This window comes from Pleurodeles waltl, chromosome 4_1 (genome assembly GCF_031143425.1).
Source record: "Pleurodeles waltl isolate 20211129_DDA chromosome 4_1, aPleWal1.hap1.20221129, whole genome shotgun sequence".
NCBI classification, from domain to species: Eukaryota; Metazoa; Chordata; class Amphibia; order Caudata; family Salamandridae; genus Pleurodeles; species Pleurodeles waltl.
This window is the reverse complement of record NC_090442.1, coordinates 188,460,039-188,604,217: the sequence shown is the minus strand read 5'-3', so window position 1 is coordinate 188,604,217 and position 144,179 is coordinate 188,460,039.

The following is a 144,179-nucleotide window of genomic DNA, read 5'->3' as shown; positions in this document are numbered from 1 at the left end:
AGAAGCCCTTGCAAACCACAAACTTTGACTGAAAAAACACATTTTCCTCCTCACATTTCTGTGATGAAAAGTTCTGGAATCTGCAGGAATTCACAAAGACCCTTTCGTCCAGCATTCTTTCACTTGTCCCAATAAAAATGGCATCCCACTTTTGTGGTTGGGCCTAGTGCCGGCAACAGGAACAGATCAGGACACCCATTGATGTTAGTTTGATCTGTTCCTGTCACGGGCACTAGGCTCCACCACACAAGTGGGGCAGCATTTTTTGGGGAGGAAATGCTGGGTGGTAAGAATTTTGTGGATTCTTTCTAATTCTGGAAGAATATGTCACAGAAATGCAAGGAAACTATGCAATTTTAGTCAAATTGTGAGGCTTGCAGGGCATTGTGGGTAGGAAAACTTTATCGGATCCACGAGAGACACACCACTCTGCACTCTCCTGGGTGTCTAGGTTTCAGAAATGCTTGAATTTGCTAGGGTTTCCTGTGTGGTTGCCAAACTCGGGTCTTAAAACTGCAGCTACACTTTTTGTTCATGTTGCCACATTGTGCCTTGGACCCTGCACCTTTGCTGGTACTAGACCCACCCACACAGCTGTGGTACCATTTTTATGGCAGGGAGTTTGAGGCTCCCAGCTGATTCCAATACTTTGAGGGATCCACGTGAGCCACCCTGGAGTTTCCCTGGTGTCTAGTTTACAAAAATATCTAGAGTTGGTAGAATTTCCCTAGAGACAATGTACACCCTGCAGAGAAAGACAGAAAAAACACATATTACTGCACAACCATTGTCTCCTCATGTACCGCGCATACTGCTTGGATTTGGCATGAGGGTGATGTGAAAAGTTCAAAATGTAAATTTTATTGCCAAAAGAGTTCCCAAAAATGAAATTCAGTGTTAATAATTTAAAGTTCAGAATTGCTGAACCAGTGACCCAAAGCACCAACCGCTTCACAGGCTGTTCGCACACCTTTCATGCGTGACACACAAAAAACTATTCACACCACCAGCTGCAGGCACAGCACATTACAACACTCACAACAACAAACAGTGCCCTTCAAGGACCCATCAGTTTTATACAACCTATGACTGACACAGTAATCACACTGCCTGGCAGCTGACCTAGTGTGTGGACTGCCGTTTGACTGGCAAGGTGTGTGTAGTGACCAGCAAGTTACTACACACACTGCCAGCCAAATGCCAGCTCACACCACAAGCCAAGTGTCAGTCCACATATGCTGCCAGCCAAGCGCTAGTCCACATGTGTTTGCAGCAAAGCTCCAGTCCATGCACATTGCCAGCCAAGTGCCAGTTCACACACACTGCCAGCCAAGCGCCAGTCCAGACACACTGCTAGCCAAGCGCCAGTCCACACACTGCCGGCCAAGTATCAGTCCACAACCACCACCAGCTAAATGAAATGCCAGCCCACGCACACCGCCAGCCAAGCTCCAGTCCACACACACCACCAGCCAAGCGCTAGTCCATACACACAGAGATCACATTTTTTTTTAACAAAAAAAAAGAAAGCAAAAACCAATTTGAAGAAGATGAAGAATGAACTATGACTACAAACACAACAGGTCTAACTAAATAAATCAAACTACTGCCAACCATGAAACTGAACAAAAAATATAAAACTAAACAGACCAGTCAGTTCACTTTTACTCTCACGGTTTCTCCCAAAACTTGGGTTGCGCGTGGTACGATTTAAAACATGTGGGCACACTTAGCCCAGGATTAGAAGGACACCTGGGCAGTATATACAACTTTCGATTTGCACTCCTCTTCTGACCCAGTCTCAACATATCCTACAGGGGAAATGATTTTTGGGTGTGGGAGGAGTGTTGATCTTTCAGTCTAGCCACATCCTCTACAACTCTGACTCTAGGAACACTTGCCTGCTTCACTACAATAAGGCTGCCTATTACAGACTGCTGAAACTGAACAAAAGTCATCTTTGAATCTGGAGAACAAACCTTGAATACAAAACAAAAGCACTGAAGGTTGCCAAATGAAACAAATGGACAGCCAACGTCTTATACCAAATGTCTGACTTACGAATAGCACTCTAAGACTCCAACCTCTGATCTAGTCTGTCTACACCACCCATGTGCCTATTGTAGTCTAAGCTGCACACAGGTTTGTGCACTTCAGTAACCTAACCCCAAACAGTCACAAGTGAAGCACTTTCATCATGAATGGTTGTCAGCATGTGGACATCTCTCCTGTCTGAAAATTGTAACAGCTAGAGGTTCACAACTACTCAAGGCTCTGTACTGTCCCCTTTACATTCAAGCTCTTTAGGGTAACCTTTATGGTTAGAGCAGATTGTGCCACATGCAACAGCGTCCACTTTGAACAATTCTTGAACAATTGCACACCAGTGTAGAAGTTATCCATGTATAAATGGTGACCTTTATTAAAAAGTCCTTTAACAAGTTCCCACACAATTTACTTGCTGACCCATATGGATGGACAACCAGGGGGTGGGGGTCAATAGAAAAATCCCTACCAGTGTACACCCGAAACTATAAACATAGCCAATACTTGTCTCAGACAGCTTATGTCTCTTAATTCCATAGTGTGCCCTCTTTCTAGGAAACTACTGCCTAAAAAACAAACTGCCCCTAAACAGGATTAAAGACTCATCCACAGCTATTCCCTTCCCTGGGACATTGATCTCTGAAAAGCGATCTACAGAATGATCAAGGACAGACCAAATCTTGAAGAGACGGTCACAATCAGGGTGATTCCGTGGTGATGCTGAAGCGTTATCAACAGAATGCAGCATCCGAAGCAGAAGCAAATACCAATCACAACTCATGGTTTCAGGAAATATAGCAGTTGCCATCAAGGGACTAATAGACCAATATAAAAACAGTGATGCTTCCTTATCAATCCCATCAACAAATTTAAACCCCAGAACTTCTTCACCTCATCCAGATCTGAGGGAGTCCACCGACTAGCTCTAGAGTGGGGCTTAAGTCTGGTGCTGTTTTTCCACAAATACTGTTCAGCATATAGGTTAGCCTGGTCAACAATTCAACCATAACCAACTGAAAGAAATGTATAGCAAAACGTTTTCAGTATTGACCCTGCAACACAACTAAAGGCAGGCATACTAGGCTGCACCATGTTTCGGGCAACACAGATTTCAGCACTTCCAGTGGGAAGCCATTCAGCCCCAGGCTGCAATCTAGATTTCTCTAGCTGCACTATTGGCATATCAGTGTCCTCCTCTAAAAGAGGCACTTCCTCCACACTGAGAGTGGATTCACGATCAGATGATATCTCTTGGACAGAAACTTTACTGCCAGGATCTTGGACTTCGTCCTCTGCCTCAGATGCAGTCATTCGAAGAACCATGGTCAGAGGAAGATTCAAAAAGCAAACCAACAACCTGCTGAGCAGTAATCCTGTGGTTAGCCATAATCTATACTGATAAAGGTAGCACAACAAATAAATCAACAATAACCAACACTGTTTAAAATAAGTAATAAACAAACTGTGGCCTTATCAAATAGAAAGTAAAACTACTGGCATATAGTAAACTGGAAGGAAAAGTCATTCAATACAATGCACACAAAGACCTACATACTCAAAACCGATACCATTCACTTGCCAGATACAGGTAGACTGAGGATCACCTGCACCAACTCTGCACAGACACAGCAAGAACCAAGGATATACCACTAGAAAGGAAGAACAAAAGAAAACTAGACACAAGACAACACAATACACATTTTGCACATATCTGAAAAAACTGATACACAATTAAACAGAACCACAATATGCTGCAGATATTACACCATTAAAAAGAACACATTGATGCATGAGAATGATACTCATTTGAAGTAAACAGTACGAAAACGTTTTCTTACCAAACACATGCAACTACACAAACAGAAGATCTACCAGTGCCAAAACCGCAAGCCGGAGTCGCCACAAAGGAAATCAACACCTTTGCACTAGAATAAAAAGGAGAAATAAAACATAAAGATCACAAATGCAAATGATGACAAAAAATAAAACAGTTAACATTATAAAATAATATGAAGTCTGCCCTTGAGGGCAGATCAGCATCACAGAACCAAAGGGGCCACAAAGCAAAGGGAAGAAATTGACACCCTACAGGGGAGTGACCCTTACCCCAGCAAACACCACCTCACACACACCACCAATCAAATGTCATCCACACACATCTCTAGCCAGAAGCCAGTCCACACTCACCACCAGCAATATCGCCAATTCAAACACACCATCAGCCAAATGCCAGTCCACATACACCCCCAAACGCCAGTACATGCAGACTGTCAGCCAAAATCCAAACTTTACACATAGTAACTTATTCCCTGGTGTCTAGCGGTTCAGATCGGACTAAATGTTGATTGAAATAACCCAAGGGGTGCCAGAAAACAGCCAAATCCCTTCACCAATAATGGGGAGTGGCCTTTTCCCAAGGGCCCCCCTCCTCCCAACATCTAAATAAATAATTCCCTGGTGCATAGTGGGGAGCAAACATTGCCCAAGTGGCCGACCCGACCTCTAAAATAAATATCTCTCATGTCTTGTGGTTTTCTGCCCCCTTGAGAGTAGATGGTCCTAAAAATATGACTGATCAGCCCCAGTGGGGGGCAGAAAATGGCCAAAATCATGCCCCCAATAACGAGGAGTGGCCCTTTTCCAAGGGACCGCTCCCCAACATCTAAAACAAATATCCCTGGTGTCTAGTGGTTTTCTGCCCCCTTTGGGGGCATATCAGCCTACAAATATGGCCTGTCTGCCCCTGGAGAGGCAGAAAATGGCCACAATTATGCCCCAATAATGGGGAGCAACCCTTGCCCAAGTGGCCGCTCCCTGCATGGACAGAAAACCCCTGGTGCATAGTGGGTGCACTCCTGCTGCGCAATTGCGGTTCCACCCACAATCCCGCAGCAGGAATGCACTGTAGAAAGACACCAGGGGAAAAGAAAAACTATTTTCTTTCTCCCAGTGCCTCTCTGCCCTCCAGAGCTCTCCCAGGAAAGAAAAAAAACATCTCTTTCCTCGAAGCCATATGCTTCCAGCACGTTTTTACAATGTCAGTGTGCGGCTTGCGCACCGTCATCAGATCTCCAGGGGAGGGCTGCCATCCATGGTGGAGACGTGGCTGTGGGGCCCATGGGGGAAGTGGCAACGCTTCCCCAAGGATGTTTGCTAGGATGGCATGGTGCTGTCCTCCGCACACGACCCAATGTGTCAGAGAACGGCTACACGCCATGTCATCATTCAAAGAGGTGCTGGATATAGGTTCTAAAACATGGGAGCCTTGAGATCATAGAGAAATACTGGGAATAAATGATAAACCATAGTTGATATACATATTGTGAAATACATGTCCTTGAAGAGAAAGGTAAGAAGCAACATCTTTAATGACTGCAAGACAGAAATGTAAGCAACCCTTCAGCAGAGATCTCTGCAATTTTTTTTACACCAGAATTATACTGCCCCCAGCAAGCTCCTGGCTCTTTTCACTCTTCATCCTTGTTCTAATCATCCAACACAAAAGGGCTAAATTTGTAAATAACATTTTAGAATACACTGTTGGTGTCAGTTATGGGCAGAATAGAAATTAGTAAGATGGTATTTCTTCTCTGATGCCTGTTTGGGCTTCAGAATGCTGTGTGCTTGATCCCAAGGTCGACCCTCCAAGAATGAAATAGTCTCCTGATTTTTTGTGACAGGCAAGAGGATTAGGGTGAGTATTGAGACTTTGAAGCTGGACAGGAATCTCGGTGACCTAGGTTTACAATGTTATTATATATATTATATTCCTTAATGTTGCGTACTACAATAAAACAATATCTCCTGGAGTTAATACCCAGACCCGGGAAGGCCTGGAAAATTTGAAATAGGTTTGCTCCACTGGGACTGCCCTTGGCTAAGAGAAGAACTGCTATATATTGTGTTGGAAATGGCCCTTTTTGCAGGGTTATCGCCAGACTTTCTGCCGCCTTCCTCCTATTTTTTTCACATCTGTTTTTGCTGGTTTATTGTCTCTGATCAGTGCTAAAGTACAAGTGCTCCCTATGTAAATTGTATTGGTGATTGGTTTATCCATGATTGGCAAATTTGATTTACTAGTAATTCCCTAGTAAAGTGACTAGAGGTGCCTAGGGCCTGTAAATCAAATGCTACTAGTGGGCCTGCAGCTCTGATTGTGCCACCCACATAAGTAGCCCTGTAAACATAGCTCGCACCTGCCACTGCAGTGTCTGTGAGTGCAGTTTTAAACTGCCAATTTGGCCTTGCAAGTGTACCCACTTGCGAGGCCCAAAAATTCCCTTTCTCTACATGGAAGGTACCCCTTGGGTAGGCCCTAGGTAGGCCCAAGGGCAGGGTGCAGTGAATGTTAAAGGTGGGAGATGTACTGGTGTTTTTTACATGTCCTAACAGTGAAATACTGCTAAATTTGTTTTTCACTGTTGCAAGGCCTATCTCTCTCATAGGTTACCACGGGGGCTGCCTGTAATGATCCTTAAAGTGTAGTTTCCCTTTGAGAGCAGATAGTAATGTGGAGTTGGAGGTCTCTGAACTCACAATTTAAAAATACACCTTTTGGTAAAGTTGTTTTTTAGATTGTCAGTTTGAAAATGCCACTTTTAGAAAGTGGCCATTTTCTTGCTTAAACCATTCAGTGCCTCTGTCTGCTTGTCTATTCCACGTCCGGGTCAGACTGACAATTGGGCTGATGTCAATTCCCTCTAGACAGTGACACAAAGGGAGCTGGGGTGTAGCCCGCATATCCTGATGGGCCATCTGGGCTATAGGGGAGGGAGGACTGGTCACTTACACCTGAAATGGCTGTGCCTGTCCTCACACAATGCAGTCTCCGACCCCCTGGTGTGTGTCTGGGGCCAGGCCTGAGGAAGGCAGGATCTTGTCAACAATAGCGACTTTCCTTTGAAGTTTGCCTACTTTGAAGGAAGAAAGGGGTATAAGTAGTGGACCCAAAACCCCAGACTTTTAGAATCTTTCTGGATCAAGAGGAACCTCTGCCAAGGAGAAGAGCTGGAGGAGGAGTACTGCCCCTTTGCTGTGTTGCTTTGATGGGTTGGCCTGCAGTTGCTGCTTCTGCCTTAAAAGAGAGCAAAGGGTGAACTTTGCTGTGTATCCTGCTTGAGAGAGTTCTCCTAGGGCTTGGAATAGAGCTTGCCTCCTGTTGGAAGTCTCAGGGACACCAAAGACTTCAGTTTCATCTGCCTACATCACTGGGAACTGTGTGTTTTGTGTTGTTCAGGAAGAAAAACCACAGTGACGCTACCAATGACACCGCTGGCCCGCACCGTGATCTGCCGCCATGGTCTCACCGCCGCCGCCACCGAACCGCTGCTTGCACTGTGACCTGTGGGCCCGCACTCCGGCCTCGCCTTGCTCACACCGCAGCCTGGATGCCGCTCCTGATGACACCTGTGCAGCTGCCTGCACCGTGGCCCGCGGACACTGCTTGTGAGGTACACGAGGTATCACCCTACCTGCACCGCAGCCCCGCTCCACCGATGCCAGCACCATCGACTCCAGTGTCGTCACCAGGCATCCTTGCCTGCACCGCGACCCGTGGATGGTGCACAGAGCTCGTCCCGTGCCACACTGCCGACTTGGGCCTACCGCTGACAGCGCTTCAGCAACAACAACAACGCTGCCTGCACCGTGACCTGGTGACACAGCACGTCGCACCACCCCGCTTCACACTGCAGCCCTGGTCTCACTGACGCCGCTGGACGCCGCCACCAAGCTGCTGCTGTGACCTGTTGGCGCCGCACATCACATTGTCCCGCTTCGCACTGCAGCCCTGACGCCATCCACGCCAGCGCTCCTGACTTCATCAGCCCAGAGTTCGATCTGCAACACATGTGACTCAAGGGCCCGACGACCCCCGCACTGACGTCCGGAACTGACACCGAGACACCAGCGACGCTGCTCTTCGGAAATCATTGCAGGGATTACGACGTCCTGCATTTCCGAGGTACTGTTTGCGGGACTTCCAGACACCGTAGGTTGCCCGTGACGCCACAGCCAGCCTGAACTGTTTGATTTGTTGTTCACGACGCCATGATAGGCCCAGATGGAGCTATTGACTTCAATGAACTGTATTTTTAAGTAATTCTTGCTAAATTCCTATCTTTATTACTGTATGTTGGATTTTTATCATATTTGGTCTTGTTTTATATAGATAAATATTGCCTATTTTTCTAAAACCGGTGTGATGTCCTTTTGTAGTGTTTTCACTTATTGCTGCATGTTATGTGCAAATGCTTTACACATGGCTTCTGAGATAAGCCTGACTGCTCGTGCCAAGCTACCAAGGGGGTGAGCAGGGGTTATCTGAGGGGGTATCCCCCTTATTCTGACTAGAGTGATGGTTCGTACTTGGACAGGGTGCAAACCGACTGTCAACTAGAAACCCCATTTCTAACATATAGGCTTTCCCCTGTTGTCTATATGTATCGGTCCTGGATCATTGCCCTGACCGAATGGGCTATAGTGAAAGAATGTCACATGCGTGAGGTGAGAGCAGATAAGGATGCAGAATGGGACTTGGGAATCTGTGAGGAAATGGTCACTCTCGGTGGAGAATCCAATTACACAAAACACACAATTAAGTAGAAGGGGATTTGGGAATCTGTGAGGAAATGGTCACTCTCTGTGGAGAATCCAAATAACCAAAACACACAATTAAGTGAGCAAAGTGATAATTTATCGGTTGTGGAGAGGACTTCTATTTGACCCCATGAAGGTGCAGAGGGAGCTATTAGGAAGTCATGGTGAAAGACATGGACAGCGTAAAGTAAAACGTAGATGGTTATGTGTACCAACTTATTATGGCCCCTTTAACTTGTACTGTAGCTTTGCTATGGGAAACTAATATATTGAGCTGTGAACACAAAAAGGTGATGGTGCCCCCACTTTGCTAGTGTCACTTAACTGCTGGCAAGGGCCGTAGCCCTCTACCACAATGAGGGTAGCGCATGATGCGTGCCTTCCAGTCCAGTAAGCTTGCATACCATGAGAAAGGCCTAGGTCATGACACACACACATTCCATGTTCGCCTATAAACAAACTTCAATATCAAGTATTCAGATAAACATGCAGGGGTGACTGTCTGTAACCAGGCAGGGAACTTTTCTGTCCCAACAGTTGTTTCACTGTCTATACTGGCAAAGTGAGCATGAAAACAATAGACTGAAATGCAGCCTAGAGTAATTCCATGAGTTTAATTGAAGTTTTTCACTAATCACTTTTTTTGTTTCTATTATTTTACAATTTTGTTTTTCTCATGTTATGTTATGAGTATTTGTATTGTGCACTATCTCCCTGAAGCTGAGGTGGGCAAGGCATGGCCTGGGTCTGAATAATGGGTCTATTCACAGAGCTATATATTCAGCTTCTTGTGGAATTCAAGAATTGAGGAGGTGAGTCTGATGTGTAACAACAGGTTCTTCCAGGTTTTAGGAGTGATGTGTGTGTGTGTGAGAAGAAATCTGGCTGAGTGGAAGTGTCTGATGGGTTTGTGGAAAGATATTCAGTTGTTGATGTAGGCTGGGCCTGTGTTATGTGGGGCTTTGAAAGTGTGTGTGAGGGGTTTGAACTGGACTCGTTTGTGTGTTGGCAGCCAGTGGAACTCACTGAGGTACAGCGAGATGTGCATGCAACCTGTTAGGGTAACTCTCACTCACCAGCCCTTTCATAGCAGTACATAAAAGTTCAAAGCGCCTAACAGTGTGGAGACATTTTACCAGAGAGGGCAGGAAGGCAAAAGGCGATGCCAAACCCTAAGCGCCACCAAGAGGTGCATTTCTCTCATCCACTCTCTATCTTATTATCAAATCAAATCAGTTCAATTTAATACAATTATGCTTTGTTTGCATGATTTATTGGTTTACAACCATTTTCAGAGTTTTTGATAATCAGAGTCATTATAGTAATATTTGAGAAATAGATCTTTAGTATCTTGTGGTGCTGCTGGCTGATATCTATTGTGCTCCTCTTCTACCATATCTGGTCCTTCTCCAGCAAGAATCCTGATCTTCTTTGATGGGAACAAGTTGGTGAGAGATCACAGCTTTGTGAAATTTCTCTCTCACTCTTTTTGGGTGTTCCATCCCTTTCATTCTCTCTTATGTATGCTTTTTTCCCTCTCTTATCCTACATCTCCCTATTTATTCTTGTCTCCCACGTTCTCTCGCGTCTTTCTTTGTTTCTACATCACTCGTTCTCTCTGTCAGTCAGTCTAGTTCTTTCTTTGCCCGTTTTCACTCTGCTTTTGTGTAATTATTTTTGGTAGGTGAGCGGATTTTCTCTGTGGAGTGGTCTCATCCAGACCCGAAAAACATTTTTACACGATGGAAAGAAAGAATGGCAGAAGCATCTATTATTTCACGCCAGGAACTCGTAAAGGCAAGGTTACTTTGGTTTTACGGCCTGGTTTTGTTGCTGCAGATAAACAACTGCAGATGGAGGTGGGGAGTAAAAGGGAGGAGGATATAAACTAAGTAGAAGCCTAATCTCCTTGTTCATCTGCAATCAGCAGATATCCATGGCTGCTGACTAGAGAGGCGATGCCGACAGGAAAGGGAGCTGCAGATCACAGCGAGGAGAGAGTAATAGAAGGAAACGTTTGTGTGCTTCGAGCATGAAAACATGTTGTGTATAGATTTTTGTAAGATTGGATGCATGAAGAAGATACTGTTGAATGATACAGGGTCAGAACTTTCTTATACTACTCAGCATGTGTAGTACATACTACTGGCAGTGGCAGTCTAAAGCTTCTTAGTATGCTGTTAAACTTTTATTGGACTGGTACTAGCATTTCTAAGCAGGTCTACTAGAGCAGTGGTTCCCACCCTTTTGACTCCTGAGGACCCCCAACTGAAGCACTACTGGAAGCCACTTAATTTTCAAACATTAAAATAATAATTAGCAAAGAATACCTAAACAAGTACACACCAAACAAATACTAAAATTACTGAAGATATCATTATTTTATATTGAAAAAATATGCAAGTATGGAAACATTTTAATGGGAAGGTTGGCGCTGCATTTCGGTGAATAACTTTTCAATGTTTAGTTTTACTTAGGAAAGCTGAATCCTCAGGTCAGATTCAACTTTTCACTAGTGATTTCTGTGTTTATTTTTTAGGTACATAAGATCTGAGAAAGCTTTTTCACATAAATATGTGGTAGGAAAAGGAAGTAAAACCATAAGGGCTTCTCATCCCTCCATAGTCTTTCTGTCACCTGTAATTCATTTGTTTTATAGCACCTCTCATACCTGTGTCTGAGCACTTTACAGGGTACTACAAGGTGTAGAATTCACACCATCCATTCTGGTAGCATTTTGTAAAAGTGCTTGGTCTGGAGAAGCACAAACTCAGGATTCAAAACATCCCACAGTGGTTACAGTTGCCTTAAAAAATAGGAATGTATTTCTACACAAGCAAACCTTTTTTTAGCAGCATAAGGAACATGTAAGGTTGGTAAAAAAAAAACATAACTTTCTAATTTGTGCCATGCAGTTTGCATGCAGCTCTTTGATGGAAGTTCATAACTCACTGTTCTAGAGTATGAGTGTAACTTATGAACTGTACAGTAACAAAATAATCCCTGTGACAAAAGCAGTAACCCACTGTGCTATGCACATAAAATACTGTTCTTTGCACGATTCACATTCTTTACAGCAGGCATATTAACAGTCTGAGCTACCCTAGATGAGTAAAAAACTGCTACTAGACAAAACTCCTATCTCTCCCCAGCAGGGACATTAATCACCAGAGTTGTCTTGGTGCTTTTATTTTTGCCCAAACGCTGCTGGTTGTACAAGGAACCTTGCAGTGCTTTTAAAACTGCTGCACAAAGGAAGTAATAAATATAAAAACACACGTGTTTCTGTCAGAAACCCCAGCTGGAGAAGTGTCTTCTTGCCAGCCATGGCCTGCGCACCCCCTGGGAATGTGTCACGAACCCCTGCGGGGCTGCGGACCACAGATTGGGAACTACTATATGTTTACTGGATTAATGCCAGCACTTCTGAGCTGGGTTGCATACTCTTAACTGTACGATAGATCAATTTATAGGCAAGGTTCTCTTGTTTCAAAGGTATGATAACGTTTCATCAAGGATCTCTGTTTATATATATGTAGGTATATTTATATATGTCTAACTATATATTACCTACTGGCAGTCACCAGTAGGTAGTTATAGTTAGGACCATATTTCAACAGAAAAAGTGTTTTTTTGACTTACACATATCTTTGGCACTGTTTGACAAATCTTCACATATTTTTTTTTTAAGTGGCACGGTGATTCTTGTTGCACACAGAAAGTTTCAGGGTGATCTGTCAAGCGGGGGCTGAGAAAAAGAGGGCTAAAAAAAATTGTGTTTCCCATGTAAATTCCATTGGACCTGTGAACATGTCTGCAGCGCGAACCACTGCACAAAATTACACCAAATTTGTCAGAAAGCTAACTGTTGGTATGCAGATTGTGCTTTTTGTTATTTGGTGTAAATCTGTTTGGTAGTTTAGGAGATATTTAAGGACAAAAATATTTGTATATATATTCGTGAATACGGTGCAAAAAGAAGCATTGCAATTGGCTGACCGCAACCTGACTAGAAAGTTGCGACCGCCTTTTTATTTCACGGGACACGGTCCCCGGGGCTGAAAATTGAAATTGAAAGTAGCATAAGGGGCCAGGATAAAGGTACCCTGACCCCAGGGGTGTGATATAGGTGTGTTTTAGGGGCAAACTTTACGTTTAATATAGTTTTGTGACATGGTGTGTGATATTTGCGAAAATTCATGAATTTTTGAAAATTTACGTAAATTATTTGAAAAATATTCGCAATTATGAAAAAATGTGAAAGAAAAACCACAGACTCATTCATACACTAATTCATTCACTCATACAATGGCCCACTCACTCACCCACACTCAGTTAGGCACTCATGCACCCACTCAAACCCACTCATAGACTCACACACCCACTTTCAGACCCGCTCACGCACCCCCTCACACATCCACTGACAGAGACAGGCCCTGTGGCCAACCTGTGCTCGCACAGCCACTGGCCATACATGGCGTGGGATTGAGCGGTTATAAGGGCTGGCCTTGCAACCAACCCCTTCCGCGCCTGGCCAAAGTCCATGCACGGTGGGGGTTAGAATAACGTATAGTAAATTAAATTACTTACGTTAAAAAAACATAGAAATTCACTGAAAAACCAAAGGTTACAGGGATGTTATCGTTAGGGTCTGAATTTACTCATACAAGACCATAGAAATTCAGCAGTTATAGTTTAAGTAACTATAACTTGCACCCTAGGGTAATTATAACTCGGGCCCTTGCCATGCACAGTTTTCTTATCAATAATGTTATTGCAAACGTTGCAGAGATATTAAAGATGCCATACAAGACTTCATCAATGACATAATATGTGGAGTAATTAGCTGTACAACCAACCCCCCTTAACCACCCAACCTTGCACAGCACACTCTTCGGCGTGTGTGGTGGGGTTGGATGAAGGGCCTGGCCTGTGGCCAGTCCCTGAGGCCAACCCCCAACCAACCACCCCCACGCTGCATTCAACATTTGGCCATGCGCAGCAGGAGCCTGCTGCGGGTCTGCGTGGCCCCCCTCCACCGTCCGATTTCGGCGCCGGGGATCCCAGGGCGCAGCCTTCAAAACATTTCTTGGGTGGGAGAGAAGCGGTCCGCATGCTCCTCCTCCCCTGGCTGATTTCGGTCCCTGGCATCCCATCGCCTGGCCTTTTTAATTTTGTTTTGAGTGGGAAGAAGCCACGCAGGCCAACATCCCCCAGCTGATTTCGGCCCGGGGACCCCATTGTCCAGGGCCTGGCCATCGTATATATTTTTTTTGGGGGAATGCGTGGCCCACCTCTCTAGGCATATCTTGGCCCCGGGGACTGTCACTCCCTGGAGCTTTAAAGAAAATCAGTGCGGAGGACCCGCCCAGCTCCCTTGCAGTCCCGGGGACCACCACCCCACTGGGGCTTTAAAGAAAATCGATGCCGGGTCCACCCGGCCTCCCCACAGCCCAGAGGACCGCCACATACCTTTCAATTTGTTTAAAGCCCCGGTGAGGTGGTGGTCCACAGGGCTGCGGCGGAAGGAGGCTTGGCACCCCCCCCCCCCCCGAATTCAGTTTGTTTAAAGCCCGGGGACGTGGCGGTCACCGGGGCTGCGGGGAGCCATACGACCCCTGTATATATTAACAGTTAAGCCTAAGGGAGGTGGTGGTCCTGGGGTCTGAGATAAGCCTTGGTGGGAGGCCCCATACACCCCCCACTCCTTTATTTTAAACATGATCCCTGGACCGGGCCCACGGGGGGGCTTTATTCAAATAAGTGTGGGAGACCGCACTTGTTTTTTTTGTTATTTTTACCGCAAATTCATGACAATGCTGCAAATTCACTGTAAAGAATGTAAAAAAAAAAAAAAAGTGCTTTTTATGCCCTGGCGGGATCCCTCTGGGGTTCCAACACCAGATCTAAGGAGTCAGAGTGTCCCTACCCTGACCATTTTTTTAATTTTTGTTTTGTGGGAATCGGCTGCCGCTGAGTCCCAAGATGGCTGCCAACACTTCCTGGTTAAAGTGCTTGCAGCCAATCAGAGCTCTGTATTTCCATGCAAGAGCTCATTATGATTTGCAAAGTCGTCGTGACCTCAGAGATACAAATTTGGATCTCCTTTAATTTCTCCTAAACTACTGAATTGATTTACACCAAATAATCAAAAGCACAATCTGCGTACCAAGAGCTAGCTTTCTGCCAAATTTAGCGTAATTCTGTCCAGTGGTTTGGGCTGTAGTCGTGTTCAAAGGTCCTATTGGAATTAACATAGGAAACACAACTTTTTTGACTCCTACTTTTTCTCGGCCTCCGCTTGAAGGATCACTCGAAACTTCCCATGTGCAACAACAATCACGGAATACTTTTTGGACAGTTTCACGAAGATTTGTCAAACGACGCCAAAGATATAAGGAAGCTAAAAAAACACTTTTTCCATGGAAACCTATCCTAGCTATAGTTGGCGGTCCCCGGGGCAGAGGTAAGCCCAGGAGAGGGGTGCCATGCTCCCTCTCCTTTATTTTAAACATGGTCTTGAGACCTGGCTCACCCAGGGGCTTTAATCAAACAAGTATTTTTGTCTTTTATTTTTACTGCAAATTTGTGATGATCTCACAAATTTGTGGAAACATTTTTTTCAAAAAAGTTTTTTTTTTGCTCTGGCGGGGTCCCTCTGTGATCCCAACACCAGAACTAAGCTGTAAAGGTGTCCCTACCCTTACCCCTTTTCCTTTCTTTATGTTTTGTTTTGTGGGACTCGGCTGGCTCCCAACACTTTGTGGTTGAAGTGTTGGCACCCAATCAGAGCTCTGCATTTCCCTGCACAAGCTTGTTATGACTTGCAAAGTTGTGGCAACCTCAGATACGTATTTACACCAATAAACCAGAAGCACAATCTGCGTACTGAGAGCTAGCTTTCTGCCAAATTTGGTGTAATTCAATCCAGTGGTTCAGGCTGTAGTTATGTTCAAAGGTCCTATACGAATTAACATGGAAAACACAACTTTTTTGACTCCCCCCCCCTTTTTTCTCAGCCCCTGCTTGAAGCATCACCCCGAAACTTCCCATGCACAACAAGAATCATGGGACACTTTTTTTGGAACATTTTGCAATGATGAGTCCAACGACACCAAAGATGTAAGCAAGTCAAAAAATGCTTTTTCTATGGAAATATTGTCCTAACTTTAACTATCTACTGGTGACCACCAGTATGTAATATATATTCAATGAAAAAAAAAGGTTAAACCTTTGTTATAGTTAGGGAAACTTTATTTATTCTTTTTGTACCAACCAAACTCAAAATACACAAACATACATTTGACAGTTATAGTTAAACATTAAATTCATAATTAATGCACCACCATTTACATTATATTAAAGTTATATTATTATGACTCATGCACCTCCAGTGCATGGTAGACTGGTGAGTTATAGTTAATTCAGTTTGACTACTGAGTTGAATGCACTGTGTATGGAGATGCTGAAGTTATAATAATTTGAACTTGTTGCGTAAATTATAAATATAAGTTTAGAAATTTAAATGTTTGTGTACTTTAATTTTTATTTGTAGCTAAAGAAAAGATAAAGTTGTAATAATACAAAGGAGGTGCATGAATTATACATTTAACCTATAACTATAACTGAAGAGTTTGTAATGTTTTTGCATTTTAGGTTTGGTTTGTATTGAAAGAATAACATTTTATTAACTATAAAACAGGTTAAACCTTTGATTTTTTCATTGAATTTCAATAGTTACTTATTTTTATTTGTTTGAAATTGTACAGTTTGTTGTCGTCGAGTGGAGTGTTACTTAGGGGAGTGGGGTACAGTACAGTCAAGAAGAGGAGAGAAATAGTATAGTGTTGTAGAATGGAGTAGAGTAGAGTGAAGTGGAGTAGAGTGGAATGTTGTACAGTGGAGTGGCATGCACTGGGATTGCGTACAGTGGTACAAAGTGGTGTAGATTGAGTGACATGAAGTGGTGTGGTGTACAGTGCATTGTGGTACAATGGAGTGGCATATGTTTGAATGAGGTAAAGTGGAGTGTTGTAGAGTGGAGTGACATACACTGTAGTGGCATACAGTAGAATAGTGTGCAATGGAGTGGCAACGAGTGGAACAGCATAGTGTCTAGTGTGATAGGGTATAATTGCGTACAGTGGAGTAACGTACAGTGTAGTGGCGAAGAGTGGAGCGGCATAGAGGTGTGAGTTATAGTGTGTCATACACTGCAATAGCATAGAGTGGAGTGTCGTAGACTGAAGTGGCATAGAGTGGAAGTCCATATAATGTAGTGTTGTACAGTGGGGTAAAGTTGATTGGTATAGTGGTGTAGAGTGGAATAGCGTAGAGTTGCATTGACTGGAGTGCTGTAGAGTGGAGTGGCACAGGATGGAATAGCATAGTGAGGTGGTGAGAGTGGAGATGCGTACAATGGAATAGCGGAGAGTGGAGTAATGTAGAGGGCTTAGCATAGAGTGCAGTGGCAAAGACTGTCATAAAGTGCAGTGGTGTAGAGTGGAGTTGGGTAGAGTAGAGTGGGGTAGAGTGCCTTGGCATAGAGTAGGGTGGTGTACAGTGGATTATCATTTATTAGAGTGGAGTGGTTTAGAATGGAGTGACATAAAGTGGAATCGCATAGAGGGGAGTTTGGTACAGTGGAGTTGTGTACAGTGGAATAGTGTAGAATGGATTGGAGTACAGTGTAGTGGTATACAGTGCAGTGGCGTACAGTGGGGTGTGTGAGAGTGGATTGGCATACAGTGAAATCACTTATAGTTCAGTGGTGTACAGTGGAGTGGCATAGAGTAGAGTGGCGTACAGTGGAGGCTTCTAGAGTTGATTGGGATAGAGTGGAATGAGGTACAGTGTAGTGGCATACAGTAAAATAGCGTAGAGTGTAGTGGCATACACTGGAGGGGCAGTCAGTGTAATAAGGTACACCGGAGTGGGGTAGAGTGGAGTGGCATAGACTGGAATGCCATACAATGAAATGGGGTTCAATGTAGTAGTGTACGCCACTAGCGAACCTGCAGCACCCATGTACCACCCACTATAGTACCACTTTAAAACAAGTCTCAGGCCTGCCACTGCAGTCTGTAGCAGTTTTCCACTGCCAATTCGAGCTGGAAAAATAAACCTTTTGCCTGGTATAAACCTCTCTTTTTAATACATATAACACACATAAGTCATCAAGGGTAAACTTGGGATAAATCCTGGCTTCTCCACTTAACCTAGGCAATTGTTTTATCTCACTTTCCCTCCTTTTTCTTCATTATCACATATAAGAACCTTGAAATACAAGGCTTCATGGTGGGTGCTGTACAAAACCTTCTCCTGTGTTTAATTTAATAAACTATAATGTTGTTCATGTATAATAGAAACCCAGGCAACCCAAAGAGTGCACATAACAAATGACTTGCCTCTTAGTACACCATTGACATTGTTATTAGGGTGAAGGAAAGAATTAATGTTTCTGAACTCATGTTTGAAAACTACCACTTTTCCAAAATACTTCTCAAGGCACTGATATAATCAGATGTGCTACAGTAAAACGATTTTGCATGTTAATGAAATACACTGTTTGAATTTAGAACAGACTTGATCATTCTTCTAATATTTTGCTGCAAGATGTTTTTAAAAATAAGGTGAGGCTAAAGTTGAGCAGTGCAGGATGCCCTAGTTACTTCCATTCTTTAACTTCAAATAACCTTTAAATAAATGCTTACACGTTTAATTAGTACCTTTTAATGTTAGTGCTGAGTCAAGTAACACCAGTCCAGTATTGCTCTTGACAACGGGGCTGCTTCTAAAGGTTAGGAGGGCCTCATGTGGCTCCCAGGACGTACTTTGAGTATTACTGGTGTATGTAGTATTAAAGTTATAATTTTTAAAATACTTCCACAGTAATCATTTTTGGCATTGTAACACATTCCTGCTAATTTTGTTCTGTTTGTTTTATTCATAGCAAGGTTATTACTATCCTTCCTATGATGTGTAGAAAAATTATGAATATTGTTAGTAGTTGTTTGTTTCTGCAGGTCTTTGTTCTATCGGTGCGTTTTGTTGTTGTCTCATTTGTTTGCTGTGTAACTTGATCTGTTGCCTCTTGCAGTAATGATTTGTAGGTATGTTTGTGATCTGGAGCAAATCTGGTAGTTGAAACACATACAAAATGACTAGTTTTACAAATAGGCGTATGCAACATTACCCTGTTTTAGCTTTAAAAATGCAAAGTGCATTTTACCTCTGAGTATGACATCATAACATTTACCTGTTGTATGATGCAATTTGTAGATAATGATGTATAACCTATAGAAGTTGTATATTTTGAAAGAGCAAATAGAGCTGTTTTACTTACACAGTGGATATGATTGAAGATGCTATTTAGTACTACTGGGCTATGTTTGCAACCCAGCTACTGAGATCAGCCAATCAGATTTCATGTGACTGTTTTCTTTTTTGTTTATTGGTTTGTATTATCATGTGACCATAAAAGTGTCTTTTTTATGTTGTTCATGTAGTTATTCTGAAACCTTACATATGTAGTCTAGTTTTGGTTGGGGCTTTCTTGCTACTTTGAGTAGTATTGTGCTACATATAGTTTGTTTTATAATTTACATAGTGGTGAGTAACTGCCATATTACTTCTCTACCTAATTGTGTTCAACCTGTGTCCAGCTAATTGGTGTAAGTGTTTACAAAACATATGTGCCTCTGATGCATCTTAGGTTTGTAGAGATATTGCACACATAAATCTTTGTGTTCAGGAGTAACTCTGTGTGCAGGTGAGTGTTAATGACTTATGTCCAGTGTGCTCCATGGAAGTGTTTTGGTTCTGCAGAAAACGTTTCCAATAGAGCAAAGGTTTTCTGTACTAGGTACTAAGTATTGTATGCAGTCTCGAGTTTTTAGACAGAATTGTCTCAGCATGACAATTTCTACATACCATAGAAGACTGTATGCACCAGGTACTAATCTATGTATATGTGATTGTTTAGCTTCAAAATCTGTAAAGCTTTCACCACAGTATGAAAGATGCAGGTAGTATCACCTTTAAGACCTTGAGAACCTGAGTATGTGGAGTGAATAGTGTATCTTTAGATATGTTTTACATAGAGTGAACTCTGTTGTTAGTACATACTTTTTAATACTCTGTGATGTATTTCTCATGAGAGCTTCACTGTCTGCAAACAGTGTGATACAGAGTAAACTCTCTCCATAGAGTAAACAATGTTTACAATACCCACTTTTCTACTCACATCTACTTAATTTCTCACTGTAGCTTTGGTAACTGTCAAGGGTTTGATACAGATAAAGGCTGTCTGTAGTAAGGCATTAATTATGCAACAGAAGTTGAGAATCTGGAGGAACTTGGTTTTGTCTGAACCGCTGTATACAGATTTAACAATGTGTGGAGCAAGGGTTACCTATCTGCTTATGGTCGATTGTTAATATAACCTCACCTACCCATGAAGTATATGGTATAGGATCAGTGTTGCGCATTACACAAGCTTGCTTCAAGTGAGTGGAGTTGTATGTGTAATGTGGTTAATAATGCTTCATATAATTCTGAGCTAATTTGTACTTTCATACCTCTAATGCCATATTCATTTATAGAGGAACATGTACAGAAAAAGCTTAGATGATGTCATTGGTGTCATCAGTTATGTCCTTTGAGATGTCATCAGTGATGCCATAAATTATGTCATTGAACATGTCATAAGTGATGCAATATGTGAGGTCATAAGCAGTGCATGGCGGGGCACAAGTTATAGTTAGCTAGTTAGCTTTGCTAACTATATCTAGTGAATTTCTGCGTTTTATTTAGTTCAAAATGTTAATATTGTGACTGACAAATTCACCTAACTATAACGTCACTGTAACCTTTGTTTTTTTCAATGAATTTCTAAGTTTTATTAATAACAAAAACAGATCTGTTTATCATACCTAACTATAATGTTACTTTAACTTTTGTTTTTTCAGTGAATATATATATTTTTTTAAGGTAAAGTAATATTCTATTACCATAAAAAAAAACAGCCCTGTGCTGCACACAGCCTTTCATCTCATGAGATGTGTGATTGGCTGCATGGACTGGCTTGCCACCATCCCCTTCATCCAACTCTGCAAGCAGCCACCTGGAGAAAGCCAATCCCACAGCATGCACTGCCTTTAGTTGTGCATGGCATGTGGTTAACCGCAGGGCCTGTCTTGCAGCCAGGCCTTGCTTCCAGCACCTTTCAGGCAGCCAACCCATGCTGTGCCCAGCCTTTTGCGTGATCAGCGGGTGGGGGGGTTGGCCACGGCTTGGCCTGCCACCGGGTCCTGTGGCCAGGCCTTGCTTCTAACACCTTGCAGGCAGCCAACCCATGCTGCGCACAGCTTTTTGCTTGATCAGTGGGTGGGGGGGTTGGCCACGGCTTGGCCTGCCACCAGGTCCTGTGGCTAAACCCCAGCAGGCTGCCAATCCCACACAGCACATAGACTTTGGCATGCTCAGTGTAGGGTTGACCTTCTGGTCTGGAGGATGCCATCTTATGGGGTCAAAACATATATATTAAGGAAAGCGGGTGTGCATCACCCCTGCTCAACCCGTAATTGGCCCTGGCGACCCCTTCCCCCAAGGCCAGTTCCAAAAAAAAGGGGAGTGGGACAGCATGGCCCTGCTCCTTAAGCCTTAAAAGGCCCTGGGGACCTCACACTGGGATCAAATACAATTAAACAGGGGAGGGAGGCTGCCCGGCCCCCGAACCCTTTATTTAGATGAGTGGGCATTTTTGTATGCAAGGGGAGGGGGGCTGTGTGCCCCGAGCCTTATAAGGTCCTAGGAACTCCATCCCACAGGCTAGTTTTTTTTTTATTAAAGGGGAGGGGGCTGCTTGGCAGGGATCAAAGAGGGTGGCTGCATGCCCCTCCCCTTAATATATATGTTTTGGCCCCAGGCAAGCGGGTCCCCCTAGCCAGAAGGCCAACCCTACGCTGTGGGGTTGGCAGCCTGCTGGGGGTTTGACGCTGAAGGGCCGATGGTTGGGGTGACAATGTGTTTTGAAATATTTAATGGTTTTAAATGCAGATCTGCTTGTATCAACCAATATCTAGACAACAATAAAAATGTCACACTAACTTTGGTGATTAATGTTCTTGCTGGAGAAAGATCGAGTTTTGTCTAGTGGAGGTTGTGACTGGTCATAAATTAGCATAGAGGGTTAATATGCCTGCTCCAGAGAACATGTTATATTTTAAATCATGCGTTCTCCAAACCAAGCATTCCTTAAATCTACTCGGTCCACTGCCACTTTCCGCTCCCGCCTTGCGGCCTCTTACCTGCAGATCCCCTGGATCAACCCCTGGCTTCTGCAACGCCATCCCCAAATTCATAGCACCACTCGCCATCAACTCCAAGCAGTACGTCTTCCTCGATGGCCTAAATTTCCACCTCAACGACCACAAAGACGCAACTCCGCCAACCTCCTGGAAAGCATAAGCAACATCACACGCTTCACCCGATGTTCACTACCAGCAACAGAGTCAAGTACAGCCATGTCACCAAACTCACCTGGACCAACCACGCCATCATCCACTTCACCATTGCAGGATCCCCAGTCTCCACCACCAAGCTTCCCAGCTTCTTCCACCACAGTTGAAACAAAGTGACAGAAACCTAATGGAAGGACACCCTCAACACCACCCACCCAGACTCCGCAACCAACCTTGAACAGATTGTCCAAAATGTATCCTCCTGGATCACCCACTGCACTGACAGTCGCCCCTATTAAGCCTGCCAAGACCAGCAGACCGATCAGACAAGCCAGTTGATTTACAGCAAAATGCAGGACTATGAAACACAACTGCAAACCACTAGAAAGAAGAAGGCGCACTAGCAAAGACCCCACAGAGCGAGCCACCTCAAGACTGCCCTCAACAAATACCACCAATGCCTAAAAAACACAAAAAGAAACTGTTGCAGATCGCATAGAAGCAAGCTCCAGCCACAGCATGGAACTCTTCATCATTGTCATAGAGGTCTCATGCCTGTCAGCCATCGAGAGCACGATTGCCCCCCAACCTCCCCCTAGAACTCTGCAACACCCTGGTGGACTATTTCCACAAAAGGATATCCACCATCTACAGAAACTTCTAACTCCAACCCACCGACCTCTGCAAACTCCTCACACCAGCTGATGCCACCCACGACCATCTGGAGCACTCCTTAGACCCCTGGTCTCACCACCTCTTTAACCTCAGAAGCAAAGAAATCAGCTATGAACTTACATCCATTCTCAATGCATCCATCACTATCGCCACCTTCCCAGATGTCTGGAAACAGGCAGAAGTCAGACCCCTCCTCACAAAACCCTCCACCGACCCCATCAAACTCAAGAACTACTGTCCCATCTCTCTGTCCCCATTCCCTGTCAAAATACTTGAAAAGGCCTTTAACCGCCAACTCACTGAACACCTAATGAGAAACGGCCTGCTGGACACTTCCCAATCCGGGTTCTGTGCCAATCACAGCACTGAGACTACCCTAATCGCTGCCACCAAAGACATCAGAAACCCAATTTGACTGGGGAGAAACAGCAGCCTTGATCCTCCTCTAACTCTCAGCAGTGTTCGATACTGTATCCCACCATACACTCATAAAGAGACCCCACAGCATTGGAATCCAGGGAGACACCCTCAAATGGATCCCATCCTTCCTCACAGGCCGAACCCAGAGAATATGCCTTATTCCCTTCACTTTGGAACCCAAGACCATCTTCTGCGGCATCCCTCAAGGTTCAACCCTTAGCGCAATCCTATTCAACACTTACATGACACCCCTGGACAAAATCGTCAGAACCCAGGGCCTTAAAATCATATCCTATGCAGGCGACACCCAGCTCATCCTCTCAGTCTCAGAAGATGCCTCCAGCACTAGGGCCAATTTCTACAACTGCATGACAAGGGTCGCCAACTGGATGAGGACCACCTGCCTGAAGCTCAGCACAGACAAGATGGAAGTGCTGATTTTTAGGAACAGCACCTCCCCATGGAATGACACCTAGTGGCCCTACGAACTTGGACTCACACTGACAGACCAAGCCCACAACCTTGGTGTCATCCCTGACATGTAACTCACCACAAAGTGCAGATGAATGCAGTCTCCTCTGCTGCTTCCACTCCCTCTGCATGCTCTCAAAGATCTTCAGATGGCTCCCCGTCAGCACCAGGAAAACAGTCACTCAAGTCCTAAGCACGAGCCAGCTGGACTACTACAACGCACTCTACGCACAAATCACCACCCAACTCCTGAAGATACTCCAGACGATACAGAACGCATTGGTCCAACTCATCCTCAAGCTCCACAAATGGATCCACATCACCCCCCACCTCAGAAACCTCCACTGGCTCTCCATCCAGAAAAGATGCTGATTTAAGATGCTGACACAACCCTAGAACACCCTTCATGACCAAAGATCAGCATACATCAACCACCATTTGAACTTCCACCAACCTTGCAGACACCTGTGCTCCTCCTCCATCTCACACATTCCCCGCATCCGTCAAGGCCACAGCGGAGATCCTTCTCCTACCGCACCGTCAAGTCCTAGAGCAATCTTCACCTCCAAACATCTTCCTCGCTCCCAGAATGCAGAAAGGGACGCAAGACCTGGCTTTTCGACTGATCCTAGCAAGAACCTAGTGCCTGGATACCCTCTCAGGTAATTAGCTGCTCTCTACAAATCCGAAGTGATTGATTGATTGATATACTCCCTACCAGTATGGATGACATGTGACTCCTACACCTTGAAAGGCCTCATTGTTTTATGTAATATTTCCTATACACTGATTACATATGTATGATTCAAAGGCTTTGTATAATGTATGTGTGACATCCTAAATTGGGTAGGTAGTGCTATAAACAAAATTAAAGATGTGTGAGAATGGCTATGGTGAGATGAGGGGTACCATTAGAGGGTGATTGCCACCAGCTGTAAAGCCAGCTCTCTTTAGGGCCATACGAATGATGTGGCAGTGGAGAACCAAATTATATGAGTTGACTAAATGAGGAGGCAAGTAAAGGCAAATTACCTGGCATAATGAATTAATGTGGCACATTCTGCACAAATATTGTGTTGCTCTGTTTTAATTTGAACACCCACTAGTCCTGTATGAGCAAATGGTTCACTCTGTTAGCATCCTTTGAGGGCCTGAATACAGAAAACAGCAAATGAAAAGAGACCAGTTAACATTTGGATAGGGTTTGCCAATGTGCAGCACATTGAACAGCGCTTTGTTTTAGCAACCTTAGAGCCATTTGAGCTTAAAACCCAATTTGTTGTTTCAGAAATCAGAAAATCATTCGGCTGTTAGTGTATAATATGGCAACTGAAGTAAATCCATAATTGGTTGGGAAAATGCCTCAGCTGCAGTCACATAACTCCAGTGGCCCATTGCCTAATAGTATGGACTATATTGGTAATGCTGTCTTGAAGCTTACCTGTGCAGTGGAGGACCAAGACGAATTACAGGCTGCTCCTGGAACCGGATAGGCATTTAGATCTTATGGAAGAGCACACTGGCGTTCAAGGCAGAAGGATCTGATGGCTGCTCATGAGCACTATATTAAGTGATGGTAGGCTGAACCAGAGAGGTCCTTTCATGCCATTTTCATAAAAAGATCAAACGTATACCTGAAAAGTCTCTGAAGATGAAAGAAGTGGGTAGTGACAGATCTTAGTCTAGCCTGATTATGTGATCTATCGCAGGGAGGCACAAGTGATGGCTGCATCTAACTCTAAAGAAGGTTCCGTGCTGGGCCTTTAAGAGATGGTTGCTGTTCTGCTCTAGGTATTCTGGCCTGCTACTTTAACTGATTCTTGTAAAGGATTATCACGAAGCTGCTGGTCAGAGGGTCCAGTGTTCAACAAGAAGGCAACACCCACTGCTCCAGGTTCCCAAGAACTCAGGGAAAGCTAGTAGTGCTCTTTTGGTGTAATCCCTTCCTACTTTTCTGTCTAAATTCTTCCATTTCTGCTTAGTGGCTGAGTGATTACATGTTCTCTTCAAAGATATCCTCCCACTGTATCCGTGTTTGTTGACTATTGGCTAGCCAGCTGTGATATGCCTTAATTTTTTAGAATTCTAGCTTCCTCTGCATTTCGTATGACCTGTGGCCTTCTATGAGGAAACAACCAGGAGATTCTCCATGTGTGTTTTGGATTGATCCCTGGTCTTGGGATGCACCCAAAATGTATCTCCTTCATAGGAGAGGGGTGAACTGCTGATTCCCTCCAGCTATATCCTCCTGTTGTAGTAAATCATTGGTAGCGACCCATCCGTCACAGGGCATTGATGTATTGAGAGGCCTGCCTTATAAAAGATTTTCCCTTCCAATTTGTTAGAACCCTTTTAAGGGTGGGGGAGGGAAGGTTCAACAGGGCAAGCAGTGGCTCCTGGGCCTCAGCTGTGGAATTTAGGACCGTTACCACTGGTGTCTTAAAGTCCGTCCTTCTTTGGAATTGCAAACTGGACATGTACACCCCTACCTCACTTTGTGACTGCCGAGTCCGTAGGCAGGAAAATGGCCACAAGAGGAGTAGCTTGGAAAGTAAGATAGAGGACTAGAGAGAGACTGGCTAGAAAGAGAAGACAAACTAAAGATGAGAGCCAGAGAAAAAGGGTCCCAAATGGGAAGGTGGAAGGAATGAACTTGAAAAGGAAGAAATACTGTGGCATCATCAGAAACATGGAGGCGAAGAAGAACAGTGATGTGAGGACAACACAGAGGCAGAAAGGAGTCGGCTGCCATGAACACAGGAAATGTGGGAGGCTGCATCACCTGCTGTGAGCAAGGACTCAGACCCGACACCCGACATCACCTCGGTGAGAAGAGGGCACAGAGAGGTGGTGACCCAACGAGGAAACAACAAGTGACGGAGAAGAGACACACCGAGGAGACAAGGGATACGGACAAGACACCAGAGGAGACTGGTGGCATCCTCTTTTGTACCAGGAATCACTATCCAGCTTTTCACACCCTGTGGAGACCGGTAGACTGATAGTTGGAGGCAGCTGAACTGATATACAAGGACACAGGCCTTTTTACCCATACCCGTGGAAGAGGAGTACATTGAATCTCTTCATGTTCAATGTGTGTAATTTCCATTATCTAGGATCATTTACTTCCCCATGATACATGTGGGTTGTGGCATGTAATGTGTATGTTGCATGTGGGATATATGCTTGGTGTCCATGTGCTGTATGGATAGTGTCACTTGCAAAGACACTGTGAGTACCGCGCAAGATGTGGCTTTCCATTCAGACCTTCCTTTTGGACATCACAATCTGCATCCCCGTATAATCTGTGTAGTCTGTTTTGCAAGATTGGGGAATCCTTATTTACACCACGCCAGACAAGTGCTCTGCTAAGAATAAAGGAACGAACAATAAATGCTTCATCTGGGATTACCCCACTGACTAAGGGGAGTTTGACCTATTTTGGGAACGATTTGCATGGACTACCAATGGACTATGTTTCTAGCAAAATCGTTGTTTACAGGAATAATAGGACCCACTCAAAACCACTGCTTCCACAGTTGATGAAGGGAACCAGTGTATCAAGTGAGTGACCCCAGTCTTATGGGTGAATCTGCTACCTAAGAACTTTGAGCGGGAATAGTCATTTGTCATATGTAAACCCTCAAGAATCTGTATGGTGTCTAGTATTCTGCTGCTCTGCATTTTGAACACTGACTGCTGGACCAGTAGGAGCTGTATCTTGTCCCCTCAACGGAGTCTAGTACGACCTGTCACTGATCACTGATAACTGCCTTAATTGGACATTGTGAACTTTGGTGGTTGTATAGAGTTCTATGTAGTTAAAGCCACACTGTAGATCGGCAGGTCTCGGGCTCTACCCTATATGTGGTTTCCCTGAACTATAGGTGTGGAAACCACTGATTTACTGCCGATGTAGCCTTCAGTTGTGATCTATCATTGGTAGCGATACACCCGTCACAGAGTTTTGATGCATAAAGAGGCCTGCCTTGTATATGACAGGCATTTTGATACAGACTTTCCCTTGCCTAGTGTCAGAGCCTTTTGCGGGGAGAGTGATGCATGGCAACCACAGGTCACTGTGCCTCAGTCAGGATGATTGGGGCCATTTACCACTGGTGTCATAGGATCCGCCCTACTATGGTGCTGCAAACTGGGCTAAGTACACCTCTACCACACTTGACTCTGAGTGAAGCATGTTTGATCAGTCCAAGGTGTAGGAAAGTACCCTCTTTCTTGGCAAGTGCACCCCCTTTTCTGCCTGAAGTCAGTGGGTTTGACTGTGTTCGCTGGGATCCTGCTAACCAGGACCCCAGTGATTATGCTCTCTCTCCCAAAAACTCTGTATTTCATCCCACAGTTGGCATACTGGTGCCTCCATGTAAGCCCCTGGTATATGGTACCTAGGTACCCAGGGCATTGGGGTTCCAGGGGATCCCTTTGGCCTGCAGCAGTTATTCTGCCACCCATTGGGAGCCCATGCAAAGGGTTCTGCAGGAATGCAATTGCAGACTGCGTGAACTGGGTGCATGCACCCATTTTCACTATAGGTCACTGCACCAGGTCACTATAAGTCACCCCTATGGTAGGCCCTCTCAGCCCAGAGGGCAAAGCGCAGGTATCTGTGGGTGAGGGCACCCCTGCACTAGTTGTGGTACCCCCACAAACTACAGACCCACTTTCCTGGACTTTTTGAGTGCGGGAATGCCATTTTACGCGTGTACTGGACATAGGTCACTACCTATGTCCAGCTACATTATGGTAACTCCGAACCTAGGTATGGTTGGTATCAAACATGTTGGCATCATACTAAAATACTTTTGCAAGTATTGGTTGTATGATTCCACGCTCTCTGGGGGCTCCTTAGAGGACCCCCAGCATTGCTCCTACAGCCTTCTGAGGTTTCCAGGCAGCCCCGGCTTCTGCCACCTCACAAACAGGTTTCTGCCCTCCTGTTGCTTGAGCAGCTCAAGCCCAGGAAGGCAGAGCAAAGGATTTCCTTTGAGAGAGCAGTGTTACACCCTCTCCCTTTGGAAATAGGTGTTACATGGCTTCGGAGGGGTAGCCTCCCAAGCCATTGGTATGCATAAACCAGTCTACACCGGTTCAGGGACCTCCAGTCCCTGCTCTGGCATGAAACTGGACAATGTCCATCACCACTCCAGGGGTGGTGCCCAAAGCTCCTCTAGAGGGTCCCTGGGTTCTGCCATCTTGAATCCAAGGTTGGCAGGGAACACTGGGAGCATCTGAGTGGCCAGGCCAGGCAGGTGACAACAGAGCCCCCTCCTGATAGGTGGTCACCCAGCTAGGTGACAAATCCCTCTTTCAGGGCTATTTAGGGTCTCTCTTTTGGGTGGTTCCTCTGATTTTGGCTTGCAAGATTCCAGCAGGATTCCTCTACATCGCTTACTTCGACTTCTGATCAAAGAAACTGCATCTGGACTCTCCAGGACCTGACAATCTGCAACAAACATGAAGACTTCACCTGCAACATTGTTTCTCTAGCTCCTTCCAGCTGCTGCAACATCTCCCTGGTCTTGCATCCTCTGAGGACAGCCCGTCTTCAGTCTTCACAGGAAAGAAGAAGGAATCTCCCTTGGAGTGAAGGAGTCACACCACTGCATCTACAGGTACCAACAGCAATGACAACTGGCTGCGTGGGTCCCCTCTCCTGCTGAGCTGCATTGATCCTGCAACACGGGTAGTGGTCGGAAGTGGTCCAGATGGTCCTCTCTACCAGCTGTCCAACTTGGGTGGAGGTAAGCCCTTGCCTGCCTACGCAGGACAGTACCCCCATTCACTGCATTCTTTGCAGCTGCCAAGGCTTGTTGGCACTTCTTCTAAGGGGTCTTCAGTCTTCATGTAGTTCCAGCCCCCAGACCTCCTTCCTGCAACACCCAGCTCTCTGAGTGACTCTCCTGCAGTGTTGGACTCCTTTTCGTAGTGCTGCGTGGGCTTCTTTTGCAACTTCTGTGTCCCCGTCCTGTGGGACTCCTGTATGTGCTGCCTGTGCTTCTGTGGGCTTTCTGCGATGCTGAGGGACCCTCTGAAACCCCCTCCTGGGTTGATTCCGCCTGGGCCTTGCTGGTCCCTGGCAGCACCACTTTCCGCCAGCCGCGAGTTTTGCCTGTGTCAAGGCTTGTTGGTGGAATCCAGACACGCAAACCTGCCTGCAATCTTCCTTCCGGCGTGGGACATGACCTGCATCCTCCAAGAACTCAACTCTTACTCCAGGGCTGCAGTGCTGACTCTTCTTCCTCACTGTTGACCAAATCCTGCAATCTTCAGTTTGGTGGGTAGGGGCTCCTGCCCCCAGTGGACTGTTCTGTGTATTCTGGACTTGGTCCCCTCTTTCCACAGGTCTTCTTCTTCAGGAATCCACTATTGGTTTCTTGCAGTCATCTCTGGGTTTTGCAATTCTATTCTTTTCTTCTAAGTGGGTGTTTCTAGTAATTTACTCCTGCTTCCCGGTTGCTGGGGGTGTTGTGGTACTTACCTTTGTGCTTTCCTGGTACCCCCAGCGACCCTCTACACACTCCACTTACCTGGGTGGGGCTCACACTATCGCATTCCATTTTGTTAGTATATGATTTGTGCTCCCCCTAGGTCCACTATTCTCTATGGTGTTTTACACTATTTGCTCTGTTTTCTAACTATTCTTATGCCTATTTCTGACAACTAGTGTTTATATCTTGTGTACTACTTACCTCCTAAGGGAGTATTGCCTCAATTGTATTTTGGTGTTGTGTTACCATAATAAAACTCCTTTATTTTTGTAACACTGAGTGTATTCTACATTGTGAGTAAGTACAGTGGTACAGTACAGTGGTATTGCATGAGCTTTGCATGTCTCCTGGATAAGCCTTGGCTGCTCATCCACAGCTACCTCTAGAGAGCCTGGCTTCTAGACACTGCCTACACTACACTATTTGAGGATACCTGGACCTGGTATAAGGTGTAAGTACGTTAGGTACCCACCACACACCAGGCCAGCTTCCTACACAAGGTTACTAAGAGAGATAGTGTGGGGCTGGTGTAGATACTCTGAACTAAAGCAATCAAACAGTTGGGGTGCCATGGGTTAGATCAAGGTGGACATAGGGCACAGTTACTGACAATTCACCAAGAAGAGGGCGCAGAGCAGTGACAACCTGAAGACAGTGCCAGAAGAGTGGTGGAGAACAAATACATTGAGGAGTCAAATGATCCTCACGAGATGCCAGAGGAGATTGGAGCAAAAGACTGGTGTCATCCTCATCTGCACGAGGAAACACAACTTATATCTATCTCACAAATTGAGGATGCGTTATGGGCCAGTCAAATTAATGGGAATTGAGAGAAGGGAGATAAGGAAGTTATGAGTGTAAAGGAGACGTCAGACATAAAGAGCCTAAGGAGGAGAATCACTGAAGGTAAATTTGTATTGTTTTCAAATTTCCACTTATGAATTTGAAAGCATTTCTTTTCTGTTTTCATAAAAAAATAAGAACTATTTTTCACTCTTTCGAAGAAACAGATGTAACAGAACCTGAAGCGGAACAGAAAGAAAACAAACTAGAATAATTCTCTCTTCTGCATAAGATAACCAAGAAGGTAGAGAAAGAAATCAGAAGAAGATGATTAAGAAAGTTGACTAAGAATGAAGCTAGGAAAGGCTTATTCAAGAAGGAAGGAAATGATAAGAATTTACGAAAAAAACAGAGGACTTTTTTATTTAAATTTTTTCTCACCACTTCCTACCATCGTTTTTCTGTGGGCATCCATCTTTAAGGGGGACTGAAGAAGAAGGGTGATGGGAGAAAAGAAAAAGTAGTTAGTGAGAGCATTAAGGTATAACAATTCATAGTTTTAGTAATACTTCGAACTTTGGGAATTTATTTGTTAACCCATGGATGTACTACCACAAGGCACAATAAGTGAATGTACACCACAGCGCCTTTTTTTTAAGAAAAATACTTTAATCACACCAAAACATAATACGGTACATAAAGAAGAAGTGGAACTTCTAGAATGCATTCTACGGGGTTTTCTTCACAGCAGATTAGAAAACAGAAAGTCTGAGACTTAAGTGAGGGTGCATAGTTACTGTAGAAAGTGGAAAAGCTTTCTTGTAATAAGTGAACCACAGATAAGTCTGTAATCCTTGATTGGGCATTTTGGAATGTGTTGTCCAGTTGTCTTTCAGAGTCCCACCAAGGCCAGTTTAGCCAATTCAAGGTCCGTGTTTCTGAAGCGTTACTGTATTACTTGCTTGTGCATGCACCTGAAACTTCCAAGCTTGGATGTGCAGCTGTAGTCCACAGTGGGGAGCAGTCACACTTGCAGCCATCGGAGCTTGTTTGGGCAGCCTTGCCTTCTTCTCTCACAGTCAGCCACTGAAGACTTCATGGACTGGCAAAAGCACATTGGAAAGTAGTTCCAGGCTGGCAGATAGGAATTATTTTCTCTCCAGTCCATGGCCCTGAAGCAAGGTCCTCGGGTACAGCAAGGTAGAGTAAGCACAGGTCCTTCATCTCCCTCTGTGGTGGTTGTTGGATTGTTCACCTCGTGGATCGTCGATTCTTGGTTGGTCAGGAAGGTTTGGAGACCCTTCGGTAAGCTCTGGAGACACCTTCTTTGACAATCTCCTCTTCTGTGCTGATCATCTTCCCAAGTTCAGGGCTGTGCTTTTCCTCTGGCAGAGAGCTCCAGTGGGAAAGGTGCTCCCTTCTCCCCTCTAAGCAGGCAGGCAGACTTCCAGGTCTGTTGGACCTACATCTTCTCCAGGAAGATGTGCAGATGTCAGGCGGTGTCCCACCACATCTGGGAGATTTTATCAACAGTAGCAACCCTGGATCACAATAGCTATTCAGATACTCTGCGTAGTATCCCCATCCTTAGTCATTTCAGCAGTTTTGAACTGCAAGAAAGGGGGAAAAAGAGGGAAAATGTGGGTCCCAGTTTTATACATGGATTCCAGACAGATGATGTGGAGGGAGTTACACCCTGCAGTTCTGGAAGGTTCTGTCAACAACTCCATTTTATACCATGTCCAAAACAGGGGAATATATAACAAATCCCATCTGCTACAACATACGTGCATTTGCAAACAACATGGAGTCCTGCTAGCAAGCACCATACACACAACACACGCTTGATATATACAGGGGGATGTCAGCACAGTGTGTGGGCATAAGATGCAAGTGAGACTTTACACGAGTGTCCCAGTAGGCATTATGGCCCTAATTAAGACATTGGCAGTAATGACCGCCTAGCACCGTGGTGACGGCCACCAAAACACCGTTGCAGCAGCTACCTACCGTCCGCCATATTATGGTGGCATACAGCGGTAAGGTGGCGCTGCTGCCAGCAGCAGCGCCATGCCAGTAGACCGCCGCAGATCATATCATGACCCTTATCATTACGGCATGGCGGTGTCCTGCTGGCGGACGCTGCTTCTGGCAGCATCGCCGCGTCACATCTCCTACTGGAGGACCCGATGCAAGCAGGTAAGTCAGGTGCTCCGACAGGGGTGGGGGGTGTTGTGTGAGTGTGTGGGGGTGTGTGTGTATGTGATTGTGTGTGTACATGCGAGTGTGTGGCGTGTGGAATGCGTGTGTGCATGAATGGGTGTGAGTGTGCATGTATGTTGTGTGGTGTGAATGCGTGTGTGCTAGAATGTATGTCAGTGTGTGTTGATGTGTGTGTGAATGAATGTATGCATGCGTGGGTGAATGTGGATATGAGTGTGTGTATGCGTGTGTATGTTGGTGCGTGAATGTGCATGTATGTCGGGGGTCGGGATGGGGAGGGCGAGGATGGTAGAGGACTCTGGGAGGGGGGGGGGCGGGAGAGACCCCTATCAGTGTCAGGGAAGGAGTTCCCTGGCACTGATAGTGCCTACAGCCATGGTTTTTGCGGCGGTAAGATTGCCACGAAAACCATGGTGGTAGGTGGGGTCACTATCCCGCGGGTGGGACAGTGACGGCCGCCTGGCTGGAGACTGTAGTCCTGTTACCTGGCGGACAGAGTGTTACATTGGCGGTTTGACTTGGCCAAACCGCCAATGTCATATTTTGGGGAATGGTACCACCAGCCTGTTGGCAGTACCTTTCTCCGAAATACCGCCATCCTCCAGGGACGTAATGAGGGCCTATGTCTTTAGTCTAACAACATAAAAGACCTCTCCAACTAGTAAAGATTTAAAAATGGTAAGCTGTCACCACCGTTTACTATACATGTGCCTGGGACAAAGAAGGCACCCGTGTTGGTGAAGAGGTATGCTTTTGGAGTTGCCCACTTCACTTCAGAGCCAGGCTGTGCATCTCAAGGTCAATTTTAGGTTTAGGCCTCAGTGTGCACAAAGACCCATTATTGCCAAATTCCCGAATATCAGGCTTGAGATCTAGTACTTTAACTTGAAGGCTAAAAACAGATCTCCAGTACAGGGAATGCAGTGTCATTCTGCCGAGACTTCACTCTCAACATCCAGGAAGCACGTAGCACATTTACAGGAATTAACTAAAAAGCTTCAACAGATGGAAATACCCTATGCAATATTGTATCCTGGAGATTAAGAATCACACACAAAAGGAAATCAAAAATATTCAGAGATGTGCAACGGGTAAGCATGTTCATTAAATCTCTTAAAGAACCTTGCAAGAAACCAAAATCCACAAGGAATATGCACGACTCATCACTGTTGGATAAAGAAACCCCCTAAGCGAGGGACTGATTAAAACATAATAGCAGTCCATAGCACCGCTGCTCTGTAAAGGGGGAACATAATGCTCACCGAAATGTTCCTCATCAGCAAATCTGTAAGTAGCAAAGGTAAAGTTGAGTTGGATGAAACACAATGGTGCGCAGATCAACTCCTGCCACATGTATACTATTTATTATGTCTCGGTCCATATAGTAACTAAAAAGCTGTGAATTATAGAACAGAAGCCATGCCCCCCTATAGTAACATCTGGGTGAGTTAAGGTTATGTTATTGTCACTATTATGAGTTTGATTTTAGAGTTGAGGATAACGTTCAATGGGGAGGAAATAGGGAGGGAAATGTACCATGCTTCTGCATAACACACACATATGAACTGTTGACTTCACTCAAATCGTATTATTGTGTACACCAATCCACATGCCACACATCCAAAGTAAGTCCCCAACATGGCCAAAAGACTGACTGCTCAGCACAGCTAAGCAATAGAACTTCACTACCTGGAATGTAGAGGGCTTTAACAACCCCAGTAAAGTAAGGTAAGTGGCTGCCTATTGAAGGTGCAAACAGACAGGTATAGACTTGCTCTAATAAAGCCACCTGGCAATCACAAATGATAACCTCTTTCTTTAAAAAAACAGGCAGGCCTTAGATTCACACCCTCATACTCATCATACCCAAGAGGTGTGGGCACATCACTTTGTTCGGCACACGACAACAGAAGCTGCATAACCTTACATTACACCACAGGGAATCTTGAATGGAAAGCACGTTACAATAATAAATACATATGGCCCAAATGAAGACGATCACAAAATCTTTGCCACTCTTTGAGGCAAAATGAAAAAAACGTAATCCCAAAACAATGTCCTGGGGTGGAGATTTCAACCACCGCTTGAACCACACACAGATAGATCACATACCCAAACCAGGGCCAACACTGCGGCCAGGAACACCATTGGAGGGATTGCCTCTGAGGAGAAACTCATTGATCTGTGGGGGAAACGGAACACACAGCAAAGGGTGGTTCCTACTATTGTTCCACACCTAGATGGTCATACTTTCAAATGCTTATATTAGTTCATGAACATTGCCATAATACTCAACAAAAGCACCTTTCAGCCCCTCACAACTCTACTTATTAAACTAGCATGGGCCAAAAAAACAAAACTAGAATTGCACGGGGAATCCAACCAAAGAGGCTTCATGGTTCCCAGTATGGAAATATTCTATCTACGTGCACAAATTAAGGTTTTGCTCACCATTGGCTCAAAATTTGGAAATATGCTGTCTATGCGCACATGTGCATTTCGCTCACTGGTGCCCCAGCCCTCAGCAATTTGTGGCCCATGTGGCTGTGGAGGGGGATATAGCAGACCCCGTCCCCCTCACAACGCTCTATGGTCCAGGCATGTAGCAGCGTGTCAAGAAATAAAGGAGGTGCCCTGCATAATCTCAGCGGGGGGCGCGGTTAATAAACAAGCACAATTTAAACTCCCATACACACCCTGGCGCCTTTTTCGTCACACCCATGTTTCTCTATGACGATGGACGCGAAGCAATCTCCCAGCTACACGTTAAACACCTACAGGAGTGAGGGCAATTATTAACACTGGAAATGCTTGATATAGATTTATATGCCACTGCAGAGGGCTATACCGGTTGTTAAAAGCCCTGAGTAGGGTGACCAGAATTTTAAAGCTAAAATCCGGGACATTTCACAAAAATTATTCAACCGAGCGCAAAGAATGGCAGCGCTCATCAGCATAGAATGACAGAAGAGCCACTAAGAACTTAATTAAAATTCATTTTTTAAAGCCAGTGTATTACATGTTTATTAAATTGCTTCCTGATGACACCTGTTGAGTATCTCCGTTTTGGAAAACAACCAAAAATCACTACCCAACGGTTTCAGGCGACATGAGCTAAATTTCCCGAAATCTGCCGGGATAGCTGGTGAAAAACCAGGACTGTCCCGATAAATCAGTCGTCCGGTCACCCTACCCTGAACCCCAGTTGGCGAGCTCTTATTCGAGCATTCGATCGCCAAGGTTAGAAGGTTCTGAATTAAAACTGGAGAAACAAAAAAACAAACATTGGAATGTTGGAGCCCCGGCTTATACCAGCCACTATGAGGCCTCAGCCACATCATGATCTCCAGTGGAACTCACATTCCACTTTTCCTATACACAATCGAGGCTCACGCCTCTGGACACCTTCCTCTACCACAGAGTCCATGCAAACAGAGCTCAGCTGAATTCCTGAATGAATCAGGATGTTTTGGCCCTGTGGAAAGAATTATAACCTCCAGCACCCCAGGAAACTTATAAAGATGTTTGATTGGGAAACACAATGTGTGCTTCCTCCGCAGGACATCCTGGCAAGACCGGGTGGAATGCGGAGTTACACCGCCCCCTTTCGGACGAGACATGAGACTACTGCTGTGCTCAGACGAGGGAATGAAATACCTCAGTGGCAGGTTCGTGTAATTCACTACAGAAATATCCACAGACTATATACTACACTCCATCCACACTGCACAGATGGCATGACGCGCACTGTGGAAGAGAGTGTTTTTTTTTCACTTAGCATGGGCATGCCCTAGAATATTTGCGTCCTGGAAATATGCAATGGGCACTCTGCAGATAATAACACAATTCCACCTGCAGATGTTTCCGGTGATAGCTCTTCTAGGTTGGATAAAACAAATACTTTACTCCAAGCGTAAGCTCACACCCTGGCATTGTTACTGGGGGGAAAACTGGTCGAGAAATACTGGGGGTGCGGAAACACTCCCACTATAAGTGTGTGGCTGTCACAACTAACATATCACTGTGAGGAACTTGAACTCTCCCTGGAGCCTCTCTCCCATTTGGTTTAGGCAGTATCTATTACTAAAATTGGAGGCAGAGGAAGCATCGATTGGCACAGGGTGGTAAGATCTGAAGAAGGAAATGTGGTGGATATGTTTTGAATTGTCAACCTTAAAACTGTAATGCACATACTGTGTAAAGGTATGTGTAATATATTGTTACCCTTTGGTTTCCTTGTTCTCAAGTTTGAAATAAAGTAAAGTTTCAATCTAGACAAAGTTGTATGTTGTTCTCTCATATGAGTACACTTGTGTACAAAACTGGCACAGTTCATTTCCCTTAATCTGTTCATAGACCCAGATGTTCGTTGTGCTACCTGGTATTTGCAGTCAAAGGCTGTGACTCTCAATAAGTGTACACTTGCTGTAGCTACTTGTTAATGGGAAGGTGACTTGTAAATCCCCTTTCCCAAAACCATTCCATGTGTGACACACCTACCAACATCTTTTGCAGATCTGTACCTTGTATCTCCAATGTGTTCTTCTGTGTAAAACACACTAATGATGATATTATTAATTTCTACCATGAAATAAATCTATGAACAAATAAGTAGATATCGTAAGGTAATTTATATCAAACTGTTCCATCGTATTCACCATCCAACATTGGTTTGGTAAAGATAGCAGATTGACAGTTCTTGAGCACTCTAACTGTAAAGGTATGCCCACTGAAAAGTTGAGAGTAGCCTATGCAGTCAGACAGCTCTAGTTTTCAGCATTGTAAAAGGCAGAGTTAGTGGTTCAGCCAAGATATGACATGAGGCCCAACCTAAGGTAATTACTCAGAAAGCACTGAGTGCATGCCAGTTACATCTATTCCGAGAACGTGCCAGATTTTACAAGCGCTCAGGAGAAAATGGTGCTCCTCGTACTGGCAGATAGCACCTTGCATGATTAAGTGTCCAGAATGTCTAGATCTCCCTGGCATTTTCCTCCTCATAGTTACCAGGAGGGATGTTCCAAGAGCTATACGGAGCATCGGACTGCGGAGGGACTGACAATTTTAGCACTAGGCAAAGGATGTAAAACATGGGCTTCTTTTTCACGATCCAAAACAACACCTTGAGTTTCAAGAAAAAGGCATGGACAAGCTTTATGAACCACCCTTCTTGCCAAGATGGCGACCTGTTCAGAGAAGCCTGAGGTTCCTATGGTGGGGCAGATTATTTTCATGTAATGTTGGTTCTTGTTGTTTGAATTATATATAAGAAGACATTTCCAAGTGATGGATGATTCGCAATACATTTGCTCCCTCACTTTTCATTGCCTTCTTCCTGTCCTTGCTACTATTTTTGTGCCTAAAGTTTCTTTTGTGTAGTTGGAACTTCTACTGGATCTACTTCTACGTGATACTCTTGCTTGGCCTTTTCCTCTTGTTTCCTCCTCCTCTCAACGTGGGGAACGTCAGGTTTGGGGGAGTGGAAACCTTGCAATTTACGACCACATTACCTCACAGCTATAACCTGGGGTGGGCACGATTGCCTGGATAAGTAGCTTTGATCTAACATGAAATGCTGAAAATTGAGTACAAGAAAGTAGTTGTATTAAAAGGCAGACTTTCCTGAATGAGAAATTGATGTATTATGGAGATGAATGACAGCAACACAAAAAATATTTTATGGATGGTAATATTAGAAGATTTGTGCTGACTCCGGCTCAGTCCTCAAACAAGCCAAAAGTTAGACCTGGTAACAAAACCAGGAAGTACCTGGAGACTTTCCCCAAACATGTGAGAGGTGACGTTGTCAGTAAAAGTGAATTCCATTTAAGTACAGATATTGAAAGCCCAAAACTAACAGAGGATCCTTCTTCGTAAGCAATGAAGATACGTGTAAAGAAAAACAAAGGAAAGACAGGTAAAACAAAATAAAGGTGAAGCAAATGTAAAGGCGGTGAGTGTACAAGAACCATACAATCAAATAGCTGCAAAGCAGCATGTTTCTGTAATGCTGCTACTTAAAGTATCCTGGATGGAGTTGTTCTATTGTTCTGTTGGTTATTCTTCTTTATTGTCAAAGAAGACCCAGCTCCTGTTTCTCAGCCCCATTCGCCTCAGTCTTGTCTTCTATTGTTTCCAGGTCTTTGAGCTCAAAGTTTCCTTAGGCATCCATGTTGTTATTATTTCTTGTCTGGTCTTAATTTCATGTTACGTCCTCACCTTTGTCGAGTCATGGTAGTGACAAGAATACCTTACAGAAGACCAAAAGATGGCTACAGTACTTCCTGGGTCACTTTACACCGTATAATTAATTAAACAGCGTTTATTGCAGATGCATCTGACCTCAACAGGAAAACATACATAAGACAACACGCACTGCCATGCTGCCTTCCCTCGAACTCCTCACAACATTCTCTATACTTTCAATAAATATACATCCTGGAGTGACATCATAATGTATAACATCACTAGTGGAGGTGGTTGAGAGGCATCTCAGACCACATTCAAAGATAGCTGTTTGAATTGTGGAGCTGAAGGCTGCACAAGGTGTAATAGGCCAAGCATTATTCCAGCAACCCAGATATCTAACTTTTTCCTCAGCTGGATGACAACATTACCAGCTTTGATTTGTGATGCTGTGATTACTTATTCTTGCAAGGAGTTGATAAAACCAGAGAACTGTTATTGCTGCCCACCTGGACCCCAATTTCATGATTTCAGACCATGGAGCTCTCTTCAACATCTCCCTATCTCTATCAGATAGACCAAGAATTGACATTTTTTGGGGGTGACAGGTAAGGAAGGAAAAAGGTCTAGAAACTGTAGGGTGGGTCGCTGCTAAAACACACCTTTCCTTTCCTCCTGTTCTCTTTCGGCTATCTCTGCACACGCCATTCCTGGTGTGGCATGAACCACTGCCTCCCACATCTCACTTTACCATTGGTGCAAGAGCTGTTGACTCTGACCAAGCTGCAAGAAGAGTGTTCCTCTCTAAACTTGCACCAGGCTTCTGTTGGAGGCTGAAACCACCGACTGTGAATTCGACAAGCACAGTTTCCTCTATGTGCTTGCTCCCCTGTTCCACACTATAGTGTCAAACGCCTTGACCATCATCCCCAACCTGCTGACTAACTACAGGCTGTGGTACCACTGACATACAATAACTCACCGTAATGAGTAAGACAGTACCGACATTGTGCTGAATGCTGTGCTGTGTTCTTTAGGCCACCCACCAAGCTTAGGCTCTCATTACGAGTCGACAGTGTAATTCTGATGTGGGTGTTGACTCCTGTTATAACACATATCTGAACTGAGTTGTGCAGATTTTATTGCAACTGGTAAATAGCGGCTGAAATAAAATCTGCATCTCCCTTTTACATATTTGTTTGCAGGTCAAACCTGTTGATATTTACCCGGAAAAAAATGAAATTATATTGCGGTTATCACAGAATCCTCAGGTTATGCCCCATTTTGCAGGCAAAACATTTAATAGGCAATAATTGTTGCACACGAAAAATTTAGTACACTTCAGTGTCTGAATTTTTGTTGGTATAATGTCCTCAGAAGTACGTGTGCAATGAAAGCACTGACAGCATAGGTTCTATATTGGAATTGACTGGCTATCTGAAAGGAGCTCTACGCCGGGTTTCTGTAGGCACTAAAGCTTATCCTTGCCTGCAGCGTCTGCTTCTTGCATCGCTTATCCCCGAACCAATCGTGTGTACAGGCGGCACACTGTAGTGCTTAAATACTAAATCCAAGATTGCCCAGACTTCATATTTTGACTCACCCTGTAAGATATATTGCGCATAGATAACTCAGGGCGCCCCTTGGCACTTGGGCTACATGGTATGAAACAATGTAACCACTGTGCACATAACAGGATATTTTTACTATGTGCTTGAACCTAATAAAGTTTAAAAAAAAAAAAAGAAATAACACCCACTGGCCAATATAATTATTTCCTTTTATAGCTCTCTGAACTGTTTCTGGCATCGTACCCAACATCAACTTCCAAGATTAAACACTGATTGTTCCACCTCGCCACCCTCTGAAAGGTGAAGCTTGATAAACAGGAGGTACTTGGTACTACATTGAGCTTGCTATGGTAAATTGCTCCTATGGTTCTAGTCACAACAGGCAATACTTTTTGAAAGGAATGCCCATTTGCCATAGAGCCTCACGGACCCCACAGAACTGGTCTAACAACTCTGGATTTAGTTTGTATATCGTTAAAATTCTAACACTACTGGGCAAAGAAAATGAAGCCTTGACCAGCATTTCAGCTATAATACATGGAGCCTGCAATCCCTGTGTAAAAGCTTGCTTCTAATGTCTTTATTACAATTGCTCAACCCCGAGAATATCATGGTAAAAGGAGCAGGAATTCGAAGGTCAAAACATTGAAATGTACATGCATATAGGGAAGTGTAGATTTACTATTCCAAACTCCACATCTGCGTACCTTGAAGATATATGTACCGCTTAGGTACACATATTTGGATTTAGGTATAGAAACTTTAGACCAACTTAACTGTTGATATATTTACTTTCATAATATTGCCCTTGACATTCTGTCCTATCAACATTCAGGGATCTGTATTAAGGGAGCACACACTTACTTACAGACCAGTTCTGATGTCTCTAGTCACTTGTAATACGAAAATGACATAGCTGTTCATTCAACTGTAATAATCTGTGATGTTATAACGCATACTGTCAGACCCAACAACCAAGGTTACAGGTAAGTCACAGATCATAATTACAGTTACAGTTTTAACAAAAAAATAAGAATTAGCTTTTATTCTACTGTTCTTTTTCTGGAAAATGATCAGAAATGAACGGAAAATTAGTATTTATGGCAAAATATGAAGTGTTTTTTTCCATACTACAGGTCATTACAAGAAAGATAGAATCTTTGCGTGTTTCCCCACATTCCAAGATACAGATTTTTTTTTTTTTTACTCAATTATAATATCCTTTTGGAAAAAAAATGCTAACTACTTTTTGTTGTGTTTAATTTCATACAACATAATCTGCTTTTATTCTTTGATGTCTGCACCCATACAATCTTTCTTATGAAAAAGCAAAACACAAAGAATATAAGGAGTTTGATGTGACCACCTCGTTTTCTGTGGAATAATTATTTAGATATGGCCAAAAATGTCACCTGCCTTATGTTCAAAGCATATTGCAAGTTACCTTGGAGTACAATCCCCTCATAATGTACGACAGGGGTCCTTTATCCCATATATGAATGATTAATCAAACAACCTTATTACAGATAAGGGGGTGTGTTTAAGACATTTCTTCAATTTTACGACCAGTTCTACCATTATGCAGTTAACAGTAATAAGACCGTCATTATTTTTGCAGTGTTTACTCCTACAAAGCTCATGCCCAGGCTTGGCTGCAAAACTTAAGGAGACGAAATAGAATGCAGACTTTGGCATACTAGGCAGGAACAAAGCCTCGGCACCAGAGGGTGAGTTTTATTTAACTTTGAGAGAAGAAGAAATGTCCAGTTCTTCTTCAGTGTATTTCAGATGTTGCAGCGAAACACATGTATTCCAGCTATGTGGAGACGAGCCACTTAAATAGTTTTTATCGAAAGCAGGCACAGACCATAAATGGTGCTCCTTTTATCATATGGTCGCATTATTTAATGCGGCTAGAATATATTTGCTCAGATGCTAGCTACAAGGATTACTCCCCTCATAAATAGAATTGTTTTCTAGAACAACATGGGTTTAAAAACTAGGTCTAATTATCACCAAACTACACTAAATATCGCACTATTAGCTTATTCGGAAAAGGTGGGGAGCCTCTTCGTTGCTAGTCATATTAGATGCAGAGATTGCCTTCATTAGGGACTGAGGGCAAATTTCTAGAAACTGATGTCACATTTTGATTTTCAGGCTTCATTGTTCAACAATATCAAAACTCTGGATAACTGTCCAACAACTTCTTTCTGTTTTAAAAAGTTACAATAAAGAGCTTTTATTACAGAGCCAACTAGGCGATAGGGCAGCTCCCTCGCCCTGGAACTCCATGCCCAACATTTGGAACCACTTTCGCAATTGATTAATTGTGATCCTTGGATATCACCATATTGGGTAAAACATTGACCAGTTCAGCTTTCTGTCTTTGTAGATGATATTACCATATTTTGGATTATGCACATACATTCAGAACTCTGGGGGTCATTACAACCCTGGCGGACGGTGTTAAAGGTGCGGTAATACCGCAAGCAGGCTGGCGGACAAAAAAAGGGAATCATGCCCCTGGCGGAAACCGCCAACAAAGACAGCCACTTTAACACTCCGCCCGCCACGGCGGTACAGACAAGCAGCGCAGCGGTCACCAGCAACAGACAGGCGGAAGACAATGTAGCGCCCATAGTATCACAACCCGCCAATCGGCCACCTTTTCCGGGGCGGATTCACCGTGGATAAAAACACGGCGGAATCAGTACCAGCAATGGGAAGACGCTCACCTTAACACATCCCACGAGGAAGGAGGACAACATGGAGCCGGAATTACAAATCCTACCTGCCCTTCTCTTCCTACTCATCTACGAAGACCAGCGCCGGCGGTGGCGAAGACAACAGTGAGTACTTCACCTACGACATAGGGGAGGGGGGAGGCAAAAGTTAGGGGGACACACATGAAACACCCCCACCCCCACCCTCGCATATTACAACACACACACCAATGCATTTACAAACATCACAGTAACAACCCACAACCCCCCCGGAAGAATGCAAAGACAAAAGGAAATCAGTTCAAACATTGTAATGTATCAATATACATGTGTTAAATATATACAGATATATATAAACTCATACAAAGGTATATACATTACGAGAAGCAGTGCAGATATGCACATCTCAATGTCCGTGCACCACAAGTCCAAAAATGCATGGGCGAGGCCCACTCAAGATACCTGTCCACAAACGAAGAGAACACTGCTGGGGCATCAGAGAGAAAAACAACAGGCACCTCAGTGGGAAGGGAAGGGGGGGCACCTCAGCCGGATTACAGCACCACGCCACATCCACGACGGGGCTCCATGCCCATTGATGTATCCTGGGGAATGCAAAGCCACAGTCTCACAAGTCTTTACAGTGGGTGGGTTGCCCACTGACCAATCCTGGGGAGTGCAAAGCCATAGTCTCACAAGTCTCTCAAGTGGGTGGGTTGCCCACTGACCAATCCTGGGGAGTGCAAAGCCACAGTCTCACAAGTCTTTACAGTGGGTGGGTTGCCCACTGACCAATCCTGGGGAGTGCAAAGCCACAGTCTCACAAGTCTTTACAGTGGGTGGGTTGCCCACTGACCAATCCTAGGGAGTGCAAAGCTACAGTCTCACAAGTCTTTACAGTGGGTGGGTTGCCCACTGACCAATCCTGGGGAGTGCAAAGCCTCAGTCTCACAAGTAGATAACAGCCACCACTGGTTCTGGAGGGGGACTGGTGCCCAGAGTGCTTCATCCTGTGAAGGACATACGGAGTGGATGGATCTCTCCACTGGTTCTGGAGGGGGAATGGCGCCCAGACTGGATTAGACTCCCCGTGACAGTTCCTGTCCCGTCACTGTCCCAGCTGCACATGGGATAACGATGCTTGATGTTGCGGTCTTTTCCTTCTTCAGCGGTGCTTGCCCTGTTCAGCGGTGCATGCCCTGTTCAGCGGTGCTTTGCCATGGCGGTTCCTGGACTGTTCAGCGGTGCTTTGCCATGGCGGTCTCTGGACTGGGCATTGGTGCTTTGCCATGGCGGTCTCTGGACTGGGCATTGGTGTGTGGCATGACGGTCTCTGGACTGTTCAGCGGTGCTTAGCCATGGCGGTCCCTGGACTGTTCAGCTGTGCTTTGCCATGGCGGTTCCTGGACTGTTCAGCAGTGCTTTGCCATGGCGGTCTCTGGACTATTCAGTGGTGCTTTGCCATGGCGGTCTCTGGACTGCGCATTGGTGTGTGGCATGACGGTCTCTGGACTGTTCAGCGGTGCTTTGCCATGGCGGTCTCTGGACTGTTCATTGGTGCTTTGCCATGGCGGTCTCTGGACTGGGCATTGGTGTGTGGCATGACGGTCTCTGGACTGTTCAGCGGTGCTTTGCCATGGCGGTCTCTGGACTGGGCATTGGAGTGTGGCATGACGGTCCCTCATTGCCCAGCGGGGCTGTGGCTGCCGGGGCCCTCCTGGCCAATGGCAATGGCAGTGGTCTCCTGACCAGTGACGATACTTGGGCCCTCCTGGGCAATGACTCTGGCGGTGGTCTCCTGACCAGTGATGATACTTGGGCCCTCCTGGGCAATGACTCCGGCGGTGGTCTCCTGACCAGTGACGATACTTGGGCCCTCCTGGGCAATGACTCCGGCGGTGACGATACTTGGGCCCTCCTGGGCAATGACTCCGGCGGTGGTCTCCTGACCAGTGACGATACTTGGGCCCTCCTGGGCAATGACTCCGGCGGTGGTCTCCTGACCAGTGACGATACTTGGGCCCTCCTGGGCAATGACAATGGCGGTGGTCTCCTGACCAGTGACGACGGTGCTGGCGGTGGCGTCCCGGGAGCCGGGAAGGATGCCGCCCTTCTCCGCCGTGATGCTTACACCAGGCTGTGCAGAATTCTTCTGGCCCTTCCCCACCTTTGGAGGAGTCACAGCTGACTCTGCAATCCCCCTGGGACCCCTGTGAGTTGTTTTGCCTCCAGGAGTCTTCAGCCGGTCCCGTCGGCCACTTTCCAACTTCAGAGCCTTTACAGGGGATGGACTGGCAGTGCCTTGGCTCCGTGTCACACTGCCTGCCCTGGTGGCCGGTGCACTCCACACACCTTGAACACGCACCACTGGTACTGGAGGCTTTTTGGCTGAGGCGCAACAACGGGACTGATGAATTGGAGGGGTGGGGGTGGGGGCAAAAAGGTCAACTTTGCAGAGGGTCAGTTTCTGACGGACACTGGGCTGGGTAGCTGGAGGGGGTCTGGGAGTGGAGGAAGAGGAGGTGGTTGTAGGAGGTATCACTTTAGGTGTTTTGGGTGCAGGTACTGGAGGCTGTCGTGAGGTGGATGGATGTTGGGTGTGTGGGTGCCCGCATTTGTGTACTTTGGGAGGGGGTGTCACAGACACACTGGGAGAGGACACAGGGGACGTGTAAATGGGAGTGGAGGTGGTGAGTGCAGGTGAGCGGGGTGTGGTGCTGGGTGTTCTGGTGCGAGTCCGGGTGCCTGTAGATGTAGTGCATACAGGTGAGAGTGTAGATGAGACTGGGAGGGAGACGATGAGGAGGGGGACACAGTGGAGGCAGTGGATGTTGCTGTGTCTGCATGTGGGTGATGTTTGTGTGTGTGCCTCTGGGTTGTGTGGTGCCTATGTTTGCCTGAGCTACTTTTGGGTGTTGAGGTGTATGCATGCTTGTCTGATGGTGTGCTTGGGACAGGCTGGGGTACAGGGGATTGGGTCTGGGTAGAGGAAGTTGGAAGGGGGAGGCTGGAGACAGGGACAATGTCTGCCATCAGTGCTGAGGCCAGAGATTGCAGGGTTCGATGATGGGCAGCCTGACCAGAATGAATGCCCTCCAGGAATGCATTAGTGTGTTGCAACTGCCTTTCTACACCCTGGATGGCATTCACAATGGTAGACTGCCCAACGGTTAGTGACCTGAGGAGGTCAATGGGCTCCTCACTGAGGGCAGCAGGGGTGACTGGGGCAGGGCCTGAGGTGCCTGGGGCAAAGGTTATGCCCACCCCCATGGGTGAGCGGGCACGGGGAGAACGCTGAGGGGCTGCTGGGAGGGCGGTGCTGGTAGGGGAGGTGGCGGCTGTACCTGTAGAAGTGGGGGGCACAGATGGTGCCGCCACCACAAGGGAGCTCCCATCGGCGGACGAGTCTGTGTCGCTGGTTGGTGATCCGGTGACTGACGTGTAGCTCCCCTCGCCCTCTGTCCCACTGGTGCATTCTGAGTCCGTGGTGTGGCCCTCCATGGCCATGTGGGATGCAGCTCCCTCATGCCCCGGTGCCACTGTACCTCCGCCTGATGATGCTGATGCACATAAGAACAGGGAGAATAGAAAAAGGGGGAGGGGACGACAGAAGAAAGACAGGTTGAGTGCATGGCTTACCGCTACCGTTTGCAGACAATACAGACACAGCAGCCCCCTGCACTACACCGTGCTCTTGGCCTCTACAGAAGCAAATCCTGCGATCTGCCCTACATGCCTGTGGTGGACATCTGCACAAATGGATGCCACAGGGGAATCTATACCTGTACTTGGCCCACTACTGAGGTGGGGTGGAGTGCCACATGCCCTACATTACGGAGGGGCCTAGCCTACGTATTTCTGCCTGGCCTAGGTACACCCACAGCCCTCCTCCCTCAGCCAGCCCCTCAACCGCCAAGTACCCAGGTTGTACTCACCCCCTTATGTCTGCTGTGATGCCCTCAAGCGCCCATCCAACTCAGGGTAGGCCACCGCCAGGATCCGGAACATCAGGGGGGTCATGGTTCGACGGGCACCCCTCCCACGTTGGGAGGCCATCCCCAGCTGAGCCTCCGCCGTCTTCTTGCTACAGCGGCGAATGTCCTCCCATCTCTTCCGGCAGTGGGTGCCCCGTCTCTGGTGGGCCCCCAGGGTCCGGACTTCCTTGGCGATGGCCCGCCAAATGTCCTTCTTCTGGTGGGCGCTGACCTACATGACATGCACAAGGAAAGAAGAGAAGTCATTGCCAACTGCACCGTCGATGTAAGTGTCCCCCCTCCCTACCCTTGCCATGTGGCACATGCATTCACATGCATTCATGTTCCCTGAACTCAGCCCCCTTACCTCTTACAACCAGCCCTCTCCACCCAGGCCTAGCCCATACAATGTGCTCCCTGGGTACTTACCTGTTGGTCTGGAGGACCGTGGAGTAGCGTGTACTGGGGGAGGACCCCGTCTACTAGTTTCTCCAACTCCTGAGCAGTGAAGGCAGGGGCCCTTTCCCCAGACGCAGCAGTCATCGTCGCTTCCAGACCGAGGTCACAGCAGCTCTTGCAGTGTAGGTCCTCTCCTGTCGAAGATCTGGTATCAAGTGATTGAACATATAGAAAATGGCGGTGACGTCCGCGGCGGTGCGTATCATCACCGCCGGCGCACCTGTTCATTGGCTTCTGGGACCCATAGGGTCCAATGTTAACCAATGCAACATAGCGCCGCGGTCTACAACCGCCTACCGCGACGGTGTGCAACGCCAGCGCAGTTACCTCCTGTTGGAAAATGGGTTATTGGTAGGGCAGGTAGGTACCTACACCTAGCAACAAGCCACTAACCTCCACATAGGTACAGTTAGGTCTCAGTAAATTAATCCCAGCTCAACCCTTGGTAGCTTGGCAACGAGCGTCAAGGCTTAACTTAGGAGACAAAGTGTAAAGCATTCAAATATCACAAAACAGTAATTAAATAAAACACAGGAAACAGTTTAAAAATCCAAAACCAATTTATAAAAATAGTTTATATTTTTATCTTTAAAATGACACAAAAACGATTAAAATCGGTTCAGGGGAACCGGAGATATGAATTTTTAAAGAATTATTACTTTTCTAGCGCTTAGAAACAAAAAGTGCCAATCGGGTCATCTGGTTGCACCTCGACCGGGGCAAAGTCAAACTTTCAGGCCGACCGCGATGGAGCCCTGCTCGGCTACAGGTCGCGGGAGGCCTCGGTTAAAAAGTTACCTTCTGACTTAGTCTTTATTTTGAAGTTTTTCTTCACCGGGACGAACCTGCCAGTTGAATCCGACCTCCTGGAGCCCTTGTCCGGATACGCGATGTGGGTTTCCTCGGTGGAGACTTTTACCTTCGGACTTAGTCGTTTTTTCGAGATGAAAATCCTTCGACCGGGGTAAACCTGGATCTTGATCCGACGTCCATGGAGCCCTTCTCGGATACGATGGCTGGGAGGTCCCGGTCAACTTTTTACCTTCGGACTTAGTCTCTTTTTCTGAGATTTTTCTTTACCGGGACGAACCACCAAGTCAGGCCGGGTCGCGGTTGAGGCAAGCCAGCTAGAATTTCCGCAGCGGGTCGGTCCCTCTATGGAGCTTTTTTACAAAAATTCTCAAATCTTCTCCAAACTTCTGGGGCTTCACCCAGATGTTCTTTTAAGGTTCTTTTGGGGTCCACAGCTCACCCCAAGGGTCCAGAAGTTCTGAGATGGTCCTTGGGGGGTGCAGACTACAACTCCCAGAATGCACCTGGCGCAAACTCCTTTTTGGCCACTGGACAGTGGTCAGCTGGTCATTTTCTTCAGGAGTTGGTGCAGGGGACTCTGGATAGCAATTTTTCACCTGTAGCAAACAGGGAGTCCCTCCTTGAACCAGTTGAAGCCAGGCAAAGTCCTTCTTGTGGTGAAGCCCAAGTGTGCAGCTGGTGCAGTCCTTCTGAGTGCAGGGTCCAGGTGCAGGCCAGGGGTCCAGCAGGGCAGTCCTTCTTCTTCTTTAGTTCCTTTCTTGTTGAATTCTGGAGGGGATCTGAGGTGTGGGTGCAGGTCTGCCAGTTTTATCCTTGCTCCTGGGTGAAAAGCAGGGGGGCCCTGGTTCTCCAATCAGGGACAGGGTCGTCCCCCTGTGATGACCACTTCCTGGGAAGTGTGGCAAAAATCCATCCCAGAAGGCAACAGTCTCTAAAAATCCAACATGGATGAATCTGATTTTTGGAGGTTACATCTGGCTGAGCCCACCCACTGGTGTGGCTAAAAATCATAAACACACCCCTCTCCTGCCCTCTCCTAATCTAATCAAGGGGGCACCTAGCTGTCTGGGGTTGCAGGATGTGGGGGTGTTGCTGGGTGCTGCAAATGTTCTTCTCTGCCTTTGAAGACCAGTTTGGCAGCCCTCCCCCTTCCTGCCTCACCATCTGCTGAGGGGAGATTCTCTCCCCCAAGCACATTCCTTTGTGTGAAGCCTGGCCACTTCACACCTCATCAAGGCAGCCTGGCAGAAGCTGCTGCAGGCTGGCCAATCAGAGCACAGCAGCAAAAACAATGCAGAGCTGAAATTGGCAACTTTTTAGGTAAAGTCTAAACTTTTTACCTGAACTAGTTATATTAAATCCAACAACTGGAAGTTGTAGGATTTATTACAACAATTAATTTGATACCAAATTCTTGGTATGCAACATTTAAGGAGACTTTAAAATTTAAAATAAAGTCTGCCCATTCTAGCCTATTAAGGCCATTTACTTCAATGAGGGAAAAACGAATTTGGCTGTTTTTACCTCACCAGGGCTTATAAATCTATTTTTATAAAGTCCCTGCTTATAGTTACATGGCACCCAGCCCTAGGGGCACATAGGGCACACCTTAGGGGTGACTTATATGTAAAAATAAGGTAGTTTAAGACTTTGGAAGTACCTTTAATTCCAAAGTCGAATTTGCATATAACTTTAATTTAAAAGCAGCCAGCAAGGCAGGCTTGCTTTTAAAATGACACTGGGCACCTCAGCAATGCACCTAGGTGTGCACCACCTATGCTGTGGTCCCTAAACCTACATGCCCTACCATATACTAGGGACTTATAGGTAGGTTAACTTAGCCACTTATAATTAGCCTAATTTGCATATCCATTTTACACAGAGCACAGGCCCTGGGACTGGTTAGCAGTACCCAGGGCACCTTTAAAGTCAGGAAAACAACAGCAAAAAGTGGAAAATGGGGGCAAAAAGTTATGGGGCCTCTGCAATCAGCCTTGTTTTCTCACACCTCCCAATCCCATTGTCCCACTTTAGAGGACAGGCATCCGCCATTTCAGGGGACTACATGGCTTCTTTTACTACTGCGTCACACATAGCTAGGCCTACACTCAACACACACACAGGAATGGTTTTGTGTTTGGTGTCGTGTTCTGTGTATCTGTGGGTACATACCTGGAACTTTTTTGACTCTGTGGTCACTGTTGTCCTTCCTAGGCACCGTCAGCTGGGCCAATTGGGAAGATGGCTGAAACCTTCCGGTTTACCGACCGCTGGTGGACTTGTTGACAATGGAGGAGCGACATTTACTTGTCACCTACAGGTTTGACCGTGTCACAATCCAGGAACTATGTACCCAGTTGGAGCCAGACCTGATGTCACCAATCCGCCATCCCACTGGAATCCCCCCTAACGTGCAGGTGCTGTCAGTGCTCCATTTCCTTGCAAGTGGGTCTTTTCAGATGACAGTGGCCATGGCATCTGGGATGTCCCAGCCTATGTTTTCCAACGTGTTGTCCAGAGTGTTGGCTGCCCTGCTGAAACACGTAAGGAGATACATAATATTCCCTGAGGTGGAGGATTTGGCTACAGTGAAAGGTGACTTCTATGCCCTTGGACATATCCCCAACATCATAGGTGCTATTGATGGGACCCATGTAGCTCTGGTCCCCCCCCACAGGAGTGAACAGGTGTACAGGAACCGGAAGAGTTATCATTCCATGAATGTACAGATGGTATGTTTGGCAGACCAGTACATCCCCCAGGTAAATGCTATGTTCCCTGGATCAGTGCATGACGCCTACATTCTGCGGAATAGCAGCATCGCTTATATGATGGGTCAACTCCAGAGGCACCGGGTGTGGCTATTGGGGGACTCTGGTTACCCCAACCTGTCCTGGCTACTGACCCCAGTGAGGAATCCCAGGACCAGGGCAAAGGATCGCTACAATGAGGCCCATGGGCGGACTAGGAGGGTGATCGAACGCACCTTCGGCCTCCTGAAGGCCAGGTTCAGGTGCCTCCATATGACAGGTGGTTCCCTATTCTACTCACCGAAGAAGGTGTGCCAGAGCATTATCGCCAGCTCGATGCTTCACAATCTTGCTTTGCGATGACAGGTGCCATTTCTGCAGGAGGATGGTCCAGATGACGGTATTGTGGCAGCTGTGGAGCCTGTGGAGCCTGTGGACAGTGATGAGGAGGAAGCTGAGGAAGAAGACAACGACAACAGGGAGTCAGTCATACAGCGATATTTCCAGTGACACACAGGTGAGAACATTTTCATTTTTAAAATTACATTCACTGTCACACGTCTTCCTCTATCCTGTGTGTAATTTTATAGCATTATTTGGTAACTGAATTGTACCTTTCCATTATGGTTTCACAGGTGTTGTTACCAACGTGTGTTATCTGCTTGCATCCTTCAAGGACTTGTGATGTGTGACATAGGTATGTTGGCTTTACAACTAGAAACGCATTTTGACACTGTCATTGATAATACATTTTACCAAATCACAGACTGACTCCAGATTTTTTTGTGGTTCAAGGGTGTTTATTGAAGTGCTAAAAAATGGAGGGGGGTTGTACTATGGTGATGGGGGACAGTGGAGGAATGTCCATGGCAGAGTCCAGTCCTTTGGTCACACAGGTGCACTGCCCATATGGGCATAGGAAGTGGAGCTTGGGCAGTTAAAGTATGGACAGGGTAACAAAGTGGGACAGTGGGAGGACAATCAGAGTGGTCTCATTTCCTGGCGGGGGCTTGCCATCTTGCTCTGTCCTGTTCCTGGATCTCAGGGACCGCTTGCGTGGTGGTTGTCCGTCTGCAGGGGGTGGGGTGCTGGTGGGATGGTCCTGTGGCGGGGCGTCCTGTCCACTAGCGCCAGCGGAGGTGGTGGGCAGTTCATCGTCCATGCTAGTGTCAGGGGCCCCTTGGAGTGCCACAGTGTCCCTCAAGGTCTGCTGTATGTCCTTCAGCACCCCTACGATGGTGCCCAGGGCGGAGCTGATGGTCATGAGCTCCTCCCTGAACCCCAAAAACTGCTCGTCCTGCAGGCGCTGGGTCTCCTGAAACTTGGCCAGGACCATTGCCATCATCTCCTGGGAGTGGTGGTATGCTCCCATGATGGAGGATAGGGCCACGTGGAGAGTGGGTTCCCTTGGCCTGTCCACCCCCTGTCGCACAGCAGCCCTCCCAGTTCCCCTGTGTTCCTGTGCCTCCGTCCCCTGGACCGTGTGCCCACTACCACTGCCCCCAGGTCCCTGTTGTTGGGGTGGTGGGTTATCCTGGGTTCCCTGTAGTGGTGGACACACCGCTGATTGACCTGTCCTGGGTACGGAGGTATGGGCCCGCTGGGTGGGTGCTGTGCTGGTGTTACCAGAGGGTGGAAGGTCAGTGTTGGGCTGTGCCTGTGCAAGGGGAACCGACTGTCCCGAGGCCCACGATGGTCCGGGCTGGTCATCAGGATCCAGTAGGGCAGAGCTGCTATCGTCACTGTGGGCCTCTTCTGTGGGTGGAGTGGAGTTGTCTGGACCCTCCGGTGTGGTGACGGTCCTTCGTGATCCTGCAGGGGCATAAGTGCATGATTATTGCATGTGTGTGTGTCATGGTGTGCAATGGGTGGCTCACCGTGTACACCAGTGCAAGCATTCCTGCGTGTGTTGATGGTTGGGGGGGTGTTCTGGGTAGGTGCAGAGAGCATGCTTTGGTGAGGGGTGGCCATGCTTAGTTGTGTCATTGAGGGCTTGGTGTTGGGATGTGTGGTTTGTGTTATTAGTACATTAGTGAGGAGATGTAGTGATAGGGGAGGGTGTGAGGGTGGGGGATATGATAGTTAAGATTTGACTTACCAGTGTGCATTCCTCCACCGACTCCTCTGAGGCCCTCTGGATGCATGATGGTCAAGACTTGCTCCTCCCATGTTGTTAGTTGTGGGGGAGGAGGTGGGGGTCCACTGCCAGTCCGCTGAACCGCGATGTTGTGCCTGGAGACCGCTGAACACACCTTCCCCCGTAGGTCGTTCCACCTCTTCCTGATGTCCTCCCGATTTCTTGGATGCTGTCCCACAGGGTTGACCCTGTCCACTATTCTGCGCAATAGCTCCATCTTCCTGGCTATGGATGTGTGCTGCACCTGTTAACCAAATAGCTGTGACTCTACCCGTAGGATTTCCTCCACCATAACCCTGAGCTCCTCCTCGGAAAACGGGGGTGTCTTTGGCGTGACATGGGGTGGTGTAGGTGATGTGTGGGGTGGTGTATGTGTTGATGAGTGTGGTGATGTGTAGTGGTGTGTGGTGTTTTGTGCGTGGATGTTGTGTGGGTGATGGTGTTGTGTGCCTCTGTGTGGTGGGGTTGTCTATTCTGTGCTGTCTCTCTGGCCTTCGTCTCTAAATTTTGGTCGTAGGGGTTTGTGGGTGATGTGGGTGTGTGTTTTGTATTGTGTTGGGTGTGTGGGAGTGGTGTTTGTATGTGTATCAGGTGTGTGTATTTGTAACTGTCCAATGTGGCGGTGTTTTGGAGATATGTGTGTATTTTGAGCAAGGCGGTGTGTACCGCCAATGGAATACCGCAGTTGAAAGACCGCCGCGTGGATTCGTGGGTCGTAATAGCATGGGCGTGTTTCTGTTGGCGTGGAGGTGGAGGTTTTGTTTTTGCCAGTTTAGCACTGACCTTTGTTGTGGCGGACTTGTGTGGGTGTCTGAATTTTGGTGGATTCCGAGATGTGGGTCATAATAGCTGTGGCGGGGTTCGGCGGTCGCGGCGGTGTATTGGCAGTCTTCTGCACGGTGGTAAGCGCCTTTTACCGCCAATGTTGTAATGACCCCCTCTATTTCGAAATTACAGAGATTATTGGGAAGGTAGAACAGTCAGGGCTATAAATATGATAAGTTTAAAATAAACATATCCAGTATTAATTAAGAAAAAATCTGCATCAACATTTACCTGTTCAGCTTTTTTTTTATTTGGGGTCAAACTACATGCGAAGTATCAAGATTCTGAGGGCCTAATTCGGAAGACCTTCTGTGAGACCTTGTTCACAGGATCCAGAGCAGTCAGAGGTTACCGGGCTCCAACTGTGACACTCCTACCCCTCAATACCCTTATTACCCATCTTTAATTAAATGTTTAGTCAGTGCATTACTCTGCAACATCTATCCACAGCAGGGCATTGGTGGAGGGAAAGTAATGTCAAAGGTGCACTGCCAACAGAGACCTTAGCAGTCTAGCACTAAGACCTCCACCATCTTGTGTTGCCATGTACACTGTTAGATGGAAATCTGTTAACAAAATGAGACAGATCAATTTGACACAATAATATAGGTTTAATCGATTTTCAGCTGGGAACAACAGGCAGTCTCAACATAGAGGCCATGACTGAAGTTCAAAGTTCTGGTTCAAACACCAGTAGCATTTATACTGTAAAAACCACAAAAACTGTGGTGAAGAGTTCACCATTGACGTAAGCAACTACAAGCAGTACAGATAAGATAATTAGGTGCCTCTGGAAAGAAGCACATGCACTTGTTGGCCTCATGGGTGGGTAAGTTACACTGACGTAATTCACCATATCTATCTTTCTGCACAACAAGAGATTATGGCCCTCATTACGACCCTGGCGGTTTGTAACCGCCAGGGCCGCGGGACGCGGTGGCACCGCCGACAGGCCGGCGGTGCCCCGCGGGGCATTCTGACCGCGGCGGCTTAGCTGCGGTCAGAGAAGGGAAACCGGCGGTCCCCCGCCGGTTTCCCGCTGCCCCCAAGGAATCCTCCAAGCCGGCGCAGCTTGCTGCGCCGGCTTGGGGATTCCGACTCCCCCTACCGCCATCCAGTTCCTGGCGGTTCTCCCGCCGGGAACCGGATGGTGGGAGGGGGAGTCGCGGGGCCCCTGGGGGCCCCTGCAGTGCCCATGCCAACGGCATGGGCACTGCAGGGGCCCCCGTAAGAGGGCCCCAAAATGTATTTCACTGTCTGCTTTGCAGACAGTGAAATACGCGACGGGTGCAACAGCACCCGTCGCACCTTCCCACTCCGCCGGCTCTATTACGAGCCGGCATCCTCGTGGGAAGGGAGTTTTTCCCTGGGCTGGCGGGCGGTCTTTTGGAGACCGCCCGCCAGCCCAGGGAAAAACTCATAATACCCTCCGCGGTCTTCTGACCGCGGAGCGGTATTATGGAGGGCGGAATTCTGGCGGGCGGCCTCCGCCGCCCGCCGGAATCGTAATGAGGGCCTATATGTTGCGTGCTGCTCATGGTAGCCCTGCCTTGCAAATACTTATCTGACCCTTTACACAATTCCCCTTAACACGATATGAATGACTTGTGGTTTTTAGGACCCCTGTGCTAAGGAAGGATACACCCTTCTGTTCCACCCTGTTCATGCTAAGTGAACATTATGAAAGCAACAGTTGGTGTAGCTTTAAAGAAAAACTCATTCTAATGTGGCTTGGGCCTCTTGTGTGTTTCAGAACAGCTAACTTAACAATGCAGCATGTATATATGTTTCCTAACTAATAAGTGTTTGTTTGTCCTAAATATGACCTGCCTTTTCTATTGAAGCCACAGTCTGTCTTTTTTTAACATGTCATGTATTAAGCCTTTCACTACTTACATTAGTTTACAACTATCTAGCCTAAAATGCTTGTATTGGGATTTGGGAACTTATGTTTGTTTGTATGCGATGTATTCCTATTCTTCCTACATCATTCCCCCCTCTAGTTGATTATTCAACTACTTTTCCTACCTTCCCATCTACTAATGAAATTAGGGGAATCATCACATACCCACTACTCTGTCCCTACCAATTTAACTGTCATCCTTTTGCAACATGCTATTATTACCTGAAAAATAAGACACATCAAAAGCAACAACACAATCAAAGGCAACAAGGCCTTGAACAACCCTGACATCCAGGACGGCACCCATTCGAACCAGCCCTCAAACCACCTATCAGTGGCACCCCCCTCATCGATCATTTTCTTTTGTAGATCATGCAATGTCTGAATGGCCTGAGTTAATGTCCCATTGTCCGCATCATTGGCCGGCACATAAGTACAACAGGCTGATCCAATCTTCTTACACACCCCTCCTTCCATGGCCGTCATCAAATCAAGTACATATCTGTGTTGCATTACCATCAGCCTAAGGGCTCGAAGTTCTTCCTTGATAGCATTGAACTTATCTTCAGTTGCATTTATGGTCTTCATCAATTCAAAGCGCGTGATCTGCAGCCAGCGTGCAGTTGCCTTTGCCTGAATGAATGGTAGGATGCTACCAAAAAAGATTTGGGCATCATTAAATAGTCTGTGTTCCTGTGGAACATCTTTCCACACTTCAGTACCAAGAAACTCAGCAGCTCGTTTTGTCCGGTAATGGTGAAGCAAGGTTGTTGGACGGCTCATGGGATGGTCATGTAACTGAGAGATGTCCACACCTGGTATTACCAGGGAGGGGGTGTGCAAAGTCACTAGGGAACAGAGGCCATTCCAGTTCGGGGGTAGTTGCATGTGGAGCCGGGCCCCACACATCCAGTAGTGATCCAGCAGGCTGGAGGTGCCGCCCTGCATATCAGCGTTGTAGGTGGTGATGTTGCAGTTGAGGTTACTCCCCACCTTCACTGTCCCTTTCCCTCTGAAACAAAGAGAAAACTGTGTTAATTTCATTGCTATTCTAGGGTGTATGGTAGTCCCTATCCATGTATATCTCTGTATGTTCGCGTCCCATAGTTCCTGACATTGACCTATTATCTTATTAAAGCTTAGTGGACCTTGTGTCTTGGTACCATTCCATAATGATATTGCTCTACATGAGAACTTGGCCTCGGTATGCCATTTATCATGGGCAAATACTGATCCTGTGATACTAAGAACTGGCCTGCCTGCGCAATCAGGGGGCAGGGGTTCAGCTAAATAGTTACTACATTCAGATGATGGGTAAGACCTTCCAAAAATACCTCGACGTAATACCCATTTTTCCCAATCTGGGTGAAACATTGTTTGCCCTGCTTCCTTCATTCTTGATATCTCTTCCATTATCTCTTGTTTTTCTGTCAGGACTTGTAGGACTTCTGGGGTGGTGTCAAATCTAGTTGTGTTAACTCGTGCAGTAGCAGGACTAACGTGAGTTGGCTGTAGCTGTGCTCTCATTCTGCATAAAAATAGGTGCAGGAGACAATGTGTAATGTTTGGGGATACCTCTTTAGAGAGATGCAAGTTATCTACTCCAGCAGCAAGGGGGATGAGAGAGCATACATAACAACTTGTGTTGGATGTGGATGTGCCTATACTGTGCATGTGCTGATACCACACATTGTCAAACAAAGCAATATGGAGAGGGTGATGGTCAGTATCATTATCAATAGTTCTACGCATGCGTGTAGTAATTGATATAGGATCAAAAAAAATTAAATATCCAAGGGCTAAAAGCAGCAATATCAGTGCAACGAGGAGGAAAAACAAACATAAAATACATAACTGAAAAGAAGAATTGTCTAAGATTGAAGCTTTAGAGGGAGGCTTTACTCCGGTTGCTTCTCCTGTTCTCACCCCTCTTTTTCCTGCTCGGTGTCCAAAGGGATGGATGGCATGGTTGGGGCCAGGAAGCTAAAAGGGGAGCTTCTGCACGTGCTCATTTTATACACACTCATCTTACGTACACCTTTCTCTCGCAACTCTCACATAATAAAGTGAAAGACAGTGGTTAAGACAAATTGGCAGAACCCTTTAGACAGGGGAAGATGATAGGTATTTCCACCTGAAAGAGACAGATAAAAAGGCCTGCCCTTTATTATAAATTATTCTGCTACCAGCACCACTGGGCATTTTCCATGGCCAGCACCTTGCCATTGCCAACGGAAGTCTGCTTGCCTTTTAAAAAAATGGCAACATCTTACATTGTCTGTTATTGAAAATATCAGAAGGATTAGTACTACCCTAAGTCATACATTTGTTTTGTTACAAGCTATGTTCTATACCTCACTTTTTTATTACACACAGTCCATGGGCTTATTTGTTTTGCCTTAAAAGGTATCTGCGGGTCCAGCAAACAGCTCAAATCTATCCCTTAGTTGTGAGAGATTAAAATGTCAGTATTTCAGGCTCTGTGATTGGGCTTTTTGGGGGGGAAAGGGTTTGGCAAGTAATGCATTCTGTGTCAGGACCTGGAGGCAAGGAGTATGCCAGACATTCTTCATTTTATTAAACAGCAGCCATTTTGAAAAAATAAACAAAATACTTAATTTCCCATAACACTTAGTGAAAAAGAAGAACGTCCATTATCCAAACAGGGCACAGGATATCCATCATATGCTTCTGTTCACTTTTGCTCGTCCTCTTTCTTCGCTGCTACAGCCGAAGATGAGTATCGGGACCATGGTCCCCAGTTTTGATTTTGCAGTGATTTGACTTGATTAGTATTGCAGCATTTATTTCACTGCATTTGTGTGGGCTATCTCTGTAAGCAGCCTCGGGGAACGCTCCAACGCTCCTTTGTGTCTACTTTGCATATTTTGTTCGTGTGCGGCCTCTGAAAAGCCATGGGGCCGGTGCGCAGCAGTCTTCCGGCCCTTAGAGGGCCCGCCCCTCGCCCCGTGCACCTTGCGTCTTCTGACGTGGGAATTTGTCACTGCCTCCATGGATCAGAGGATACTTCAGCTTTTCCCTACAGAGCCGAGCGTTCTCCAACCATGCTTCTGTTCGTGCAGGGAGGGCCCCATACTGCCTGGAGTGTACCAAACCCCCCACCTCGGATAGATCCTCCATGGGGTCCAATGGAGAATTGGACCACAACACGCCTTGGAGACCAAATAATCCCATTTTGGGTGCGGGCCCTACCACAGAAGGGACCCACAATCCAGAGTAACACGTGCTTGACCCTGAGGAATTAATGCATCCTGTACGTGGCCGGGAGGCTGTCAAATACCCTAGATTAAGACATTCAAAATCGCCTGTGAGAGGAATGTCCCTGTACCTCATTGGATGGTAAAGCCACTGTAACACAGGAGATTGATCACAGAATGGCCACTTTTCTGGCCAAATACATAAGGGACACGAAGAAGGACATTAACCACTCCTGGAGGTCACACTATGATATACTACTGGACATGACTGGCCCACTGACTGAAATTATGGCAGACGATGCTAAGGCATCCGGGGCATTGATCTCACACCAAGGTACTTTCTGGATGGGCCCATTGTGCTATTATCTTCCTGGGCAAATCAGACTGCACCATCTCTGTTGAGAGGTGCAGGTCACTGCTGATCAAAATAGATCCAAAGTGGGGGATCTGCCAACATCAGGGGTAGTAGAGGTGGCCTTGGTGAACCTTTCACCACAGAGCTCCAGTAAATTTGTTTTTACACTTAACTTGTTAGACAAGGCACAATCCTCCCTAAAGTTTATCTTCACCCCTCAGATTTTCTCAGAGGCAGCCCGTGGCAGGGGGCACTCGGCTGGCCGCTTTCAATCCCTTGGACCAGTAGAGGTTAACCCTCCTGTTCAGGCTATGCCAGGATTCCTCCTGTTTCTGGGGTTTCTATTCCATCAAAGGGTACCCTTACCACATAGGATCCCAAGGAGGTTCCCACGGAGGAGGCCCCTCTGCCAACACACATGGTGAGTCAAAATCTCTTTTCTGACAGGTGCTTGGGGGGTCGATTGGCACATTTCGTGCACACTTGGAAAGCTCCTACTTTTGACACCTGAGTTCTGCATACTATTCAAGGTTTCCACATAGATTTCTATGGATCCCTCTTTCAACCTTTTCCACCTCAACCTATCTACCTCTCAGAGATGTTAGAGGCCCTTATCTAGGTGGAGATCCAGGAACTCCTTTCTAAAGGGGTCATATCTCCCCCCACGTCCCATCCCTCGGTTTCCTCAGCAACTTGTTCCTCATAGAACAGTGGGACGGAGGACAACACCTGGCGATAAATCTCCAGGAATTTAATGAACACCTGGCGATAAATCTCCAGGAATTTAATGAACAGCTGTTTTTTTGCTGTTTCGTGATGGAGGGCATTCATCTCCTCCAAGCCCTCCTAAGACCCAACGATTGGCGGTGCGCCTAGATTTAAAGGATGCGAATGACAATCCTGATTTTTCTGCCACTTCATCAGTTCCTTCAGTTCCAATGGCAAGGACAGGCCTTCAAATTCAACTCCCTCCCCTTCGGCCTTTCCTCCTCTCCATGGTGTTCCACCAAGGTTCTCAAGCCCATGATAGAACATCTGAGGGCCTCTGGGATTCACATGATTGTTTACCTGGACAACATGCTCCTCAAGGATCAGTGCCTACATACTATGTCTGCGCATATGCAGAAGACGGTGGACCTCCTTCAGGCCGTAGACTTCACTATAAATCATGAAAAGCCATCTCTTACTCCTTCCCAATCCCTTACCTTCCTGGGTTTCGTGATCAATTTTGTGGAGACCACCCTGAGTCTTCCGTCCAAGAAGATGGCCAGGATACGACACAAAGTGCACAGGACCTTGGCCAAACCCTCCACCTCCCTCTGGCAGATACCCTTCTTATTGTCCTTCATCCAGGCTATTTTTCTTGCTTCTCTTCACTTCAGGGCCCTCCAGCGACTGAAGGCATCTCATCTACGCTGTGGCCTCAAGTACTTCAAACATGTTCCTGTATCGGAAGAGGCATTTAGTTATCTATGATGGTGGCTCGTACACATGGAGACCTGGAACGGGCGCACAATCTTCGGCTCCCAACCAGACCTGGTGATAGAGTCTGACACCAATGGCACTGGTTGGGGTACACGTTGAGGTGAGTTTACCATCAGCGGCGGATGGTCGCCACAGATCAGCCCTTGCACATCAGCTGTCTAGAACTGATGACGGGTTCTTTTGTGGTAAAGTGCTGGACCAAGGAACGCACCAAATGTTGTGTGCTCTGAGATGGACAATGTGGCGGCAGTCCATAGGGGCATGGCTGACCGAGCCAAAACGGCAGGCGCTTGATTCCCAAGATCTGCATCAGCCCCTAAGTTTCCTGATGGCAACACCTTCACCGTGGGCCATTGATGCTGAAAGGACCTTCTCCCGTGGGCAGCAGAACAGGGGGCGGGGCAATATGCCCCCTGAAACCAGAGGACTGGTGTGGAGATGGGCTTCTGACGTGTGGCTGTGTCTTACCGTAGTGGCGCAGGAGGGGAGAGCACTCTACAGCAGAGTGGTTACCTGTGGTGGACCACTGACGGTCCTGCACAGCTGAAACGGAGCAGGATTGGATTGGGGGCCCGGGACACCTGAAGGACTAACAACCCGCAGAAGCCTGAGTGAAGACTTAGGCTGGGCCCAGCCTGCGAAGTCATGGAGGCAACCATGCCTTCCCTAGCAGCACCACCAGTGACACAGGCTGTATTTGGGGGAGTAAAGGAGGCCCAAGTGGGCAGGCCTGAGTGTGAGATGCCGGGGCATGGATTTCCTTGCGACACTAGGGAGGCTGGGAGAAGAGACCAGATTTGGACTGATTGTCCCTAAAACGGAGGCCCTGCAGGGATGAGAAGGAAAGGCCCAGAGGAGAAGACCCGAGGATCAGCTCTTTGTTGCTTCCCACTGCCTGGGACCCCCTAGTGGTGATTCAGTCTGGCACTGCTGTGCAGATGGTCACTTTGGGCAGACAAGATCCCCATTAGTGCTATCACGGAGGTGGTACTGTGGAGTGAGAGAGGTAGGTGGTGGCTCTGGGACGCAGGCTGGATGTCTCCTGTAACCAGGCGGAGGCGTGAGGGCATTAGAGCCTCCCACCCCCAGGATTGAGACACAAGGAGGAGGGGCAACGCCTTAATGGAGCGACACACTTTGGCCCGCAGGGGTGGAATTCTTTTACTGCTCCTCCCCAGGCCAAACTGGAGGGGGCTAACCACCCTGGCATAAAATGACCTGACTAGGAGGCGCAACAGATACATTGGCCAGGGCCTTGTGGAGCGAGGTTGGCACGCAATCAAGAGGAGATAACTAGGTCTGCAGCATGTCCTGCGATTGGAGTGAGGGACATCATGAGAGCAGGTGGTGACACATGCAAGTTGGGCTGTGAGTGCTCAGTGCGGAGCCCTTGGAGGTGCAGCACCACCTATTGCACTGGGGGGCTCCTGGCATTTGGACCAGTGCTCTTCACAGCACAGAGGCATGGGAGGGGGATATTACCACATGGGCCCATGAAGAGGAAAGAGCACTTAGTAGGGAGGAGGCCCGGGGCATGGTTAGGAGACCGATCGCTGCCCTTTGGGTAGTGGTGGTGGACAAGTGGGAAAGCCCTTTAACAGTGGAAGGCCCAGCTGACAGTACATTAGAGGATGTCTGACCCAGGGAGGTAGCCCAGGTGTAGACCGTGGGTGAGCCTTGTGGATTCCCCTGGTTGAGCGAGCTGGAGGCCCCCCCTCAAGTGGAGACTTGTGTGTGAGCTGGCCTGCTTTGTCCTCCCACCGCCATGGGGGGTGCAGTTACCTTACTTTCTTCACAGGGTTTTCTTCTGTCATGTATGTAAAAAATGCCTCGACCATCACTTGTCAGTGGTAGCAGAACATCTCCCGGGCATTGCCAACTCAGTATTGGATTGGCAATCATGGCATCTCTCAGCCATGTTTCAAGCCCTCTCAGACTGATGGGTCCTCTTCATGATTGACCTCTTTGCGTCTTGCCAGGACTATCAACTTCCCCGGTACTTCAGTTCCGTTTTGCCATGAGACTCACACCGCAGACACACCAACAGCTGATGGATCTGGTGGTCGTGACTCCGATATAGAAGATGCAAGTTTGGTTTCTGGTTCTGATGGAACTGTCTTGGGATTTTCCAATCCGTCTACCCCTAAATCTGAATCTCCTCAGGGATCCCTGTGGGAGTCCTCACCCCCAAAGATCAATGGGCTCCTCCAGCTTATGACATAGAGGATTACAGGTCTCTATGGCAAGTCCCAGAGCTTCAGGAAATGCTGCGGACCTCCCTCCGAGTCTGGGTGGATGGTACAATCAAACGATTCCAATCAGCTTGGTATCAATGGTTGGGTTGGTATCAGCAGCGGGATTTGGATCCCATGGGGACAGATGTTGTCCACATCTTGAACTTCTTGGCCTCAGTGGCAGCGGAAGGGTTGGCCTAAAGGTTGGTCAACAACTTTTGGTCTGAGATTTCCTTAGGGCATGCCCATGTGGGGGGGGTCTTCCAGTGGGGGAACATCCTCTGGTTTGAAAGATTCTTGGGGCATCAGATTATGTCTTCCTCTATAGCCAAGATATTCAGCTCTTTGGGATGTCAACAAGGTGTTGAATCTGTTCCTTTCTTGGCCTAGCAACAAATACCTTTCTCAGAAGCAGTTGTCGGCAAAACTGGCCACTCTATAGTGTTTGGTATCCTGACAGGTCTTGGGTGAGAGCTAGTCACGGATCATATACAGTGAAACCTTCTAATTGTGAGGTGAGCTGTAGATAAGCATACCTTATTCTGTATCTTGCAACATGGACTAGATGTCTGTGCTTGTCTGCAAATCTTATGGAAGTGTCTTTAGCTGTCTGGAGATTTACTAATGCAGAATGATGGGTTTGGTGCAAGTCTGTAACAAAGATCTGACAGTAGGCACTGTAGAGGGTGCAAACCTGGAAGGCCGCATGTGGAGAAGGTAGCCATATGTATAAGAGGAAGGTGAATATCTGAAGGCACTGTTCAGTGAATTACATGAAAAGTATGTAAATAGCAATCCAATTGATTTAGGATTCTAAATTTTCCACACAAAAGATAGTTTAGGTATTATTCAAATGCCTGATTCAGTTGCTCAGTTTACCATCAAGCCGGGGATGATACTTTGTGGAGGTGAAGTTAATGTCTCTCAGCCATTGCAATTGAGAATTCCAGAAATGAGCTACAGAGCGGCTCATCCTGTCTGTGATCACATCCTCAGAGTGGGCATCTATCGAAAATTGGGTTACTGGTTGAGCAGGGTGAAATCCTACTCAAACACAAGCCAAAAAATGCTCCTTTGGGTGCAGTAGTGTTTTCTTTTAATAAGAAATGTGACCTTTTGATTCTATGTAATTCTTGATGCCACAATCTTGTTGTTTTGCATGTCTGTTTGTGTAATACCTGCTTTGGTGCCCCGCTAAGGGATTCATACCCCTAAAAGAACTGATTTTAACTTTTTCATTCAAATAAACTACTGTTTGTTTTGAATTTTCCCTGTGCATTATTATTGTGCACATAGGGCATTACTCCATTATGTGTAGTCTTAGGGATCTTTGTTCCTTATAGCTTTGAAAACCCGCTAGTAGCATTTAATTTACAGGCCCTGGGTAAAGGCAGTACCACTTTACAGGGGAGTTACAGATAAATGTGCCAACTGGGTCAAAGCCAATTCTATCATGTTTAAGGAAGAGAGCATATGCACTTTAACTACACCAAGGATGCCAGTTCTAACAACATTTATCGAATATTCTGCTTTAGGAAAACCAATGCGAGTTCTGGTGTTGTGAAGAATCTTGACAGGGAAATGAAATGGTCTTGTTTTGCAAAGTAATCTACAACCTCTTGAAGTTTAGCGGGCTCATGTGACTTCCATAATAACATCTAAAGACAACTGGGACCAGGGTTTAAAAGGAGTGGCTAATAGTTGAAGAAATCCCATTAACTTGCTCCTTTTGTATTTTGCCTGCGCACAGATAGTACACCACTGGATGGAAAGTTGAACATTGTGTTTCATTTGAGGATATCAAAGATGTCTCTTAATGAAATCAAGGGTCTTCTTGATGCCTTTCCATTGGCATGTTTTAACAGTTTCCGTCTTATGGGACCCTGCTGTATCCAGAAAACATGGAGTTTATGTCATTCTGGACTTGTTGCACTTCCCGAAAACACGTTGCTACTTCATCAGGCTCTTTCCTTTTTGTTACCAAAATCAAAGGTGTTCAGACCTGAAGCATCTCTTCTTCATTTTATTGCAAGAGAGTGTCAGGTTTTCGATTCCAGGTCTTAGCCAGTATATGATTTGATAATGAACTTTGGAGAAGTCTAGGGTCTATCATACATGATGGGTTTAAATACTTCATGGACTTCAGATGGGCTACATTATTGGTATCTATCCAGACCATATTGGGGGTAGGGGTTAATCTCTTTTCATAAAAGGCCACCATTAGATAAAAGTTTCTCTATTGGCCAACAATTCTGTGTCTTAAATAGCATAGTTAATATCAGACACATTAAAAGTTCTTGAATAATACGTTACCAGATGAACTGCTTACATAGCAGCATGTCTTTGTGACAGAACAGTCCCAGTGGTGAAAGAGGAAGCCTCAGTCCCTGTAATAAATAGAAATTCACAATCAAGTTATCACAGAATTGGGAAGATGTTCTTTCTTGTTCAAGGCTCCAATAGACTAGTCATGTGTTAGACTACACCTGAAGAATATTTGATAACATGACTGTAGAAATATGTAAATCTGAGAAACTGTTAGATTTATTTTACCAGTGTTGGAGTAGAGCAGTTCTTCACTACGACAAACATATCTTCTCCCATCTGCAAACCATGTCTTGAAATGGTGACTCCTAAGAATGTTTCTGCTTCAAAGACACATTTCTCCAATGTCAGCTGTAATGAGTTACATTAAAGTTGCATCAACACTTTCTTCATATCTCATATGATCTTATAAAGCATTAAGGAATGCTAAATATAATCAGTAAGTCTTATGACAAATGAGGCCAGCAGGTCTCGAAAAATGCTATTCATAATTTGCTTGAATGCCATAGGAGTAGTACACAATCTAAAGAGCGAGAAATAGTATTCTGAATTGCCATTCCAGGGGATGAATGTCGTCTTTCCTTTGCCGCGCTCACTGGTGTCTACAACAGTGGTTCCCAACCTTTTGACTTCTGTGGACCCCCACTTTGTCAGTACTGGAATCCAGGAACCCCCACTGAACCATTATTGGAATCCGGGGACCCCCCCAATGAGTCATTACTTAAAGCTGGGGACCTCATCTGTTAATCATATTACATTTTCTAAGCAGTCACGGACCCCGTGAGGAGGCTTCACAGACCCACAGGGGTCCCCCGACCACTGGTCTACAAAATTGTATACTTCTCTTAGATCCAAATTGGTAAATATGTTAGCAGATTTTATCTGATCATGGAGAACAGAAATTAAAATAGAAGGTAGTGGCAGATGTTCTGTCCACAGTACTACAAGTGCACCATAGCCTATGGCATCTGTAATTTGACAGATGTGACATCACCCTAGAAGTGATCTGACTTCCTGCTGTATCTGCATCGGAAGCACTACATGTTGGAAGTTCTGGGACCAGTCCTAAGGTTACAGATGCTACAAGGAAACGCTTGTTGTGACACAGAATTGCTGGCCCTCATGTGTTCCTCTCCTCTTATGCCTATTAGTGCTGTCAATCTCGACTGTGTCCTGTGTGTCATAAGTTCCATAAGTTCTGCTGGTGAACCCTCATCCTCTTTAGGCATGAGCTATTGTTTCATATATCAGATGAGTCAAATAGCCCTTTATTCCCCTTTTGTAAAAAAACAGAGGGATCTAAAACAGTTAAGTTTAAGTGACTGTAAGACCTTTGTGTCCTTTAAGGCACTGAGGGCTCATACTTAATAGCTTGAAATAAGTTTAAAGTACCTCCCACTGTGCTACATAGCATCCCCATTCTGTACAGGAAAGTATTGATCAACTTTTCTTAATCAACAATTGGTTATCCAAAGTTAGAACTACAAGTGAATATAATATCCTCTGTTTATCAAGTAAGAGCCAACTGACCTGCAAACCATGGTTAACAAGATTGTCTAGAGAACTCAGTAAAGCATTACACCTGCAATAATCAGTTATCTGAATGCAGGCAATGTTAAATGAAGCAATATAGAACTATATGTAAACTATACCATCCACTTACTGCATCAACCATCATTATTAAAGCAGTACCTTGAGGGGGTGCTGTCGTACTGACCCCTAATGCTATTTTCACAAATGTCCAGGTCCAATAATCTTGGGTGCCAAGACATACGGCCTGCACATCAACAATATGTGTAAGCCACACTGAAAAAAAGAAATTTTACACTTAACATGACACTTGAGAAATTAAGTGGATGGTATAATTTACATATAGTTCTATATTGCTTCATTGGGTTGAAAGTTTGTTATTCGCTAGGATGTGGTTGTTTGTCCCCACTACCGATTGAGGAATGGCGGAGGCTATGTATAGAAGGTTGTGAGTTAGAGCACTTGACATATGACTTCACCTGATATATAAGTGGGGTGTGATATCCTCCTTTGAAAAGAAACATGTACCTATTTCGAGTTATTTTATGGGTATGTCTAGGGTTAGAATTTTGATTTTGGAGTATTTGAGAGTTTGTTGTCAGGTTTTAGGATCTTTTTCATTTTTTCTGGTATTGTCATCTCTTGTAAGCATTTTTATTTTATTTGTGTACCTCTAATGAAACTTAATTTAAAAAAGAAAAGAAAAAGAAAAAATAAGCAATGTGCGTGGTACAACATTCTCCACCTAGCATAATTAATCACATTTCTCTCCTTCCGTAACTAAAATGCATTAGCTGAGATCTAACCCATTAGGCTGTCACCAGTATTCCTACCGCTTCAGCCAAATATAACTCAGTGGCCTTTAGCACAAATATATATTTGAATTTGACAAATAAAGCTGCCTATATCTGGCAGCATTTAACAAATGCTATAAATTTCCAATAAATAAGTTTCAATTTCTGATGTATTTGAATTAATCTTCCAATGACTATTTTAACACCTTAGATACTTTTAGAAGCATAACAGTCATTTTGCCACCCTTCATTTTTTTGCTATCAAAGGTGAGACACATTTCCATGCTTCCAAGTTCTGTCTAATGCAGATGATGCACATCTCCTGTTGCATAACCTGGGACACTGTGCACCATCACTTGAGCGGGGAAGTACAGGTTACAGTTGGCCTGCACATCCCCTCTGAGCGTACATTCTGGTGTGGTATCTGTGCTTTCTGTGTTACTACCAGTCCCGTAAGTGGGTGACATCTGCAGTGAGACATCAAACCCAATTTTGTTCTTTAGAATAGCATATTCAGCACTGCACTAAGAAAACACACTATGGCCCTCATTACAACCCTGGCGGTCGGTGATAAGGTGGCGATAATACCGCCAACAGGCCGGCAGTAATTACTGCCAAATTATGACCGTGGCGTAAACAGCTCAGACAGACAGCCACTTTAACACACCGACCGCCAGTGCGTAATCAACAGGCACCAGGGCGGTAACCGCCTACAGCCAGGCAGAAGACAATGTTCTGACCACCATATTATGAGAGGTCAATCCGCCACTTTTCCAGGGCGGTACCAACGACATCAAAAGCCTGGCGGAAACACTGCACAAAAGGCAAAGGACTCACTTTGGAGACTCTGGGGACAACCACGCCGCCATGGAGCCCGAGCTGCAAGCCTTCCCAATGCTCTTCTATGTGCTGCTCCACTACGAACACCAACGACGGCGAAGATGACCACAGTGAGTACAGCCGCCTAGCACACAGGGGAGGAAGGGAGGAAAAAGAGAGTTACACACACGCAACATGCAATACCCTCACCCTCACCCCCATCACCATACACACAAGCAGATGCAGTCACATAACTTATTGACCCCGTACCCCTCAGGAACAATGCAAGGACAACTACAATAGAGTAAAAAGAGTGTAATAAGAAAAATTGGTAGCAAGACGTGCATCCAAATTAAAAAGTATATACATATTTACATATAAAGGGACACTGCCCAGTCCTCAATGTTCGTGGGCCACAGGGCCACATCACAAAGTCCAAGGCCCCACCTCCATCTTGCAACAACACGGAGAGAACATTCCGCAGGGGCATCAGGTCGAAAATAGCCACACACCTCAGGGGGACGGGGAACGGGGGGCACCTCAGCCGGAAGATGGTACAATGCCACTGGTCCAGGAGGGGGCAACATGCCCAGTGCTATGTCCTGGGGAGTGAAAGGCCACAGTCTCTCAAGTGTTTGACTTGCCCACTGGCTCTGGAGGGAGCAACATGTCCTGTGTTTGGTCCTGGGGAGTGCAAGGCCACAGTCTCTCAAGTGGGTGACTTGCCCAATGGCTCTGGATGAGGCGACATGCCCATTGCTCTGTCCTGGGGAGTGCAAGGCCCCAGTCTCTCAAGTGGATGGCTTCTCCACTGGTTCAGGAGGGGGCATCGTGCCCAGTGAGCTTCATCCTGGGGAGGATGGGGTGAGTGGATGCCATCTCCACTGGTCCTGGAGGGGGCATCGTCCCCAGTGAGCTTCATCCTGGGGAGGATGGGGTGAGTGGATGGCATCTTCACTGTTCTGGAGGGGGCATCGTGCCCTGTGATGCAGATCTTGGGGAGTGCAAGGTCACAGTCTCTCAGGTGGGTGTCATACCCACAGGATTTGCAGGGGCCAGGCCACACAAAAGCCCATCGACTCAGGACTACACACTGTCCGCTGGCGATGATGGCTGTTCAGTGGTGGCAGTGGTGGTACTGCTGCTGCTGGTAGTGGTGGGGGGAGGCTCCAGCCCATCCCCTGCAGCCTCGGACAGCTGCCCACTGGTGCTGCTGCTGGTAGTGGTGGGGGGAGGCACCAACCCATCCCCTGCAGCCTCGGACGGCTGCACCACTATGGTTGGTGGTGTGGGCTCCGACTGAGTCCCAGCACTAGGCCCCTTGCCCTCACTGCCTGCTGGTGCAGGCCCCTTGCTCTTCCTGCCAGCAGCTGGGGATGGCTCCTTGCCCTTCTTTCCTGCAGCACTTGGGGATGGCTCCTTGCCCTTCTTTCCTGCAGCACTTGGGAACGTCTCCTTGCCCTTATTTCCTGCAGCACTTGGGGCTGCCTCCTTGCCCTTCCTTCCTGCAGCACTTGGGCAAGGCACCCTTTCCCACCTTGAGTTGCTGGGGACACTACTGTGCCCGTGGACTGGGTGGCTGAGGTGCTTGCCTGCGTATTGGCCACCCTGGCCTGATGTAAAGGACCAGGGGGGAGGGGAAGGGAAGAGGTCAACAGTGGAGAGGAAAAGCTTCTTAGAGACATTGGGGAGGGGAGAGGGAGATGGTTTGGGAGTGGAGGAAGAGGGGGTGGTTGTAGGAGGTGTCAGTCTGCTGTGTTTGGCTGCAGGTGCATGGGCTGGATGCTGTTGTGAGGTGGATGGCTGTTGGGTGTCTGAGTGCTTGAGTTTGTGTACTTTGGGAGGAAGGGGCACAGACACAGTGGGAGAGGACATAGGGTACATGTGCATGGATGTGGGGGTGGTGACTACCAGTGAGGGGTGTGTACTGATAGGTGTGCTGGTGATGGGGGTAGTGGATGAGGATGTAGTGCATGCAGGTGTGAGGAGAGACACAACTGGGAGGGAGGTGGAGGTGGAGGGGGACACAGTGGAGGCAGAGGATGTTGGTATGTCTGCATCTGGATGGTGTTTGTGTGAGTGCCTGTGGGATGAAGAGTGGTGCTTGTGTTTGCCTTGTCCACTCTTATGTGTTGTCCTGGGTGCCTGCTCGTTTGCCTGTGTGCTTGGGATAGGTTGGGGTCGAGGGGAATGGAATTGGGTGGAGGAAGTTGGAGGATGGAAACAGGGACAATGGCTGCCATCAGAGAGGAGGGCAGAGCCTGGATTGATCTCTGTTGGTCCGCCAAGCCAGTGTGAATGCCCTCCATAAATGCATTGGTCTGTTGCATTTGGGCTGCCAGCCCCTGGATGGCATTCACAATGGTTGACTGCCCAACAGGGATGGATCGCAGGAGGTCAATAGCCTCCTCACTCACGGCAGCAGAGCTAACTGGGGCAGGGCCTCAGGTGCCTGGGGTGAAGGAGATGCCCGCACTCTTTGGTGAACGGGCATGGGAAACTCACTGAGGGGCTGCTGGGAGGGCAGTGCTGGTACGGGGGTGGCGGCTGTACCCGTAGCTGGGGTGGGCACAGAGGTGTCCGCCACCACCAGGGAGCTTCCATCGGAGGAGGTATCCCCATAGATTGCAACCGCTGCGGATGAATAGGGGATGGAGACATCCCCGTGTAGAGACCCCTGGTGGACTTGGCAACAATGGAGGACAGGCACATTATCCTCACCTATAGACTGGATGGGGCCACAATCACAGAGCTGTGTGCCCAATTGTAGCCTGACCTAATATATGCTATCCGTCACCCCACCGGGATCCCCCCTCTTGCGCAAGTCCTATCTGTGTTCCATTTTTTGGCAACTGGTTCTTTCCAAGTAACAGTGGACTTGGCAGCAGGAATGCCTCAGCCAATGTTCTCAATAGTGCTGACCAGAGTGTTGTCTGGCCTGATTAAACACATGTGCAGCTACATCGTCTTCCCCCAGGTGGAGGATTTGGCCACAGTGAAGGCTGACTTCTATGCAATGAGACATATCCCCAACATCATAGGTGCGATTGATGCATATTGCATTGCCCCCCCCCCGGCAAAATGAACAGGTCTTCGGAAACTGTCAAAGTTATCACTTGATGAATGTGCAGATGGTGTGTTTGGCGGACCAGTACATCTCCCATGTCAATGCTAAGTATCCTGGGTCGATGCATGATGCTTTTCCCCAGAGGAATAGCACCATTCCAAATGTGATGGCCCAACTCCAGAGGCACCGGGTGTGGCTAATAGGTGAGCCCTGGTTCCCACTCAGTGGATGCTGGGTATGGGTATGTTGTTGGCCATAAGGGTTACTGTGTGGCTAATAGTTGTCCCTCGATATTTGCAGGTGACTCTGGTTGCCCCAACCTATCATGGCTACTGACCCCTGTGAGGAATACCAAGGCAAGGGCAGAGGAATGTTACAATGAGGCACATGGTTGAACAAGAAGTATAATAGAAAGGACATTCACCCTCCTGAAGGCCAGGTTTCGCTGCCTCTATCTAACTGGTGGATCCCTGTGCTACTCACCCAAGAAGGTCTTCCAGATCATGCTGTATGTTGCACAACCTTGCCTTGCCTCGTGCCTTTTCTGCAGGAGGAGGAGGCCGTGTGGCAGCAGTGGACCCTGTGGTCAGTGAAGATGAGGAGGCAGAGGATGAGGATGAGGACAACAGACGTGTAGTCGTTCGTCAATAATTCCAATGACACACAGGTAAGACAGTGTTATTTTACATTTCATTTACAGTTTGATGTGTGACATTGTCACTGGCAGGCTGTGAATTCCTACTTCTATGCCCACCCACTGTACCCTTTGGCATCTCTTTCTGCAGATGTTGGTGCCCCACTATTGCTCCTGGTGTGTTCAGTGCAGCCAACTACATGTCTTTCCTATGTAAACATTACTGTACATTTGAATTGCAATGTTTTAACCTTGTTATACGAATACATTTTGAAATCATTTGACATACACCATACTTGTATTTTTTCAAAGTGTGTTTATTGCAGTGCTCTGAAGACGAGGGGGTAGTGCAGTGGGCTGGGGTGATGATAGAGGAAAGTCCAGACTAGAGTCCAGTCTATTTCTAGCACAGGTGCAGTGTCCATGGGGGCATAGGAAGGGGAGCTATGGCAGTTCAAGGTGGACAGGGTGACAGAGTGGGACACAAGGGTGATAATCAGGAGGGTCTTATTTCCTGGCTGGGGTCTTGGCAATAGTCTCTGGCTTCTGCCTGGATCGCAGGGAACGTTTGCGGGGTGGTTCTCCTTCTGCAGGGGAGGGGTGCTGGTGGCCTGTTGGTCCTGTGGAGGGCCCCCCTGTCCACTAGCGGCAGTGGAGGTGGAGGGTGGTTCAGCATTTTGGTTAGTGTCAGGGGCCCGCAGTTGTGCCACTGCTTCCCTCATACTGTTGGCCATGTCTGCCAGCACCCCTGCAATGGAGACCAGGGTGGTGTTAATGGCCTTCAAGTCCTGCCTGATCTCCAGGGACTGTCCCTCCTGCAGCCACATGTTCTCCTGCATCTTGTCCAGAAACTGTCCCAGCGTATCCTGGGAATGTTGGTATGCGCCCAGGATCGCAGTGAGTGCCTCCTGAAGGGTCGGTTCCCTGGGCCTGTCCTCCCCCTGTCGCACATCAGTCCTCCCAGCTTCCCTGTTGTCCTGTGCTTCTGTCCCCTGAACCGTGTGCCCACTGCCACTGACCCCAGGTCCCTGACTGTCCTGGGTTTGTGGGGTGCTGTGGGGTCCCTGTAGTGGTGAACACACTGATGATTGACGTGTCCTGGGGACAGAGGTATGGGCCCGGTGGGTGGGTACTGTGGTGGTGTTTCCTGAGGGGGAAGGCTCTGTGGTGGTGTGAGAGTGTGCCTGGGTAACCGACTGTCCGGAAGTCCCCGATTGGCCAGGTTGGTCATCCAGATCCAGGCGACCAGAGCGGCTGTCATCACTGTGGGCCTCTTCTGTGGGGGGGACTGGATGTTGCTGGTGACATTGGCTGGGGTACCTGTGGGGATGTAAATGCAGTGTTATTGTTTCTGTGTGTGACATATTGTGCATGGGTGGGTTGCCTTCTATGGTTGTAATTGCCCTGGCAGCTTTGCCTTGTGTGATTCTCTCTAGTGTTCATGCTGTGGTGATAGGTGTCCATGCAGGTCTGAGAGTGGTGTCCATGCATTGGTGGTACATGCTGGGCTTGGTATTGGGATGGGTGGGTTGTGATTGTGGGGTGTGTGGGAGGTGGGGGAGTGATGTGAGTGAGGGTGAGGGTGTGGCTACGTGATGGCATGCAGGTAGGTGGGTGATAGTATTGAGAGTTGACTTACCAGAGTCCAGTCCTCCTGCTACTCCTGCCAGGCCCTCAGGATGCATGATTGCCAAGACCTGCCCCTCCCATGCTGTTAATTGTGGGGGAGGAGGTGGGGGTCCACTGTCAGTCCTCTGTACTGCGAGTTGGTATCTTGCTGCAATGGAACGCCCATTCCCCAGTAGGTCGTTCCTCCTCTTCCTGATGCCGTCCCTTGTTCTTGGGTGCTTTCCCATGGCGGTGACCCTTTCCACGATCCTCTGCCATACCTCAATCTTCCTAGCAATGGATATCTGCTGCACCTGTGCTCCAAATAGCTGTCGCTCTACCTGGATGATTTCCTCCACCATGACCCTTAGCTCCTCCTCTGAGAACCTGGGGTGTCGTTGGGGTGCCATGGGTGTAGTGTGAGTGGTGTGGGTAAGGGTGTGTAGTGATGTGTTGGAGTGTGTGATGTAATAGTGCGTGGGTTGTGTATAGGTGATGGTGGTGTGTGTCTCTGGTCTTGTCTGTGGTCGTGGTGTCTATCTTGTGGCAATTGTTTGTAATGGTAAAGGGTTGTGCGTAATGTGGGTGTGTGTTTTATAGTGGTATGGGTGTGTGGGTGTGGTGTGTGTATGTGTGTCAGGTGTGTGTTGTCTGAATTGTCCAATGTGGTGTTGTTTTGTATGTGTGTGTGTATTTTGAGCGTGGCAGTATGTACCACCAATGGTTTAACGCTATTGAATGTCCGCCGTGGTGATTCGTGGATCATATGGTTGTGGGCGTAGTTCTGTTGGCGTAATGGTGTGGGTTTTGCTACCGGCAGTTTATCACTGACCTTTGGGCTGGTGGATTTGTGTGTGTGGCTGAATAGTGACGGATTGGTGTGTGTGTCTGCCATAATATGGTTAGCAGATATCCGCGTGCGGCGGCGGTATGTTGGCGCCAGTCGGCATGGCGGTAAGTGGAATTTACCACTAATGTCATAATGAGGGCCTATATATGTTCAAAAGTGCTTATTTCAGCAGTCCCATCCTGTTGCCTAGAACATGAGTAATAACCACATCTGCATGTTGGTAATAGCAAGAATAAAATGAACAGTTAATTTTTTTTTTTAATGTTCCTAGCAACCTATGGGCCTGATTTAGAAGTCAGCGGAGGGGTTACTCCGTCACAATGGTGACAGATATCCCATCCGCCGAAATATAAATTCCATTATCTTCTATGGGATTTACATTTAGGCGGACAGGATATCTGTCACCATTATGAAGGAGTAACCCGTCCGCCGAGTTCTAAATCAGGCAGTAAGACTCTAAAAACTACTTCTACATGCCACACTATGAGAGCATGGAGTAGCTAACTTGACTCCAGAGTTTCTTGGAGCCCAGCATACTGCATACCTGTTCACAGCAGACCAGCTTTGGTCATCAGACTTTGACCGGGAAAAAGTGTTTCTTTGGAAGTTAAAAACAGATCAGCAGGGCACAGCTCCTTTCTGTATTGACTGCCAGCATAAGAGTGGATGCTGCAGCTGTCTGGCAGGACCTCTCTATATAACTTGACACAAAGGCCTCTTTGAATCAGTAGTCAATTCATGGGGTTCATATAGGGCTGACCACAGACTCTTACACTACAGTGGGGGACTTTCTAGCAATCAGAGACATAATCGGTAGGAACCAGGAAATAATGAAAATACGTCAACTCGGACTACATGTTTATTTTACACATCCATTACCAGACCTTGTAATTAGAGATTATGTAGCTTGTAGCAGACATGTGTCACCTTATAAATGAGCAAATTCATTGTTTAGCTGAGTTGACACAAACACTTTCTGCAAAAGATAATGGCACGCTGAATGTGGACCAGGAAAGCAGGCTATTTAAATATACTTTAACATGGAGTCAGGCTTTGGGAGTATACAAAACTCCTATGGGTTGATAAAGGTCATTCTCCAAAGTAACCCTACCCCTCACATACTGGTTTTGCTCTGTACAGGTAAGGATGGCCTCTACTTTCCTAAAACTGAATGGTAACAAGTCAGAGATGCTGATGCTGCATGAGATGTTCACAGAGATGATAACATTCTCCACCCACGTTTGGCTCCAATGGTTTAAGGATGTAAGTGTAGGGATATCCTCTGATACTGAGGTGTTTCAGAAATTCAGTCTGATCTGCCTAAAATCTTGAATGTCAACTGTAAGATCTTAATGTATACAAAAACTGAAAAAAGCACCATGAGTAGCTGTGGTTCAGCTTCCAAGGGTGCAAAGGAGCCACCTCTTACATGCAGAACCATGAGTTTCTAGAACCTTTCCATGAGTTATGCATGTTTTCCCCAAGGGTACATTAAAAACCTCATGGCACAAACATCTCTGTGATACAAGCAAACCTGCAGTGAGAATGTCTAAAACATATAAGACAATAGACTTGAAGTGACAGGTGAAAAGTTGCCTCTAGGGATTAAGCATGCCCTCCCAGCAGAAACCACCAACTCATACATCCACAGAACATGAAACAGCGCATAAAGGCCCTTTTGCCTGAGCCCCAGTGGTGCGACTGTTATGTCTGTACAGTTTGACATGGCTGGCTCACCTCATCCACCCTATTGATATGTGGAGCACATTTTAATATGCCTGCATGTGCTGGTCACATGTGTCGTGTTTTACCTGTATTGCAGTCCCCACTACAGGTATAAAGTACATATGGTTAGCAGTAGCCAAAGTAACTGTTTCCAGTCCCTCAGCATGTCCCTCCTGCACTGTTTATTACACTCCTCTATGACTCTGAGTTTGATTGAATAGTCAAGTGCAGTGTCTGTTTTTGAATTTTCATTCAGAGGAATCTTTTGATGAAAGTAACTGAAACAGTCCCAGCACTGAAGGTGATGCCTGGCCGGTCAGCAGTGCTTGGAAATTGGACACTTGCCCACACCACATAAAAAGTCTGGACTCCCTGTCCCCGTATTCTGTACTTTAATGTGTCAGATAATGTTTGAAGCTTGCACCAACAGTCAAACAGGTGCAAGCCAAAATATTAGTTCATAAGCTTTTTATTTGTCCTTGCATAGTAAAATTAAACAGTAAAAGAGAACTGTAAAACATACAAACTCAAGCACTGTGTGGCACAAGTATATATTGCAATCATATGTCACTTCTAAAAGGTTGTGGGAGCAGGAGCACAATAGAGTGTTAACTTTCTTTTTAATCATATCTACATCGGTAGGATACCCAGGATCATGAATTGTAGCATAAGGGGCACCTGATGCTTACAGCAAATGTGTTCTTTCCTTTAATCCAGAATGTTTGGATGAACTACCCATATCATCTAACCTCCTGCTGCCCCACCATGCTGTGACACTCTGTGCCCTCAACCCCAGCTGCTGCTCAACACGCCTCTGCCTTGCTGCAACACACAACACAGTGGGAGCATTCTCCTGCACTTCCTGAGAGTTTTAATTCACTTACCCACACTCAACACACACCCCACTGACACTCACATAGTCTACAACCACCCACACAACACTTCACTCGCAAGCCTGCTTTTCAGTACGCGCTCACTCACTCACTAAACATGCCAGAGATCTAGGACTGGCAGCATGATAATGTCTCTGACCTACATTTTCTCACAGAAACGTGGCTGAACCCTGCATTGTCACCTGCCATCATTACGACATGTCCCCTGGCTACTAGATTATCAGACAAGATGGTCTTCACAAGCCAGAAGCAGAATCACCATCATCCACAAGAACACCATCAGCTTCATCACATCCATAGATACGTCATCTTGAAACATGGAACTCTTTTTCATTCAAACTCCAAGTTACAGGCAACTTCACCCAAAATGGCATTCTCATCTACAGACCATCAAGACTGTGCACCAACTTCACTGACACCATCATGGACTTCGTCACACCCCTCCCCCTCGATGCTACCAATTACATCCTTCTCATAGACCTGAACTTCCACCTAGAAAACCATGCTGACAGCAGCTAAAGGGCACTCATTGAAGACCTTGGGTCGTGCATAAGTGCCACTTTGGCTTGCTGACGTCAGTTTGTTTCTTTACGTGCCAGCCTATGTGCAAATTGGGAGAAAAGCTACCCTCAGTCACTTTTTGACTGAATTTAGAATATCAGCTGGAAGATCCTATGGACTGGGCTCAGGAACTGAGGAAAGCCAGCGTGTTGGATACCTCATCTGACACTTGTATGTTTTCTCCCCCTACTGTGGCTACAGAGGAGGGAGCTTCTTCCTCCATGGTGGTGAGAAGAGCAGCCAAGGTCTAGGGCCTCGAGCTGCCTTCAGTGGCTGTCAGGGCTAACCTCCTGACATAGGTGCTTCACCCAGGGGTTTCCACATCCGAACCCCTTTTGCCCTTTAATGAAGCCCTCACTGATGTCCTGCTGGCAACATGGTCCACGCCCCGCACAGGGGCCCCTGTTAATAGGATAATTGCCTGCTGCTGTAGGCCTGCACCTAACGACCAGGCTTTCCTGACCCAACACCCTTCCCTTGAGAGCTTGGTCATCCAAGCCTCGACCTCCCATAGCACGTTCCCTTCTGCTTCAACGGATAGGGAATCAAAGAGGCTGAACCATTTTGGAAAGAAGTTGTTTTCTTCCTCCAGCCTTTCATTGCAGTTGGTGAACACCGCATGCCTTTTGGGCCTTTACCCCTACACTTTATGGGACATGGTAACGCAAGTGCTGCCACAGGTCCCGGAGGAGGCCCAGCCCATTCTCTCCCAAGCTGTTGATGATGGGAGAGACATGGCGAAGTTCGCCATCAGATGTGGGCTGGACATAATCGACTCTCTGGGCAGATCCATTGCATCAATGGTGGCTTTAACCACGCCTGGTTATGTACGCCTGGCTTTTCAGGGAATGTCCAATCTACTCTGATGGACATGCCCTTTGTTGGCACACGTCTCTTCGGGGACAAAGCAGATTCGGCGCTTGAGTGCTTTAAGCAGTCTCAGGCTATGGCTCAGTCCCATGGCCTCACAGCTGCCCCTCACCCCCTCAGTCTGCTTTTTGCCCCTTTTATGGCACCAAAATGGTATATGCCTGTTGATGGAACTAATTTGTGGCATGGTGTACCAAAAAGTCTGTTGATCTCCTCTCTGCCCCTCTTTCTGAGGTTATTTTATTTGTTCTTTCCTTGGCCCAGCAGGGCTCTGCTCAGGGCACACTAAAGGGTTGTTTGTCTGCCATCTTGGCTTTTCTCCACTTGCCTGACCAACCCTCCATATTTAAATCTTACATTGTTGGACGATTTTTTAAGGGTCTTACACATCTCTTTCCTCCTTACCCTTTCATAATGCCCCAGTGGGATTTGAACTTGGTTATCACTTATTTGATGTGCCCTCCCTTTGAACCCAATAACAATTGTCCCCTTCACCTGCTTACCATGAAACCAGCCTTCCTTGTCGCTATCTCCTCTGCCCGCAGAGGGCATGAGTTACAGGTGCTTTCTTCTAAGCCACCTTTCCTCTTCATCCACCCAGACAAGATGGTGCTCCGTACTTTACTTTTGTTTCTCCCTAAATTGGTTATGCCCTCTGCCTCCTTTTATCGTGCCCCCACATCCCTCTAAAGAAGATGAGAGACTCTACTGCCTGGACCCAAAAAGAGTGTTGGCGTTCTACCTGAATCATACTCGAGTTCTGGGTGGATGATCAACTCTTTGTGGGGTATGTGGGTGTGGCAGATTTTGACGGTACAAACAAGGCTGAGACTGCGTAATTAGGTAAGTAAACCAATATTTTACTTTTCTTTTACTTTGGGGAAGGAAATACAGTCCAGTATACTTTCTATGGTTTCTTGGGGTATTGTTCAGTTCTCCATTAATTGTTGCGCTTTCTCGTTTCCTTCTCTCTCCTCTAGGTCGGTGGTTGTTGGATTCTGGAGGCTCCAGCACGGTTTACCGGAAAAAGGAAACAGAAAAACACAAAGGTGAGTGGGGGTTGTTTCTGGGGTTTATCTTAGTGGAATTGGAGGGGAAGGGCTTCCAAGAGGGCCAGAAAGTGAGGGTACGCCAGGGTGACTGTGACAGAAAACAAAATAAGTTCTATTTGTGCCTATCGTAGATCTTAGTGCTCCCAGTTAGAGGGGGAAGAAATACTTTTCCTTATTAGGATGTGCTACCCTCCCTTTTCCCTCTCCTACCTCCCATGGTCCCTTCCCCGGTGTCCCTTTAGTCGTAGGATCCCTTGACCCCAGGCGGGACTGTACCTTAGCAAGCCACGACCCTCCTGGGTCGTGGCGGGATCCTCGGCTACTCTGTTCCGGTATCGCACTGGAACTGGCGTCAGTCCTCTCGCCCTCTGCAAAGGATCGTCCGGGTTTCGCTCTCCGTCTGCCGCTCCGTGGCGTCCTTTCACCCTGCCTGTGAGTCCGTCCTCGTATTTCCGTCCCGCCGCCGGAAGGCCATCTCCGACGCGTCCTGTAGCGTTCCCATGGTAACATGGGAACGCGGAAATGACGTGGCAGGGTTATCGGAGAGGTTCCTGGTTACGGAAGAAGGAGACGAGGTCTCGGAGACCCGTCTACACACCCCATCCATGAACGGTCCTGGTCGAGGACCGCAGAGGAGGAGGGGAACCGGGACAGGTAATCTGCGGGGCCTTGCTGAGATCCCGGGACATGGCGTACCTGGAAGGTAAAAGGCTGGAGTTCAAGGAACCACCTTAATACTCTAGAATTGGAGTCCTTGTGGGAAGCAAGCCACGTAAGAGGGGCGTGGTCAGTATACAGTACAAAAGGTCTGCCAAGAAGGTAATATTGCAAGTTGTCTATTGCCCATTTAATGGCTAAACACTCTTTCTCAATGGTGGGGTAGTGGCATTCGCGTGGAAGAAGTTTCCTACTGATAAAGACATCCGGGTAGTCAAGTCTCTCGTTATCAGGTTGAGTGAGCACAGCCACGAGACCGATGTTAGAAGCGTCAGTATAGAGATGGAATGGTCTAGAAAAATCAGGACATTGTAATACTGGGTCTGTGGTAAGGGACGTCCTTAACTGTTCAAAGCTAGTCCTTTGAGAGTCTGAAAACGGTGCTAACGTGTTGGGGTGCTGTTTGGCCAGTAGATCAGTAAGAGGGGCAGCGATAGTGGAGTATCTTGGTATGAATCTACGGTAATAGCCTACCAATCCTAAAAAGGATCGCAATTCTTTCTTGGTTTTTGGGGTTTGGACTTGCAGTATGGCCTCAATTTTATTTTTTTGTGGTTGAAGGGTCCCATTACCTATCATATAACCTAGGTAGGAGATGTTTGTATTCCCTAAGACGCACTTCTTTGGATTAGCCGTCAGACCGGCTTCCACAAGGGCAGTGAAAACCTGTTTAAGATGCTGGAGGTGATTTAGCCAGGTATCACTATAAATGACAACGTCATCTAAATAGGCTGCTGAGAAGGTGTGGAACGGTTTTAACAACCTGTCCATCAACTGTTGAAAGGTAGCAGGAGCCTCGTGAAGACCAAAGGGTAAAACTGTGAACTGATATAGGCCGGATTGTGTGGAGAAGGCCGTTTTCTCTTTGTCTTCAGGAGCAAGTGGAATTTGCCAGTACCCTTTGGTGAGATCCAGTGTGGACAGATATTTATCTTTCCCTAATTTTTCTACGACATCATCTACACGGGGATAGGATATGTGTCAAATAGGGATATGTCATTGAGTTTGCGGAAGTCGATACAAAACCGGACAGACCCGTCGGGTTTTGGAACTAAAACTACTGGAGAATTCCAAGGGCTAACAGAGGGTTCAATTACTCCTAGGGCTATCATTTTCTCTATTTCTTCCTCAATTACATGTTTCCTAGCCTCGGGAATGCGATAAGGTCGTAGTCGGATGGTCTGTCCTGATGGTGTTTTTATTTTGTGATAGATCAAGGAAGATCTTCCAGGTATGTCAGAAAAGAAATGCAAGTGTTGTTTTAACAGGGCGGACAGTTGTCCCTTCTCAGTTTCGGTTAGAGAGTTGTTAATACAAGGAGTACTCTCTGCCTGTTGTTTTTCCAAGGGGAAAAATTCTAGATCTATCTCTTTGCATGGAGATATAAAGCATCCCGTCCCTGTTTGAGTATCTAACCTTTCTACGGTTTCCCATTTCTTGAGGAGGTTTATGTGGTAAATTTAGGTTCTTTTGGGATTGACACTTAGCTCTATAAGGTACGTGACAGAGGAGACTGCTCTAGTAACCCTATAGGGTCCCTGCCATCGAGCTAATAGCTTTTGTTCCGACGTTGGTCGCATAATAAGGAGAAATGTACGTAACTTACTACCTTACTACTACCTTACTACCTTTGTGGTAATAACCCTTTTGATTGTCTTGGGCTTTCTCGAGGTGTCGCCGTACATCCTCCCATAGATTTTGTAAGTGGGTTTTGAGCTTATGGACATATTCTAGCAATGGTTTCCCCTCCTCTTCTTCCTCTTCCCAGGTTTCAGCTGCCATGTCCAGAAGACAACGTAGTTGTCTTCCGAAGACCAATTCGAATGGGCTATGACCAGTGGAGGACTGTTCGTGTGTTCGGATGGCGTAAAGAACTAAGGGTAACTTTTGATCCCAATCCCTTCCAGATTCGTCTACTATTTTCCTCAACAGTGTCTTTATGGTACGGTTATAGCGTTCCACTAGACCGTCCGTTTGGGGGTGATACACCAACGTTTTTATTTGAGTAATTCCCAATAACCTACATATCTGTTTCATCAGGTTTGACATGAACGGCGTGCCTTGATCAGTGAGGATCTCTTGGGGAAACCCTGTCCTAGTGAACACTGTTATCATGGCTTGTGCCACCGTTTTGGTAGTCATACTTGATAAGGGAAGGGCTTCAGGGTATCTCGTTGCACAGTCTACTATGACCAGAATGTATGTGTGTCCCCTGGATGATGGAAGCAGTGGGCCGATTAAATCCATACCCACCCTTCTAAATGGAATGTCAATGATGGGTAGAGGTTGTAATGGTGCTTTCCTGGGCATACCTGGTTCTGTGAGCTGACATCTGGGACATTGTAAGCAGTACCTCCTAATGTGGGCATAAACCCCCGGCCAATAAAACTTCCGTAGGAGGTATTCTTCTGTCTTTTCCCTACCGAAATGGCCCCCTCCTGGCTGATTATGTGCTAGGAAGAGTACTTGGTTCCTATACAATTCTGGAACTACTAATTGTTGTTTACTTTCTCCTGTGGTAGTTGTGGTAATCCTATAAAGAAGATTTTTCTGGACTAGGAAATAAGGACCCACCTCATCCGTGACTTCAGTTTTAGCTGTTCTCCAAGCATGAGTGAGGATAGGGTCTTCTCTCTGACAAGTTCGGAAGCTTACTGGAGCGTTACTAGTCTCTGCTACTACCCTTTTGGCTTTTGTATCCTCTCGGGTTTCTTGAAATCTCAATTTCTCATGTCTTTTCTCACTTTGGGTGAGTTTTCTGCAGCTTGGGGGGCATTCAATACAGCTATTGAAAAATGGAGCTTCATTCCACCATTCTGGGTTCTCTTTCTGGGTTTGGGTTCGGTCTAGGAGATGCTGGAACCGGATATAATCTGTCCCGATAATACAGTGTTCAATCAATTGGTCCATGACCCGTACGGGAAGGAAGTCGTTTCACCCCATTCTAGCTCGACTATTGTCAGGGGATATTGCTCTTTATCGCCATGTATACAACAAATAGTGACCCATTGACTTGAGGTTAGGTCAATGGGATCTATGAGGTTTTTTCGGATTACGGATTGACTACAACCCGAATCAATGAGCGCAGAGAGGAAGCGTCCGTTTACTTTTATGACTTGTTTGAATTTCGCATTCCCGACTCCCGTACATAACACCCTGCGTCGGGTAACCCCTACCTCCATGGGTTCAGCTCCCTCTGTTTTCCTGGGACATACCCTTGCTATATGGCCCCATTCTCCACAACTAAAACATTGGGGTAAATGCATTGGATGACCCTCCCCTTGCTTATGTGTCCCAGCGTATTCCAGTGGATACCGCGGTGTTGGTTTTGGCGGTGGTGTGGCGGGCTTTAGGGCGGGTCTGGACTGTAGGAATTTCACATCTGTGGACCGGTGGTAAGCACAAGCCAGATCTATAGCAAGCTCCGTATCCACCTTGGGATGTTGTCTAGTCCAATTTTTCGTACTGGAGGGTAAGGAATCCAGGTACTGTTCAAGAATAATTGTTTTTATGACATCTTCCCTGCTGGTTCCTATGGGGCCCAACCATTTCAGTGCTAAATCTTTAACCCGGAAGTAAAAGGTACGAGGGTCCTCATTCTGTCCCCATTTCACTTTTCGGAATTTCAATCTATAATACTCTACATCATGACCAACCCTTTCCAAGATACTCCTTTTTATGTCCTTGTATGGGGTGGTACCTCCGGGATTAGCAGCTTGGTAGGCCGTCTGTAGAATCCCCGTGAGTAATGGTGCAATGTATTGTCCCCAGCGGTCCTCAGGCCATTGAGCGGAGGAAGCCACCCGTTCAAAGTTGGTAAAGAAGGAGTCCGGGTCTTCCCCTTCCTGGAATTTTTGTAAAACGGAACTAGGGACATTGGGGTGTACTTTACTGGCTGCTATGGTGTCTGTTAATTTCTGCAGCGCAGTTTCATGAACAAGCTGGTTGTTTGCCAAGATAGTGGCTTGGCTTTTTAGTGCCGATTGTAGGGCCTCTCTGTCTTCCTTAGCCTCCCGTTGATGTGCTTCCCATACTAGTTGTAAATGACGCTGGCCTTCCGTCAGCTGTTTAATCATGTCCTCCAGGGTGGGTTTGTCACTCATTGTTTATACCGCCAACTAGCCTTTGGGAAAGGATACCCCACTTCTGACACCACTGTGGCAGATTTTGACAGTACAAACAAGGCTGAGACTGCGTAATTAGGTAAGTAAACCAATATTTTACTTTTCTTTTACTTTGGGGAAGGAAATACAGTCCAGTATACTTTCTATGGTTTCTTGGGGTATTGTTCAGTTCTCCATTAATTTTTGCGCTTTCTCGTTTCCTTCTCTCTCCTCTAGGTCGGTCGTTTTTGGATTCTGGAGGCTCCAGCACGGTTTACCGGAAAAAGGAAACAGAAAAACGCGAAGGTGAGTGGGGGTTGTTTCTGGGGTTTATCTTAGTGGAATTGGAGGGGAAGGGCTTCCAAGAGGGCCAGAGAGTGAAGGTACGCCAGGGTGACTGTGACAGAAAACAAAATAAGTTCTATTTGTGCCTATCGTAGATCTTAGTGCTCCCAGCTAGAGGGGGAAGAAATACTTTTCCTAATTAGGATGTGCTACACTCCCTTTTCCCTCTCCTACCTCCCCTGGTCCCTTCCCCGGTGCCCCTTTAGTCGTAGGATCCCTTGTCCCCAGGAGGGACCGTACCTTAGCAAGCCACGACCCTCCTGGGTCGTGGCGGGATCCTCGGCTACTCTGTTTCGGTATCGCACTGGAACTGGCGTCAGTCCTCTCGCCCTCTGCAAAGGATCGTTTCTCGACCTCCTCGTCCGGGTTTCGCTCTCCGTCTGCTGCTCTCTGCTCCGCGGCGTCCTCTCGCCCTGCCTGTGAGTCCGTCCTCGTATTTCCGTCCCGCCGCCGGAAGGCCGTCTCCGACGCGTCCTGTAGCATTCCCATGGTAACATGGGAACGCGGAAATGACGTGGCGGGGTTATCGGAGAGGTTCCTGGTTACGGAAGAAGGAGACGAGGTCTCGGAGACCCGTCTACAGTGGGCGCAAAGAAAGGTCGGGTAGAGCAGAAAAGAACCATATCCAGATGGGTTGTTCTCTGAATTAAAATGTACTACGCATTGGCTAAAAATCAACCCCCAGAAGGCTTGTGCACTCACTCTATTAGAGCAGCAGCTGCAACCACACCGTTAGCATGCGGAGTTGCATTCCTGGATTTCTACCAGGCAGCAATGTTGGCATTCTTCCATATGTTCACTAAACACTACTGCCTGGACAGTCACTTTAGCCGTTCGGTCCTGCAGGATGTCCTAGTATGATCTTGGTTTGCAGACCCACTTCCGGGGTTGGTATTGCTTGGTTATCTGTTCTAAGTTAAGGAATCTGCAACTAGAAGTCTCTATCAGATGAACAAGTTACTTACCTTCAGTAACTATTTATCTGGTAGGGACATATTCTAGTTGCAGATTCCTTACGGACCCACCCAACCTCCCTGCTCTGTGAATTGATTTCTAGCGGCAGGAACTTTCTTTTCAGGGCCCTAGTCCTGGTGCACCAGTATTAGTGTTCTTCATGGCTCCTCGCTTCTGGCGTGGAAAGTTAGGAAAATAAACTGACATTTGTGCCCTGGGGTGGTGCTTGTATATGACCCGCAACGACATATCCAGTGACCATCACGCCAACGACGGCTGCTGAGTAGACGGATGCCACCTGACGGCATGCAGGTGTACTGCTCGAAGAAAAATCTCTGGATCCAGACTGACGCCTGAGGGAAATTCCTAGGAAAGGAACCTGCAACAAGAAAATCTCTCTACCAGATAAATCATTACCGAAGGTAAGTAACTTGTTCTTTAAAAAACCGACATTGTACTATGTGGTTTCATTAACATTTTAATTTAATTACCCTTTTCAATTTAAAAATAAATGTTACTTAACAGACATGAAATAATTAAAATTAATTGTATAAATAACGTTTATTAACTTTTAATACATAATAAATAATTATAAACATTTTACAGTTGGTAGGTGTTGTATTCACAGTTTGTGCAGTGTTTAAATGCTGAGCACATGCCACCATTCAGGAGCCCTTTTACTCTTTACCAGAGGAAAATGAAGATTGACCAATATATCTTCATACACATATATACTGTAGAGAGAAAGTGTGAATATATTTGCTATAAAAGTGAAGATTGATTATATCAACCAAATTGGATGTTATAGGTTGGGACATAGTTTGCTATTGGAACATGACTTTCTGACAGATTTAGAAATAAGAAGAGGTTCAAACAGAACGAAACGTGTTGGTTTCAGGCCACAAAAAAATCTAAGAGTAAATAATTTATCAATAAAGAATCATTTTCATTCTTACTTCAAGTCATCTTGCAATTTGTCCAATGCAGCAATTAAAAAAACTGATCTTCTTGCATACGATTTATGCTCCTTTTTGAAGGATTCATGGTTACCTTGAGGGACTTAATTGAGTACAGTCTGTACAGCCAGATTGGAAAGCAATGGTTTCTTTATTTCCTTATGTTCCACGACCCAGTCCCAGGCTTCATCTTTAGTATAATATAAGACGGTCTTGGAATTATACACTACTTTCTGTTAGACTTTGTACAGAAGAATATAGCTCAGGTTAATTGGCCATTTAGTCTTTTTGAATTATCCAAAGGATTTGTATTGTTTCTGTACAATTGTATTTTAATCTGATAAGAGCATGGTATGTGCTCTCTCATATGGTACCCGGACAGTTTTAGGTGCCATCTTTAATATTATGGGGGTCATTACAACCCTGGCGGACGGTGTTAAAGGTGCGGCAATACCGCAAACAGCCCGGCGGACAAAAAAAGGGAATCATGACCCTGGCGGAAGCCGCCAATAAAGACAGCCACTTTAACACACCGCCCGCCATGGCGGTACAGACAAGCAGCGCGGCGGTCACCGCCAACAGACAGGCGGAAGACAATGTACCGCCCATAGTATCACAACCTACCAATCCGCCACCTTTTCCGGGGCGGATTCACCGTGGATAAAAACACGGCGGAAACAGTTACTGCAATGGGAAAACGCTCACCTGAACACATCCCACGAGGAAGGAGGACTCCATGGAGCCGGAATTACAAATTCTACCGGCCCTTGTATTCCTACTCATCTACGAAGAGCAACGCCGGCGCGGGCGAAGACAACGGTGAGTACTGCACCTACGACATAGGGGAGGGGGGGAGGCAAAAGTTAGGGACACACACACGAAACACCCCCACCCCCACCCACGCATATTACAACACACACACCAATGCATTTACAAAAATCACAGTAACAACCCACAATCCCCCGGGTAGAATGCAAAGACAAAACAAAATCAATTCAAACATTGTAATGTATCAATATACATGTTTCAAAAATATACAGATATATCATAAATTCATTCAAAAATATATACATGATGAGAAGTAGTGCAGATATGCACATATCAATGTCCGTGCACCACTAGTCCAAAAATGCATGGGCGAGGCCCACAATAGATACCTGTCCACAATCGAAGAGAACACTGCCGGGGCATCAGATAGAAATACAACAGGCACCTCAGGGGGAAGGTAAGGGGGGCACCTCAGCCGGATGAGTGCAAAGCCAGATCCACGACGGGGCTCCATGTCCATTGATGTATCCTGGGGAGTGCAAAGCCACAGTCTCTCAAAACTCTACAGTGGGTGGGTTGCCCACTGTACCATCCTGGGGAGTGCAAAGCCACAGTCTCTCAAAACTCTACAGTGGGTGGGTTGCCCACTGTACCATCCTGGGGAGTGCAAAGCCACAGTCTCTCAAGTCTCTACAATGGGTGGGTTGCCCACTGTACCATCCTGGGGAGTGCATAGCCACAGTCTCTCAAAACTCTACAGTGGGTGGGCTGCCCACTGGACCATCCTAGGGAGTGCAAAGCCACAGTCTCTCAAGTCTCTACAGTGGGTGGGTTGCCCACTGGACCATCCTGGGGAGTGCAAAGCCACAGTCTCTCAAGTCTCTACAGTGGGTGGGTTGCCCACTGGACCATCCTGGGGAGTGCAAAGCCACAGTCTCTCAAGTCTCTACAGTGGGTGGGTTGCCCACTGGACCATCCTGGGGAGTGCAAAGCCACAGTTTCGCAAGTAGATAACAGCCTCCACTGGCTCTGGAGGGGGACTGGTGCCCAGACTGGATTGGTCTCCCCGTGAAAGTTCCTGTCCCGTCACTGTCCCAGCTGCACATGGGATGACGATGCTTGATGTGGCGGTCTTTTCTATCTTCCCCGGTGCATGCACCGTTCAGCGGTGCTTTGCCATGGTGGTCTCTGGACTGTTCAGCAGTGCTTAGCCATGGCGGTTCTGGACTGTTCAGCGGTGCTTTGCCATGGCGGTTCTGGACTGTTCAGCGGTGCTTAGCCATGGCGGTTCTGGACTGTTCAGCGGTGCTTTGCCATGGCGGTTCTGGAACGGGCATTGGTGTGTGGCATGACGTTCCCTCATAGCCCAGCGGGGCTGTGGCATCCGGGGCCCTCCTGGGCACTGACTCTGGCGGTGGTCTCCTGACCAGTGACGATACTTGGGCCCTCCTGGGCAATGACTCTGGTGGTGGTCTCCTGACCAGTGACGATATTTGGGCCCTCCTGGGCACTGACTCCGGCGGTGGTCTCCTGACCAGTGACGATACTTGGGCCCTCCTGGGCAATGACTCTGGCGGTGGCGGTGGTCTCCTGACCAGTGACGATACTTGGGCCCTCCTGGGCACTGACTCCGGCGGTGGTCTCCTGACCAATGATAATACTTGGGCCCTCCTGGGCAATGACTCTGGCGGTGGCGGTGGTCTCCTGACCAGTGATGATACTTGGGCCCTCCTGGGCAATGACTCTGGCGGGGGTCTCCGGACCAGTGACGATGGTGCTGGCGGTGGTGTCCCGTCCGCCGGGAAGGATGCCACCCTTCTCCGCTGTGATGCTCACACCAGGCTGTGCAGACTTCCTCTGGCCCTTCCCCACCTTTGGAGGAGTCACAGCTGACTCTGCAATCCCCCTGGGACCCCTGTGAGTTGTTTTGCCTCCAGGAGTCTTCACAGGGTCCAGTCGGCCACTTTCCAATTTCAGAGCCTTTACAGGTGGTGGGCTGCCAGTGCCTTGGCTCCGGGTCACACTGCCTGCCCTGGTGGCCGGTGCACTCCACACACCTTGAACAGGCACCACTGGTATTGGAGTCTTTTTGGCTGAGGCGCTACGACGGGACTGATGAATTGGAGGGGGGGTGGGGGCCAAAAGGTCAACTTTACAGAGGGACAGTTTCTGACGAACACTGGGATGGGTAGTTTGAGGGGGCCTGGGAGTGGAGGAAGAGGAGGTGGTTGTAGGAGGTGTCACTTTAGGTGTTTTGGGTGCAGGTGCAGGTACTGGAGGCTGTCGTGAGGTGGATGGATGTTGGGTGTGAGGGTGCGCGCGTTTGTGTACTTTGGGAGGGGGCGTCACAGACACACTGGGAGAGGACACAGGGGACGTGTAAATGGGAGTGGAGGTGGTGAGTGCAGGTGAGCGGGGTGTGGTGCTGGGTGTTTTGGTGCGAGTCCTGGTGCCTGTAGATGTAGTGCATGCAGGTGAGAGTGTAGACGACACTGGGAGGGAGGAGGGAAAAGAGGAGGAGGGGGACACAGTGGAGGCAGTGGATGTTGCTGTGTCTGCATGTGGGTGATGCTTGTGTGTGTGCCTGTGGGTTGTGTGGTGCCTATGTTTGCCTGAGCTTCCCTTGTATGTTGACTTGTGTGCATGCTGGTCTGTAGGTGTGCTTGGGATGGGCTGGGGTACAGGGGATTGGGTCTGGGTGGAGGAGGTTGGAGGGGGGAGGCTAGACACCGGGACAATGGCTGCCATCAGTGCTGAGGCCAGAGATTGCAGGGTTCGCTGAAGGACAGCCTGACCAGAATGAATGCCCTCCAGGAATGCATTACCGTGTTGCAACTCCCTTTCTACACCCTGGATGGCATTCACCATGGTAGACTGCCCAACAGTGAGTGACCTGAGGAGGTCAATGGCCTCCTCATTGAGGGCAGCAGGGGTGACTGGGGCAGGGCCTGAGGTGCCTGGGGCAAAGGTGATGCCCACCCTCCTAGGTGAGCGGGCACGGGACGAACGCTGAGGGGCTGCTGGGAGGGCGGTGCTGGTAGGGGAGGTGACAGCTGTACCTGTAAAAGTGGGGCGCACAGATGGTGCCGCCACCACAAGGGAGCTCCCATCGGCGGACGAGTCCGTGTCGCTGCTTGGTGATCCGGTGGCCGACGTGAAGCTCCCCTCGCCCTCCGTCCCACTGGTGCATTCTGAGTCCGTGGTGTGGCCCTCCATGGCCATGTGGGATGCAGCTCCCTCGTGCTCCGGTGCCACTGTACCTCCACCTGATGATGCTGATGCACAAAAGAACAGGGAGAGCACAAAAAGGGGGGGTGGAAGACAGAAGAAAGACAGGTTGAGTGCATGGCATACCGCTACTGTTGGCGGACAATACAGACACAGCAGCCCCCTGCACTACGCCGTGCTCCTGGCCTCTGCAGATGCAATTTCTGGGATCTGGCCTATATGGCTATGGTGGACATCTGCACACATGGATGCCACAGGGGCATCTATACCTGTACTTGTCACTCTACTGCGGTGGGGTGGAGTGCCACATGGCCTGCATTATGGAGGGGCCTAGTCTACGTTTTTCTGCCTGGCCTAGGTACACCCACAGGCCTCCTCCCCCACCCTGACCCCTCCACTGCGCGCAAAGTCCGCTGAATGATGTTGTACTCACCCCCTTGTGTCTGCTGTGATGCCCTCAAGTGCCCATCCAACTCCGGGTATGCCACCGCCAGGATCCTGAACATCAGGGGGGTCATGGGGCGACGGGCACCCCTCCCACGTTGGGAGGCCATCCCCAGCTGAGCCTCCGCCGTCTTCTTGCTCCAGCGGCGAATGTCCTCCCAACTTTTCCGGCAGTGGGTGCCCCGTCTCTGGTGGACCCCCAGGGTCCGGACGTCCTTGGCGATGGCACGCCAAATGTCCTTCTTCTTGTGGCCGCTGATCTACATGACATGCACAAGGGAAGAAGAGAAGTCATTACCAACTGCACCGTCGATGTGAGTGGCCCCCCTCACTACTCTAGCCATGTGGCCCATTCATTCACATGCATTCATGTTCCCTGAACTCTGCCCCTTCCCTCTTACAACCAGCCCTCTCCACCCAGGCCTAGCCCATACAACGTGCTCCATGTGTACTAACCTGTTGGTCTGGAGGACCGTAGAGTAGCGTGTACTGGGGGAGGACCCCGTCTACCAGTTTCTCCAACTCCTGAGCAGTGAAGGCAGGGGCCCTTTCCCCAGACGCAGCAGCCATTGTCTCTTCCAGACCGAGGTCACAGCAGCACTTGCAGTGTAGGTCCTCTCCCCCATCGAAGATCAGGTATCTAGTGATTGAACAGATAGAAAATGGCAGTCACGTCCGCGGCGGTGACATCCGTGGTGGTGCGTATCATCACCGCCGGCGCACCTGTTCATTGGCTTCTGGGACCCATAGGGTCCTATGTTAACCAATGCAGCATTGCGCCGCGGTCTACGACCGCCTACTGCGACGGTGTGCAGCGCCAACGCAGTTACCCCACAATCCCATTGTCCCAGTTTAGAGGTCAGGCAGCCGCCATTTCAGGGGCCCACATGGCTTCATTTACTTCTGCGTCACACATAGCTAGGCCTACACTCAACACACATACAGGAAGGGTTTTGTGTTTGGTGTCGTCTTCTGTGTAACTGTGGGTACATACCTGGAAAAAAATTTACTTGATCGTCGCTGTTGTCCTTCCTAGGCGCCGTCAGCTGGGACATTTGAGAAGATGGCGGAATCCTCCGGTGTACCGACCGCTGGTGGACCTGTTGACAATGGAGGAGCGACATTTCATCTTCACCTACAGGTTTGACCGTGCCACAATCCAGGAACTATATACCCAGTTGGAGCCAGACCTGATGTCACCAATCCGCCATCCCACTGGAATCCCCCCTGACGTACAGGTGCTGTCAGTGCTCCATTTCTTTGCAAGTGGGTCATTTCAGACAACAGTGGCCATGGCATCAGGGATGTCCCAGCCTATGTTTTCCAACGTGTTGTCCAGAGTGTTGTCTGCCCTGCTGAAACACGTAAGGAGATACATCATTTTCCCTGAGGTGGAAGATTTGGCTACAGTGAAAGGTGACTTCTATGCCCTGGGACATATCCCCAACGTCATAGGTGCCATTGATGGGACCCATGTAGCTCTGGTCCCCCTCCCACAGGAGTGAACAGGTGTACAGGAACCGGAAGAGTTATCATTCGATGAATGTACAGATGGTCTGTTTGGCAGACCAGTACATCTCCCAGGTTAATGCTGTGTTCCCTGGCTCAGTGCATGACGCCTACATCCTGCGGAATAGCAGCATCCCTGATATGATGGGTCAACTCCAGAGGCACCGTGTGTGGCTATTAGGGGACTCTGGTTACCCCAACCTGTCATGGCTCTTGACCCCAGTGAGGAATCCCAGGACCAGGGCAGAGGAACGCTATAGTGATGCCCATGGGCAGACTAGGAGGGTGATCGAACGCACCTTCGGCCTCCTTAAGGCCAGGTTCAAGTGCCTCCATATGACAGTTGGTTCCCTATTCTACTCACCGAAGAAGGTGTGCCAGATCATCATCGCCTGCTCGATGCTTCACAATCTTGCTTTGCGACGCCAGGTGCCTTTTCTGCAGGAGGATGGTCCAGATGACGGTGTTGTGGCAGCTGTGGAGCCTGTGGACAGTGATGAGGAGAAAGCTGAGGAAGAAGACAACGACAACAGGGAGTCAGTCATACAGCAATATTTCCAGTGACACAAAGGTGAGAACATTTTCATTTTTAACATTACATTCACTGTCACACGTCCTCCTCTATCCTGTGTGTAATTTCATGGGATTATTTGGTAACTGAGTTGTTTCTTTCCATTACGGTTTCACAGGTGTGGTTACCAATGTGTGTCATCTGCATGCATCCTGAGGGACATGTGATATGTGACATTGGTATGTTGCCTTTACAACTAATACCGCTTTTTGACGCTGTCATAGATATTACATTTTACCAATTCATAGACTGACTCCAGATTGTTTTGTGTTTCAAGGTTGTTTATTGAAGTGCTCAAAAATGGAGGGGGGTTGTAAAATGGTGATGGGTGATGGCGGAGGAATGTTCATGGCAGAGTCCAGTCTATTAGTCTCACAGGTGCACTGCCCATATGGGCATAGGAAGTGGAGCTTGGGCAGTTTAAGTATGGACAGGGTAACAAAGTGGGACAGTTGGGGGACAATCAGTGTGGTCTCATTTCCTGGCGGTGGTCTTGCCATCTTGCTCTGTCCTGTTCCTGTATCTCAGGGCCCGCTTGCGTGGTGGTTGTCCGTCTGCAGGGGGTGGGGTGCTGGTGTGGTGGTCCTGTGCCGGGGCGTCATGTCCACTAGCGCCGGCGGAGGTGGTGGGCAGTTCATCGTCCATGCTAGTGTCAGGGGCCCCTTGGAGTGCCACGGTGTCCCTCATGGTCTGCTGTATGTCCTTCAGCACCCCTACGATGGTGCCCAAGGCGGAGCTAATGGTCCTGAGCTCCTCCCTGAACCCCAAATACTGGTCCTCCTGCAGGCGCTGGGTCTCCTGAAACTTGACCAGGACCGTCGCCATCATCTCCTGGGAGTGGTGGTATGCTCCCATGATGGAGGATAGGGCCTCGTGGAGAGTAGGTTTCCTTGGCCTGTCCACCCCCTGTCGCACAGCAGCCCTCCCAGTTCCCCTGTGTTCCTGTGCCTCCGTCCCCTGGACCGTGTGCCCACTACCACTGCCCCCAGGTCCCTGTTGTTGTTGGGGTGGTGGGTTATCCTGGGTTCCCTGTAGTGGTGGACACACAGCTGATTGACCTGTCCTGGGTAGGGAGGTTTGGGCCCGCTGGGTGGGTGCTGTGCTGGTGTTTCCAGAGGCTGGAAGGTCAGTGTTGGGCTGTGCCTGTGCAAGGGGAACCAACTGTCCCGAGGCCCACGATGGTCCGGGCTGGTCATCAGGCTCCAGTAGGGCAGAGCTGCTATCGTCACTGTGGGCCTCTTCTGTGGGTGGAGTGGAGTTGTCTGGACCCTCCGGTGTGGTGACGGTCCTTCGTGATCCTGCAGGGGCATAAGAGCATGATTATTGTATGTGTGTGTGTGATGGTGTGCAATGGGTGGGTGCGCGTGTACCCCAGTGCAAGCATTCCTGTGTGGGGGCTTGTGTGATGATGGTTAGTGGGTTGTTATGGGTATGTGCAGTGGGCATGCTTTTGTGATGGGTGTCCATGCTTAGTTGTGTCATGCAGGGCTTGGTGTTGGGATGTGTAGTTTGTGTTATTAGTAAATTAGTGAGGATTTGGGGTGATAGGGGAGGGTGTGAGGGTGGGGGTGTGTGATAGCATGCAGGTAGGGTGGGGAATATGATAGTTAAGAATTGACTTACCAGTGTCCATTCCTCCACCGACTCCTCCGAGGCCCTCTGGATGCATGATGGTCAAGACTTGCTCCTCCCATGTTGTTAGTTGTGGGGGAGGAGGTGGGGGTCCGCCGCCAGTCCGCTGAACCGCGATGTTGTGCCTGGAGACCGTTGAACGCACCTTCCCCCGTAGGTCGTTCCACCTCTTTCTGATGTCCTCCCGATTTCTTGGGCGCAGAATAGTGACCCTGTCCACTATTCTGCGCGATAGCTCCATCTTCCTGGCTATGGATGTGTGCTGCACCTGTGAGCCAAATAGCTGTGGCTCTACCCGGACAATTTCCTCCACCATGACCCGGAGCTCCTCCTCGGAAAAGCGGGGGTGTCTTTGGCGTGCCATGGGGTGGTGTGTGTGATGTGTGGGGCACTGTGAGTGTTGATGTGTGTGGTGATGTGTAGTGGCGTGTGGTGTTTTGTGCCTGGATGTTGTGTGGGCGATGGTGTTGTGTGCCTCTGTATGGTGGGGCTGTCTTTGCTGTGCTGTCTCTCTGGCCTTCGTCGAAATTTCTGGTCGTAAGGGTTTGTGGGTGATGTGGGTGTGTGTTTTATATTGTGCTGGGTGTGTGGGAGTGTTGTTTGCATGTGTATCAGGTGTGTGCATTTGTAATTGTCCAATGTGGCGGTGTTTTGGAGATGTGTGTGTATTTTGAGTGCGGCGGTGTGTACCGCCAATGGAATACCGCGGTTGAAAGACCGCCGCGTGGATTCATGGGTCATAATAGCATGGGCGAGTTTCTGTTGGCGTGGAGGTGGAGGAATTGTTTTCGCCAGTTTATCACTGACCTTTGGTGTGGCGGACTTGTGTGGGTGTCTGAATTCCGGCGGATTCCGCGATGTGTGTCATAATACCTGTGGCGGAATTCCGCGGCCGCGGCGGTGTATTGGCGGTCTTCTGTACGGCGGTAAGCGGCTTTTACCGCCAATGTTGTAATGACCCCCTATGTCTTTCCTTTTAATTAAGGATCTTCATGATTTACTGCTGCGGGTATGGGGTACAAGTAGGGTGCCCAAGACTAGTGCCCTATGGGCCTTCTCAGTCATAAAACAAAAGGAGAGTTTTTCTACTGTCACAAAGATGCAGTCATTTCTCTAGGAACAGCTGTAGTTGTCTGTCCTCAGCTACCTCTGGCATGCATACTTTCCTTAGAATAATTAAATGTGTGTGGCCTTCCACAACACTTACCCTCTCTTTCAATGCTTGGCAGGCAGGGATGAGTGAGGAGACAGTGCTGTGAAAGGTTTTGCTCTATCTTTCAGCTTGGACACGGGACCTCCATGGTTACTCTGCTACTATCCTTTGCTGCTGGTTGCAGACTTCGCTTTCTCTCTCCAGGCCTGGTCTATCAACTAATCTCTGAGCATAAGCAGTTCTTCCTCTTCGCTGGCCTCCCCCAGCCAGGACCTGATCAGCTGCCTTCAGTGTCAGGCTTTTTGTCACTGATCTGTTGTGACAGCGCTTCTATCCAATGTAAAGAGATGTCGGGCAGGGTCGGCAATCGTCTCTAAATTTGGCGAGCATCAGTAATGTCCTCTGCAATCCTCACGGACACTACTCTATCTGCCAACCTGTAAATCAGGCACTAAGTTTCTTAGACACATTTGTCTATTAAACATTACAATAACAAAGGACATAATTATATAATAACATAAAAAATAATAGAATAGCCAGTGTTCTTATTAGTCTAAAGAACATAAATAGTTTCTCAGCTGGCCTGAAACATCAGAAACAGCATTTCCACTACTCGATCAATTGCAGAAGGACAAGTAAAAGTTCTGTATTTTAAAGATAGATGATGTAAATACAGATGAATTTAAAAAACAGTAAACAAAATAATTTGATGTTACACATGCATCAGGGTTTAGGGCAGCTTGTATCAGGCCATACCCCCACCATTACAGTATTTTTGCCCCACTACTGCCCCCCGATATACTACCAACCTGCCTTTGGGAGGGAGGTGGTGGGCAGAAAGCCTACAGGATGCCAACTATGTATATATAAATGTGGTGAGGACTTCAGGCCGCACCCTCAACTGTAGAGCACCAACAATCTCTCTGCCCACCCGAGGCATAGATCATCCCCATCTGCATGGTAAGAGAGAAGAAAACTGGATCCTTGTGGGCGTAGTTTTGTAATGTGGGCTGGCTGTAAGGGGATAAATCCCCATGCCCTCTCAATTGCTGTGGTGTAGGGTGACCACCCGACCGTAAATTTCACGGACTGTCCGTAATTTCGCCCGGCAGTCCGTTGTCCTTGATGAAAGCTTTAACGGACAGCATTTGTCCGTAATTTTAGCCTTTCACCTAAAGGGCAACGGAGGCAGGGCGAAATTACGGGCAGATCAGTTTCCCCAGCTGGACTGGAAGGCAGAGAGTCTCCTGTGCTCTGAGGGAGGGGCAGACAGATAAGAATCAGACCTTCTTGCCAGGGGGTCTCCTTCCCTAAAGACATGCAAATGTGCCCAACTGGTAAATCTGCAAATACAAAGGGGCTTGAAAACCTGCATTGACTTTACTAAAAGGAGTCACTTTTCTGGTGGCAAAGATATTTCTTTTAGAGAGGTATTGTAATGGTGTTCCAAGGTGAGCTGTGGAGTGTGTGGTTTTAATGGAGTATTATAATTTTTTTTAGTACTAGGTATAAACTGTATATTATTCAAATCTGTATTTGAGAAGCACTTTTTTTTTTTATTTAACCGAAATGTATTTGCGCATTTTGTAGCAGCCTTTATTATGATGTACTTGTATTTTTCACAGTTCTTTTAGGTACTTCGGTACCTCATAGTACTAACAAACATTGGCAAAGCAATAGGTCTCATCTACGAAAGAGTTATTGGCTTTGCTAATGTGTTTTAGCCATTAGCCATGTTATACACCAGAGTAGTTTCTGTTTAGCATGGCTTAAAGTTAGTGGCATAGTGGTGTGGAGTGGAGTACAGTAGCATAGGAACAGTGGCATAGAGCCCAGTGGTGCAAAGTAAGTGCAGTGGGATACAGTGCAGTTGTTTAGAGTGCGTTAGCGTAGAGTGCAGTGGTTTAGAGTGCAGTGGCATGGAGTGGCGTGGGACAGAGTGGAGTGGCATAGAGTGCAGTGGAGTAGAGTGGCATACATTAGAGTGGCAGAGAGAGCAGTAGTGTAGAGTGGTGCAGTGGCATAGATCGCAGAGTTGAATCACGTTGCAGGGAGTGCAGTGGCGTAGTGTAGAGTGGTGCAGAGTAGAGCAAAGTGCTGTGGAGTGATGCAGAGTAGAGTGGCATAGAGTGCAGTGGCATAGAATGCAGTAGTACATAGTACATTGGTGTATATTACAGTGGTGGAGAGTGCAACGCTGCAGAGTAGAGTGTCAGTGCAGTGATATAGAGCGGCACAGAGAGCAGTGGCGTAGAGTACAGTGGTACAGTGTAGAGGGCAGTGCCATACAGTGCAGTTGTTTAGAGTGCATTGGCGCACAGTGCAGTGGCATAGAGTGGCATGGGGTAGAGTTACATAGAGTGCAGTGGAGTATAGTGGCATACAATAGAGTAGCAGAGAGTGCAGTAATGCAGAGTGGTGCAGTGTCATAGAGTGCAGAGTAGACTCATGTGGCATAGAGTGCAGTGGTGTAGAGTGGTGCAGAGTGGAGTATTGTAGAGTGGTGTAGAGTAGAGTATAGTGCCTAGAGTGCAGTGGCATAGAGTAGAGTGGTGTAGAGTTGCAGAGTATAGTGTCAGTGCAGTGGTGTAGAGTGGTACAGAGAACAGTGGCATAGAGTACAGTGGTGCAGAGTAAAGGGCAGTGGCATACAGTGCAGTTGTTTAGAGTGCACTGGTGTAGAGTGCAGTTGCATAGAGTGGCATTGGGCAGAGTAGAGTGGCATAGAATGCAGTGGAATAGAGTATATTGGTGCAGAATGCAGTAGTACAGAGCAGAGTAGTGTAGAGTATAGTGGCGGCCAGTGCAGTGTTGCAGAGTGTCAGCTTGCAGTGGTGTAGCGTGCTAGATCTAGAGTGCAGTGGTCAGAGTGGTATAGAGTACAGTGGAGTAGAATAGTTAGTTTCAGAGTAGAGTGCAGTTGCATAGAGTGGAGAGGTGCAGGGTAGAATGCAGTGGAATAGAATGCAGTGGCACAGAGTGCAGTGGCGTAAAGTAGATTATTTCACAATAGAGTGAGGTGGCTTAGAGTGGAGAGGTGCAGGTTAGAGTGGAATTGTATAAAGTGGCATAGAGTGTGATGGCATAGAGTAAAGTAGTGTAGAGTGCCGTGGCATAGAGTGCAGAGGTGCAGAGTAGATTAGAGTGATGTACAGTGTATTGATGTAGAGTGCAGAGGCATAGAGTTGAGTGTTACAGAGTAAAGTGCATTAGCATAGAGTGTATTAGTTTAGAGTGCAGTGGCGTACAGTGTAGTGTTGCAGAGTGGCAGAGAGTGGAGTTGTGCGGATTAGATTGGTGTTGCCTAGACTGGAGTGGTATGGCGTGCAGACGAGCAGAGCGCAGTGGTGTAGAAAGGCGTAAAGTGCAGTGGCATAGAGTAGAGTGGTACAGAGGAGAGTAGAGAGGCATAGTGTGAAGTAGCATAGAGTGCAGTGGCATAATGTGGAGTGGTTCTGAATGGAAAAGAGTGCAGTGGCATGGAGTTGAGTAAAGTAGAGTGATACAGAGTAGGGTGCAGTGGCGTGTAGTGGTGCAGAGCAGAGTGGAGTGCAGTATGGATGATATGCTAACACACTGCTATTACAGACAACACATTTTTGATTGAAATTACCATTACATTTGCACAGATATACAGTTTTTCAAATCAAACCATACTGTGCACAGGCGGTGATGTGTGGAAATTGCATCACCTAATGCAATGATTTGTTTTAATCATTTAAAGGTATTTGTTTCCAGCACAGTTCAGAATTTAAAAAAATGTGCTTGATTTGTACTTCTAATTCTGATATATTCTGAAGTTCTTTTAAATGTTGTCATGTGATAGAAAATCTTTCCTAACCCCAGTATCCAGCAAGATTGTTGCATAAATCCTCTCACTTTGAAGTCAGAGAAAGGAAAGTAAACACTAAGTTCCCACCGGAAACAGAGCCTGACATTTGACTTTGTTCTTTGAATGCACAGCAAATATGATAAGATAAGAACAAGATTTACAGGCCTGTTTACGAAAAGGGAGCACTCAGCAGGATACTGTAAATAAGGTTTTGGCAAGGGAAGGGATGAATTCAAGCTGCATAGCCTAAAACAAATAAAGCCAGCAAATTGAAAGCAACAAATTGTGAGTTACAAACCACAAGGTCAATGGCAAGCAACGGGCAGAATGCATTCACAAGGAAGCACTATGAATTTACTTAAAGTGACAGCTGTGGAATACTTTGTGGGGAAAGTCCAGTATTTTAGTCCATATCTTGCAGAGGTTTAGCTACATCAATCACCCAGGTAGTATGACGAGAGGACCTGGAGTGGTTTCCATGTTGCAGGATAGGTCTGTACACCCATTCTATCAGTTTGCCACCATTTCCTATAGTACAGAGCTTTTGGAACATCTCTTGTAGGGTTAGTGCTAGGTGGCAGACATGAAATAGGGCATTTAATGATTATTTAAGGTGGTTGTAAGTAAGGAGTTGACCGGGGTGAAGATGGTAGTGTGCCACAAGGGTTTGGAAATTTAGTAGCTCACTGTTCAGAAAAAAAGTCCCCAATTTTAAGACACCTGCAACATGCCACTGATGGAGTTGCTCTGAGCACAGCCATCCTGTGCGAGTGGGAAGGCTTAGCCAAGATAGTGCAGGAGCATAGGGTTTCTTCGTGTCAGTGAGTTTACAGGTTCTGGCAAGGCAAGAGAAAGCCGTGCATGTTAACCCCGGATGGTGATCCGTAGAATGGTCAGTAAGAAACAATGAGCAGTGCATTAAGCCTTCCTTAAAAGTCTTTACTGGTACACCCCATCTCATGCAGGGAGGTGGGCAGAAAGCCAGTGAGCCACCCATTGGACCTGTGCAGCTGAATAATAGCATTCTAAGTCCAGAAGACCTAATCCACCTGCAGTCACAGTTAGCTTTAGAGTGGAAAGAGCTCCTGATGGCGCCGCAGTGACCAAATCAGTTGTGTGGCCTGTCTGAAGAAGGAATGAAGGACGAACAGGGGAAGGTTTGCAAAATAATACTATCATTGGGGTAGCACACCATCTTCACTAGTGCCACGTGGCCTTCACAGAAAGCAGAAGAGAAGGCCAAAAAGCAAACTGGGCTTGTAGGGACCATTCGCCCTACTGAGATTTTCATCCTGGCAACCAGTGTAAGAATGGTAGATATTAATCACTAGGTATCAAAAGGTAACTGGTTCCCAGTTCAATCTGAGATCTAATTGTATATGAAGGCGAAAACAGTGCCATATGTTAAAGAAACACTACTTACATTTTTAAATTTGTAAATTTTGTTTGTACAATTTACATCCCAAATATTTTGAAGATTCTATGTGTACTTGACACTTAGGGATAACCCAGATCTCTAGTTTGGCTTTTGCTCAATTTCTAAACCATATAAAGACATGGACAAAGCGGGCAATTGCCTTACACAACCTTGCAAGGGGTCTGGCCTCTGCTCACCTCTCAAAAGCACTAACAGCGGACCATTGCACCAGAAGAGTTTGCCAAGGTGGATGGGTGTTGCTTGTTCAACCACTTGACAGTGCCCCTTCTGTTTTGCTCCTGTGTGCAAAGACAACTCCCCAGGTACCCAATACCTTCGAATAGTCTTGTTGGACCCATCTTGTCTGATTTTAGGAATTGTCCTACCTTGTTCTTCTTTTTTTTATTTATCCAGTTTTTAGCAACAACCCTTTGAATTACTTGCCGTGGATCTCCCATTTGATCTCGATTTCATCCTCCTCTTTTATTATCTTTGATTGGTAGTCCGGGCTCCCATTTCTGAGATAAATGTAGAGTCCCATTCATACACTCTAGTGGAGTGAGACTACAGATAATTTATGGGTACATCACATCCTGACATTAGGTGTGAGACTGTCACCCACACCATCTGCCCTGCCTCTTTAAAAAAAAAATTTGGTTGAAAGTCAATGGGCGGTTGGGGTAAGCCAGATGTTTTTGTTCAATTTGTTTAAACTAGCATAAGGTTAATTACCCTAATGTTTCCCAAACTGTTTGGCAGGGGTTTTAAAATGTTCAGAAACATAATAAAAATGTGGCTGTTACTTTCTCTTCAGGAAAGATCGGGTAGATTTGGGTAAGGGTGATGGCCTTGCCGCAGTACTGAAGGGCATTAATGTACTACTGAACAGGGACGGAATGTGACACCTGAATGTAGCATACCAGCAGGCAATCACAAAAGGTCCACAGTGAATAAATAGTGCTATGTTAAAACAGAGTAAATAAATGCACTGACAACATAGTGAGGCATGGCCTCTCTTGCGTGTGTCTGTAAAACTGACGTTTGCTCTTGAATTTTTGTCCTGAATTTTGACCCTTTGTCCTGAATTTTTGTCCTGAATTTTGACCCTTTGTCCTGAATTTTTTACAGTCCTGTCCAGAATTTGCCTCAATGCCAGGTGGTCACCCTACTGTGGTAAATGGCCTCAATATTTGGACTGTGGGTCAGTCGGCAACCAGGGAGCCCTACAGACCCTCAGCATTTCTGAAACCAAGAGACTGAGGCGAATCCAGGCTAGAGTGGCTTGCATGGAACACACTACATTTTCTCACCCAGAATGCTTTGCAAATCCCAAACTTTGACTACGATCACACATCTTCCTCATAGTTCTGTGAGGGACAGTTCTGGAATGTGCAGGGTTCCACACAATTGCTACAACCCAGCGTTTCCAAGCTTTTATGTAACATTTTTATTCATAACAATACAAACAACAACGGCAATCAAGTGGCATGTCATATATCAAACTTAGCAAGCAATACATTTCTGCAACAGCAGTTCTGTCAGGTAACTTCAATCAACCTAGGTGACATTGGTTCCTCTTGGGGTCGGAGGCAGTCTTGCACTCAGGCAGAGGAACATGTGGAGAGGGCCTCAAATATGCTTCGTCTGACATCGTGCACGCTATATCAAGGTGTATGCGTTTGCAGAATCATTACACAAGGCAGAATCCGAGCCTTTGACAGAAGGGGTGGGGGTTTCAATCAAACTATGGCTCCCCTGTGCTTCACCAGGAACAACAGCAGTGCAGGTGGTCTCTGCAGAGTTTCAGGGACATCCATCACATAACCCATCAAGGCCTCTACAGGCGACAGATGTGGACAGTGTCCAAGAATGGCTCTCAATAGACTACTCTGTCTTGATAAAATATACCTGGCCATTCCCAAACCATATGAAAAAAACTGCAGGGTCCGCCGAGCATCTCTTACTTTCTTACGTATGTATGAAATGTATGCACTAGTTCCGGAATGATTTAGAAATGTAAAGTGAAGAAGCCTGTGTGTATAATTTAGTGACACCAACTTCACCTAATAGCAACTGACCAACCAGGCATTCTCTGAAATTGTTTGCCCAAGGTCCTTTTCCCACAATCGTTTGGCTGGCAAGGCCATAACTTAAATCAGATCAGAATGTATTCTATGCAGTTTGGACACTCATTGAGCCACAGAATCTGAGCTAATGATGTGTGTCAGAGAGATAAATTCAGATGGAGCAAGCTCAAAAGCAGGAAATGACACTTGCGCCTGTCTCAATCGTACTTGAACAAATAAATGTAAGGGGATTGGTGCTCACTCTTGCCTTTCAGCTGTCTAAAGTCAAAACTTGACCACCTGGGAACAGATGCCCTAATTGTGGGAGATATCGTTTGAACACTTCTACCAATAAAATCTTGCACCACATTTAAGGGTATGTGGCTATGCCATACCCGGCGACAGAAACAGATGAAAACTGTGACTGGAATTTTGCCTAATTTTCAGAAATGTATAGCTTTATGGGTTCACCAATGGGTTTCACACCTACTTCCACCCTAAACTGCAAGCAAATAGAAACCACAAAAAATAGGAAAATATACTGCCACAGCAAAAACTGTGGTAAAAATGTTTTTTTTTCACAACTCTGCTTGTTTCTGAAACCTGGGGAAATGATCTTAGCACAGTAAAGCTTTTGTTGAAGCCTTTTTTAGGAAAAAATACTTGCTTATGAAGCATCTTCTTCTAATGTTTCAAAAAGTATATGGTTATATTTTGCCTATTTGCTTGGACCCTCCAGTGGATACCACACACTCTGGGTAACTTTAGAATCGCTACCAGCCTGTATTGTGGTAACAATCACACCTGGGATGCTGACAAGACAGGCTGCAGCTTGAGAAAGTTTCATTGAGGATAGTTTTCTTTATATTAGTTTCAGTTAACGTGTCTATAAATTCGATCACATCAATCAATCAGGAATTAGTAAAGCGCACTACTCACCCGTGAGGGACTCAAGGCGCTGAAGAGGGGGGAGGCAGTGCTGCTACTGTTTGAACAGCCAGGTCTTGAGAAGTTTCCTGAAGGTAAGGAGGTCTTTGGTCTGGCGCAGGTGGGTGGGAAGAGTGTTCCACATTTTGGCAGCGAGGTGTGAGAATGATCTACCCCCAGTTGTAGTTCTACAGACACATGGGATGGTTGCGAGGGTGAGGGCGGTGGAGCGGGGATGCCGGGTCAGGGTGTAGAAGGAGAGTCGTCTGTTGAGGTATTCTGGTCCAGTGTTGTGCAGTGCTTTGTGAGCGTGGATGAGGACATATGTTGAAGAAGTTGTTAAATCTCTTATATAACCTTGCAGATTCATGTAATAACAATCCCACATTCCCACTTGCTTTCTGGGGCCTAGCAAAGGTCACTGGACCTAATTCCGGATTCTATCAACCTTTTCAGTCAACTTTGAGAGAAATGCTGTATACTAGGTAGTGAGGGGCGCAGACCCTAAAAGTTTTGAAGAAATTAAAAATTAAAAACTCCATTATTCAGAACTATGGGTTCACATCCACCTCAGAACTAAAGTGTGGGGGTCGCGCTGTTCCTGGGTCAGCTTAAGCGTACTCTGCTGAGTCACAGACTCGTTGCAGAAATCCCCAAGCCGGCTAAAAGGTGAAAGCAACTTCTTAAAACGACTTAACGACTATTTTTGTAGTAAAAACCTATCTGGCTGATGATTTCAGATGATATTTAAAATACAACACTGCCACCTAGCGGAGTCATAAGAGTATCACCTCTCGATTTCTTCAAAGTCGAGGCCAGGAGGCAACCCTTGTTGAAACAGATTTTAGTACATTTTAATTGGGCTACCTCTATAAATATGACGTATAAAATATCACCTGAGACCTCGTTTTGGACGACACATTGTTGAGAAACAGAAGACGGCTCCAAAATCGGATGAAAGAGGCAAATTACAAATCCTATAATCTGCTAGGCTGCAGTAAGTAAAACGGAAAGCGGAAAATATTTGCTGAGAGAAAGACTACTCCTGGACCTCAAGTCTGCCAACAAGCATTGGTAAGGCTTATACGCCTGTGCTCGGCTGAGCTCTTGCTAACAGCGGGACCTGAACAAGGCAGAGTAGATTAGAGAGTTAGGAAGAGGGAAAAGAGTGCGTGGGAAAAGGAAAAATGCAAAGAGAGTGAGGAAACACGCGCACCAATGAAGCACTGAAATTAAAATAAAAAAGAGTCCCCCTGAGACAGGTAGTGGAAGGATACAAATCACTCAGCATGCTGGGAGACTTAAATGCTCCTAATAGGTTAGGGTGGAGCACACACGAAAAGGAAGCAACGTCATCGAATTAGGAAACAACCGAGATTTTAAAAAAACCGCAGAGTTGCAACGTTTGTCAGAAAAATAAATAACTTTATAACAAACATTACCCCGCCTCCTACTCCGTCCAGGCGGGTCAAAGCTGCTACAATTACCAATGGTTAAACATATTAACAATGTGCAGTGGAGTAAAGACATGCTGTTGTGACAAATCCATTATATCAGGACAGTAACTGAATCTCAGTAACGAGCGCAGGGCAAAACACAGCAAGCATAGTGAAACAGAAATCAAATTGTGATACAGAAAGATGGAAGTGAAGGGGGAGTACCTTCTCTAGTGCACATTATGTGCTCCAGCCAATTGGAGTGTGAGTCTTACAGCACAGCCAATCAAGGCACTCTCATGGGATTGCTTTCCTACAGGTGCTCAAGGGGGTCAGTCACCATTTCTGCTCACGGTTGAAAGGGTCAGTATTAATTCATCCCATCCCATCACTACACAGACTTCCCTTAGTCCCCTCTTCTCACCTTGTCACAGAGCTCGGCTCTCTGCTTCTGCTCCGCTAAAGAGGGATTGCCTCGATTTCTGCAGCGGGGAGGAAAGGAGGACTCCCAGGAGCTGGCAGCCTCATATTCTGCTAACAGCGGGCCTAGGTGAAAAAACACCAGTTACTGCCTTATCTTTCTTAAGGTGTGCAAACAAGGGCAACAAGCATTTGCAATGCAATAGGTCTCGCAATTGCTTGAGTTAGAGCAATTGGTGTTGTAAATCCATAACTGGACTTTTCTTGCCACATAAATTGGTCAACCCTGCCTCATAATTTCATCTTTTCCTGTCCTATAATTCCAATGGCCCTGTATATAACCAAAGCACTTCCATTTACCTTCTTACTCTCTCTATAGCAAAACATGAACATTTTGCCATTTGGCATCCTAATTTAAAATGCCTTGCTAATTCCAATAGAATACTAGTTTCACCACCCCACCATTAGAGTTGCTGGCTGACTAACACAATTCCCCCAAAAAAGACACAAGACAGTCACAGAGGAGAAATAAACTAGAAGGGCCATCCAAACATATCAAGAGTGTTCAAACAGTCATAGGCCCTCATTACGACCCTGGCGGTCGGTGGTAAAGTTGCGGTAAAACCACAAACAGGCCGGCTGGAAAAAATGGAATTATGACGTCATCCGCGACTTCACCATTCCGACCGCCATGGCGGTGAAGGCCGCTGGGCCGAAGATTGCGGTCTCCAGCCCGGCGGTCGTCACTAGACCGCCAACGGTATCAGGACCCTGCATACCGTCATGGATCTTGGGTGGTTGGGAACCGCCATGAGATCCTTGGCGGTAGACACTATCAGTGCCAGGGTATTCCTTCCCTAGCACTGATAGGGGTCTCTCCCACCCCCGCTACCCTCCACGAATCCTCCCCCCACAGTCCCCACCTCCCTGCCACCCCACGAAGGTGGCACAACCCCCCTCCCCACCCCGACCCCGAACATGCACATATACACACCCCTACACGCACACACCCTGAACATGCACATATACACACCCCTACACGCACACACCCCGAACACGCACACATACACCCCGACAACACATATCCGCACACATACACACAGACATGCACACCATCTGACCCGCACACATTTCCCATACACACAACACCCCCCGCACGCATACACTCATTCACTTACCCCCTCTACACTCCCACACGCACACCCCCTTCCCTAACGGACGATCAACTTACCTTGTCCGTTGATCCTCTGCGAGGGGACGGGATCCATGGGGGCAGCTCCGCCACCAGAACACCGTCACCAGAACACCGCCACACCGAATCATGGGACATGATTCAGTGGGCGGTGTTCTGTTGACGTGGCGGTGGAGGTTGAGCAACCTCCACTTTCCCGCCGTCCGCCAGTATGGCTGCTGGTGGTTTTCTGTCCGAAAAAGGACAGCGGGTTGCCAGCGGTCATAATACACGGCACGGAAGACCGCCACCACTGTCGGTCTTTAGCACAGTGGTGCCTCGGCGGTCTTGCGAAAAGACCGCAGAGGTCATAATGACCCCCATCGTGTTTAAGGATGTTAAGTTGGCCTGAATCATGGTCATAATTGTAATAAGGAAGTATTAAAGCATATACAATTATCATATAGACCTTTATCAGAAATACACTTTGGTATTAGACTGTAATGCTCAAAACAGCCCCTAAGGACACCATAACAAGAATGTCATTTGTAAGAAACTTGGTCATGTAACCATATTGTTAGCCCCTAGAGGGCATAACCCCATGAAAAAAAACAGGAGAATGTAATGTAGTATGATCATGTACTTAGCCCTAGAGGGTGTTTTTAAGGCTAGCAAGCATACTGCAATGATATTACAAACAAGGCCTTTAAAACAAAACTTCTCTCAGCTGTAAAACACAAGTTCTAGCTCTGAGGAAGCTTAAAAGACTCTGAATGGTGGGAGGGGATATTGTTTTGGGGTCCATACTAACCTAGTGTGGGAACCCAGAGATAATGTAGACAGAAAGAGCGTTTTGAAGGTGGTCCGCTTGTCTTAGGACCACCACAGGCTGAGTTATGAGCACATTTTTTTTGTAAAAGTGAGACCCTGCAAGGCATTAAGGGGCAAGTTTTCGTGGCGCAAATATTATAGTATGTTGACTGCAGTGCTCAAAACAGCCCCTAGAGGACACTACAATACAAATAGCATTTGGAAGAAACATGGTCATGTAACCATAGAGTTAGCCTTTAGAGAGCATAACAGCACGTAAAAAAAATGGGCAAAATTAATGCAGCATAACCATATATAAAGCCCCTAGAGAGTGTAGTGCATTACACTTTTCCAAGGATAGCAGACCTATTGCAATGATATTAGAAGCATGGCCCATACAACATAAATTCTCCCAGCTGTAAAACAAAACTTCCAGCCATGAGAGAGCTTAAAAAGATAATGAATGGTGGTAGAGGTTATTATTTTGGAGTCCCCACTAGCATAGTGTGGGGACCCAGAGATGACGTAGTCAGAAAGAGCACATTGTGGCCAATGTTTTGAAGGTGGTCCCATTGTCCTAGGACCGCCACAGGCTGAGTTATGAGTAAAACTGTTTTGTAAAAGTAATGCCCTTGAAAGCATTATGAGGCCGTGCCACAAATATTTTGGTAAGCAGATATGACTTAGATATGCTTAGAACAGCCCCTAGAGGACACCACACTGAAAACAGTATTTGTAAGAAACATGGTCATATAACTATATAGTTAGCCCCCGAAGAACATAACCACACAAAAAGAAAATGGCAATAAATAATGAAGTGTAACTATCTATTTGGGCCCTAGAGGGAGTAGTGTATTACACATTTTCAGGGGTAGCAGGCCTATAGCAATGATATTTCAAACAAGGCCCTTAAAACACAAGCTATTCAAAGCTGTAAAACAAAAGTTACTGCCATGAGAGCACTTAAAAAGACACTGAATGGTGGGAGGGGTTATCATTTTGAGGTCCCCGCTAATCTAGTTTGAGGACCCAGAGATGACCTAGACAGAAATAGCTCATCGTGGTGAATATTTTGTAAGTGGTCCCATTGTGTTAGGACCACCACAGGCTGAGTATGAGCAAAAATGTATTTTAAAAATAATGCCCTGCAAAGCATTATGGGGCGAGTTTCCTGAGTGCAGTGAATATTGTAGTATTGTCTCTCCTGCTGTGCGGGAGACCGCTTTCACTTTGAGGAGTTCTATTTTACATAAAGCATTTACCAATTTCAAGTGTTTTCAGGGGAGAGCTACAAGAAATTACACTGATTAGGTAACTGTGAACAATGTGACCAGCGCTCCAATACTGCTGATCGAGATCACACTGGAGTGCCTGTTGGTGCTGTGAGTGCCATGGCCGCCATGCAGCACGAAGGTGAGAGACAAAAACAAAATAGTTTGCCCACGCTGAAGTATATCGGCTGTTGTGCAATATTCCATGTAACAGGGGCAGTCTGCAAGGCGTGACAAAAACAGCTTCAAGGAGAGACAAATATAAAACATTTACCAATGACATCAAGTGATTTTTGAAAGGCAAGCCCAGGAACAAATGAAAGTGATGGGTGTGAGATTGGAGTGGTTAAAATCCCATGATACTTACAACAGATCAAAGCGCTTGCGCTCAATCTAAAAAAATAGCCAGCCATTTGGAAGCAATTTGATATGCCTATTTTATGAGGCAAATCATTTGTTGCTGCTTCCCATAAGGCAGCCACATGGGAGTATTCCCAGAACATCTGTTTTAAATCTGCTGCTGGGGTATTGCAAGGAGAGCAGTCGGAACTAGCCCCAGCACAAATCTAACCAAGTTTATAAGGCATTAAATAGGGTCTGTGTAGGATGTGAGATTGTATGAGCTTGAATTTCCACTGTGAGAAACAGTGTGGGGATATCATACAATTATAAGCCAATCTTTGTCATAAAACAGTTAGCTGAGAACATGCCCCCACTTTTCTCTCTTTGGGGCATTAGTGTAGTCAAGAAATGCTTTTCAGAGCCCATCACGCAAAGCAAACACAAATGATGGACGGAATGCGGAACCAATCAAACATCCACCCCCAGTCACAGATCTGGGTTTAATCCATCAATTCTTTTGCTCACCATGCCACCCCAGTTTGAACCCAGCCATATGCAAATCAGTCTTGACCCTGTTCCCCATGGGAACAGTCCAGCCCAAACTGCCAGGCCAGGTTCTCCCTGGACCGGAAACAAGCATCCTGGGACCGGTTTCAGGGTATCACCCTTCATCAGCCAGGCTAGCTTGAATCCAGTGGCACAGTGAGCCTGGGACCCACGTCTGGGCATACCCGGCGCACTTATGGCGACAAAAGCAAAGCAAACACAAATGATGGACGGAATGCGGAACCAATCAAATATTCACCCCCAGTCACAGATCTGGGTATAATACATCAATTATTTTGCTCACCATGCCACCCCAGTTTGAACCCAGCCATATGCAAATTAGTCTTAACCCTATTCCCCATGGGAACAGTCCAGCCCGAACTGCCAGGCCAGGCTCTCCCTGGACCGGAAACAAGCATCCTGGTACCGGTTTCAGGGTATCACCCTTCGTCGGCCAGGCTAGCTTGAATCCAGTGGCACAGTGAGCCCGGGACCCACGTCTGGGCATACCCGGCGCACTTATGGCAACAAAAGCAAAACAAACACAAATGATGGACGGAATGCAGAACCAATCAAACTTTCACCCCAGTCACAGATCTGGGTTTAATCCATCAATTATTTTGCTCACCATGCCACCCCAGTTTGAACCCAGCCATATGCAAATCAGTCTTGACCCTGTTCCCCATGGGAACAGTCCAGCCCGAACTGCCAGGCCAGGTTCTCCCTGGACCAGAAACAAGCATCCTGGTACCGGTTTCAGGGTATCACCCTTCATCAGCCAGGCTATCACGCAGTATGTTAAAAAGAGCTTTGAGGGCTGCCCATTGTGCAGCCCGATCTCCTCCTTTAGTTCTTGAATTCTGCTCTCCCTGAATAGGCCTCCCATTGTGATGATTCCTGCTTACTCCAATCCTGTAAGTTCAGTCACAGTGGCAGTGCCAGTAAGCAGTGGCAAACCCTATAGTTGAATCAGTGGTGCATACAGTCGCTCTGGGTACGTGAGCCTACAGCCGCTTGCCAATTAACCAACCACAAAATGAGCTAACCTCGGAAGTCCCTTATGCAGAGAATTGGCTGGGAGAAGCATTGTTTGCCTTCTCCAGCTGTTTCTGTACTATGATGACCTGCCAACCATATAGACTCCCATTGGAGTTGGGACGCCAATTAATCAATTTCAAAATCCAGCGCATCCAGCCTTCCAGCAGCCTGAGGCGGTTTGAGTTGAGTTTCCTCCCCCCTTGCCCCACACCCTCCCATCTCCCATCAAATGGAGCAGTTCCTGAAAAGCGTTTTTGGGGATCATCAATGGTATGTTTACAAAATAATACAATAACTTCGGTAGGACCACCTTTTTTGATATTGCCGTCTGTGTCTAGATAGTGGCAAGAATGTCCCGAATGGGATTTGCCCTCCTAGAGAGGGCATAACTGCTCCTAAATTGCCATTGAAGAGATATGAATCACTAGGGTAGACTTTTATACCCAAGTAACAGAGGCGGTGCTGTTCCCATCTTAATCGTCCTCCCCTCAGTTCAACCTCCCTGTGCTTAAGAGTGCGGCACAGTGGAACACACACACAATTTAACCCAGCTGACCTTCAGACCCGAGGATAGACAGTACCATAGGGATGGATGACAATTCAGCATTTATATATTTCACATATGTGAACACGTCATTTGTATAGAGTCTAATGAAGTCTGTGATTCCTCCCCCCCCCCACCAGTCTGGAGTCCCCAGTGCTCGCCCTCCTCAAGCATTTATGCAGCCAAAGGTTTAGTCAAGGCGAACAACAGTGGGGAAAGGTGATAACCTTGGTGTGTGTCCTTGGTGATGTGGTATTGAGGTGAAGTCAGCTGGAACTCTAACTGTTGCCATGGATCGACCCATCTCAGTGCAAGGAATTAGGGGACCTTATTAGAAATGCTGCCTGGGAAGGCATCCCATACTCACATCCCAACCATCTTCCAAGATGTGCAGCATGTGGAGAAGTGTGGCACAATGGTTAGAGTGGCAGACCCTGATGCAGAGATCGGGCCCGGGGCCAGGGTTCAATTCCCACCTTAGTGAGTCTTGGGCTCAATTCCCTTAGACCAGATAATTCTTGCCTTGGTGCCTAATCTAATTGATGGGTCCCACTCTGTAACTCTGGGCAATAGCTTGCTTAATCTCCACAGTGGCCCTCACAGCACTTGGATGTCTGGCTTCACCCTGGGGCTGTCCAGGAGTGGGTGCCCCACAGGGAAAAGCCAGGAGGGGTTCCACAGTGGTATGTGTACAGTGCCTTGAGACACTAACAGGTGAGTAGTGCGCTATACAAGTGCAAAGTTTACAGTTTTTTTTAACAAGATGTTAAAAGTCTATGTGGTATTCTATGAGTGAGGTCTCCTTCCCCCCTCTTTGAAGGAGGTGCTTATTTCCACAATGTTGAAACCGAGGAAAGGCCCTATTGGCATGACATATTATCTCTCATTGTCAATCCTGAACTCTGATTATAAGATCTTAGGGAAAGAGTTGGCAGCTCGTTTGTTATCAGAACCTAGTCAGCTGATACATGTGGATCAGTCTGACTTTATCCCACATTGTAACAGCTCTCCGAGCCTTCGCAGACTTTGGGATGTCATTCATGGCTCACGCTAGTCCTCTGACTCCCTACACTAGGACTATATGCACAGAAAGGAAGTTTTGGAACGGTTTGGTATTGTTCCTTACTTGCAGGAATGGGTCAAGGGGCTCCAGGGTTTATACCATATTCAGTCCTCAGAACCCCCCACACATGCAGTAACACAGTTGTTGTATTACATGGGAGATTGTGATAAATGTATCAGCTGGCTATACAGAGCATATCTCCAACTTTAGGATATTTCACATGCTAAATTGCGTAATGCTTGGGAATATGATTTGACTCGATCCCTGCATGAGCCCGAGTGGGAGAAGATCCAAATTTATCCACATAAACTTTCTTGCAATAAAAGGTTTATATATATTCTGTTCAATATATTGAGACAGGCTTATCTGACTCTTATGCGGCTTTGTAGAATATACCTTCCCATTGACTCTAAAAACCTGCAGTGCCACGTGTGGGATGCTGACCTACCACACATGCTATGGTCATGCAGTTCCCTCTGGCAATATTGGTCTCGTACATGGGAGATGCTATCTCGTGTTACTGGATGGTGTAATAAAAATTATCAGGAGACCACTATCTTGAGTCTATTTCCTCATCCAAAAGCCCAGAAGGTCTTCAGCAAATACACGGACCTCACATTGCCATTGGCTAAATGGAATATAATAATTAAGGGGAATTATGAAATCCTACCGTCGGTAGAGACGTGGAACAAAGTGCTACTTCCCTGTCATCATTCAGAGAGTACACATTATCATAAGGAGGACAGAGTCAGCCTTCAAAAACATATCTTTATATATCTCTCGGATTTTGGATGCCCTTGTTGAAGGGCTTAAGTCCCTATGTAAAGATGATTCTTGTCCACTTTAGACTCCCCCTGATCATTCTTAGCATTTTCCCTGAACTAGTTTTAAGGTCATACAGTTTCATTGTATTTTAGGTTACCTTTAGTTTCCAATTGCAATCTTTGGCAGTGATGTGATAATATTGATTCAGGATGAGAGTTGATTTCATGTTCCAATAGTATATCAGCGTATTTTGGCAACATTGCTTTTCATCATAACATTGACTGCTGTTGGGAGGGGAAAGTCATTTGTAAAGGGTTTATTTGTTGTAAGTGTACTATAAAAAGCAGGTCATGACTTTAGTACACTCCGATCTAGCTATTGATATTATTTCACTTTTAGTTGTTACTGCTGATTGTACCTCTGGATATCCTGTGTTTTCTCTAAATTCATAAAAAAGTATTTTTTTAAAAGTTCTCTCGGCTTCACCCATTGAAGCATTTGTGTACCAAGTCCAAATCTTGTCAGGACTTTTAACACATACATCCAGACAGTGGTATCAGTGGCCTTTCCAGGTCCAGTGTGAGACAAACTGAATGTGACCATCTCATGGAAGCCATCTCCAGTATATTTAACAATCTGCTGATGTTAAGGGAAGTATTTCTACCAGGTCTGAATCTATTTGATTGCGATGAAAGACGTCGCGGAATGGATGAAGCTCAGCCACCTAAAACTGAACTCAGACAAGACGGAGGTCCTCATCCTCGGACAATCCCCATCCGCCTGGGACGACTCCTGGTGGCCCACGGCTCTGGGCACCGCACCAACCCCCTCGGATCACGCTTGCAACCTCGAATTCATCCTGGACCCCCTCCTCACAATGACCAAGCAAGTCAACGCCGTCTCGTCATCATGCTTCAACACCCTACGCATGCTCTGAAAAATCTTCAGATGGATCCCGCCGAAACCAGAAAGACAGTTACCCATGCCCTCGTCACAAGCCGACTGGACTACGGAAACACCCTATACGCAGGTACCACCGCAAAGCTTCAGAAACGTCTACAACGCATACAGAACGCCTCCGCACGCCTCATCCTCAACATCCCTTGCCACAGTCACATATCCGCCCACCTGAAACACCTGCACTGCCTCCCCGTCAACAAGAGGATCACCTTCAGGCTCCTCACCCACGCATACAAAGCACTCCACAACATGGGCCCTGAATACCTCAACAGCCGCCTCTTGTTCTACACGCCCACCCGTCAGCTCCGCTCAGCCAGCCTCGCCCTCGCCACCGTTACCACGTATCCGCAGAACCACCGCCGGAGGAAGATCATTCACCTACCTGGCAGCTAAAGCATGGAACTCCCTCCCCGCACACCTAAGAACTACCCAGGACCATCTCGCCTTCAGGAAACTCCTCAAGACATGGCTTTTCGAGCAGCAGTAACTCCCCCCCCCCCCACCCAGCGCCTTGAGACCCTCTCGTGTGAGTAGCGCACTCTATAAATGTACTGATTGATTGATTGATTGATCGATGTATCAAATGAGGGCAACCAAGAAAGAAGCCATCTTGCAAGGATTCAACAGAGTGTTTTGTACACGTTTGTCAGAATGGAACTACCTGGTTTGGGATCGACAAAACCAGGGATTCTTGCATTGATGGAGGCAGGTACCCCCGTCTCCACAACTAATCAAAAAGTGCAACCAGTGTATAAATTAGAAGGGAAGCACATACGTAGTATAAAACTCTGTGGGGAGGTCATCTTAACTGGGAGTTTTCCCAGAAGCCTTATTGATAAGAACCCCTTTAACTTCCTATTCTCTTATAAGAGAATTCAATTCTTTAGCCTGAGAAATTGTTGGTCAATGCAAGGCACACCGGTCAGGAAACGATCTGTGTCCTCACTAGGATCTCCAACCCTGGCATAGATGTTCCCGTCATAGGTAAAAAAATGGTGTGTTGATTTCCTCTTGTGTGTACACAGTTGTGCCCTCAGCATCACTAATAGTTCTAAGAAGGTGGGTACAGGAGTTGGTTTAATAAGCAATGCTAGGAGTCTGCCTGCTGTATGTGCCTCTCTATCAATTTTAGTTGTGGAGCCTTTATAGTCTGTTCATCTCAATCTCTACAACAGAGCTGCAGGACGTTGCCTGGTTTGCAACAGCTTTGCTGAAAGCCCCCCAGGAGTGAGTACTCTGTTTTTTGGAGGTCATTTAACATCACTTTTCTGGCTCCGATGGTTACTAGAATACAAATGCATCTCAAGATAACCTCGAATGTCTCCCATTCAGCTAGCGGAGAGAAAAATGAGACTGGGTTTTGACTAAGGTAAAAGCAAGGCCGGACTGTGCATCAGCCGTTTTCCCGGGAGGCTGGAAGGATGAGGAGCCACTTTTTTTCATTTGGGGGTCTGGTTTTGTAGCATTGCAGCGGTTTTAAAACCACTGCAGAGTTCCTTGTATATCCAACAGCTCTCAGCCAACAATATAAAGTGTCAAGATAACTCTAGAGATTAATGTACCTGTTGGAGAGAGATGGAGTTTTGTTTAGTGGCAGTTTTGACTCATCTAAGGTAGCACAGAGGGTTAGTATGCCTGCTGCAAAGAACGTGCGCTCCACAGTATTTTATGTGCATAGCTCAGTGGAGACTGCTTTTGTCATAGAGATCCTTTCGTTACTGTGTACTTCATAAATTACAATCATAATCTAGCACAGTGAACTATGAACTGTCATCAAAGAACTACGTGCAAACTGCAAGGTACAGTGTTGCTTTCCCAGTCTTTGATTGCCCTAATTTATCTAAAAAGGGTATGGCTGGGTAGAAATAAATTATTAGTAAAGTCAACCCTGACCACCGTGTTACGCTCTGAATCCTGAGTTTATGCTTCCCCAGACAAGGCGCTCTTAAAAAAGGCCTACCAGTGTGGATGACGTGTGAATCCTACTCCTTGCAGTCCTCTTTGCCATCATTTTCCATAGACTGATTTACACACGTATGATTCATTGTTTATGTATGTGTGTGTGATGTAAAGTGCTCAGACACCCTATGCTGGTAAGAAGGGCACTATAAAGCAAATGAAATATATGTGAGAGAGGGGCTATGGAGAGATGAATGGCACTGTTAGAGGGTGATTGCGAGGGAATCAATGAAGAGCCCCAATAAAGATTGCTGTATGCCGGTACTCTCTAAGGTGATCATTTACTATACTTTAAAAACGAATACAATTGAATATACAATGAAAAAGTGTGGGTAGAGTGCACCGTTTTTGCACATTTTCCCATTTTTGGGGGTAGGGAGAAGGTCCCTCCATGCCGCACTGTAGTGTTCAGACTTGCTCGCTATGCACCCTATGGAGGCCGGGCTAACAACATTTTCCAGGGCTGCTTTGAGTTGCCAGTCCGGCCCTGAGTAAAAGACAATAGATTATCTCAGTGTTTCCTGCAAGACTGCATCTTCCAATAAGGGGACTGTGGTCTTCAGGTAGGAAGCAGACAGAGTACCCTACCACTGTCCATCTCTAAATTCAGGGGGATGCGATCAGAGACTGTTTTACCAATAAAAGCACTGTGTTGTAATATGAAGGAAGATAATGCATGGTCTAATTTCTCATTAAATCTGTGTGGCACTGAATGAAGGAGTAACACTTCATGTCTGGATTCCTGCAATACCAAGAGTCAATCAATATCCAATGCCATACCCGTTGGTCTAGTGCTCTAGCATTATGGATTACTGGGGACTGTGTGACCTGCCTAGAGTTGTGTCAAGGATGCTATTAAAGTCCTCCCCCTCCGAATAAAGGTCAACTGGACCAATCTGAGAGTTAGGTCGAGAGTGCCTGGAAAACTTTTTTTACTCAATATTGGGAGCATAAATACGTCCCAGTACTAGGGGCAGGTCAGCTAGATTCCCTTTTTTTCAGAACAAACCTCCAATTTGGATCAGCCAGGGTGAAACACCTCTTAAATGGCATTCGTGGTTTCACCCATATTTATGCCCCCAGGATATGGTGGATATACAGTGTAGCCGTTTCCCATCTGTGTTCTTACCTGTTGCATTCTGTAGCCCTGAGGTGTGTCTCCTGCAATAAATGCATATGTGATGGCCTAAGCTGGGAATTACATTTTGTGATATAGCCCATGCCTAATGTTTCAAGTCATAACGTATACTTATTTTGCAGTTGCATCACCTAAGCACGTGGATGCTTTCAGCGCACAAATACGTCAGCTCTGTTGTGGGGAGACTTCCTCACCTGGCCAGTTTTAAAACACCCCCCTGCTCTCTCCATTATCACCTTCTGACCCCCCACAGTGAGCCCATACCGATCCTGCAGCTTCTGAACAGAGGCGTCGAAGTCATCATCCGCCCAAACCTTCAGCAAGAAAATGGTGAAACAAACAGTTTATTGGAAAAAGAGTTCATATAGTCCTAGGAAGACCTCACTTCAGCCACAAGAACTGAGGAGGTAATAGGGAGGCAGCAGAGTCCAGAGCCCAGCAAGTGGCACCATGCCTGCCCCTGCTCAATGGGAGAACAAAATCTTGATAATGCTCAAAGTTAAAGAATTAGTATTTTGGTAAGAATTAAGGCATCATTGATCTGGGACATGTTCCCTAGCATACCACATTTCATGTTATTAATCTATAAACAAAGTGATTCTTTCCCACCGATGTGTGAAAGAACCCTTAAGGTGATTGAAGTCAGTGATGCGTAGGCGCTGTTATGAATTTCACAAGTTTTACTTGATGTTGCATGTGTCTCTGAGGAGCACGTCCTCTTCCTGGATTTCTCTTTTATTTTGGTCTTCATGCTAGACATGTGTCTTGTGTACTATGAATTGACTTGCCTCTAGTGGTGTGGGTGAGTTCAGGGTGTGGATGAATATTCTTGATGGGCATCACTGAGAAAACTCAACTTGAGGTTGAAGGCAGTACGAGTTTTTCACAGTGCCGGTCAGTGGATTGTGAAGATGTTCAGACTATGCTCATTCAATTCTTGGCCTCTCTGCAGACAGGCCAGTGAGATGGTCATGTAACTGCCAACTGTAATTACGGTTCTATGGAGAAGTGTGTGAAGGAAGTACACGGCTGCTGATATATGAACAGTGCCAAATGCACAGAAGAGGCAGGATTTACATATGTGTGTAAGGGGATGGTGAAGAGGAGGAGACAAAAGGAAGTACTTGCGGAAGGAAAGAGTAAAAAGAGAGCAGTTAGAGGAAGGGGAAGAAGTGTGAGACTTGCTGATGCTCGAACTTTAAAAAGCGACATTGGATAAAACAGGCGTAAGTGACTAACACAGAGCAAGATTTTACAGAACACAGTGAGGTGAAAGGAAGAACAGGTGTTGTTACTCATTTATTTGATAGTAAATAGTCATCAGTGCTAGCAGATATTGGCAAAGCCAATAAGCTTTAAAAAGTTTAGGTGTAAGCGTTTAATTGTTGTGTGATGTATTTGGAAGCACTAACAACAAATGCAGATAGAGGAACCCAAATACTGATGTCAAGTACAGGATTCTAGTTCACATGTTTTAGGCCGCATCCGTACTCACAATGGCCTCTCATCTTGTAAAGGATTCCTAGTTATTCTTCTTTGTCCACGCCCCTTTTAGAGGCCCCGCCCCTTCACTTAAAGCATTGACTAGAGGTCTCAGTAGGAGACTTGAAGGTGGGAAGGCATTTGTTGTAAGGTATGGCAGTGCATGATCACAGCCTTACTTGCTCACGTGTACTCTCCACTGCTCGTCTTTTCACCTTCACCTTGACCTACCCCTCCGAAGGTGCATAGTGCTCTGCTTCTAAACATCCTGCAGTTTGTATTCTAACACGAAACGAAACAAAGAACCGAAGATACCAGTTTTTATGCAAATAACTATTCTTATGTAAAGTCGTCGCTGCTGCCCAAGGGAATGGAAGAGAGACTATTTGTCTGATCTAGGTAGAGATACATAATACGGGTTAACAAAGGGGTTGTACTTGGCCCAGTTTAGTAAATCCATACTAGGACGGACCTTGGGGCAGTGGATGCAGAAGACTTCGGCCCTCACTGCTGTGCCCCAGTAGTCCCTGCATGCACAGCAGCCACAGTTTGACCAAATGCCAGACTAGTTAAAATGCACTAACCTGTCTTCAGGATTCAGTGGGAACGATGAAATCCCACCCTTCTCTATATTCGTGGCCAACCATGAAGAATGGTCATATGATGGTTAGCAGAAAGCAGTGGAGACCAGGACTGGGAGAAGAGGGAAAACAGAGACACTGGATATTAAAATTCCCTGACTTGTCACTCTGCTGGGTGCTGACGCCTGCTGGGTCGTAATGGATGACTTTAGTCCCTTGTTTCTGAATGAAACTGTTGCACACACGCAACAACAACCTCCAAAGCATCTATATGCTTCAGATTCTCTGGGGTATTGGTGTGCTCTTACATTCCTGTAACGTAACGTATACTGTATCTTTGTAATTGTGATTATTCATGTTTGCATAAATCTTACTTCTTTCTCTTGCTAAAAACAACTACCTTCTGATTCCTGAGTAGATACTATCTAGTTCAGGATTAAGTTCAACGTTCTATTTCTAAACTGTAAAATAATCTTTCTTCAGAATTATATACTTCATACTGCAACCAATGAATCACTGGCACGCCTCTACCTTAAACACACATGTGCATCATGAACATTTCCAAAGTATTTTAAAGCAATAAGGATCCATTCTATATTCTAACGTAGCTCAAGAATCAAAAAGCACAACCAAAATATACGTTCTGTTCCCCTTCATGGTAAACTCTGAAGCAGTACTTTAAACGATGTCCATTTCCTTAGACTACTTCGCTGGAGTGAGCTCTGACTTCCCGTCAAACAGTCTCCAAGGTTTAGACGAGGTTCTGGCTACAGCAACACCGTATCTTGAGTGCCTAGCACAGATCCTTGCACTTTAAGTTTTCAAAGTGGCTACAACTATTTTCAAACATTGGGAGGGTTCTGTGGCTTCATGGAAAATGAAGTTTCCGAATTTGTGTTCTGGTGTCTATGCGTTGTGCGCTCTTTTCTTTCGCCAGTAGAACCAATATTTTAAGTGCACCGCCAGCATTTCTTCCCAGAATGAGCATAGCCCTTGTGAGTTCAGAGTATTACACTTAGCCGGTTTGCCAGTTCAGAAAGGTGAGTCTGTGCCAGAGATCAGATACACAAACACATTTCTTTTGTTAGTGTACATAAAAAAGCTTCATTTTCACTGACCTCCAGATCCTCCCCCTGAAAATCCCAAAGCAAAAATGCCTCTAAGGATTGAGAGTTTAAGCCTGTATCTTCAAAATGTGCGTTTCCCGTTAGGCCGCAAGTCTTAGAAGCACCATAATCCGGCTTTCTGTTTCTCTTGTATCCATCATCACAATTGTGAAGAAAGCCTGTGACACCAGGCCAAACCGGAACCAAAAAGTTGTAATGAGATCCTTCAAGAAACTTTCAAAGATCTGGAGGATAGTGGTGTCACAGAACTAACTGAACTGATGCTCTGGAGGGATCTTGTGCATGCCAAGTGCACAAAATAACCACAGTGAACTAAACACCTTTCACAAGATTCATGGGAAGGGGCATATCATCATCAGGAACCGGTGTTGAAGAGGATGTGTTTGGCCATCCCTAAGGATGTTATGCCAGTTGGTCCTAACGATTATCGTGCCACATTGTCATGGCTCGTCACACCCAAAAGAGACTGAGACCAATGGAGTGTGAATTGTGGATGACTGAGCAGTGGCAGCTGGGGCTGTGGTACACTAGCTGGGTCTGTCAAGGTTAATGAGAAACGGTCATCCAATCAGATCAACAGAAGGACTGCATCCAGGGCAATTGCAGCAGCCAAGGAGCGGGACAATGTTGCCCTGCAACTACTTGGTTGTATGATTCCCATACACTTAGACTGCTCACAGTATTTGGCACTCGCTGCACTTTTTTTGTTCTTCCATTATCCTTGTTTTAACTTCCTCAATGACTTTGCAAATCTGGCCTCCATTTTCCTGATTGCTACTTAATGATACTGCACCCTTCAGGTTCTCCCAGTGCTCCCGAGCTGGGGAAAGGTGTCCATACTTCCTGGGTCTTAACTGCTATCACTTACGAATCATCAGATGAGTGACATTGGCATGGGGATCGTGCTAGGACAGTGTGTGAATTGCTACTCCTTGACTTTATTGTTAGGCTAGCAGTACCAGTGGTGAATGGGATGATTTTAACATCTGTGCAAGAGGAAGAGAGACTTACAGCAGCCTAACTGTTGCAGGAAGAGTCATCCAACTCCATTGTGTTTCTCCTTTTCTATCTATCCATATTTTACTCTCACAAGAACCTGTATTCTTGGGATTACCCACTTCTCTGCTTGCAGTTCTTATTTGGTGAAGAGTAGTGAACTAGGAGTCCTTACCTTCCACTTTTCCCATGACCCTTCTGGGTCATGACACGCAGTCTAGGAAAAAAGTCCCCCAGAGCTGCTCCATAGGTCTCCTCTAGCAGCTTTGGTATGGGAAGCAGTATCTGTTGACTTCTGCATCCTTTTATTTCCTAGAAGCCACAAGCGAGGAGTACTCACCTGAGGCCAGGTACGATTTTGTGCCAGTAGGTCTTTTACACTTCCCCACACTGTATGCTTTCAGTTTCATGGCGAGCACTCTTGGCTTCTGCCCTGCAATTTCAAGCTTAAAGCTTGGATGACAGTGTGACAGTGCCGACACACGCAGCAGGCATCCTGCTCATGGCCAGAGGCAAGCCCATTCAAAGCACCTGCTGGGCACACGGTACAAAACGTTTTTTTTTCATAAACGACCTTTAATGTTTTTGAAACCGCAACAAACAACAGACAAAGCACCATTGTGACTGGTAGAACCACATTACAAATAGATATAATTAAGATTTTACAGATCCAAACCATAGTACTCCCGTCATCTTCCTCATATCTTCCCTTGCTTCTGCGGGCAGCCCCATGTGCTATAAATAAGTTTTTCCTGTTGGGCACACCAGTGCACCCCTCTCTTCACTCCGTCAATGAGGTGTTCTGCCAGGAATTCCATCTCTGGACGATAGTACGCTTGTCAACCAGGTAGGCAAGTTCTATGTACATTCGCTCCCCCCGTGGGCCAACAAGATCATCTAGTAAGCCCAATACCGACATTACGGGGGTACTATCCAGGGGACTACCAAGCACCCATGAGAGTTCTTGTGTTATCGTCTGCCAGTAGCCAACCATCAAGAGGCAGGACCAAGACGCATGGTAGAAGTCTGCCTTGAGTGCAGAACAGCAGGAATAGGCAGCCTGGGGAATTGTGCCAGCTCGATGGAGTCATAGAGGGGTCATGCAAGTCAAGTGAAGGTAGTTTAGCTGGATCAGTCAAAAACGTGTAGAGTTAGCCTAGATTGGGGTGGCGGGGCCATCTTAGTTTCCCTCTATTCTGTGTCATCCATTTCCCTGACCCAGGCCTCCCACCTCTGTTTCAGTGTGTCAAATCAACTTGGTCCATTAACGATTAGAGAGTGATAAACCTGGGAGATAGTGCCCCTGGTATTCTTTCTTACCAATAATTTGACCTTGAGGGGGCTGAACTCGGGGATGTCAGTGTCTGACTTGATAGGGTTCTTGCCCACACATCCCCGAGGACCATGATTCCTGTGTTGTTCCCAGTTTTGGAACCCCTCCAGTCCTACTGTACGATGCACCCACTTGCCCCTCCACAGGGGAGCAACAGTGTTAGTTTATGGTTCCAGCAGGGCTGAGTCGGCGTGAAGATCTCCAGCACAGGAAGACCACCTGGGTAATTTCTGGGAGAGATTGTAGGAGTGATGTGTCATATAATATGCCCATTATGTTCTCTAGGACCAGCAGGGCTTGTTCTCTGCAACAGGCTGAGTTATCCAATCCCCTCCCAGCCAGATATTAATAACAATCAGCCGTGAGGCCCTATAATAACAGTGAAGATCTACCACTCACAGGCCTCCATCATACGGGATTGCTGACATTTAGCAAATGCGATTTGTGCATGACCACAGAAAGGAACGAATGGGGGAGTAGAGGTTTTGAAACTATTAATTTAAGTTTGGGAGTGGGAAGTTTTGAAACGTATAGAAGAAGTGGGGCAGCATCATTATCTGGAAAGGGGCTATGCGTCCCAAAACGTGGAGTGAGAGATGCATCCACTTCTAGAGATCCTTTTTCAAAAGGGGTGCCAAATTAAGGTGCCTTGTGAGCTCTGGAAGCAAAGAGATATGGATCCTCAGGTATTTGAAGCATACATAGCGTATTGGGATAACAGATCATCAGGAGTAGATTCTTGCATCACTGCTTATTGGGACCATCAGGTATTTAGATTTGTTCCATCGGAGTCCAGAGGTCTACCTATACAGGCCGAGCAGGGTGTGACACCTAGGGCCAGAAGTTTGTGAGTCATTGAGGAACAGCAGAAGATCGTCTGCGTATAGCGTGATTTTCTCCTCAGGCCAACATCCCAGGACCACCCATGTAGCTGTGTGTCATAGTGTATGACTCTTGCGAAGGTTTCGATTACTAGGGGGAATAGCAGGGGTGAGAGGGGACAACCCTGACGAGTACTTCAATGTATGAGAAACAGGGTGGAAAGCAACTTGTGCTGATGGCTGGCAGTGTAGGATCTTAACAAATTTACAAAGGTGAGCACTCAGTCCAGTATGCACTAGGACGCTATTTAAAAAGGACAAAGTCAAGCCGTATTAAAGGCTTTCTCAAAGTCTATTAGGAGTAGAGTGGTTGGGTGCTGGAGCTTGAATGATTGAGGAATTGCCTCTTGGATCCGCTGGGTGCAATGCCGGGAGGTACGGGCTGACATAAATCCACACTGGTCTCTATGGAACATTTAAGGTAGGCTATGTTTTAAGTGGTTAGATAGGATTTTGGCAGATATCTTAGTCTCAGAGTTAATTAGGGAAATGGACCTATAGGAGGCACACAGATCTGGGCGGTGCCCAGGTTTAGAGATAATCACAATCGAGGCCACATCGAGCCCTGGGGAAAAAGTCACATTTATAGCTGCCTCCATGTACAGAGCAAGCAAGTGAGGGGTCAGTTTGGTTCAGAAAGTCTAGTAGTATTCCATAGGGAATCCATCGGGGCCAGGTGTTTTAACTGCCTTCATCTCTGATAGCACTGTATCCATCTCGTCAGTGGTAATTGGTTGGTCAAGATCCCGGGCCAGCAAAAGGGGAATCAAGGGCAGCAGAATATCGGGCAATTGTGAATGTGCCAATGCTTGCATGTGTCACTCTTGTTGGGCACATACGTCTTGGTAAAATTTGGCAAATGTGCAATATGTTGGGAGTTCGCATCTTCCACATCCATGATCCAGAAATACTATTTTGGAAGCGGCTTCACTGGTAGCCAGACAGGACAAGAGCTTCCCGGATTTATCTCTATGCTCGTATACCCTCCTCGTTGGTGTCCTCCAACATTGTCTGGTCTCCTCTAACGAGATTTGACACACTGAGGCTCTGGCTGCTTCTAAACAACGGGCTTATTCAGGGGAGGAGTGAACATGGACTTCGCTCTCCAATGAGCTGATTTGGGCTAGTTTCTCCTTTTCCTTGCTGTAGGAGGCTGGCCTGGCTTATAGTGGGTACCTTGTGGTACTTACACCCTGTGCCAGGTCCAGTTATCCCTTATTAGTAGAATAGAGGTGTTTCTAGCAGCTTAGGCTGATAGAGGGTAGCTATAGCAGAGCAGCTTAGGCTGAACTAGGAGACATGCAAAGCTCCTACTATACCACTTATATCATATAGCACAATATCATAAGAAAACACAATACTCAGAGTTACTAAAAATAAAGGTAATTTATTTTTATGACTGTTGGACTGTTTTGCTTATGCAGGGCCATCCCCAATCTTTTTGCCTCCTGCCTCCTATTTTTTTCTGACCTGTTGCTGTTGGCTTTTGAACTCTGAGCACTTTACCACTGCTAACCAGTGCTAAAGTGCATATGCTCCCTGTTTAAAATGTGTACGTAATTGGTTATCCATGATTGGCATATTTGATTTACTAGTAAGTCCCTAGTAAAGTGCACTAGAGGTGCCAGGGCCTGAAAATCAAATGCTACTAGTGGGCCTGCAGCACTGGTTGTGCCACCCACATAAGTAGCTCTGTAATCATGTCTCAGACCTGCCATTGCAGTGGCTGTGTGTGCAGTTTTAACTGTAAATTCGACTTGGCAAGTGTACCCACTTGCCAGGCCTAAACCTTCCCTTTTCTTACATGTAAGGCACCCCTAGGGTAGGCCCTAGATAGCCCCAAGGGCAGGGTGCAGTGTATGGATAAGGTAGGACATATAGTAATGTGGTTTATATGTCCTGATAGTGAAATACCGCCAATTTCGTTTTTCACTGTTGCAAGGCCTGTCTCTCTCATAGGATAATATGGGGGCTACCTTTAAATATGATTAAAGTGTAGATTTCCCTAGAGAGTAGATGGACATGTGGAGTTTGGGGTCCCTGAACTCACAATTTAAAAATACATCTTTTAGTAAAGTTGATTTTAAGATTGTGCGTTTGAAAATGCCACTTTTAGAAAGTGAGCATTTTCTTGCTTAAACCATTCTATGACTCTGCCTTGTTTGTGGATTCCCTGTCTGGGTCAGTTTGACAGTTGGGTTGTTTTTCACCTCACACTAGCCAGTGACACAAAGGGAGCTCGGGTGTAACCTGCATTTCCTGATTAGCCATCTCTGCTAGGAGGGAGGGGTGGAGTGGTCACTCTCATCTGAAAGGACTGTGCCTGCCTCTGACAATGCAGACTCCAACCCCCTGGTGTGTGTCTGAGGCCTTGCCTGGGCAAGGCAGGATTTCACAAGTAGGTGTGAGTCCCCTTTGAAGAAAGGTGACTTCAAAGACTAAAATGGGTATAAGAAGGGCACCCAAATCTACAGACTTTAGAAACACTTCTGGAACCAAGAGGAACCTCTGCCTGGAGAAGAGCTGATAGCTGAGGAAGAAGTGCTGCCCTGCCTGTGACTGTGCTTTGTGGAGCTTTCCTGCAGTGCTGCTTCTGCCAGAGTAACAGGGCAAAGACTGGACTTCCATCTTGCGAAGAAATCTCCAAGGGCTTTATTTAGAGCTTGCCTCCTGTTGTTTGAAGTCTCAGGGACAGCAAAGACTTCTCTCTGCCAGCACCTGGAGTCTCTGGAGAGACTCATGCTCTGACAAGTGGTGCCCTATCCAGTCCCTGGGCCCTTGAAAGGAAAGCTGGTGGAAATCCAAGGAAATCGACTTCATACGACTCCGGACCGACTCCGCTTCTGAATCCGGTGACACCGCCTGCACCCAACGCCGTGACCTTCGCTGGAACGCAACGATCTTCGCAGGCCCGACGCCGCTGCAGCCCCACTGAAGTCCGCGTCTCCGTGGAAGTCGCCGCACCACGTCGTGACCGACGCCGCTCGAAGTGCACGGATTCAACGTTTCGCACAGACGCCGCGATCCCCGACTTCGCGCATCGGCTTGTTTTCACTCTTCACCAAAGGTACTGTACTTGGGGGTCTACACGAATCCGTGTCCGGCGCCGCTGGTGTCGGCTTGTTGGGAACGACTCCGTCACGACGCCGTGTTAACATCTCATCAAAGCATTTTTGTTTCTAATCGCTATTTTTGAGTTTAATCTCTAAAAATTCATAACTTGGAGTTGGATTTTTGTCGTTTTGGTCTTGTTTTGTTTAGATAAATATTTCCTATTTTTCTAAACTGGTGTTGTGTCATTTTGTGGTGTTTTTCATTAAGGTACTGTGTGTGTTGGTACAAATACTTTACACCTAGCACTCTGAGGTTAAGCCTACTGCTCTGCCAAGCTACCAAGGGAGTAAGCAGGGGTTAGCTGAGGGTGATTCTCATTTACCCTGACTAGAGTGAGGGTCCTTGCTTGAACAGGGGGTAACCTGACTGTCAACCAAAGACCCCATTTCTAACAATAACAATATGGCAAAAGTATCTCAGTGAGTACCCTCAGTTAGAAGGTAAGTAATATACACAAGTTATATGTACACAAACCCAAAACAGGTAAGTAACAGTAAGAAAAGTAGTGCAAACAATGTAGAATTACAATAGGATGCAATAGGTGAACATAGGTCCAGGGGCAACACAAACCATATACTCCAAAAGTGGAATGCGAATCACGAATGGACCCCAGACCTATGGGAGCTTGAAGAGGGTCGCTGGGACTGTAAGAAAACAGTCAGGGTGTCCAAGATACCCCACCCCAAGACCCTGAAAAGTAGGAGTAAAGTACACCTACTACCCCAAAAGGACACAATAGTCGTGATAGGGGGATTCTGCAAGAACCACAAACACCATCAAAGCACTGAAGACGGATTCCTGGACCTGAGGACCTGCAAGGCAAGGGGACCAAGTCCAAGAGTCGCGATAGTGTCCAGGGAGGGCAGGAGCCCAGGAAACCCCGGATGAAGGTGCAAGGAAGCTGCCTCTGGATGGAAGAAGCTTAGGATTCTGCAACAACGAAGAGAGCTAGGAACTTCTCCTTTGGATGGAAGATGTCCCACAGCATGCTGAAGGTTGCAGAAGTGTTCCCACGCAGAAATACTGCAAACAAGCCTTGCTAGCTGCAAGGGTCGCGGTAGAGGTTTTTGGGTGCTGCTGGGGACCAGGAAGGACCAGGATGTGGCCCCTTGGAGGAGGAGACAGAGGGGGCGCTCAGCAACTCAGAGAGACCCCACAGAAGCAGGCAGCACCCGCAGAAGTACCGGAGCAGGCACTTAGAAGATTTGTGAACTGGAGCTGTCTCAGAGTCACAAAGGAGGGTCCCACGACATCGGAGGCCAACTCAGCGGGTTGAGCACTGCAGGACGGAGTGCTGGGGACCCAGGCTAGGCTGTGCACGAAGGAATTCCTGGAGAAGTGCACAGAAGCCGGAGCAGCTGCAAATCATGCAGTCACAGGTTTGCAGTCTAGCGTGGGGAGGCAAGGACTTACCTCCTACAAACTTGGACTGAAGGATCACTGGACTGTGGGAGTCACTTGGATAGAGTTCCTGTGTTCCAGAGACCACGCTCGTCAGGATGAGAGGGGACCCAGAGGACCAGTGATGCATTCTTTTGGTGCCTGCGTTAAAAGGGGGAAGATTCCGTCGACCCACGGGAGATTTCTTCTTGGCTTCCAGTGCAGGGTGAAGGCAGACAGCCCTCAGAGCATGCACCACCAGGAAACAGTTGAGAAAGCCGGCAGGAGGAGGCGCTACAAGGTTGCTGGTAGTCGTATTGCTACTTTGTTGCGGTTTTGCAGGCGTCCTGGAGCAGTCAGCGGTCGATCCTTGGCAGAAGGTGAAGAGGGAAGTGCAGAGGAGCTCTGGTGAGCTCTTGCCTTCGTTATCTCAAGAATTCCCCAGAGGAGAGACCCTAAATAGCCAGAAAAGGAGGATTGGCTACCAAGAAAGGTAAGAGCCTATCAGAGGGGGTCTCTGACGTCACCTGCTGGCACTGGCCACTCAGAGCAGTCCAGTGTGCCCCCAACACCTCTGAATCCAAGATGGCAGAGGTCTGGGACACACTGGAGGAGCTCTGGGCACCTCCCCTGGGAGATACTGGTCAGGGGAATGGTCACTCCCCTTTCCTTTGTCCAGTTTCGCGCCAGAGCAGGGCTGGGGGATCCCTGAACCAGTGTAGACTGGCTTATGCAGATATGGGCAGCATCTGTGCCCAACAAAGCATTTCCAGAGGCTGGGGGAGGTTACTCCTCCCCAGTCCATCACACCTATTTCCAAAGGGAGAGGGTGTAACACCCTCTCTCAGAGGAAATCCTTTGTTCTGCATTCCTGGGCTGGGGCTGCCCAAACCCCAGGGGGGCAGAAACCTGTCTGAGGGGTTGGCAGCAGCAGCAGCTGCAGTGGAAACCCCGGAAAGGCAGTTTGGCAGCAACCCGGGTTCTGTGCTAGAGACCCGGGGGATCATGGAATTGTCCCCCCAATACCATAATGGTATTGGGGTGACAATTCCATGATCTTAGACATGTTACATGGCCATGTTCGGAGTTACCATTGTGACGCTATACATAGGTAGTGACCTATGTATAGTGCACGCGTGTAATGGTGTCCCCGCACTCACAAAGTCCGGGGAATTTGCCCTGAACGATGTGCCAGGGTGCCCACACACTAAGTAAGGTTAGACATATAGGTGACTTATAAGTTACATGGACGTTATTTCACTCAGGCTGCAGTGACAAGCCTGTGTAAGAATTGTCTGAGCTCCCTATGGTTGGCAGAAGAAATGCTGCAGCCCATAGGGATCTCCTGGAACCCCAATACCCTGGGTACCTAAGTACCATATACAAGGGAATTGTATGGGTGTACCAGTGTGCCAATGAGAATTGGTAAATTTAGTCACTAGCCTGCAGTGACAAATTTAGAAAGCAGAGAGAGCATAAACACTAAGGTTCTGGTTAGCAGAGCCTCAGTGATACAGTTAGGCACCACACAGGGAACACAGACAGGGCACATATTATGAGCACTGGGGTCCTGGCTAGCAGGATCCCAGTGACCCAGGGGCTAAAACATACATACATACAGTGAAAATGGGGTTAACATGCCAGGCAAGATGGTACTTTCCTAAACTTGCCCTCAATAAATCCCTTTGCCAATCCTCTGGTTATAGGTTTACTGGCTGCCCAGAGTACTCCTGTCATTTCTATTGTATCCTGGTTGGTTACAAAGTAGGAGTGGATGTAGGAGGCTGGCTCAGTATATGGTGTACACCTAGTGCATCTCAGGTCTTTTTAATCCATTTACAGCCACTCCCTGTCCCTTCAGTTCACTCTTGCGCCTTTCGGCGTACTTCCTTTGTGACGCCGTTTCATTTTAATCTTCCTCCGTCTTTCCCGTATGTGTCTTTTGCTCACAGTAAATGCTGGAGGCAGAAAAATAAGTGTCGGACCTCAAAAATAAGTGCTTAAGCCCAGCACTGGAAACCACCAACACAAATTAAGCACTGTGTACACCTATAGGTGAGGCAACCTGTACTGAGTCCAGGCAGCCATTAGTGATAGTGTAGGTAGCTCTAGTTAACCAGAGCGCTCATAGGGATAGTTGTAGAGACCAGCTAAGGCTTATCCAGGATTTTTTTAAGTGGTTACAAATACCACACAGATCAATTAGTGAAGTACACAAAGGAAAGAACCACACCAGTGTTAGAAAAATATGTAATATTTATTATAACACACACTCTACAACTAACTTTGGTATATACCCTAACCGGAGATATGGCCATACAAAAATATACTTAGCAACAGGAAAGTAAAGGCACAAAATAACTTGGATCCCTATTGGGGGGCAACCATATACTAAAAAAATGGAATGTGAAAACCACACCCAACCGACACCACTGCCCAAGGACCTTTAGGACTGGGGAAGTACTAACCCTCCTAAGGGTAAGTAGGTAGGATTCGCCAGACGCCCGTGTGCAGAGTAGAAATCTCGGGTTAGTGTCCACAGGATAACATGGGGAAGTCGTGGTTGGAGTTTTTGTGTTTCAGGACCCTTCCCAGAGGACGCTGAGGAAATCCATTGGGACAAGGGAGGTTGGAAAGTGGCCCCACCCGTGGATACCCAGAACAGTGGAGTACCTACACCAGGGAGCCCAGGTGCATAGGTGAAATTGTGTTGGAACCTCCCGCTGAAGTCAGTAGGGACCTCAGTGGTCCAGTTGCTGTTGTGACCTGTAGACCAAGTCGGTGAAACCCAGGCGTGGATTCTGGAGGAAGACGACCTAAGAAGAGAGGGGACAGAGTCCAAATCGCCCAGGGGTGCCCAGGCGGTGTAGGAGGGCAATGCCTACCCTTCTTGGTGATGCTTCCTGAAGGACGTGGACGAAGAAGTGCAGCTGTGGAGTCGAGGCGATGCAGGAGGATCCCAGGAGTCATCCACAAGCTGTTCCATGCTGGTCTTCAGATTGAAGAGGGGGTCAGTGGTAAGCAGAATCACCAACAAGCCTTGGCAAATGCAAGAAACTTTGTGTGGTGGTTGATGGATGTTTGGGGACCAGCAGGTCCAGGTGACCCAACCTTGGCAGGTATGCCAGGGCCAGCCCTCAGCAGAGATGAGAGCTAGCAGAAATCATTGGAGTCTCCCAGCAGGACCCTCTGGCAGCAGGCACAGGGAGTCAAAGGGAGGCTTCAGCAGGATAGGAAAGAGGGATTAACCCGTCGCAGGAGTTGCAGGGTGGGCGTCCTTCTTGGAGCTGAAGAGTGCTGGAGGCAGGGGCTTCTTGGAGCTAGGAGGTCTTCGAACAAAAGAGCCAACAAGGCTTGGTAACGACAAGCAGATGCTGTACACTGGGGTTCCAGCAAAGCAGCTCCAACAAAGTACCACAAACTTCCCAGTTGCAAGGAAGATAGGTCAGATCTTTGGAGAGCCACAGAACCACCACCTGTGTTGCAGAGCCTTGGAGAGTCCATGGAACAGCAGGATCCACAAGTCAGTCGTCGTCATTAAAGTGCCTGTGGATTCAGGAAAGTGACTCCTTCACTCCAAGGGAGATTCCTTCTTGCCTTACTAAGTGCAGGCAGAGTCCTAGTGACCCTGGAGGATGCACGGCCACAGGGTCACAGAAGTATTTGCAGAAGAAGAAATAAAGTTGAAGCAGGAGCCCTCCTATGGTAACAAGTTTGCTTCTTGGTTCCTGAAGTACACCAACGGTTCCGATGTCCACATTGCTGAAGTGCCTTGCAGACGGTTCTTGAAGTCTTGTAGACAAATCTAGGGAGCCACCCTCAAGGAAGCCCTTAAATAACCCAGGAAGGGGGGTTGACACTTACTGCAGTGACCAACCCATTAGGGGGGGGTCAGGGACGTCACCCAAATGGATTAACCAGTCAGATGCTCTCAGGGGCCTCTGCTCATCTTATTTCCAAGATGGCAGAATCAAGTGGGCACCTGGCAAAGCTGTGTGCACCTCCCTAGGAGAGGAGCTGCACTGGGGAGTGGTCACTCCCCTGTCCTTTGTGTGGTTTCATGCCAGAGCAGGAACCTGTACCGGTGCAAACCGGTTTATGCAAGGAGGGCACCGAATGTGCCCTTCAAACCAGTCTGGTGGTGCTCAGAGACACCCCCACCCTAGCCCAGAGACACCTATTTCTACAGAAGAGGTGGTCACACCTCTGTCCTACAGGAAATCCTTTGTTCTGTCTTCCCCTGCCTGAGTTAGACTCAGCAGCAGGAGGGCAGGACAGTGTCTGGGGTTGGCAGCAGCACGGGCTGGCATGCAGACCCTGCAAAGCTGTACAGGCAGACATGGGGGATCCCCTAGGGAACCCCCAGAGAACATGGTATAATGCAACCAATACTGGAATCAGTGTAGTTGCATGATTCCAACATGTTTGATACCAAACATACCTAGGTTCGGTAAAGCCATTATGTAGGTGGGCCACTTGTGTTGACCAGTGTCCACTACACACCTTAAGATAGTTTCCCCGCACTTACAAAGCCCAGATAATGGAGTCTCGGGTTTGTAGGGGCACCTCTGCTCATGCAGTGGTGCCCTCACACTTAGAACCATGCACCTTGCCCTTGGGCTAAAGATTTTACTTTAGGGGTGACTTACAGGTTCAGAGTGCAGTGATCGTGATATATGGCAAACCTTATATCTGGAGTGAAAGGTGTATGTACCGTTTCACGCAGGCTGCTAAGGCAGGCCTGCAGTAACAATTTACATGTGCCCCTATGGGTGGCGCAGTACATGCTGCAGGCCATGGGGACACCTGGTGTCCCAATGCCCTGGGTACCTAAGTACTATATACTAGGGACTTACATGGGTGCACCAGTATGCCAATTGTAGGATGTAAAAGCACTGACACTATAGTCCTGGTTAGCAGGATCCCAGTATACTACAGTCTAAACACACTGACACCAGGTAAAAAGTGGGGGGTAACTATGCGAGGAAGATGCTGCTTTCCTACATAACTCCCCTACCCCTCACAAACAAAAGAAGATAAGGCTAGCCTTACCCAGGTAAGTCTTCATTTTCTAAGTGGAAATATCAGGAGTGTCCATCTGCATTGGCATGGTTACTCCCAGGTCTAGATTCCCCTGAAAAATCCATCCCCTGTAGGGAAATGGACCACCACAAAAGTTTTGGATTTTCACCCTTCATCTGCTTAAGCCACAAGAGGGGCTTGTGGTCTGTCTGAACAATGAAGTGAGTGCGAAACAGGTATGGCCTCAGCTTCTACAGGGCCCAGACCACAGCAAAGGCCTCCCTTTCTATAGCTGACCAACGTTTCTCTCTGTGGATCAACCTTCTGCTGATGAAAGCTACTGGTTGATCCTGGCCCTCTTTATTAAGTTTAGATAGTACTGCTGATATTCCTATTTCTGAAGCATCTGTCTGAACAATGAATTGTTTGGAGTAGTCAGAGCGTTTAAGAATTGGAGCTGAGCACATGGCTTTTTTCAGGGAATCAACGGCCTCTTAACAGCCTGTAGAGGCTGTGGGACCAGTGTATTGGAGGGAAGACATAAATGACGGACTGGAATCTCTATATGGTCACAATGTGGTCCTTTTATTAATAATTGAACTTGTTTTGTTGTTCAAGTGTCTCTCAAATAATTGTACCTTTTCCCCTTTTTTTTCTTCTTTCTTCTTCTTTAGTCTCTTTCTACTCTTATTCGTTTCTTTTCTTTTCTTTTCTTTGCAGGATGTTCTTCGCGATGGAAGACTCGTCAGAGTCGGGAGGCGTCAGTTGGAGCCCGTGGGCCAGAGGAAAAGAAAGGTGAGGAAAGAGGTAAGTGGGTTGGACTGACTTCGTCCTATTGAGGGTTAGTAAAGGAAGGTGAGGAGTGGTGGGGAAAATTGGGAATCATAAAATATTTAAAAAACAAATAGTAGTTCACACCCGAGTCCTGACCACGGTGTTCCAGTGGCTTTTGAAGAGTCCATTCTTTCTTTATTATCTGACTCACGGTCTGTTATCGTCACAATGCCTGTGTCCCTCACTGTGTGCTTTGTGAAGGTTAGAAACAAACAAAAAAAAAAAAAACACAAAATCTATATCTTGAACAGTCCTGCTATATCTCTGACAGTGGTCGGCTTTAATCACATAGGGCCTCGCACTCTGTATGGTCTTGTGCTTTGCCCTTTTTACCGTGAATCCCTCACCACCCGCCTCCCACTGCTGCTGCTGAAATATTTTACTGTTTTTCGCAAGCAGGTACATACCTGCGAAAGCCACGTCCCTCCAGGGACATGGCAGGAGTTTTTACCCGTAGACCGGCTGGCCGTTGCTGGGTTCGTCCCTTCTGGACTCGTCGGGTCCCCGGTCGGCTTGGTGCTGGTATCCGGTAGGTCGTCGGTCGTTCTCCTGCATCGGTCTTCTCTTGGTTGAGACTCTGTCTCTCCTGTCTCGGCGTCCGTACCTCTCCTTGGTTCGGGTCCCGCATCTCCGTTGCGTTCTCCTGTCCAACCCGGCGTCCAGGTACCGAGTCCCTTTTCAGTCTTCGTTGTTGCCCAGATATTCGGGTTTGTTGAGGTCATCTTGTTTCCTTGGCTTTCCGTGGTGCCCCCGGGGTATCGGTCAGACGGTCCGGGGTCGTAGTTCGAGAACAGGGTATCCGCGACCCTGGTGGCGCAGCCATACCCTTTTAAAAATCTCCTGTAATACCTATTCAGGCCCAGAAATACTCTGATTTGAGTCTGAATAGTTGGAGCAACCCAATCCACAATTGTTTGGATTTTACTCTGTAGAGGTTGAACTTGGCTTCCACCTACCAGGTGACCCAAGTAAACCACTTTTCTCTGCCCTATCTGGCATTTGGTAGCCTTGATAGTGAGGCCTGCCTTTTTCAAGGCCTCAAGTACACTCCTGAGGTGGACCAGGTGATCCTGCAAGGTGGAGCTAAAGACAGCAATATCATCTAGATATGCTGCACTAACGTCTCCCAGGCCTTTCAGAACCTGATCACCAACCTCTGGAATGTATCAGGTGCATTGTTCAAACCAAAGGGCATCACAGTGAAGTGATAATTCCTACCAGGAGTGGAAAATGCTGTTTTAGGTTTAGGGGCATCCGTTCATTTGATCTGCCAATAGCCTGCAGTCATGTCAAGAGTGCTGAGATACTTGGCTGCAGCCAGGGTATCAATAAACTCATCTGCCCTTGAGATATGATGGGCATCAGCCTTAGTTAAAGCATTGAGGCCCCTTTAGTCTACACAAAACCTCATTTCTTTCTTTCATCTCTGGGAATGCGGTTTGGACACAGGTACTACAGAACTAGCCCAAGGGCTGTCTGAAGGCTCAATAACCACAAACTCAAGCATCTTCTGGACCTCAGCCTTGATGCAATATCTGACATAGTCAGGCTGACTGTAGATTTTGCTCTTACCCGGCAGACTATCACGTGTGTCCACATCATGGGCATTCTAGGTTGTCTGACTCGGCATCAGGGAAAAGAGTTCTGAAAACTGACTGAGAACCTGCCTGCAGTCAGTTTGATTCTGTTCAGTGAGGCAATCAGCAAAGACTAGCCCATCCACTGAACCATCCATCAACAGGGTTGCTGGAGAGAAGGCCAGGGAGAGGGTAACTCCCTTTTTCCTGCCCTTCTTCTTTGGCCATGAGCAAGCTCATGTCAGCCCTGTTGAAATAAGGCTTTAGGTGATTCACATGAAGCACCATGTGGGGGCTTCTTGGAGAGCCCAGGTCAACCAAATAGGCAACCTCACCTTTCTTCTCCACAATTGTGTGGGGACCACTCCACTTGTCTTGGGTTGCTCTTGGGGCCACACACTCCAAAACCACACTTTCTGTCCTATCTGGTAAACAGTCAGCATAGCCTTTTGGTCATACCATTGCTTTTGCAAAACCTGGTTGGCCTCAAGGTTTTTAGTGGCCTTCTTCATATGATCAGGCATAAGTGACTGTAGGCCTAGTACATAGTCCACAATGTCCCGTTTGGGGGGTTTGAGAGGATGCTCCCATCCCTCCTTCACCAGACAAAGAGGACCCCTACCTGGATGAACATTGGAGGACCTACACCAAGGAGCCAAGGTGCATAGGGGTGAAGTTGTGTCAGAACCTTCCTCTAAAGTCAATGGGGACCTCAGTTGTCCAGTTGCTGCCGTGACCCATGGGCATGGATTCCAGAGGAAGACGACCTAAGGAGAGAAGGGACCGAGTCCAAACCACCCAGTGGTGCCTGAAAGCAATGCCCACCCTTCTCGGTGATGCTTCCTGAAGGACAGTGGATGAAGAAGTGCAGCTATAGAGTCCAGGCAATGCAGGAGGATCCCAGGAGTCGTCCATGAGCTGTCCCACACCGGTCGTTGAATTGCAGCAGAGGGGGTCAGTGGTCAGCAGGACCACCAGCAAGCCTTGGCAAATGCAAGGGGCTTTGTGCTGAGTTTGCAGGTGTTTTGGGGACCAGCAAGGTCCATGTGACCCATCCTTGGCAGGTAGGTCAGGACCAGGTGCCAGCAGACAAGAGCCAGCAGCAATCATTGGAACCCTCCAGCAGGACCCTCTGGCATCAGGCACAGGGAGTCACAGGGAGGCCACAGCACCACAGCAAAGAGGGATACAGCCATCGCAGGAGTTGCAGGGTGGACATCATTCTTGGAGCTGAAGAATGCTGGAGGCCGGGGCTTTTTGGAGCTAGAAGGACTTCAGACTGAAGAGCCAAAAAGCCTTGGCAGTGACAAGCAGATGCGGTGTACAAGGGTTCAAGCCATGCAGCTACAGTGAGGGACCACAAACATCCCAGTTGCAAGGACGATAGGTCAGACCTCTGGAGAGCCACTGAACCATGACCTGTGTTGCAGAGCCTTGGAGAGCCCATGGGACAGCATAATCCACAAGTCGGTCATCGTTGTTGCGCTGCCTGCGGATGCAGGGGAGCGGCTGCTTCACTCCAAGGGAGATTCCTTCTTGCCTTCCTAAGTGCAGGCAGAGTCCCAGTGACTCTGGCGGATGCACGGCCACGGGGTTGCAGAAGTCTTTGCAGAAAGAAGAAACAAAGTTGCAGCAGGAGCCCTCCTACTGGTTACAAGTTTGCTTCTTGGTTCCTGAAGTACAGCAGCGGTTCCAGTGTCCAGGGTGCAGAAGTGTCTTGCAGAGAAGAATTGTAGACGGTCCCTGAAGTCTTGCAGACGAATCTAGGGGCCCACCCTCAAGGAAACCCTTAAGAAACCCAGGAAGGGGGTTAGACACTTACTGAAGTGACTCACCCATTAGGGTGAGGGGGTCACGGACGTAACCCAGCTGGACTAACCAGTCCAATGCTCCCTGGGGCCTCTGCTCATCTTCTTTCTAAGATGGCAGAATCAAGAGGCCTCCTGGTAGAGCTCTGTGTACTACCTAGGGGAGCAGCAGGATAGGGAGTTGGCTCTCCCCTGTCCTTTGTGTGGTTTCGCATCAGAGCGGGAACCGGAGGTTCCTGTACTTGTGCAAACTGGTTTATGCAAGGATGGCACCAAATGTGTGGTGGCGCTTACAGGCACTGAAGGAAGGTAGCCTCTTTCTAGTCTTGTTACCCGTACGTTTGGCCTGTTTGTGAGTATATGGCAGGGTGTTTTTACTGTCTCACTGGGATCCTGCTAGTCAGGGCCCCAGGGCTCATAGTGGAAACCCTATGTTGTAGGTGTGTTCGATATGTGTCACTGGGATCCTGCTAGCCAAGACCCCAGTGCTCATAAGTTTGTGGCCTATATGTGTTCCCTGTGTGGTGCCTAACTGTATCACTGAGGCTCTGCTAACCAGAACCTCAGTGTTTATGCTCTCTCTGCTTTTAAAATTGTCACTGCAGGCTAGTGACCCATTTTACCAATTCTCATTGGCACACTGGAACACCCTTATAATTCCCTAGTATGTGGTACCTAGGTACCCAGGGTATTGGGGTTCCAGGAGATCCCTATGGGCTGCAGCATTTCTTTTGCCACCCATAGGGATCTCAGGCAATTCTGCGTGAAATAACGTCCACGTTATTTCACAGCCATTTTCACTGCACTTAAGTAACTTATAAGTCACCTATATGTCTAACCTTCTCTTAGTGAAGGTTAGGTGCAAAGTTACTTAGTGTGAGGGCACCCTGGCACTAGCCAAGGTGCCCCACATCGTTCAGGGCAAATTCCCCGAACTTTGTGAGTGCAGTACATATAGGTCAATACCTATATGTAGCATCACAATGGTAACTCCGAACATGGCCATGTAACATGTCTAGGATCATGGAATTGTCACCCCAATACCATTTTGGTATTGGGGGGACAATTCCATGCATCCCCGGGGCTCTAGCATAGAACCCGGGTACTGCCAAACTAGCTCTCTGGGGTTTTCCTCAGACAGGTTTCTGCCCTCCTGGGGTCTGGGCAGCCCAGTCCCAGGAAGGCAGAACAAAGCATTTCCTCTGAGAGAGGGTGTTACACCCTCTCCCTTTGGAAATGGGTGTGAAGGGCTGGGGAGGTGTAGCCTCCCCCAGCCTCTGGAAATGCTTTGAAGGGCACAGATGGTGCCCTTCTTGCATAAGCCAGTCTACACCGGTTCAGGGATCCCCTCAGCCCTGCTCTGGCGCGAAACTGAACAAAGGAAAGGGGAGTGACCACTCCCCTGACCAGCACCTCCCAGGGGAGGTGCCCAGAGCTCCTCCAGTGTGTCCCAGACATGTGCTATCTTGAATGCAGAGGTGCGAGGGCACAATGGACAGCTCTGTGGCCAGTGCCAGCAGGTGACATCAGAGACCCCTCCTGATAGGTGCTTACCTTTCTCTGTAGCCAATCCTCCTCTGAGGGATATTTAGGGTCTCTCCAGTGGGTTTCTCCTCAGATTCTGAATGCAAGAGCTCACCAGAGTTCCTCTGCACTTCTACCTTCGACTTCTGCCAAGGATCGACAGCTGACTGCTCCAGGACGCCTGCAAAACCGCAAAAAAGTAGCAAGACGACTACCAGCAACATTGTAGCGCCTAATCCTGCCGGCTTTCTCGACTGCTTCCTGGTGGTGCATGCTCTGAGGGCTGTCTGCCTTCACCCTGCACTGGAAATCCCGAAAAAATCTGCTGTGGGTTGACGGAGTCTTCCCCCTGCCAACGCAGGCACCAAACTTCTGCATCACCAGTCCTCTGGGTCTCCTCTCATCTCGACGAGCATGGTCCCTGGAACACAGGAGCTGGATCCAATTCACTCCCACAGTCCAGTGGTCCTTCAGTCCAAGTTTGGTGGAGGTAAGTCCTTGCCTCCCCACGCCAGATGACAATCCTGTGTACTGCATGATCTGCAGCTACTCCGGCTTCTGTGCACTTTTCCAAGGCTTTCTTTGTGCACAGCCTAGCCTGGGTCTCCAGCCCTCCGTCCTGCATTGCCCAACTCGCTGAGTTGGACTCCGACGTCGTGGGACCCTCCTTTCTGATTCTGAGTCGACCGCTTTCCTCAGATCCTCTAAGTGCTTGTTCCAGTACTTCTGCGGGTGCTGCCTGCTTCTGTGGGGGCTCTCTGAGTTGCTGAGCGCCCCCTCTGTATCCTCCTCCAAGGGGCGACATCCTGGTCCTTCCTGGTTCCCAGCAGCACCCAATATCCTCAACCGCAACTCTTGCAGCTAGCAAGGCTTGTTTGCGGTCTTTCTGCGTGGAAACAACTCTGCATCCTCCAGCACTTTGTGGGACATCTTCTGACCAAAGGAGAAGTTCCTGGCACCTTCCGTTGTTGCAGAATCTTTGGCTTCTTCCACCCGGAGGCAGCCCTTCTGCACCTTCATCCAGGGTGTAGTGGGCTCCTGCCCCCACCAGACACTTTTGTGACTTTTGGACTTGCTCCCTTTCTTCCACAGGTCCTCAGGTCCAGGAATCCGTCTTCAGTGCGCTGCAGTCAGTTGTTGTCTTTGCAGAATCCCCTATCTCAACTTTACTGTCTCTCTTGGGTAGTAGGGTAACTTTACTCCTACTTTTCAGGGTCTTGGGATTGGGTATCTTGGACACCCTTAGTGTTTTCTAACAGTGCCAGCGACCCTCTACACACTACACTAGGCCTGGGGTCCATTCGTGGTTCGCATTTCACTTTTGGAGTATATGGTTTGTGTTTCCCCTAGGCCTATTGTCTCCTATTGCATTCTATTGTGTTTGCTATACTTCTAAGTGTATTACTTACTTGATTCTGGTCTGTGTATATATTTTGTGTATTTTACTTACCTCCTAAGGGAGTATATCCTCTGAGATACTTTTGCCATATTGTCACTAAAATAAAGTACCTTTTATTTTTAGTAACTCTGAGTATTGTGATTCTTATGATAGAGTACCTATATGATATAAGTGGTATAGTAGGAGCTTTGCATGTCTCCTAGGTCAGCCTAAGCTGCTCTGCTATAGCTACCTCTAACAGCCTAAGCTGCTAGAATACCTCTAACCTACTAATAAGGGATAACTGGACCTGGCACAGGGTGTAAGTACCACAAGGTACCCACTATAAGCCAGGCCAGCCTCCTACAGCAAGGAAAAGGAGAAACTAGCCCAAATCAGCTCATGGGAGAGCCAAGTCCATGTTCACTCCTCCCCTGAATAAGCCCGTTGTTTAGAAGCAGCCAGAGCCTCAGTGTGTCAAATCTCGTTAGAGGAGACCAGACAATGTTGGAGGACACCAACGAGGAGGGTATACGAGCATAGAGATAAATCCGGGAAGCTCTTGTCCTGTCTGGCTACCAGTGAAGCCGCTTCCAAAATAGTATTTCTGGATCATGGATGTGGAAGATGCGAACTCCCAACATATTGCACATTTGCCAAATTTTACCAAGACGTATGTGCCCAACAAGAGTGACACATGCAAGCATTGGCACATTCACAATTGCCCGATATTCTGCTGCCCTTGATTACCCTTTTGCTGGCCCGGGATCTTGACCAACCAATTACCACTGACGAGATGGATACAGTGCTATCAGAGATGAAGGCAGTTAAAACACCTGGCCCCGATGGATTCCCTATGGAATACTACTAAACTTTCTGAACCAAACTGACCCCTCACTTGCTTGCTCTGTACATGGAGGCAGCTATAAATGTGACTTTTTCCCCAGGGCTCGATGTGGCCACTTGATACCCACTATAAGCCAGGACAGCTTCCTACAGGCACCCCCATCTCAGCCTAGAGACACCTATTTCTATGTAAGAGGTGGTCACACCTCTGTCCTACAGGAAATCCTTTGTTCTTTCTTTCCCCTGCTGAGTGCTGGCATGCAGGCCCTGCATGGCTGTACAGGCAGACATGAGGGATCCCCTAGGAAACCACAGAGTACATGGTATCATGCAAATAAAACTGGAATTTGATACCAAACATTCCTAGGTTTGATTTAAGTCATTATGTAGGTGGGCCACTCGTGTTGACCAGTGTCCACTACACACCTTAAGATGGCTTCCTCACACTTACGAAGGTCAGGGAATGGAGTCTGGTGTTAGTAGGAGCAGCTCTGCTCATGTGGGGGTGCCCTCACACTTAGAACCATGCATCCTGCCCTTGGGCTAAAGAGCCTACTTTAGAGGTGACTTACGGGTTCAGAGTGTAGTGATCATGATATAAGGGAAACCTTATATCTGGAGTGAAAGGTGCATGCACCATTTCACATAGGCTTCAATGGCAGGCCTGCAGTCACAGTTTGCAATGGCTCCTAAGGGTGGCACAATACATGCTGCAGCCCGTGGGGAACCCCGGGTGTCCCAATTCCCTGGGTACCTAAGTACCATAAACTAGGGATTTACATGGGTGCACCAGTATGCCAATTGTGGGATGTAAAAGTTACCTTCCAACTAAGTTTAGGGGAGAGAGCACTGACACTGGGGTCCTGGTTACCAAGATCCCATTGTACTACAGTCTAAACACACTGACACCAGGTAAAAAGTGGGGGTACCTATGCCAGAAAGAAGCTACTTTCCTACGGTGGAGTTCAGACTTTAGTTATTCTGCTCAGTGTTGATAAGTGAGATACCATGCTTTGTGGCATCACATGGGCCTCGTAGTGGGTTCTCGTGATCCTATGCTTATTGAAAGGGGTGCATGATTGGATATTTCCCAAGGGAGGATGTTAATTCCAGCCACCTGGCGGAGGTCTGTAGCTGGGAGGAGGAGCATATCTATGCGTGACTCTGTTTTGTGGCCCGTGGAGGTGTGCGTATAGGCCAGATCACAAGTGTGGCAGATCCTCCACCCATCACAGAGCCCCAGCGCATTGCCTCAAGCTGCAAGTTGACAGGCATGGGAGGTATTTCCTAGGCCGGTGAAGCCAGTCGAGTTGACCTCCGGGTTAAGTACTGCGTTAAAATCACCTCCTATGATGGTGGTACCCAGTAGCAGACCCAAGAGGGCAGGGGTCTGGAAGTCAGTGTGGAGGAGGGCTCATGAGGTGGTACATGCACTGATATGAAGTTATGCTGCTTGCCTTTAAGAGCACTTTCCATCCTATTGTATCTACCGTCAAGATCTGCCTGGATTTTGATGACCATTAGAGGAAAGTCCTGTGTAGCAGGATGGCCACTCATCCGGACCCCCGGACAAAGCTAACATGGTATATTCTGTTGTGTTCCAAACCTTCTGAGAAAAAGACAGTGATCTGCCATCAAATGGGTCTCCTGCAACATGAGAACT